The 144,179-nt window shown below is 41.1% G+C and overlaps 1 protein-coding gene across 1 annotated transcript; it reads left to right on the top strand.

The window, feature by feature from the left end:
- Positions 1-36,876: 36,876 nt before the first annotated feature.
- LOC120727989 (XK-related protein 7-like) lies at positions 36,877-142,683 on the top strand. The gene is made up of 4 exons (XM_040022612.1): positions 36,877-37,799; positions 127,672-127,871; positions 135,235-135,454; positions 138,015-142,683. The coding sequence occupies exons 1-4, from the start codon at positions 37,201-37,203 to the stop codon at positions 138,826-138,828; spliced, it is 1,833 nt and encodes a 610-aa protein (XP_039878546.1). The 5' UTR covers positions 36,877-37,200; the 3' UTR covers positions 138,829-142,683.
- The last annotated feature ends 1,496 nt before the right edge of the window (positions 142,684-144,179 follow it).

Genomic DNA, 144,179 nt, shown 5'->3' with positions numbered 1-144,179 from the left:
CTGCAGCAGAGACTCTGATATATTTTCAAATCTGTGCTTTAAAGCCTGTTTATATTTAGATAAGTGCAGCATTTGTACACATGCAAACACACACACACACGGACAAGAAAAGTCTTCCTTTTCATTTCAGCTCAGGGGTCCGCCATGGAAACTGGGAAAGACAATTGAACTAATAGTCTTCACCACTGACAGTGTCATCTAGAGTGGATAGCCTACTATTCAAAACAACACAACTTTCCCAAGGCATCAAGTGCAACTGCTTTGTCAGATGCTTTCTGCATCTTCCCGCTGTGGCATCAGCGCCCTGACAGAGTGGCTGCCTGGATGTAACGTTCTACTTTTAGAGATCTACAAAGTTCACATTAGGTGGTTACTGGAGCAGTGATGTTGACATAAATTGCATGTTTGTCAGCCAGGAAACTGTGGTTGGCTTCAGAATTGGTGTTTTGCACATCAGTCTTTTTCATAGGTAGGTTTAGGACAGGAGTGGGGCCTGGTACAATGGTATCCTACTCATCCACAGCACACTTCTACTGGCATACAGATATCTAATTGTTATAATTTGCAGGGAGCAAATCTTATGTCTGGACTCAAATGCAGGACACCAAGCAGGCGGAACAAGATAAAATAAGCCTTTTATTAAGTGAACATCAAAATCGACGATGATAAAACATAAATCCAAAGAGAAGTCAAAAATGAAAAAACAAAAAAGAGGAAAGAAAAAGAATGACAGTGGTGAGTGGAGATGATAATAACAAATAAATGTAATTATAAATAAGTAAATGCTGCTAGTCTAGCAGTAAATGTGGGGGAAGATACTTGAATGAGGCAACTTCCACCAGCAACAAATTATTTCATTTGTTTACTTTGACATTAGTTAGCTCAACTAGCAAAAGTTAGCTAAGTTAGCTAAATTATCTTAGCTAACTTCCACTAGCAACAAATTGGCTGTGTCCCAATTCCTAGGCTGCATCCTTCGGAGGCTGCATTTGAAGGCTGATTACGTCACAGCCAGGCGAGAATATTTTCAGGCGAGAATGTAGCTGTGTAAACTTCAAATATCTGCTCGGTTTATCAAGACATCACATATTTGCAAAAGTGCTGCGACGTATGCGGAGACGTCTGTTACCCACCAGCTCGTTAGCTAGCCGGGAGTTCAAGGCTCACTAGAGCCGGCGAGAACAGTGAACTCCCGGCATATCGTTTTCAGACCCCCTGTGGTCTTTCGCTACTTAAATTAAATATGATATATAAGTCACTTAGATAACTTAAAAATGTTATTGTTTGGCTTTGTCAGTGTTTTATTTGTTCCTGAGTAAATCAGTTTGGCTGAGATTAAAGTTATAGTTTTTACACAGCTGAATAAACATCAAACAGAAAACTGAATAAACAGAAGCGTGAGATGGTCGAGAATATACTCCAATGTCCTGTTATATATTAGATAGCAAGGAGCAGACGGCTGAGTTTATTCAACTCCACAGAGACAGCTGAGGACGCAAATCTGAAGCCTAGGCCGTCCCATTCCACAGCCTCTTCTCTGTCTTCAGAGGACCCGCCCACGTAGAACGCGAAGGCCGGGTCCTTTGAAGGATGTGGCCTAGGAATTGGGACAGAGCTATTATTTCATTTGTTTACTTTGACAGTAGTTAGCTTAGTTTGTGGAAGTTAGCTGAGTTAGCTTAGCTAGAAGTAAAGCCATGTCCATCTCTGCATTATGAGTCGATTTTGCACACCTGGGAGTTTGAGTCATGCCACTGGCTGTCAGCTTGTTAGAGTAGCTAGCTGTATTAAAGTATAAGCTAGTTACAGTCAGCATAGTCTTGGAAATTGCTAACAAAATACACATGATTTCTGCCATTTCTAGAGTCATGTTTTATGTTTCTTTTTATAGGACTGGTGTTGTTGGTGTCTGATTATTTATAACATAACACGTTCTCATCCCAACGCGTAACATAGCGACGCATGTGAATTCTGTTGCATTCAATTGAAAACCTAGAGTGTCTCATAAGGACAGTGAAGGGTACCTTTTGCATCCTGAGACACCTCAGGCCATGAAAAATCGTGGGTATGTTACGTGTTGGGAATGAGAATGCTCTGAACATAATGGTGATGAAGGCAAATCACATAATGGTAATGAAAACGTGTGTGTTTTTTTTGGAGGGGGTGGGGGGATCCAGCTCCCTGTAGGTGTGTATTCAGACGAGACTGTCTATCTAAGCACAGTCCAACTTGTTGCTAATGGTATTTAAAAAAAATCTTATACAGAGAAACCTGCCGTTGGGAATAAGAGATGCCTCTTTCAGCATCATTGCACTTTCATCGTCTGTATGACTGACTTTATGCAGCTGAACATAATAGTAAGTATCGTGCTCGTGCAGTTCAGCTGTGTGCCTTTTTGTGTGTTTGCTCTCATTCAGACAGTTGGATAAAAAGACCTGATGTTGGATGACTGTCGGGCCACCTGAAGGTTTAATCTCTCTGCCTCATTGTGTTTTATTTGCACATTTTAGTGTGTGTGTAATGCTGATGTTTCTGCACTATAATCTACAGAGCAGGTTTCATTTTGTAGTGTAATAAAAGAAAATATTTAGCCTAAAAACATAAGCTACCAAGCTGTTTTAAGGCTAGATTTAATTTGGCAGATCACTGACATCCAGCTGCGAATTAAGTATTCAGGCTATTTACTGAATAACTTTAGTTTTAACACAATGCAAAAATACTCTGTTGTGAGAGTTTCATTCTGTCTGAGTTACTGTCGTTTCTAACTGCTTCCACTGTTATTATACTGCTAACAACTGACTGTGGAGTATTTAGTATTTCATGACTGGACTTGTTGGCACCACACTGGAATTCACTGAGCTCTTGAGTGAACCGTTCTTCACAATTTGTTTGTATAATGACAATAGAGAAAATTAATTCATTCATAGTTTTGAGACAAATTTAAAGCTACAGTAAGATATTTGTATCTTATACCAACTCATGTTTCACATTTTTGTGTTCTAAATTACACTGAATGATTTGTTAGACTTTTAAAAAAGCTACTACTACACTGAGGTCTTAGTTGTCATTGGTGTCCAGCTGTAGCCTGGAACTCTAAACTTTTGAGTTGGAGACAAACAAGAAGTACTTTTTCGTTAAAAAAAAAGTTAACAGATTTTTATGTATGCCAATTAGAATAGACTTGTGAGAACATTTTTAAAAAGAACAAAAATTACATATTCTGATAGATCAGGATCCTCACAGATGATGATTTAGACCTCAAAGGGTTAAATTCTATGACAGTGCTGCAGAAAACAACCTTCAAATTACTTAACCAAAAATTACATCATCTGAAAAGCCACAAGAAAAAAGGCACGAAACGTAGCCACAGTATATGAGGAATATTCCCCAGAGGGTTCAGTGCAGAAGAAGCAATGACTGGAACCACCTCACCCCCTCACTGTGGCAAAACTGCAAACAAAATGAAAAATATCACCAAGAAGTGACAGTACTACTTTAAATGCAAATAAAAGCAGTTATAAAAGCAGGTGCACTTCTTCCCAGTCATTTTTCCTCTTAAAGGCTCTTTCAAAGTTTAGAGTCCCTGACTTCAAATACTTAAGTCAGGAGAAAAACCATAGATCTGTCCTCTGTATTGATTGTGGACGCTAGCTTATGCTATCCCTGAATCGCCCATTTCATTATGCTTTGATTTTGGTTTATTTGTTTTAAGGCATGAGGCTCCGAGGGGAGATGCGTTTAGCTTATTGCTTTGGCGGGATGAAGCGGCACCTGCTTATTGCTGGAGTCTGGAGGTCCAAGTGGCTTCTGCACCACAGGTACACAGTCATCTGTATTTCTGTTAGACACCAATGAGCCCAGTTTAGGTCAAAGCTGAAAACAACGCCTGAACAGGGAAACCATAACACTCTGTCCTCTCGCTCTGAACGGCCACAGTCTGTTGTAGCTACAGACTTTATAAATGCTTGAAAACTTGCAGCAGCACAGTGGAAGGTTGCCTTAATTTTGCTTTGTTTACAAGATGGATGGAGCCACCATAAGTTGATTTCCAGAGAAGGTTTTACATTAGTGTTCTGCCCCCTGATAGCTTGGTTTTTAGATCCAGAAGTGACTGAATCGGGATAGGAGGGTGGAGTGCTAAGTTATCTGCTAATGCTAGCCAAGCTAGATTGCATGAGTGCTTTGCATAGATACAGGCACTGCTAATTGATGCTATTTTTCGGACTATAAGGCGCACTTAAAATCCTTTAATTTTCTCAAAAATCAACAGTGCGCCTTGTAATCCGATACACCTTATGTATGAATTCTGGTTGTGCTTACTGACCTCAAACTGATTTTATGTGCTACATGGCGCTCAAAAATCTGTCAAAAAATGTTTTAGTACCACTTTGCTAAGCTACGAAGCCGCACTGCTTGATGGATTGTTGGAACATTACAGCTACCATAGTCAGGAGCCTTGCAGAGTAACCTGGGTCCAAAACTGTCTAAATTCTTTCATCTTTAATAAAATGATCAGCGTTGCTGCTTTACCGGGTGTAACAATTAAGTTTAACATCCAGGCATCCATGAAAACAGAATTTATGAAATTTAACGGAGTTAGAAGTTAGCAGGAAGTTAGCTCGCTAGTTTCCACCTAAATATGACATAGCATGTTCTGACAGAGATTTTTGAAAAATTAAAACGTACAGCTGTGCTTTGCAACATGAATGAAGACAGAAAACTAAACAGCAGTGACGTTTGTAGGGTTACTGAAGTTGAGCTAGCTGGTATATAATGATGTGCTACGTGATTGCTAGCAACACAGCTATGTTAGCATAACATAAACACAGTGAAGCTGGAGGATGTAAGCTAACTTTTTCCCACTTGATAAAAGTAAACGTGAGGGTTCCTGATGGTTAGGAACAAATGCAATCATATGGGTGGATGCTATAAACGGACCAAACTTCAGAACAACTGAGATGATCCATCCACCATACGAGGTTAGTTATACTGCAACAACATGGGAATAGAGCAGCTGCGAGAGAATTCAACATTAATGAATCAGTGGTACGGAAGTAGAGGAAGCAAGAAGAATGAGTTGAGTCAAGTTTGACTTATCTTACTGTTCTGTTTCGCTTAATGCACCTTATAACCCAGTGCACCTTATGGTCCGAAAAATACAGTAAATACTAGAATTTCACTCCCTATAAATGGGAATAAAAATAAATGGGAAAATGCGTGCACTGCTACAAAGTTAACATTACATTCCAGTTCATTTCGAATTGGAGATTTTTGTTATAAAAATGTTATTTTAAATGTATGATGATGAATCCTTTCTAGGCCATCTGAAGGAGACAAACAGCTTGCACAGTATCTCAAAGAAACCTAATCAAACACCCAGTGTTAGTATCATGCTTGTCTACCAGCTGTACCGTCTCAAATCCACCACTATTTTTAAATCATTGTGTCAGTTATGATACTGTGATTATGATGATCATAATCCACTGACCATGTGATTGTGCTGCACTTAAAAAAATCCTTTTAATACCTCTTCATTTTCCTCTGCACTTCATTTTTGTTCTTCTTATAGCTGAATCAGAGTTTCTTTCACCCTCATGTACATTTATGTCTCTCCTTAATTTCCTTCTCACCCACCCAGATGCAACTCTCACATTTATTCCCAGTTTTTTTCCCCCTTCACCTTAATTTTCTCTCACTTCATCTCCCCCCTCTGTCTCCAGACCCTCCATCAGTGATTATACATAACCCTGAAGTAATTAAGCTAAGAACACAGATGGGGATCTGGGTCGTAAATAAACAACTGTAAGTGATATTAAACTATCAGGCAGAGCGCTGGCAGGAGGAAAGACGTCGTCAGGAGTTTTTAAACCGACGCTGGCTGAACAGCACTTCTGACCCCACAAATTCAGAAAATGACAGTGTTAGGAAATCCTTTTCATAGCCAGTGACTCTCAGGCCAAAGCCTTGTTTAAAATGCACCAGTTTTTTTTCTAAACAATTTCTTTTTTTGATTTAATACTATCGAATAATCTTGTTAAGACCTAGAACCCTCAAAATCAGGCTGTTTTCACAAAAAACCCCAAAAAACAAAAGACAATGTGATACCTAAAACAAGCTACCGTAACTTTAATTTTCCTCCTCAGGAATTCCAGTGTTTTCAAGAGCGCCAATCATGCAGAAATACATTGGAATTAGTAGAACATTGTAAGATGGGGGTGAAGTGAATGAGGTGGTTAGCTAAGCGTGTGATACGTCAAGGTGAGTGTAGATGCATCTGCTCTTAAAGGAAAAAGGACACTCTTTTGAGGATGCTCAGTTTTTTGACTGAGAGGACAGATGACATCGGCTTTCAGTCACTTACACTGCAGGCTTGATATCCTTTCCCAGGCAATTCAGCTCCCGCTTGACCCATGTGAACTCAATAGCTCAAATGATGACAGGTGGTCTCACAAAGGATTCACATCTTGGCTCCTGTGATGATAACAACCCATGCTTTCTTTCACACCTTGGTCCATGTGACCAGTAGTGATTCTGGAGTCCTTTGGGGCCTCACATTCATGAGTGTGACTCTCGGTCATGCACATTTGATCAAGTGTCATGATGACCAGCACAGCCAATCAAGTTGGCCCAATCCTCAGTTATACTTTCTGCATCCATGAATCTGCCACGGTCTGCTCTGGTCCAAATTACTACACATACCACAGCAAACTTAGAGCTGAAAAGGTGTTGACTACTAAAGGAATGACTACTCAACCACTGGGTATCCAGGTGTCCGTGTCCACAATAGACTATTATTAAGGCATAATGTTAAAAATCAAAGTAAACAAAAGAAACAATGTAATCCCCCACAGTTATTACTATCTACTCATGACTGTCTACCTTTTCCCCCTCTTCCTCTTTTTTCTTCTGTTTTTACACATTGCCACAGCTGTAGTTTAAAGTTGTCAGTGTGCGTTGAGACCCCACTCTGGACACCAAACAGTTGCCCGCCCCACTTGGTGGCAAGCAGCTCCTCCCCATGTAACTCACTCACATGATCAGTAGTGGATCAATGACCCTCAGGACTACCACCAAGCAGACAGCCTTGCTAAGGTCTGATTTAGAGTTGATCAGGGAATCTCTGTAGAGCCTACGACGTAAGCGGCTGACGTTGTTGCTCTCATTTATAGTTGGGCTGGTGCAATATATGTTAATTAGCCTGTGGTTGTGGACAAAAACAGTAAAAGAGAAGTCAGAGATTTTAGAGTGATCATTGCTTGAGAGTGAGCAGGTAAGTATTCAAAACTTAAAAAGAAATAAGGCAGTAGGTGTGTTAGCCAGGGTGCAAATGTAAAGCCAGTCTTCTAGGAAGGAAGAGAGCACTGACCAATGCAGAGAAAAGGATACAAGGAAAGGTAGAGCAGTGAGAGCAAAGATAAAGACAGAAAGAAGCTGGGAGTAAAGGTGGGTGTAGCTGCTTTGTATCCTGGCTTTGTGACTTTTTACAACATGGAACACACAAATTAACAACTGATGGCCCTGATAATTAATCATGTAGAATCAGCTGAATAATTCCAAGATGGCTTCATTGTAGCCAGAGAATATATTTTACATAACTAATAAATAAAAATCAAGAAATAACATTTGAACTGACGTCACATTATCATCATACAGTATTTCCCCAGTTCTTGCAGTTAATAACGCTGTGTTATTCTCTCTCTCTTTCTTACTGTGGGATCAGCAGCAGCAGACCTGTAACACTAAAACCAACACTCATGGATGTTCACTTGGAACCTGACACCTGAAAAATAAATCTCCTGGTAGGATTTGAAAAAAAAAATTGCATTTAATTATTTTCTTAAATACTTAAAACGCTGTGAATTTTAAAAAAAACTACCGATGAGAAATCCTCTAAAGACCTAAAAATATCTTCCACCCAAAATAGCGACGAATGTGTGGCAGTAAAAATTGCCTTTCACCCATCCAGTTCTCGATCATTTGCCTCTCTTCTCCCATCCTTCTTGTGGGGGGCCCATTAAAATCCTAATGAGACTGTTGCCATTTTTGGAGAGCGAGATCGGAAAAGTAATTCATCCTCATTGCTGAAGCTAAATAATTGAAGCAGCTAAGGCTTTAGGAGATAGAGGCTACTGAAGTTTGGTGAGGAAAGTCATTGTTATTCATCACAGACGCTTATTTTTGAATCACAATCTGTTAGCAGCCAAAGTTTTAGCCCATGTGTGAGGAGTTTCCACAAAATGAACAATAACTGCTAAAGGTTTGGAAGGGAATTATACGGAATAAAGAACGGTGCAATCCATTGAAAACTAATCACAGCAGTTACAGACTTCAACATAGTTATTGTGTTCATATCCAGGTTGAAATGACGATGAGGTGATCAAATTTTACTCTGCAGTGCAATCTAGATGTCAGTTAAGCCTTAAAATATAAATGGAAGACTAAAGGAAGAAGATTCAGCTACTGAGAAAGATCAAAGGTTTAGAATAAATGCATTTCTTACAAAAGGCTTGATGAAATCCACTTGGCAGTTCAGCACAAGTGGCCTGCACGTGATACCTGTGTTTACCCTGCAGCGGTCTTCCACATGGTGTGGAGATGATCTACTTAAAGGAAGATCATTCTTAATCCAGTCGCTTGTGCTCCTGAACTGAAACAGTGCTCAGTATCCAATCTGAGTATTAGGATTTTAATCAGGCCGAATTAGGATGAATTACTTTGGAGGTTCAGATCGCTGGCTTCTGTTCACCGTCACTAACACTAAACAGACATGAAAGAGTTAACCAGTGACTAGCTAAGTTTTGTTTTGGTAGAACTCTGAGCTTGTTCTCTGTACAGTTTTCTTTTTGCGCCTACCATTTCCCAGTTTCTCCATGTTTGTGTTCATGTCTGTAGTTTCTTTCTCTTGGTGATTTGGCTGGTTGTACGTTGTGCCTTTGTCTGTTTCCCTCCATCCTGATGGTCTACCCCACCCTCACTCGTTGCACCTTTTGTGCAACAGTCCAAATGCATTTGCAGTGTGTGCCCTTTGTTAATTGTTGGTTTGTCCTTTTACTTACCTGAAACCCTCACTGTGTCCTCTTTGTACTTTTGAGATTTTCTTTTTGGCGCCCTTGATTACTTTTTTTTGTCCTTGATTCTCCAGTCCTCTGGTGTTTTGCGCCCACCATCATTTAATTGCACATTTAATTGAAATTAAAAAGACCTCCTGGTTTGCTATTCTTGCCTACAGTGTCCAGTGTTGTTGGCCCTTTATTGACTTTAACATTAGAGGTATAAAGCTGATGAGGCATAACATAAAGAAATGGGACAGAGTTTTTGAAGCTAGGTTGAGAAGAGAGATAATGATCTGTGAGCACTACAGATGTGATGTTTTCTTTGAGAGTTCTGATGGAGAAGTGTAGAGGAGGTCCGGGGGAGTTGCACTGTGTCTTTCTAGAGAAAGCATATGATAGCATGCCATGAGAGGAACTGTTATCAGAGAAGTACGTCAGGGTGGTGCAGGACATGTATGAGGACAGAGAGAGAGAGTGGTGAAGAGTGTGGTAGGAGTGACAGATGGGCTCAAGGTGGGGGATCAAGCATTGGCTCTGAGCCCCTTATTGTTTGCAGTGGTGATGGACGGATTGACAGATGAAGTCATGCAAAATTCTCTGTTGACGCTTTGATCTGTAATGAGAATAGGGAGCAGGTGGAGGTATGCTCTGGAGTAAAAAGGAAAGGAAGTTAGACAGAATACATGTGTGTGAATGAGAGGCAAGCAGGTTGAAAGGTGAAGCTGCAAGGAGCAGAGGCTGTGAAAGTAGATCAGTTAAAATACCTGGCATCAGTCATCCCAAGCAACTGCAACTGCACAAGAGACATGAAGAAGAGAGTGCAGGCAGGGTGGAGTGGGGGGGGGGGGGGGAGTAGAGTGTCAGGGGTGTTTGTGGGGTTTGTGACAGAATGATAGCAACAAGAGTGAAGGAGAAGGTTTAGACGATGGTAGTGAGGCCTGCTATGATGTGTGGTTTGAACACAGTGTCGCTAACAAAAAGACCGGAGGCAGAGCTGGAGATGTTAAGGTTTTCATTGGGAATGTCCAGGATGGACAGGATTAGAAACGAGTCCATCCGAGGCTCAGGTCGAGCAGTTTGGAGACAAAGTCAGGGATGCAAGGCTGAGATGGTTTGGGCATGCACAGAGGAGGGCTGGTGGATATAGTGGAGCTGTCAGGCAGGACGACAAGAGAAAAACCACAGATTTGTGAAAGCAATGAAGGAAGATATGCCAGATATGTAATCGTAATGTAATTCTTGGTGTGACAGAAGACGATGCTGGAGTTGATCCACTGTGGTGGAATTTATTCATTATAATATTACAATAACTACATCGTTCGCTACTATTTCTTACAATAGGACACAGACTGTTCTCATTCCTGGGGCAATAAATACCATTGCTATGTCAAACGCTTTGGCATTGCATGGATAAGCACGCAGTGTCCTTCTATGGCAAATTTAATGAAGAATATATGAAAACGCACCCAAATGTGCCTCAACTAACCAGTAAAAGTGAAAATAAAAAGTGAGTAAAACTAAAGTAAACTGATCAGTGAGGAAAAACGAAGCAGTGTGGACGTGTGGACGAGGAATACAGAGTTCATCACGCAGCATCAAAGGTATGTGCCTTTTTTCACGTCACGCTGTGCGCACGTTATTTTTTTACATGAGATGAATTGCAGAATGGCAGATAGAGACGAAATACTGTTAATCTGACTATCTGCAGGTTTTACATGCTTACATACACACACGCAGTTACTGTCCCTCCATTTACAAAGGCAGAGGCGTCACTGTGATTATTTTACGTGTAGTTGTTTTTTTTTCATGTGTAATAATGTTCAACATTGCATCAATACATTTTTCAAAAAATGCCTCTCTGTGCAAAATGGGTTTAAAAACATAAACAGCTGTTTGTCCGTGATTTGAACAGCCCAGCGCTGCTCCCAACGAAGGGAAAACCAGTTCTGCAGGGAGACCTACCTCGGCACTTGTGCAGGTGAAACCAAAGGGCAGATTTGCTTCACCATATTTTCTAGTCTTTGGCTTAGCATGAAGTTGGTTTGGAAACATATTCAGCGATGCTTCATCTCCTGCTTTGCGTTTGTGTAGGCGCCCCGTGATAGCAGTGTCCAAGCGTTTTGTCCCCCCCCCCCCCTTAGGGGGCGGGCCCCACACTTTGGGAAGGTCTGGGTTATAGCATTTGTCTTGTGCAATAAGCAGGATCACCTTTGCGGTGTGTTCTATCTCTATTCCCAAAACCTAATCAAGGAAGAAAAAAATGCCAGATTAGCTTGGGTAAAAGACCGAAAGTTGAGGCACACAACGAAGTGTGCTGCTGCTAAAGTTTCTGGGCTGCCTTTCCTCATAACAGCCATCCTCAAGATTCCCTCCATTTAAAGCAATGGATTATCAGGGATTGTAACATCTAGTCCTTTTACTGAATCAGAATAACCAATACAACTTTTTCCTGGTTGTAATCAAGTAGTTTTAGTGTTTAAACCTCACCATGAAATAAAATTATAAATAATGAGCAATCAGTAAGTGTAAAAAGAGCCAAACACAAAAAGGCTAGCACATAAACCACGGTTGGTCTGTCAAAACAATGACAATGACACTAGCATTGTAAAATACATTGGCAAAAACTAAGATATACCACGAGTCAATTGATGTTGAGCCCACCCTAATGATGCGGACCTCTAATGCTTTTTGCTGCTGTCGTCGACTCTCTATCTCACTGTGTGCGATGCTGCCACGAGCCAGTCAGCCAAACTAGTACCAACCGTATCCACAATGCCTTAAAGAGGAAATAATCAGTACAGATTTAGCCTGTTTTCCCTGATTTTGATGACTATTTTGTGCTTGGCAGGTCCACAAAGGACCCTCATGTTGGCTTCAACTAAGAAGCCTCTCGTGTTTATATCAGTGTTGTGTTTTGGCCCGTCTCATCATTCTCTATCTTTTCATACATCTCATTTCATTTTAAGGGGTAACAAAGTGCTGCAGATAAAGGAGCAAGACTTACATTATTTATGGTGCAGTACAACTAGTCTGCAGAGCTTAATATGGGATCAGTGCTGTGAGCCAGTGGTGGCTCTCAATCACATTGTTCCCCGGTGGAAACATCAATCAGCCTTTAGACAGTGAATGATGGATTTACTCAGAGCTTAGACTGTTTGGACAGACAAGTCAAGCCTTGATTTATTGATGCTATGACAAAAAGTTTGGGGAATATATGCCCAAATCTCTCATTTCACTTCAGCTGAATGAAGGTATCACACAGAATATTGGTCTTGGTCGCAGAGAGTATAAAAGAAGTAGACACATCCACTGTGCTGCCACTCACTGGTTTGTGGGCTATCATTCTGATCAGACTATGATTTATTGGAGTGGCTTTCATGGGTGGGTTAAAGATTTAGGCGTACAATAAAAAGGTTTTCAGGTTTTAGTCCTTAGCAGCGTTAAATAATTCTAATCATTGCTTAAATCGATTAAATAAGTCTTGCTATTAATTAAAAAGCAACGTGTTCCTTCCAGTTTTATCTGATATCATCTTGTATTGACACCTACATCTATGCATACCTACAGATATTTTGGCAAGTCAGGTGTGATATCAAGCATTGTTATGGGAGGTTTCTAAGTTTGAATGTGTGAGAGCATGAATGTAATGCAAGGTGTTACTGGAGAAAAACACTATATCTGATCTTCTTTTGTTTCAGTTTAAAACATTATGAATAATGCGAGTTAATCTTTTCTTTAACAGGTACAAGTAACTATTCCCCTGCTTAGTTTCTCTTCTACATCCCTCCTGCCTCTCTCAACCCTGATTTCTCCTCATCCCAAGAAGAAAGAAGACTTTCCTGTAAATCCTCTGTGCAGATTCACCCATAATGCTGTGTCGTGTGACTTCTCACATACAGTGGATCCCATTTACACACCTGTCCACATAATAAGTTTCTTCCATTTCACCCTTTCCAATACCACGGCCAAGACCAAAGAGCTGTCAAAGGACATCACAAACTGTGGACCTGCACAAGGCTGAAAGATCATCAGCATGAAGGTTGGGAAGAAGGTGACAACTGTTGGTGCGATCATTTGGAAATGGAAGAAATATAAAATAACCATCAGCTGCCCCTGGTGTGGTGTTCCATGTAAGATCTTGCCTCATGGAGTGAGGAAAGAGTTTGTTAATAATCTGAAGGCTGAATGATTCAGAGAAAGTTTGGGGGAAAGTGCTGTGGTCATATGAAACCCAAATCGAGCTCTATGACATCAACTTGACCCGCCATGTTTGAAGAAAGAGAAGACCATCTCCACTGTGAAGCATGGAGGTGGAAACATTATGCTATTTGGCCTTTTTTCAGCTAAAGTTTGTCACGGTCCTGGGTTGCTGACCCAGTGTTTTTGAGTTTTTGGTTTCTTTCTCACAGCGTCTAGTTCCTTAGTCTTTTAGTATTTCTCGAGTTCTAGTTCTAGGTTTTGTTATGCGGCTCCTCTGTGTTCTGTGTTTCCTGTTTTACTTCAAAGGTCCGTGTCCCTCGTCTCATCATGTCAGTTGGAATCAGCTGCGCCTCCCTCCTGTTTTGCATTCCTCGTTTCCCCTCCGTATGTATAGTGTGTGATTACCTGTGCTGGTTGTCGGTCCGTCTGTGTTACCTCCCTGCATCACCCTGTGTTTCCTTCGTGTCTTCCTTTGTATTCGAGTTTCAGTTCTGTGCTGTTAGTTTTTCCAGTTTAGGTTTTTGCTTAGTTCTGGTCCTTTCCATCTCCGTTGCTGTTTGTTTCACCAACCTTAAATAAAGCTCAGTCGCATCTCAGCCGTGCCTGCATCTTGGGTCCCAATTTCCACACACCACACGGCTTGTGACAAGATTACACGATGGCTTCACCACATTGAGTAGCCAATGGACAGAGGCATGCAACATAAAAGCTATTGAGAGAACCTCTTTGCTTCAGCCAGTAGCCACTAAAGATGAGTCACGGACAAGGCTCTCAGCATGACAGTGACCCAAAACCACCAAGGTTAGGTGGCTAAAGAAGAAGCACATTAAGGTTATGACGTGGCCTTGCCAGTCTCCAGACATCAATCCTATAGAAAATCTGTGGAGGGTGCTGAAATGTTGAGTTGCCAAGTTGCAGCCAAGAAAGTTAGAAAGTTTACGTAAAGAGGAGGGGGCTAAAATCCCTCCTGAGATGTGTGCAAAGCTGGTGACCAGCTGCAAGAAACATCTCAGCACTGTGCTTGCTAACAAGGGTTTCCTCATGTTTTGCTTGGGGACCAAATTTTTAACTCAGTGACTTATAACTTACACACTATTATCAAATGTGGTTTTTTTTTCCTGGATTTTGGGTTTATTTTCTTTATCTCTTCATTAAAATAAAACTACCATAACAATTAGAGACTGTTTGTTTCTTTGTAAGTGAGCAAACTTTCAAATTCAGCCTCAAAAATGTATTTGTGTATTTCCCACACTGTATGGTAAACGACGAGCGGCAAGACACTGTTTAAAAAGACAAATATAAGTTGTAGTCTCCAAGCACTGCAATGCAATGAGAGATGAGCTAGAAAGCTGCTCAGGTGTGACAGATGGAAAATAGAAATAAGACAACATCAGCATTTAGTGTTGATGTGGTTTATAAAACAGTATTATGTATAATAACCAAATATAATTTAAATATTCAGTTTGAACGTTGAACATTGTTCTCTATTGTTAGTGAGCAATCAGTCTCTGAATGTCTGGTTTTAGTCAGCTTGTCAGACATACATTAAAACCTCACTGCTCACATTTATATAAGATTAAGCATTTTCAGTGTTTAAATGACGCTCCATTCATGGGGTCAGTTTGTTTGCAGGAAGTATTCAGCAGTAAAGTTAGAATTTCTGACTTGTTAGGTCATTTTGATTGTTTGCAAAAACAATAGTTTTTCATTCGACATATGGAGTCTGAAATTATTCTGTGAGCTCACCAAGTGAAACAATGAACAGAAAGACTGCAAAATATAAGCAACACCACAAGTAATCCTTTCATTTTACACCGAGTGATTTCTTCTGCTGATACAGTCAACCCCTGAGGATCGAGGTCTTGGTCTAAGCAGTGTGTGACAATCTACTTGTCCCAGCAAATCTGGGGCAAGCGTGACTCACCTGCATGCCCGTAGTGCCTGAAACACCCGAGGACCTCAGGTATGTCACTAAAGATGGAATTTTAAGACTGTTATGCGTTATGGAAATTTTATGAGACCAGGTTTTCCTCATGCATGAAAACTTCTTTCACAAGACACGAGATGTGAAGTACATAAAGATGAACTCTTATGAGGATGTTATATAACATGGATATAAAAACACTTAAGTATGAGCATGACTCACAGGATGTATGAGGGTTTTCTTTATACCTCTTTTTATATTTACGCTTTCCTCTCATACTGATCTTAAAAATCTCCCATACTAGCAAACAAACGTGCAGGCAGCGCTGAAGATGGCTAGCAGAAAGTCTGACCTCACCTGAGGCCCCATTAAACAGAAGGGTCCACTGCAAATGAGCCATATACATTTTTACTATACAGTTATTACATTGTGACGTTGAAATTTAAAGATTTTACATGCTTGAACAATCCAAAACCCTTTGGTTTCATACTTCATGAGCTGATAATAAGTTAATGCAGTTGCAGTGGCAGTGGGGACTCCACTTTACCTGATTAGTTGCAGAATAATCATCAATCTGGTCTCCATATTAGATGGATTTATTTGCATCCCCCCAGACATCTCGTAATGTTTCTGGACATTTATAAGTTGTATCTAAATTAATTTTAGTTGCCATTAAGATTTAAGAGATTGCATGTGTAGAATTACACCTTATTTAAAAAACAAATAGACAAAAGTTTCTGACCAGTTGTTCCGAATTAATGTTTATCTACTCTTTTGAGTGCCATGTCTCTCTCTTATAATATCAAGTGTATTTTTAATGGAACAGCAGATCAGGAGTCTGTGTTCATGGTCAGTTTGAGTAACAACAGTGCAAATGATCAATCCAATGGTCCAGTGTGACTTTAGAAGTCACGTGTTGTTGGTAACACAGGGACATGCAGCATGAGTTAATGAGGAAAAACACGATTATGTATCGTAATGAGGCTGCCAGTTTCTTTGTCTCCTCTCCCTAATCCCCTCTTTGCTGTGGAATTACTTGTTTTCATGCACAATGTATAGCATTTGCATTAATACCACTGAGCCCAAGCTGCGTAATGTAAAACAAACCCAGGCTTAGAAATCTATAATTCCCTGAGTGTGTAAACACAGGCGTTGTTTCGTCTGAGTAGATCGCTGTAGCCTCTCAGTGGCTCTCTGTGGCTGTGCTCTTTAGTCCTCTCAGCCCTCCAGCGAGTTTCAGGAAGAAAAAAAATCCTAATGAAGGGTTGGGTAATTACTCCTCTTAATATAAATGTTATAATGAGATTAAAATGATCCCACATCCTCCCTTCATTTCCCCCCCTCTGGACTCAGAGTTGTAGCTTGCCCTGGAAGTCTCTCTCTCTCTCTCTCTCTGTCCTTGCATGTCTTTCTCTACCTCACTTTATCTCTTGTTTTTAGTGCTTATTTCACGCTGTTGCTGAGACATTGAGCTCTTGAGGGCCAGTCAGCTAGACGATGTACTTAAATATATATACACATGTGTGTGTGCATGCCTTTACCAGACAGTGCACGTACAGATTGTACAGTAGGTGATTGTATTTGAACATTTCTCTCTGCGTTCGCTGTGATTGTATGTGCTGCTGAAGAGCTTATTTGTTGTGTGTGTGTGTGTGTGTGCACTCGGAGCAGCATGCGACTAAACAACAGAAAGTGAACATGGCAGCTGCCATGCTGCACAAACTCCCACTCCTTAGACGAACCATACACTCTCACACGCATGTAATTCTAATATTGTGAGGACCGTCTCTGACATAATACAGCCCCGGCCTCATTACCCTTAAGATGAATGTAACTATTACAAGTTCTCAAATGACAGGTCAAATAATCAGTGAGTGGACTGATAGTGAAATGGTCGCGTTGGATTTTTATAATTAACTAATTGCTCCGGACATGAATCGTGCAAAACTGTTAAATGGCCTCAAAGTGGACCTCTTATGCTTTTTCTTATTTTCTCTCACATAGATTGGATGTTTATATTTAAAGAAGGTTCAAATAATGAGTTCTCTTGGCTCTAATATGGTCATCGCAGGACAGCAATACCTGCAAGCACAGAAGCCCCGCCCACAGATGGGCTGGATTTGAGCAGAGAGCAGTGGAGATAGAAGCGTCCTAAATGGCTTGGTTCAAGCTGCACCAAGGCCCAGTCTAAGGCAAGGATTATTTTGAACTGTGAATCATGCAAAGCTACAGGGGTTTAATTTCCAGGGAGGGTAGGGGGGTTATGACCCCCCCCCCCAATAATCAGACCCAGCCAATATACCCCCCCCCCAATAAAATTATGATTTATCTTGCATAAATAGGCTGTTGATTTTCTCTACTCATTTCAGTTATTACCAGCAAAACAGTTGCATGTTTAATCATCTGTGAACTTACTCAGATTTATTTATTTATTTAGACAGAGATCTTGACCCCCCCCCCCATTGTTCAGCACAAAGTTACGCCCATGCAAAGCTACTCTAGCAAAGTCCAAGGATACAAATTCAGGGCAGAAAATAAGAATAGGTCCATTTTACATTTAAAGGTTTTAGATAAATATGTATAAATATAAATTAAAAAACAAACAAAAAACCCCAAACAAAAACAAAAAAAAAAAAAAAACACAAAACAAAAAACCCCCAACCAAACAAACCTTTGTTAGCAGGCTAGCTTAGTTATCTTAGTTCTGTTTACAAGATTAGTTGGATGATGAGCTTCTTTTACTGTTTAAGTTTGAACACAATGCCAAAAACACAAAGAGACTTCAAAGCAATGTCACTACTCATTACTTCTTTTGTTACCTGCTGAAGATCAGGATATAAACACCAAGCAAAGCAAGAACCACAGATTTAAATAGAAAACGAAAAACCAAGGTCCAAAAAACTCAAATTCACTCTGTAAACAGAGCCAGGACCATAACAGCATTTTACCAACAGATCTATCAAAGCAGTTCTAAGTGATTTTTCTGGATGGGTTCTGCCAATATGGGAGCAAGGTACTGTTCAGATTTTAAATCAGAAAAATTTGCATCTCCAGCAGACCATCACTATCACTACCACACCTCTGCAATATGTTAAAATTGGCCACCAATCAGCAGTCTGCAGTTGAATATTTGCAGATGTGTGTGAGGGAGAGTCTCTGCCTGTTTAGCGAATGCATGTCTACCTAGTTAAATTTTGGATGAGCCAGGCTGTCACATTAGCAAAAAACCAACAAAGTCCAGGCAAAAACTCGTCAACAAACTGGTTTGCAGTGCACTTGACCAAACCTAGTGTACAACGAGGTGTGTGAACGGAAATTATTCTAAAATGTTCTGTCACGACTTGTGGAGTTATGCTTCGGCTGGAAATCTACAACCATAAACTTCCCTGAAACTTGAAAATACGGTGCAATCTGACGCGCAACTCCCACGAAACAGAACAACACGTGGCATTGATGGAGCCGCAACTATTGCAAGTGGCCTGATCAGTATTGTCACTGTTAGCTCCTGTGCATTTCCAGCTACTGTTTCAGAACTGATGCGAGGGAATGTAGAAAAAGGTGGAAACCCCAGAGTGATTTTGAAGCGATGGCCACAGTGATTTTACTTTAGTAACATGAACAGGTAGAAACGGAGGCTGTAGCCTGACTGCTCATCACCACCTTTGTGGGATTCACTCGGCTTCAAAGTCTCTCTGGGCTGGTTTGGTGGGTCTATAGGTTTATACTGGTAACTTGTCATTATGTGACAATGTGTTTGAGGCCATATTACTTACAGAAAATATAACGAGTATTGCAACACACCTTTTTAATTTTTCTTGAGTAATGATCCCAACATTGATCCAGCAGTGGCTCTTGCACTCCTGGCAGGATGGCAGGTAAGTATGTTGACATATAGCTCTGACAACCCAGGTTAGCAAGTAAATAGGAAGATCAGGCAGAAAAGCATTGACATAGCCGGTCCTTAAATACAATAATCCAGATGATGTCAATGAATTTCTGGTGAGTAACAGCCACAGTGGGAAAGCTCAGCTGTGGTCACACAGGAAACCTCCCACAACTCCATCTAAAAGCGTTGCGCCATTGTCACATGGTGGTTTCCTTTATACTTCTATGTCATACTTTTACTCATGTTTTAATTGTTCAGACATTCAGCGTAACAGGAGCTGAATCAACCCGTCAGCTGTTTGTTAAGATTTGGTAGGCGTACATCTCAGCAGGTTTGATTACCAATAACCAGCAATCATTCTGCACTGAGAACAAAATGCATCCTTGTGAGGACACGCCCATGGGGTACATTCAGCTTGCCTAACCCGGCACATCTAACCTTAACATAAACACTGCTTTACCAGGCTTTCAGTTCTCCTTTCATCTCCAGCCGACCATAATGAGCATTGAAAGACTGCAGATGTCACTTAACAGAAAAATGTAGAAATGTAGAGTGCCATCCCTGCTCCAGGCATCCTCCCTGTTATGGTGACGAATATCTTCACAGCTGTGATTTTATTGAAAAATAACTTTCTGGTGAAAGAAGAATCCCATGTGAGGTAAACGGTGAACAAACACAGATTATTTTCAGTGGGCTGATTTTTCTATCGAGGGAAATTTTTGCAAGTTTTTGATGTAATAACCACAGTAAAAAAAAAAATATTAGAGGAAAAAGTGAGACACAGGAAGTAAAATAGTGTTGGTGGTTTTAGGCAGTGCCTCAGAATCACATACTCAAGTTCTCTAGCAGCTGTAGTGATCATAATTGAAGCCAAGGAATATGAAGTGAAGAGCATGGAGTGAATGGATGGGGTCAATAAACCATGGCAGGCTTTTAGCATGACCGCAGCTGCTTAACAACAGTGTTGACCGAGGTCTACTAACATTAATAAGTTGCCATTTTAACTTCACTCACTTTAGTTCCCTGACCATAGCAACACTTTGACATCTGAACTTAATTAGTGTGGATGCTGATTAAGCATCCACAGTATTGTTCTCCAAATCTTTATTCTATTTTCTTTATAAATATTATCTGTTCTGCACGTTTTTTGTACTCTAATTACTTCAACACTGTTCAACTTAGAAAAACCATTCAACCACCGTTAGATTCCTCTTTTTTTTAAAATATATTTTTTAACTTTTATATTTTTTTAATTATTCAACTTTAGTCAACAAAAATTTAGTTGTAGTTTTTTCTTGGGAAGCATATGTTTCGAGGTCACTTTTCTCTTTATTTAAAGCAGCAGAAGAGAGGCGTGTGTGTGTGTGTGTGTGTGTGTGTGTGTGTGTGTGTGTGTGGTGCCACTGGCTGGAGTCGCTATAGCAACCAGGCTCACACCTGCCTGCTCTTTCTGTCACTGCTAAGATTAATCCTAAAAACTTCTCTTTCAAATGCTGCTGTGTCCACAGTGTTTGCCCTACAGCCATCATTTTACCCTCAGAACGTAGCCATCGTTGTTCTCTTTCCAACAGCGTGTCTTTCAAAGCTCAGAGATGTAAACCTTTTGAACTGTGTGAATCCAAGTGAAGGGAGTACCTTTTAACTGACCCATAGAGATACATTGTATTTTTAGTCAGGAGTTTGTCTCAACAGCAGGAATGACCCCATTTTTGAATTTTTTCCTGTGGCCAAATTTCTGACAACAGGAACATAAAGAACACACTGTTGTGTAGAACAACTCCTAGGGATCCTCACACTTCAAAAATAATTATAACAGGAGTTAGGGTCCTTGATTTAGAAACAGTTTTTCAACAGGTACACTGAGGCAGATTTGACAGGGTTTTGCACACAGTAGTTAGTGTAGGCCAATTGGATTCTGATTGGCCCATTAAATTGAGGCTTATTGTTCATTGGTGGATTTCGCTTCTGCACACAGATCGTTCAGATCTGGGCATTCAGAGTCAGTTGATGACTTTTAGAATCATCTTTTCTGACTGGATGATTAAAACTCAGATTTTCCCACATTTCAGTCATTCAGTGATTAAAAGAATATGAACTGTTAATATTCATTCAGATGTTTTCTGACTCTGAATTTTCTCTTGTCATTACTCAGCTTTTTCAAATTTACATTTTAAACATGTTAAGCTACTTTTCTTTACTTCTTCTGTGTGAACGTCAGCTTTCAACAGTTCTGCACTTTTGTTTTCAGGTGGAAAATTCTGTATTTTTCAGCTCATTCAACATTTTTAACTTAACATTCAACAATTATTTCATTTCAGCTCAAAACATTCAGCTATCAGCATTCACACTGCAGTTTCTTCAGAAAATGCTTTTTTTTTTTTTTTTTTAGTTTTAATTGTTTCACCATCACCCAGGAATTAATGAAGTCAATGCAGAAGTTTGAGAATCTGCAGGTACTTAAAGGGCCACTTGAGGCTGGATCCAAAAGCAAGTGCATCCAATTAAATACATTTACAGCCTTGTGCAAACTTTCTTCTCTGTATCTGCTTTACCTTATCATAACAGCTATATGGGGGAACAATACATTAACACAGCAATAAAACGCAACACTGTTGTTAAGCATGACACAGTATTGAAAAGTCTGAATTTAATTTTCTTTGTTAGTGTTCGTGTTCTGCTATTATTTTATTTTTATGTTCAACAGCAAGCTCCACAGCATTAAAAATTATTAGATGGTGTTTAATGATGCAGGAGAATCGATGGATGGTAAGAAACAAAGTAAGCCTATGACTAGGGGTGGTAAACATAAGGCCCGTGACCCAGAATCGCTCTAGCAAAGACTCCAAAGACCGGATCACTTTGGAAAATGTTAAGGAGGGCATTTTTGGACTTAACTGTAGTCAGCTTAAGTAACTTCCTATTTTCCCAGCGTGATTTATAAAAGTTACTTGCAACATATATATTGTATGATTTATATTTAGGAGTGATAGGTGAGCCAAAGAATCCTCTCTAGTCCTGTTTTTCCACCTTATTGCTGAAACTGCACAATAAAAAGACTGAAAAAGCAGTAAGCAGTGGGACTCTGTTTTCATTTTGCTGAATGGATTCTGTTCTGCTGGAATTGAGTATTTACCAGTGACAGGAGGGAAAGAACATTCATTTGTAGGGAGCGAACAGATTTCTGAAATCCATCTGAATCCCCCAGTTTCAGAGAAATCCATCACAGATTTACACACATCCATCCATCTTTACTCGTCCTCTGAGTCTTGCAGTCTTCACACGCTGTTGTTTGCTATCTTCCTGTGTTGTTTCATCCACCTACGGCCCTCTGCTGTGAGAAATCATATTTATAAACGTGTTAAAAATTAAACAGCATTGCCTCTTGGACAGTCGAGTCAAGTACAATAGTGATTGTTTTTCCAGTCACATTAAGTCAACGAGGTTAACCCTCAGTGTGGGTCCCAGTAGACATGATATGTAGAATTTATTTAAATTATGCATCAGTATTTACAGTATAATTTTCACAGCCTTTAAAAGCTGTTTATACTCAGATGAAAGCAGTGTAGTTGTACTTTTCCTTGTGCGATCTAAAAGTGTGTTAATCTGTGTGCATTCAAAACTTAGAAACATTCATTTAATTAACACAGTTTCTGTCTTGATAATATGTAGTACAGATTTATTATTGTCACGATTTTTAACTGTTTGGTTTTCCCCACACACTCTTTTACTAAAATGAAACAAATTGCAATGATTTCTAAACATCAATCAAAATCAGAACCTCCACGTCAGCAGTCAGGGAAATGGGATGCTGATGTATCTCTGCAACTTCTTTTTGTTGTGTTACGTTCAGTAAAAAGTAAGATTTAAAATGTCCAGTCTGCTTAAGTCTGAGCAAAAAAGTAGGTGCAGCCAACCCTAACAGCTTCTGTACAGTTTTATAATTCCCACATTTTCCAGATTAACCAGCAGCTGTGGCTCAAGTGGTAGATTGTGTTGTCTAAAAATCAGAACGTCGGTCGATCCTTGTGCCAGAGACCGCAAAATACTCAACGCTGAGTTGCCCCTGATGGATCCTTGGGAGTGTGAGTCGCTCGATGTGTGTGAATATTAGATTGAAAAAAATGCTTAGGTATAAGTAAAGGCACAGTATGAATGTGTATGTGACTGGGAAAATCACAGACACATTCCTTGAGTGGCCAAACTGAGTAGAAGGTGCTATGTAAGCAGTCTTAATTGGCCCTTGGGGATAAATAAAGTCTTTCTGATTCTGTCCTTTATAATAAAGTCACAGGAAACAATTAGTAGGACACAGACTATATACTATATACTGACTATTCACATCCAATGCAAAGGTTATGGTTTAGTGTCAGTAAACATTGGCTAGTACAAATATGCTTCATTATTTTTCTCAGTTTGACTCCAAACCCAGTTTATTTTATTCAGTTGCAGCACAGTATGTGTTTACTCTTGGCAAAAATGTAACAGATTTTATGAAATTTGCAACAAGAGACCATTTCTTTATCCAGGAGTTTCTTAATTGAGATTTTAATTACATAACAAAAAATTCAATCTACTTGAAAATCTACAAATTGGGAATAAAGCTACTTTTTTCCATCTACCTAGGAACATAAAAGATACTCAGAAAGAAAGAAAAGAAGTAAATTAACCAAACAGGACCTTATTCGTAGCAGCAAGAATTCTAGTGAGTACCTGTTGTGTTTGTCAGACAAAGGCTGATATTATGAAAATAATAAACAGGCATGTGTGTTTAAGTAGAGGAGCCTGAAGCCATCAGCTCTCTCAGACTGGATGCTCACTGATGAGGAGGCAGAAAAGTCCAAGCAAAGGATTTATGAGAGCGAAAGAGCTAAGCAAGCTGATGGGGCCAAGTTAATGGACAGCTCTCCACTCAGCAGTTTATACACCATTCACAGACTGCTGCTGGCTGTACATGAAAAAGCATTGTTTCCTTATTACTCCAGTAATGAGTTAAACTTTTTTTTTTTTTTATCCCCAAAATTAAAGAACCGCATTATGTCATGAGTTAATATAGAGGATTTATCTTCTATAGTCATCTTTTAGAAAACAAAAACCAGAACTACCAGATGTGTACATCATCAGCTTGTGTGTGCATGAATATTCACATCAGTTCACCAGCATTTCAGTGTTTACAATAAACTATATACGTGGTTCGGTTTAAAATGTCTTCCTTCCAGAGTTACTTTTAAAGTTAGCTCTACTATGTTCAGCTGTACCTCCCAGTGTTTCCAATGGTTACCTGTTACCTACTCAGGAGCAGAGCTGCACAAAATAGCAACCAGTAAAGAAGAAGGAAAAAAAACGTTAGGTTTAATATACGCAGGCCAATTACCACTGACTTAATCCTCAGAACAGACTTGGTATTTAGTTTATAGTTTAAATAATACAAGACTGAAAAATCCACCAGACAAAGTAAAAAGGAATCTGTGTAAATGCAACTGAATGGACAGCTAACGTTCACCCAGGGTCCCCGAAGTCCAAATGTGCCACACGCCACTGTTTCCTGACTGCAGACCTGCAAATCTTTAAGGGTGGATTCACACTAGGCTGTCCACGCTGTGCCTGAGTGCATTTAACCATAAAGTCCAGTTTATTTGTTATGTGGTCTCTGTATACTGTGTACATGCTCAAAATACTTAGAATCATGTTACTTGTGCTCTGCAGGAATGTTTTTCTGGAGTGCATTTATCTGCAGATCCATGTTCAGCAGAGAGCAGACCTAGGTGCAGGACTCAGAGACAGTCTTGAAAAATAAATAAATAACATATTTTTATTCAGGTCAAGCAAAAAGTCCAGTGTACAAAATCCCCCGGGACCCCCCCCCCCCCCCCACAAACAACATCCAGAGCAGGCAGGTAGCACAGAAGAAGGACAAAGACTACAGGGAAGACAGGACTATTTATACACGCCAGATAATCAGGTAAAGTGGAAACGAGGGAAACGAGGCATGGCTGAACACAATCAGGGTAATGACACACAAGAAGTAAAACTGGAGGAAAGACACAAATGACACAAATTAAAGTAAAACAGACCAAAAAACACAGAAGCAAAGTACTAACACACCTGACATGGAGCCACACTGCGAGGCTAGTAAAATAAAGCAAAATACAAGGAATCAGATCTATAGAAGAAAAACAAACCACTGAGAGAAATTAGATTTCAAAACTGCAATAACTAAAACTAAAGATCATTAAAGAATAAAGTGAGAACATAGAGAATTAAACTAACAAGAAATAATAATTATTTAATAAATTAAAGATCATATTAAAAATCAAAGAGACTTAAAAACATAAAAACAGGAAACAATGGGGAATCAAACTGTGGCTGAAGCACAAAGAAACACAAAAAGCTAATCCTTAAACCATAAGTGTTCTAACTATGATTACAAAAGAGAAGAAATCCCCAACCTGAAAGCTATAAACTCCGTCTCCAAACAACAAAATTCACGGCATAAAAATGCCTCAAAGAGAGCGAACAAAGACGAGAGAGGAGATTTGAGGTAAACTGATGCCCGCTGAGACCTGGATTGTTAATGTAAGCGCAGGTGAGCGCAGGGAGTGGGGATAATCACACTAGAGTACAATAAGACACAGCCGTGCCTAATATTGTGGGTATACAGTGTTGTGCTCCAAACAGGTGGCCATTATCTCTCTGTGGTCAGTGTGAACTGAAACAACAATGAATGTATTAATATTAATAAAACAGTGTCCAAATTAATGAACCAGGATCTGCATCTGCTCACCTCAGCTTATGCTTCTCGAAGCCGGAGAGGATTATTAGTGGGAGAAGCATCGGCTAGTGAGAGGTTTCTATCTCTCACCAGCTGAGAAACGACTTCTATACTTGAAAAAAGGCAGTAGAGGCTGATCTGTCCCGTCACAGTACAACCATGAAGTGTAAAAGGACACATGGGTAACTTCACCGTCAGTGCTTATCTGGAGAATCTCAGGAAATCTGCATGTGCCTCCAGACAATTCAGCGATGTTTTCTCTCTCGTTCCTTTAAAGCGTGATTTGATGCGATTGGTTTGAAATGGTTCCCACAGACCCTGCAGGCATTTAAACACCAAACTGATGATGGGATTTTTAACATCCGTGGTTTAAAATATAAAATGAAGTGATTTTTGTGAAAAGCTTGACATTTTGGGGTATTGGAGGATTTCTCAGATCAGTGAATATTCTGCAGGCTTCGTGTAATTGTCCATGTAATAAATCACTTTGAAGAAGTGAGTTTTGTGGACGTCCTTTCCTTTAATGACTCCGAGGCACTTTCTATTTTGTCTTAATCCTCTGACTGATGTTGAAAGTGAGTTGTGCACGCTCTATGGCATGCTCGTCTGACCTCAGAAACTCATCTGTTGGCAATTCGGCTGCTGTGCTAAATGAGAACGAGTGTTTTTGCTGTATTTGAAACACCTGTGCACCTGCTTATTTACGTGATTATCCAATCACCTAATCACGTGTGAGCAGTGCAGGGCATAACCTCCAGCACCAGCTTGCAGGTTTTTCTTTTTCTCACTTTCTTTCCTCCCCGTGTATTTATATTTCCATGTTTCTGTGTCACTTCACAGGGGTAGCTTCTTGTCTTCCCACTAGACACCTAGCCGGCACACTCAGACATCATCTTTTAATCAGGCACCTGCACTAAGACTGGCTTTGTTTTTTTTTGTTTTTTAATCAACTCTCTGACAGATTGTCACAGCAACAGTTGTGGTAGCAACATTCAGGCCCTGCTGATGGTTTCTGGCTTTAGTCCTCGTTGCTATTCCTTCTACTAACCTGCAATTCTTTGTGCACTCCAGATTCTCCAGCCAAACACAACCTACTTGTTCAGTCACTCAAAAAACCTCTTCCTCTCTGCATCACTTTCCTTCTTCCGACTCTGTGAGAAACATCTGGTACATTCTTCAACTCCGTCAAAAACCCCAGAGCCTCGCCTGTGTTCTGCTTTCTTTTCATTAACTTTGCCAGTTCTTGTTACAAAGCCGCCTCCTCGATGACCCATTTAGGGTTAGGGCTTCGTTTGTGTTGCTAAACAAGCACATGTTCATAGACTCTAGTTTTTTTCTTTCCAAGTGAAGTCCTAAATGTGTAGTTTTTCTGTCACAAACTTTTCCATCTAAGCCAAATAGACAACAATTCCACAAAGAGGCTAAATGTTACCTGAGCTCCAGCCTTGACCGTAGCAGGTCCGATGTTAAGAGCCGAGCAGATTCTCATAATGTTCACTTTGCATCTGCAAACTAATTAAAATGGTAAAAACTGATAGATAACACCCACACATTGCTTTTATTGTTTAAATAATCTTGGTCAAACTCTGTGTCTAATACGTTATATCTGCCATTAGCATCACGAGGCATAAAGGACAATGGGAGAATTAGGTTGTTTGCTTTCCTTCATTATCTCGCTTCCCTCCTTCCTGTCACTCTTCACTGACAAGCAATCTGAAATGTAAAAAATCATTATCCTAAAAACAGTGGACTGGCACAGATGTTTTAAAAGTCCCTCTGAAGCTTGAAGTCTGTGTGCGTTCACCAAAGTGTATCACAGCAGTGGCACCACTGATCTGAGACCTCTAATTAGCTCCCTGCGCTCTCAAACTCATAATGACCCTCATTTGTCAGGAAATGCGCAGCTTGTGAGTGATGCACGGGCAGAATGTGATTTAAGGTGAAGCAGACTCTGAAGGGGAGCATTTTGATGGCCGAACTCTCTCTTTTACACCGAAAAGATCAAAATTTAATTTGGACATGATCTCTCAGACAGGTCTTACTGAGGAGCAACTGGAGTGGCCTGTATATGAAAAATGGATGCTAGCCACCCACTCGTTAGTGAAACCCATTATGAAGCCTCAAGCTGGGTGTTTCCACTGTCACTATTTTGATTTTGGTCTTTTAAAACTAGATTTTAGGGTGACTGAATGAGAAACCAAGGCCGTACCAAAGGCATGGCCTCCTTTAGCATCCTTTTTTGACTATGAAGGGAACTTTAATGTATAAAATAAACATTATGTCATATTCAGTAAGTGTTTGCTGTGATCAGAGACAAGGCAGCTGAAGGCTCAAAGAAACACACTGATGTGACTTTAAATGGGCGACACGAGCAGAGGTGAAACTGGATCGCTAAGCTTAGATTTGATTCCAGCTGTTTATGGTGGTTGTACTTCTTCTCCTGTTAGCTTTTGAAGGTAAATATTTGTGGAGTGAATGCATTAATATGAGTAGCACAAGGAAAAACTTCACTTTAAGTTTGCTGTAAACACACCACATGACGTCTGTATAACCAAATGTCTTTTTTCATCCAGAACAGTCTCCCCCTGCTGGCCGTTAGGGACAATGTAGCTTTAAAGCAAACTGCTGTTGCTTTGCATTTCCGAACCGAAGCTTCATCTACTGTATTTTTAAAAATATTACAGTTTTTAGCCATGACACAGCACTAGTTTTTTTTTTTTTTTAAGTTTTCAGGAATACCTTTTTCCCCTCACAAAAAAGGTATTTACCAAATTTGACTTCTATGATTTTAATACATTTTCTATTTTTCTAGAAAACAATATCTTTTGCATTGGAAGGTTTTATTTTAAGGTACTAAAAAGATAGACTTCATGTTATTGTTGAGTAAAATCATTATAGAGTATTAAAAAGCAGGCAACAATAATTGCAATAATAACATAATTTCCTTAGGGATTAATAAAGTATTATTAGACTGGTGAGCAGGCCATCAGTCTATGGCAGGAATAACAGGGACACAGACCAGTACATGCTAACATTTAGCAAAAAGGCTCTGGGTTTGAATCTGTTGGCATGTTCTCCCTGTGTCTGCATGGGTTCTCTGGTAACAACACTGTTGCAGATTTCCAGAGCCATGTCACCGTCCGTTTACTCCGCTGATGGTTTCTTTCACTTCCTGTATCTTGCACAGAAGAAATGTCCAGATAATCATGCAGATAACTGGTGGATGGAGCTGAGCAGGCAGAGAAACGAGAGTATTGTTTGCAAATTAAGGAAACCTGAGAAAGACTTTTTAATGAAAATGTTGGAAAATAAAGAATGTTTATGAAAAAAGAAAAAGACTTTGCATCGTGTTGATGTTCTAAAATGTTCGTGTGAAATGTGCCTCACTAAACTACAGAAATACAAACAGCGAGAAGTAGCTGGAGCTGCCAGATTCATCTTTAAAAAAACGCAGATTATCACAGAAAGAACTGAACGACTGAATAAAAGCAGAGATGTTTGCAGCAGTGCTGGAATTACACATGCTGTGAAGCACAAGTTTAAGGTACAAGAAAGCTTTATCCCATGTGGGGATAATAGATAAGCCATATGGTAAATGCTTTGCATGACTCATAAGCACTAAGTGAATATTATTTTGCATGAGACAAATCTGACAGCTTACCTTAAAATATTAAATCATTTTGCATATAGGAAGGCTGTTTGGTTAATGCCTCCTGTCCTCTGTCTGTAAATGGTCTATGCTGGGGGTGAATGGTAAATGCATGCATTTGTATCCAAAGCATGCTTTGCTGTTTCACTCTCACTCACCATTTCACGGGCAGCTAAGTGACACCTGCCATGCAAGATGCAATCCATCAATCCGTCAATTTGGAGGTCCTGCCCATGGACACTTTGTCATGCGTGCAGGAGAAGCTGAGGATCAAACCACCTGTGACTAATAGACCATCTGCTTTGCCTCCTCAGCCATGTATGCACTGGTAATTGTTTATGATAATTTGTTTGTTTTATTTCAATTCATTCTGCATAGTTTGCTGCTGGTTTGGAGACGCGGCTCACACTTTATTAATGGTGAAGCACTTTAACGATTTTTATTTTTTATCCTCATGTTGGAAACATCCGTATCAGTGAGTTTGACGGTAGCATGACTGTTGGTGCCAGACCAGCTGGTTTCCCGAGCTTTTCACCACGACAGTCTGTCCAGCTTACACACACTGGTGCATTAAAAATAAATATCAAGCGAGAGGGAGTTCTCAAGATGGAAATGCCAAATTGAAGAGACTACAGAGGTTAGAGCTGACAGAAGGGCTGTGGGACTCAGAGAACCACTCTTTAAAAGTGATCAGAAAGGCTTCTCGGGATTCACAACATGTCCAACCTTGAGGGAGAGCACCTATAAGACTACCTTTGGTTCCACTCCTGACAGCCAGGAGCAGAAATCTGCAGCTGCAGTAGGCACAGAAACTAAATATTGTATCCTGGTCTGATTATTTCCACTTTGTGCCGAGGCTGCAGACGTTAGCCTCAGAATTTGGTGACTGAAGCACAAATTAATGGTTTCAAACTGTCTTGTGTCAACAGTCTGGGCTGCAGCTGATAATGTATGATGTGGAAATATTTTCTTGGCAAACTCTGATCCTCTAATAACAATGAATCACGGTTGGATGGCTGCACAGTATCTATTATTGACCATGTCCGTCAAAGCTGGATTTTAATCAGGATAAAAAGGGTCCGGGGGGCCTTCGAACCCAAAAGATCAGAGAAGATTTACTGTGTTGTTTGGTTTTTCACGATTTATTATTGTACATTTTTTAAGAAATTTGACCAGGTCCTACTTGCAAATTCATTTTCCCCCTTCAAACAGGTCTATCCCATAGGAGGTGTGTTACAACTGCTCACCTTTTGGCCTCTAGTTAAAAGAACATGACCTCTTCGCACTCGAGGTCTACTGCACCTGAATGCCTCAGCTAAACAAGTGCTTCTTTGCCATTTGGCCACTGTATTGTTTAGTTGCTGGGATCAGTGTTTTCCTTTTCTGTACTGCTTTAATCTCGTAATGAAACTATTTGTTGCTGAGCTGAAGCAATTCTGATTTGAGGTTTGTGGATTTCTAAGACTGTTACCTCACGTGCAGCTTTAGACTTCCAGCAAAGGTCATAAAATGGTACACAAAAGTTGATTCAAGTTTTGCACAATGCTCAGTCTTTTGCACAACCCACTGTCATTGTTGCACTTTTCTATTGCACTGATTTGGGTCTGTATCATTCTGTTCTGTCTTTGTTTTGTTTTGTTGTGCAACGTTTGCAGACTTGCACTTTACGTAGTCACGTGTAGATTGTTATATGCGGCACCATAGTCTTGGAGGAACGTTGTCTTGCTTCACTGTGCCACTTGACTTGACTTGATTGGAGCTTCTAGGCCTGAAAAGTGAAGCTGGTGCAGGTGGGCAACTCCTGGTTGACTCCCGTAATCTATGATCTCAGTTTCCTGATCAGTTTGTTGGGCTGTTCAACACAACTTGATATTTAGTAAGTTTGATAAAAGTCATGTTAAACTTTTATGCTTTTCTGTATAGTTTCTGGGATGCTTAGAACTCAAATTGCACTGCTGGAAATAGTTTATTTTGATGCACATGCTGTTGTTTTTTTTTTTTTTTTTTTTTTTTTTTTTTTGCAAATTTGCATTATAATATTTATTTTCATCTTTCCTGCAGTACATAAAAATTGGCGTATCTCAAAAATAAAACTATGAAGACACTCAAAATAAATTTCTTGTGGTTGGAAACTATTTTGTGCAACTTCTTTGTATTTAAAGTTTTGAGGGATAAACCTGTTAAATTTCTCTAACTAGAAATATATGTAAAAAACAAAACAAAAACAACTTTCAATTTTTTTTGCAATTTATGTCGTTACTATGGAGTTGATGCATACATATTATTGGAATTTGGGCTATATAAGTATAAATGGTCCCAAAAATGGGACTATAGCATGTAAAAATATAAAGATAAGCTCTGGTGGACTTGGTTCTATGGTAGGTCTTAAAGGCTTAAACAGGCGACAGTGAAAATGCTCATCTTGAGGCTTCACAGTGGGGCTTCACCCCAACCAACCAACCAACCAATGGCTGAAGTCGCTGACCACACCCATTTTTTATACACAGTCTATCTAAATTGGAAAAAAGTAAAGCAGGCTTTGTCTTTTCACTCCGGTTACTTCTCAGTCAGACCTACGAGACATCACATCTGAAAATCTGACCTTTCATTAAACTGCTATAATTACACTACTAAAGGTCAAAAAGGAAAGCAGGTGTCCACCTTCTTTTTATTCACTCTTAAAGTCAGACCAGACTAAAATACTCAATGTCTCTGTGTTTTACATTTTATGGAAAACTTTGCAAAAAACTTTTATTTATGTAAACTGTGATAAGAAAGTATGATGAGAGTTTTGTCCTCACTGCAGAAACTCAGAAGCTGTATTTTTTTTAACGGCTGTCAGAGACGGAGCTGTGACGATCTGGGATCTCTAATTAGCTCCCCTTAGTCGCAAACTCATAATGGGCATCATTTATCAAAAAAAAATATTCAGAGAAATCTGTGTATGTCTAATATGCTGTGAAACAAAAACCAGAACACTCCGAGCTTTGAATTATACAGCACTGAGCCATTAAAAACCATTTGGGATTGTGAAACTTCATTTAGGAAATCTTTTTTATTCTCTGTTGATCCGAGTATTTAAATGTGTGAAATATGTGGGCTTACAGAACATTTAAGGACGTTTTCTAATAAATTGAAGCTACCTAATTAGAAAATGTTTTAAATAGTTTGGATTCTGTGTATTATCTCTGCGCTACTGGCAACAGCTACAGCATCATCTTTAAACTTCTAGAAGTTGTTAAACACCAAATACCAGCTGTGTGTGCCTTTGCCCACATAAAACAAAACTTTGACATTTATAAAGGAAGAATATGTGGCTCGCATTCATATTTTCAACCATGAGTAAGTTAAATAAGCAAGGTGATGATGATGATTTTTTCTGTGCTATAATAAAAAGTCTCACCAAATTGTCTGATGTCCTTGTGCGAACTTTTGTTTTGCCTTTCTCTGAAATTCCAAGCTGAGAGTTTGTTCCCCATCGTTTTTTTTTCAGTGTTTTCTTCCCTCAAAACTGAGATTGACAAATAAAACATCTTTCTTTTTCTCTACATCCTCAATGACTGTCTTAATTCGACAATTGTTGCACCTTCTTTGGATCTTTTCAATGGTGTGTAATAACTTGTGGTGGAATTTGAGTAAACCATGAAACAAGGGAACGTCTGCATCCATTTATTTCTTAAGGCAGGGGTGTCAAACTCCAGGCCTCGAGGGCCGGTGTCCTGCAGGTTTTAGATGTGTCCTTGAGCCAACACAGCTGATTTAAACGGCTAAATGACCTCCTCAACATGTCTTCTCCAGAGGCCTGGTAATGAACTAATCATTTGGTTCAGGTGTGTTGACCCAGGGTGAGATCTAAAACCTGCAAGACACCGGCCCTCGAGACCTGGAGTTTGACACCCCTGTCTTAAGGTAAATGATGGCACAGTGGTGCAGTGGTCAGCTGGGGCCTTTCTGTGGCGAGGTTACATGTACTCGTAGGACCTGCGTGGGTGTCATCTAGGACTGAAAAGCCATGAGCGTTTATGTTAAGTTAACTGGTGATTGTGTGGTCGTCTCACTCACGGTGTGATCCCTGCAGTGGACCGTTGACCTGTCCAGGGTCTACTTTGCCTCTCGCACTATGACAGCTGGGAAAAGCTTTTGCTGTTAGTTATGTTTTACCTATAGAAGATCGTAGAATCTAGGCTATGGTGCAGTCTTGAGATCAGTCTTGACTGAGTCAGTCAGTCAGTCCCTATCTGGACCACCTGCAAAGGGAATTCCTCTCCATGGATTAAGTAGCTGGGATACCTGCACTCTATATGGCACATGTGGAGTCACCAAAAGGTGGTAAACGGGTGTGCTTCAGCCTAAATTTGGACTTTTTCCAAAAAAACCAATCATGCCTGTCCAAGTAGTTTAGTTCCCTAAAACCAAGCAAAGAGTAACTGGAACTAAAATATTGACACAAAAAAATGTGAACAACTCAGCTATGTGAAAAAATGCTCCTCATAACTGAACCCCCAGGTGAAAGTAGGAGGTCCAGTGTGATCTGTCAGACGTTTTAGTTCCTCAGCCATCAACATACTGAATTATAGCGTGAACTGTGGGAATCTTCTGCAGTGTGGTTGTGACAGTCATCCTTATGAGCTGAGTTTGGAGTCTGAATGAATCTTAAAGAAAAAGAAAGAAAAGAAAACCGAGGCAGTCAATTTGCAGAAAGGAAGCTTCAAATGAACTTAACTGGATCTGCAGATATTTTGGATTGAATTTGGCTCTTTAAGCCCTCCTCTGCCCTGATGTGGAAACATGGCAGCTGATTAGTTTATTGAGGGCAGTGAAGCACAGAGAAGTAATTCACCAAAGAATTTTATTGCCTATTCTGCTCAGAGTTTATGGGATCTTTTCAATTAGTATGGTCACTGCTGTAAACAGACCAGTTGCTCTGTGTCTTGTCAGCTCTATGCATCACTGCCTCATTACAATCAGACAAATGCACTTTAAAGACCCTGATGCTAAAACAGAGGCTGCCTGTGAGGTTGGAGAGTGGCTGCTCCGGGACCAGCTGAGGATATTAGGAAATGGATACGGCTGAATTGCTGCCAAATAAATACACCTCCTTCAACAACTGATGCTAATGAAATCTTCTGGGATGAGTCTCGCATTTTTTTCCATTTCTTTTCTTGGTGCCAAAAAATCCAATTAGAAAACCAAAAGTGAGTTAATCCCACCGACTCATACTGTCAGCATATCCAAATCCTGATATGTGTCATTGCACTGCGCCCTAGAGCTCCATTGTTGTCCAAAAACCCATCAACATCACGGAGACGTCGTTGCAGCAGGTGACACGTTCTTTCATTACCCGTCAATATCTTGTATTTTCTTTTGATCACACGTCACACACAGCTTCTTTTTACTCTGATTCTTCACAAGCAGCTAAAATCAGAAACAGTACTGAAACAGGCACTTTCTCCAATCCTAACACATATTTCATATATATAAGAAACATTAAAAATTAGTGCACCCTTTCTGGCTGCTCATCAGTGTGCAGTTTAAAGCTGACATAGCTGGCGTAGCTAATACTCTGCTGCCCGAGTCTTCTTTTTAATTTCATAGTCTGCAAACAAAATCAAATAAGACTTTTTCGCCATTGCCATATCTGTGTTTCAAAGCTGGACATGCTGCGACCGATTGCACATCCACACAGCTGCAGTAAGGCCACCCTGCAGCACGCTAGGCTTATTCTCCCTTTTGACTTTAACTAGAACCATAACTTACAAAATAAGGAGCATATTGTATTCAGTAAGATTTGAAACATGAAAATAATCACAAACGTTAATCAGGATGAACACTCACATGATCTGTAGCAATAGATCAAAGCTTGCTGGTTGGACACGATTTTACCTGCAGACACTCTGATCATAAAGGGATGGACATGTTCAGCAACAGTACACGGGCAGGCTGTGGCACTTAAGTGATCTTCAAGAGATCCAAAGTGTGTCAGGAAGATATCCCACTCCACCACCAGCAGCCTGAACCATTGATACAAAGCAAGATAGACGAATGCTTTCATGTTTACACCAAATTCTGACCCTATCATCCAAATGCTGTAGTAGGAATTGAGACTCATCGGACCAGGCAACATTTTTTATCTTCTATTTTCCCGTTTTGTTGAGCGTGTGTGAACTGAAGGAGGAGACAGGAGGGGGACCCAGTGTGGTGCTCTGTTGCTGTAACCCATCTGCTTTAAGGTTCAACATGTTGTGTGTCCAGAGATGCTCTTCTGCATACGTTGGCTGTAATGAGTCACTGTTGCCTTTCTATCAACTCGAAGCAGTCTAGCCCTTCTCCTCTGATTTCTGGCATCAATAAGGCCTTTTCACCCAGAGAACTGCTGCTCACTGGATATTTTCTCTGTTCTGGACCGTTCTCTGTAAACCTTAGAGATGCTTGTGTGAGAAAATCCCAGCAGATAAGCAGTTTCTGAAATACTCAGACCAGCCAGTCTGGCACCAACGACCACGTCACATTCAAAGTCACTGATGCTCAGTTTGAACATCAGCAGGTCGGCCGTGTCTGTGTATGCGCTGAGTTGTTGCGAGCCAAACAGGTGCATCTTTTATATACAGTCTATGGTTCTTCTGTGTTGACAGCAACTAGTAATTACAGCCTAATTACCATATTACAGATTAGATGTAACACATGCAACGAAGGCATTGAAACCAACCTTGGCTATTTCCTTCAGTCCACCATGCTTCTGTGTTTTTATATATAATATCAACAACAATTGTACCAAAATCAAGTTTTCTGTTTTGCTTTTCTATTTATTCCAACAGCCAGCAAATGCACAATTAGTTACACTGTTACCTTATTTTAAAGCAATCAAAAACAGGTCTTGCTATTGTCTGTCATATTGTCATGACACGTGTGTCACTGTGTCCCTCATACAAATAAAAATCATCATCCAGACTGTGGCTTGTTACTCTGAGAGGATAAAACGAGCCTGTGAAACTGCTGCTGAGTGTATGCAGAGAAGAACCCAGACAAAAGTTATTTAAAAAACTGAGCGTAACCCTTTAACCTTTCCGCCCCAGACTGTGGCAAGACTGTAGTTTTACTTAAGAGCTCCTAAACATCTGTCTGAATGTGAAGCAGCTTCCTCTGCTCTGCTTTCTCTCGACGATAAACCCAAATGATGTCAGTCGAACTACTGCCGTAAAGACCGCTGAGTGCAAAGCCACCCAGTGTCTTAATGATCAAGGGGTCGTGGTTTTTGAGTGAAAGCACAGGACATTTAACATTTACTGCCTGAAGGCAGATTGAATGTGCATAAAAACGCTGAGTCCTTCACTGACAGTAGCCAGCCAAGTCGTTAACTCATATGGTGCATGCAAAATTACCTTAATGTGAGTGTAACATGTGCGCTGGTGCTGCGGAGGTAGGGCAGATTCGATAATAGGTTTAAAAGCACAACCCCGCAGGTCGTAATTATTTGCGGGACTGTCTGCCTGCACGCTGGATGTCCCGAAAACATCGCGCTGGTGTCACGGTGTTAAAAGCGCTCTTAGTAATGATGCCTCGCAATTAATTGGCTGATGATGAGGCTAGTTATGATGTAATCTCTCACACTCTCTCCTGCAAACAGCCAGCCCCCTCCCTTCTCCCTCTCCCTCGCTTTCTCTCACTCTCTCTCCCGTTTCCCCACCTCTTTCTCTGTCTTTCTCTCCTATCCTAACCAACATGGCCGCTAAGTCGGATGGAGCAGCGGTGTCTGTGGAAGATGACAACACGCCCAGGAGCCTCTCGGAGCCGGGGAACCCCGCCGCCCGGCCCCGCTGCACCGCCGCCGGCGGGAAGCCCTACACCCTGCTGGACTGCTGCTGGGTGCTCTGCGCCCTGCTCGTCTTTTTCTCCGACGGCGCGACCGACCTGTGGCTGGCTGCCGACTACTACCTGAGAGGCGAAAACTGGTGGTTCGGCTTGACGCTCGTCTTTGTCGTGGTGCCCTCGGCTGTCGTGCAGGTGCTGAGTTTCAGGTGGTTCGTGTACGACTACGCGGAGCTGAGCGGCGGGGAAGGAGGAGCAGCGAGCTGCAGCGGGAGCGGAGCAGCGGCAGGCGGAGCAGCCGCGGCGGGAGACGGCACTCTAAGCACCAAGGACAGCGACCAGCGCGGCGGGAGCGCGGTGGCGGTGAACGCCGCGAATGTTACACCGGTGTACGCGTCCTCTGCCCCGCCAGCGACGGCGGGGAGAGTCGGGACCCCCTGGAGGTGCTGCACCGTCTGTATGTGGGTCTTTCAGACCGTGCTTCACGTCCTGCACCTGGGGCAAGTGTGGAGGTAGGACCGCTGGAGTGGCGTGGAGAGCGAGAGGGGCGTGCTTGCGTGCATGTGCGCGCGTGTGTGTGTGCAAAGCGCACTTCTGTGTGCGTAATATGTGCGCTGGCAATGCGTTCTCAACGCTATCCTGCACGGAGATCTCCATGTGTGTGCCAGAAAGTGTGTCTGTGTGTTTAGGCTCTCGATGTGTGTGTGCGCGCGCGCGTCATCGCATGTGCATGTGTCCGAAATGTTCCCTCTCTCTTCCATGTGCAGAAATAAACGAAGACAGCGCGACTCCTTCCTCCAAAGCTGCCGTGTAGTACCCACGTTCACGCACAACTTTAAACAGTCGTAAAAATGCGATGAGCTCCCCTGAACTGAACCTTTTGGTCCACCTGCCACTCCAGTCCCGCCTGTGACAGCAGCTGCACGGCTGCATACAGCTCCAACATGTAGTTTCTGCCCCCCGATGCCTCCGACTGTCATGGTCCTGATATGTTGACAGGAACATTATCAAGGCGCTGTGGTTTAGACCTCACTGCTGCTCTCCTCTGGCTGCTTGTCATGTCAGTGATTTCCACACTGGATCTTTTTTCCCCTTCTTTTACAAGCAGAGTAGTTTGGGATGGTTAAAATGTATGGGCTGAATCTTTAAACGAGCATTCCCACAACACATTTCAAACTGATTTCCTTTCCTGTTACATTAACTCTGTTAGACTTTACCCATCATGCACCAAAAGTCCATTTATGTTGAAAAATCTGGTTAACCAGTCAAAAGAAGTTTGAAAGTAAAAGTGAAAGATGAAACATAGATATTATACCAGAAAGAACTCTAAACCTCACATCCAACCTTGTTGTAGAATTTATATATTTTAAACACAACATTTGATTGACTGTGTAGCTTCTCAGTCATCCAGCCCATGGTAGTCTTAGGAGTTTGGAGCATTAAAAGTGGGCACAGCATCCACCAGGGTTTAAATACCTGGGAGTCTGCACGTTATTAGTTTTAGAACTGAAGAAGCCTCTTGGATCAGAGGTTAAACACCTTCACCAAACCTAAAGAAGTCGAGTCGCCTTCTTTGTAAACTCCTTTTTTCGACCAATCAGACAGCTACAGTTTTTTTCACTGTGGCTACACAGACTAGTTTTACAAAAAAGCATTTTTTAAACTATAAAAAAATATTTATAAATGTTCATATATCTGTATGTAAATCAAGTTTGGGGTTGGGTCTCTTTGAGCGTTGGATGGTGAGCTTATTCGCACGTGCCTGTGGACAGTCAAAACCTGAAACATGGAGTCACACTGCCTCACAGGACGCTCCGGGTTACAGTCTGATGGTTGGCTGAGGAGTCTGCAGATGTGCTGAGAAAGAAGAGGTGTCTTTTCACTTTTAACTAAATTTAGAAGTGAAGGCGTGTCTTTTCACTGACCCGAAAAGACGTCTTTTCACCTCTCGCTCTTCAAATCTCGACGTACTCGAGACATCTGACAAAGTCGTCTTTTCAAGAAGTTTTTGCTGGGTGCAAAAGGGTTGACTCGAATATGGAAGTTTCACATAACCCAAATCTCTAGAAATGAAAGACTTTTTTTTTGTTAGACAACGTGAAGCACTGTGTATATAATACATCAGACTCACACATGAAGTTGTGTGTTCATTTCAAATGTGAAAAAACATTATGAAACAAGTTTTTGTGAACGCTGCCAGCGTCAAAATGAAATATATTCTAATTACAACATAAGACATTTAGATGTTTACAAATTTATGTGTGGTGACAATTACAAAGTGCTGTAATCAAGTAACTCACTTGTATTACCACATATTTATCAAGTCAGGCAAAGTACAATAAATAAAAACAGTGACAAACAGATGAAAATACAAAAAACAATTACAAATAAATGTGTAGGGAAAAGTCTGAAAAAGACATTTTCCTTCTTTAATGTTTTACAGATAATCATAAAACATCACAGATTAAACTCTGGACTCTTCAAACCTCTAAGCTGCTGATAACTGGACTAAAGCACCTTCCTGTAGCTCTGCCACAACCAGCTCAACCATTACCAGTTAGTAGAGTAGAAGGAACTTTTTTACTATAACATTTTAATTCAGTTCAGTTGAATTAAACTCGATTACACTCACGGAATTGCAGTCACCTCTAGGCACTGCATAATGTAAGGTTATATTATTATATTGTAAGGTCCCTGGGCAAGATACTGAACCCAGGTTCCTTTAGATGCGATCGCTGGAGTGTGGATGTGTGTGGCTGTTGTGAAAAAGCACTTGTGTGAATGAGACATGCTGCTAAAAGTACTCTGAGTGCTCGAGTAAAAAAGCAGTAGATAAGCTCCAGTCCATTTATCGTGCGTCTCATTTGAGGTGCATGTCTGTCAAGCAGCCTTTTAAATATAGCATAATCCTTTACTTAATGCAGCACACCACAAAACACAAAAGTATCTAAGTATAAAATACAGGAGCCAAAGAAAACCTGAAGTCAGTTCTTTTTTAGTGGTCAGACCACCAGGGCATCTGCTCCACCACCAAATCCATATGGCTCTGAAGCTCTACGGTGCCTCCTGCAGGTAGTGCACCCACAGGAGGGAGAGCCCATGTTGCTTCTTTGGGCTGTGCCCGGCTGGACCCCACGTGCTAAGCCCCAGCTACCAGGCACTCTCCCTCAAACACCTCCCCCCAGGCGTGGCTACCTCGGTAACCCTCTCCTGGTACCTTGGTCCCTTTGTAATTTTACTCATCCTAGAGGTGTCTGAATGGCTCTCTTTCTGTTTTTTTAAAATATATGTGTCCACTGTCAGACCAGCAGACCCAGAGCTATGTGAGCATGCAGCACAATTATTCTCAGTGCTTTGAGGGTCCGTCTGAGCAGTAAGCCCGCATCAGTGTACAACTCTCAGCTCGAGGTCAACACAAAAACACGAAGCCAGCACCATTATCACAAGTTAATTGTTTACCATGTTGATTCTCAAGAAGGAAGTGCACTAAACCGTTAAAGTGAAACAAAAATCCTGCAGAAATTGCCTTGAAATACCAGCAGTCCTAACCCGCACGCTTCCCTCATAATTACTGCAGCCATTAGAGACGCCAGTCACACTAGGAAGTAATTATGGGTCATAATAACCCGCTTAACTGGTTACCAGTGGGATCTCTCTTTTTTTTAATAGTAGAACCTGTTTACCGACTGCAGAGCAACTCATATCATCTGTTCCAAGAGCAGTAAGTAACACTGGCCAGATAAATCGAGGCGAATAAAAAGGAGAGACTGAAGGGAAAGCAAAGACCTGAGGGTGAAGCAAGTTACAGTCAAAACACCAGCTGGATCGAGACATGACTGAGACGATAGAAAAAATATCCTGAAGTCAGACCCAAGACTTGAATAGTGTAGTAAAAACCCAAAAAACATTTGTTTGTAACAAAGAAAGATTTAAAAGAAGCGCACAAACACTCGCTGCATTGTTCTACAGAAAAGCGTCTCAGTTGTGCAACAATGAAAAATGATATTTTCCAGCAACAATAAGGCTGACAATTCAACAGAGCAATTTTTTGCTTGTTCTTGTTGCATAATTTATTTCAGCTTTCAGGAAAACAAACTGAAATTTGTACACGACGAGCGGCCTGTGCCTTTGATTTACTCCCATATAACAAAAATCTGACACTTTGAAGAACCGGACCAGTGTCTTATTCAAAGACACATTTTATTGTGACTGCATAATTTCCAAAAAGATTGAAAATAGCTTCTTAGATTTTCACTGAGCAGAAAGGTCCGCTAACTCAGACGGGTCGACTGAATCATCCTTTAGGCGAGGGCGGCGGGCGGCAGCTCGCCTCCGAACCTCCGTAGACAAACACGGAAAAACACGAGATTAAATGGAGATTCACAGAACACCAACTATTTCAGGGGAAAAAAAGAGCATGCGGGAATTCATATGAGTATAATTACATGCAGACTCCGTAATGACGCGCATTAATGAACAACAATAAGATGCTGAGAGCTGGAGAATGAGAATAAGTTGGTTTTAATGGGGTAGTTGCTGCCGGGAGAGTCGGGCTGGGCTCAGACTGTCGATGACTCGACTCTGACTGCAGGTTTACGTTTGAGAAGCTGAGATTTCTTCAAGGCGGAAGTGAATTCAAGATGTTTTCCCTCCAGTGTGATTATTAGGATTTGATTATTGCAGTATGAAACCTAACGTATGCCTGTGAAATGCATTTTGATAGAATGAAAGTCAACATCGCAGGCATTCTGGGGGAAAGCTGATGAAATTACACAGGCAGGCTGAAGTTTGGCTTTGGCAGCAGATAACAGGCCGCAAGTAACATTCATTGTCCAAATAACACACAGGAGCTCGCAGGTATTTGGGACATTTACACCAGTTTGCCTTTCCACTGCTCATTATGATTTCCTTCACTACACAAATGCAACTTTTATCTCTTTCTGTGAAAATGAAAGATTAAAAAACAGTCAGGTGAAAAATATTTGTTTATTGTCTTCATAGCCAGTGGTCAGATTTGAATGGATCGTGATATTGTTGTGATATTATTGTAGCGGTCTCAGAAAAAAAGGATGTTAGAGTTTGTTTGGATGGTTGAATGTGCAAAGTGTCTGACAACCTGTTAGCTACACTCATAACCTCGATGACAGTCTGTACATTTGCCCGTTTTAGACCACTTATACAAATCTGTGGAAAGGCAAGTTAGTGAGTTTGCAGCACACTGGAACACAGCGTTAGCAGTTTAAGGGGGGAATCAGTAGGTACCTGCAGGATCATGTGGCACATATATGATTGATGACACCAAAGGGTGTGTCCACATGCACATATATATTTTCTGGCTGCTCTCTCTGGGCTTGCCACAGTGGACCATCTCATGAAATCCAAGCATCCTCTTCCCTGTGATCTTCCTCTTTTCCTCCTGCCAGGGAGCTCCATATTCAGCATCCTTTTCCCAATATATCATCCATCTCTCCTCTGCATGTGTCCAAACCATCTCAGTTTGATCACTGGTTTTCTAACTCTGTCTCCATATATATATAATCAGCTGTAATCTTCTCTATCTTCATCACTCTGAATGAAAATCTTAACACTGTCAGTCCTGAATCTTTTTTAAGCACCACCTTCTCTGAACCGTACATCACAGCGGGCCTTGTTACCACCCTTCCTCTTTTTTCCAGTCCACACCTCCACCTCTCCAGGTTCTCTTGCTCCTGGTCCCTACTCTCACTACACATCACAATGACAGCATATAAGGATAAAGATAACAGTGTCCTGTTAAAGGCTAAACAAACTAGTGGTTGAGAAACTGTCAGATAAAAATGGTGTGTTTATATATTATTACACGACTACTACGAGCACTTTTTCTGGGGGGGATGTTCAGTATCTTCCCCAAAGTCACTTTGCCTGCAGGAGCTGCAAATCGAACATCCGACATCCCAATTAGTGGAAAACCTGCTCCATGTCTCGAGGAAAAGCTGCCCTAACAATCACAGCCATCCAACAGTTCATCATTATCTTGGTACCGAAGCTTTTCTCAGTCCCTGCTGCGTAAATTAGATTTAGTAAAGTTGACAGACGGTCAGAAGTATCAAATGCATCACTAATCTCTATTTAACCCTCAACACTTTGAGGTGTTCTACTGTGTATAGTTTTAAATTCTGCCTGTTGATAGCGAGCACCATATGGACTCTTTGTACAAGTCGGTTTAATTTCCTCAAACTGCCCTTTATTGAAATTTCTGTGAGAAGTTATGAGCAAACATCTACCTGGTTCTTAGGATTTTATTTTATGAAGCCCAATCAAAGAACAATCCCCAGCTTTGCTGACCTTTATCTTTACTGGTATCGTTTTGTGTTTAACTGTCAGTCGTTAGAGGATGAATCTGTCTAAATGTGTGTAAAAACTGATAGAAAGACCGAAGCCAGTTTTAGACATCTTCCTGAATGTCCCTGATCTCACTGTGCAGATGTTTGCAGCAGCACAGTGAAAGCAGAGGCTTTTATTGACCTGAAACATGAGGTGTAGGTCAGGCTGTCATTTACCTGTGGTGTTCAACAACTGTGTGGGGGAAAATCCTTCTTAAGAGATACAGACCGCTATTGACAGCTGCAAGTGCCGGACCAGAACCCACAATGCCTTTCAGTAGAAAGACACGTCAGGTTTGGAATCAAGGTCGACTCACCTTTTCTAAAGTGGAGACTCGGCTGTTTATCTTTTTTCCCTCATCTACATTTAAAATCCAGATGAAAGCAGCAAGGTCACATTTCTTTATCTTGGGGTTTGTTAAAAAGGTTTTCTGAGAACTCCAGGGGATTTCCTACTGAAGCTGGAAAGACGTGAAACACTTTTGCAACAATTTACTCGGATTTTGTATGTTTATGTTTGGAGTTGATCACGAACACTACGAGAGGACTGAAACAGTCATCTTCCTGATAACTGCAGTCAGTGGTACTTACTGCTAGAACCTAACATTGGACTCCCTTTGGTATATTTCACAATGCCTGAAGACTGATGAAAAAGTATCTGCCCGTCCCTCAGAGGGCTGTGTGGCAGGCAGCATACAGACGGCATAAACTCAAAATGCAGCTTCATTGCCGTCCAAAAACCCCACACACGGGAATGAGACCAGGAAAACTAAATACTAGGAATCATGGAGTCAAGGAACACAGAGCAGGGGAGCACACAGCAAAGTGGGATCACATGGCAAAGAGAGACACTGACAATAAATACACAAGGCAGTGAGGCCAGGAAAACAGGTGGGAAACACACAGAGTACAGATCAGGGATAATGAGACAAGTTAAACTCAATACAGGAAACAGGCGACCAGAATTGTTTTTAAACAAGTTAAACAGATCGACTCACTCGTGGAGCCTGCCCCAAGTGGCCATTCAAGAAATTGCAGTTATTGACACTTTCAGCCCCAGAGGTTGCTCGTTTATATTCAGTTATGGGCTATATTGTGTCAGTTTTTATGCATATTAGGAGATGTTTCTAACGTCTCCTGATCGAATTTAGCTGGACAGCTGCAGATGACAGATATATGAATATGTGATGAGTGTTATTTGCTGTTTGTTCATATGCAGTTTGCTCGTTGAATGTCTGAGGTCCTAAATGTTTTGTCCTCAAAGGGAATTTGCGATTTTCTTTCTGATCTTATGCACCTGTCATCAAGAAAAGTGCAGGATATATTTTAAGTGTTGACGGTTTCAAAAGGTACCATCAGACATGAAGAGCCTTGACATTTGTGGACGGACTGACGAAGCATCAGCTCCGGTCCAGCTTTGATTTCAGTGGTCAGCAAGCATTGCAGTTTTTTAGGACGATCCAATCGGTTCCTGTCTGTGCCAGACCGGATCAATCAATCCTAGAGAGAAGTGACTGAATCATTTCCAAATGGACACTCAGCTCAGGTGACTGCTGGCCACGGCTGGACGAACACGGCTGATAATCAGCCCGAGTGACTAACTGGCAGCCGCAGTGTAGCTCAATACGCTGAATCATTCAAATCTGTGTGTGTGAGCGTTCGAGGAGGGGCTGCCTCACTGTTCATTCACAAATGAAGTGACTCACAGTGATTATTGCTCTTACTTTTCATTTTAATTTCAGGGTCTGTCACTCAGAGACTCCCCATTGGTTGGAGAGGGTAACAAGAGAAGAAGAGTGTCAATAAAAGATGTTAGCAGGTCCAGCTGTCGGGTCTTTTGCTTTGTAATCTGTGGCCTTCTGTGTACTTGTGAAAAAATGAGTTGGCATTTTTCAGACCCCAAAGCTATTTGCCAACCTTTCATTCACACAAGTGGAAGCAGATAAAGTGTTTCAGGCTTCGTGTCCTCCTGTTCTTTTAGTGTTTATCTTAACATCGCCTTATTTAACGAAGCCCTTCAACGCCGATCAGCGATCTTCCCCAAACCTGAGCTGTTGCTGAGCCGAACGTGGCGACCCTCTTAAAGAAGCGTGCGTTGGTGCGGCACTTTCTCTTCCAATCTTTGCTTTCACAGTTGTGAGTTTTGATGCGCCCAGTGTTGTAATAATTCCTCCTACAAACTCAAATTCTAAGCAGGTTTTGATTTTGCTCTGTGTGCTGAGTACCGCAGTTCTTGGACAAAGCATCATAACGAGAGTCAGCATGTATAGAAAATCAGCCTGATTTTTAAATTGGCTTTAAATGGTCGTAGTCGTGCCACAGAAGAAAAACCTCATTTCTTTTATAGCTCACAGCTAGAAATATTTAAATATTGCTGTGGGTGGTGGTGAGATCTCAGAAAAAGTTTAATCTTTAAAAACGTTTAAGTTCTTCAAAACACGGGGCTGATTTTCAGCTTTTAAGAAAGGGTCAGTGAGAGGCATGTGTTTGTGTTATGAAATGAAATTTAAAATATTAGAGGTATAATCAGCTCTCTCTTGGACAGAAGTTTACTTCAGGAGAAAATCAAAGAGAGCAGAGTGACCCGGTCATCTGGTTGGTAGGAAACTAAGGATGGGAAGTGCTGGTGCTCGCCAGCCAGCAACAAATGAATGATAAAAGCAACCAGTATATCAATTGCAGATGGTGTTTTCTTTGAAAAAGGATAATAAAAATAAAAGAAATGCTACAATGAATCACCATTAATAATTAGGAGGGCTGCCTTAATAAACTCTATGAGGAAAAAATAAAAATAATATACGACGTAAAAGATTTCATCTGAGTCCTTTCTGGTCTGTGTTCTTCCTCCACACGCAATCTGTCTTGGCATAAATGCGTGGGAACCTACACTACTCATCTTTCCAAAAATGGGAGCTTTTGAGCTAAAACTGGTCCACTGTGGAGAATTTGTTTTTAACGTAAACCCCTAAGGAATTAAGAGGAGCGCAAACTGGGGCTGAAAGATGAGAGATGTTCATGGAGCTGATTGAACATATGTTTTTTGTTCCAAATAAATAATATGGTATAATGATTTAATTTAATATAATTTAATAACATTTCACTGCAGACAATGACGGCATTTCTGACATGTCATGAACAGGAGCTATTATGTAGGCGGGTTGCAAAGCAGCTTACAGCCTACAGGCATGGGCAGGACAGCTGAATGTTTAGGAGATGACCTAAGTGGAGCTATCAGCTGATGTGAGCTGGTATTAAGATAAGCTGCTGTCAGATCTTGCAGTGGGATTGTGGTTGAGCTCGACTGCATGAAGTAATATTACGCACAAGCAAAAAAAAATGAATGAATAAAAATAATAATTTGTAGAAACACGCATTTGCATGTTATCCTCCTGTTTCTGTGTTTAATCACAGCCGAAAAGAACTTCATTTAACCTGTGATAAGAAGAATTTTTCTGACTTACTACCGTATGTTTTGACAGCATGTCCACACCAGTTTCGACTATAAAGAAAATATCCTTTATTTAACTTCAAGAAAACCTGAAGGTTCTCAGGATTCTCCGCATCTGCAAGTCTTTCAGGTTCAGTCTCAGTTTCTTTGTCTGATCTGTGATTTAAAGGAAGTTTTGAGGTCTCTTGCTATTCCTTGACCCACTAAAAGAACATGAATTGAAGTGATAGCTCTTCTGTTGTTTGAAGCTTCTGATATGCTGATTGGATGGTAAACAAGAAATAGCAGCTGTTTCTTTCATTTCTGCTGAGACAGAGAGAGACGGGGCAATTTAAGACAATGTGCTGTCATGTAAATTTAAGCCTGTGTCGCCATAAATATCATATGGATTAGACAGCTGGAGCTCTGTTTTACTGTTTTAGCTTTCTACTCTGGTTTCGGGGGGTTTCCTCTGTAAAGTCATTTCCTCTGACAGCGCTGGAATTATTTCTATTTTTTCACAGCTTTTCTGCATTTTCTTTTGCCCTTAGGGCGTGATCCTGCAGCATCCAGCGGCCTGTAGGGAAAAGAACTAGAGAACCATGAAAGTCAGGCTGAAATGCAGCCCAACAGATGGACGTAATGATAGAATTAGAAAAAGTCAAATGGCTCCTTTTAAGCAGCTGTTTTGTCTCTGGCATCAGAACCTGCACAGGAGTGTTTTAAGAAGTACAAACCACACATTTGGAAACACGATCTCAGATCTCAGATCTGTGGCTCAACTCAAGTGAACGTTTCTCTACTGAAAATACGATCGAAACCCTCGAGTAAAAGATTTTCCTGATTTTGCCAGTTTGTTTCTATGAAATTCACAGGCACTGTTTCTATGGGAAAATATCTGCATGAAATATGGTTTAGGTTAGCCAGTGAACCTTACTAAGCTTCATGGAAGATCCTCCAGTGTGAGCTGCTGATTTCAGGACATAATTTAAATATGGGCTCCTCTAAAAATCACGTCCTAAACAGTGTCGACCCAAAACACCTTAAGCCTCTAACACCAAGTGTATCATGTTAGACGAGTAGGCCTGTTCGATATAACGATATAAAACGTCTATCGTTTGTTTTGTGGTGTCACAAAATAAACTGTTTACAGCAATGTTTTTAATCGTTTTGATGGTCACTGTCACTTTCTCTTATAATTAAAAATAACCACACTACAGACAGACAAGCGACTGCTTTTATGCGTTGTCGTTAGCAACGTGGCTCCGCCATCCACTTGTTTTCCACATAAACCTTTCACAATAAAGCTGAAGAGCCTGTTGAGATTTTTCAAAATAAAATAAATCACGTTAAATAGTATGCAGAGTGTTTACCGATGAGAAGCGAAAAAGAGCCGTCAGGTGCTTAAAAATAAACCTTAGAAAACGCTTTTCCTCGCAGCACGCCGTGTAATAGATACTGATGCATCAGTCAAAACACTCGACTCCAGGCGCGCGACGCCCAGCTGCAAACGCTTCACGCAAGTCGAGCTGGCCGAGATTCACAGAATCTACAGAAAATGTAACATTTTTGTGATTTATATTGTTGTCGGACGATAAATGTCTTATATCGGGATATGAGATTTTGGTCATATCGCACAGCCCTATGCATGAGTTTTTCAGACCTCGACATCATCAGTGTGGTTTTTCCAATGCTAACCCGCTTATATGTTTTTATTTGTTTAAGATAAACTGTGAGGAATTAAACTCAAGAAAATACTGGACACAGCAAAAACTGATACAAATTAATTTTTTAATTATTAGTTTTCCTGTTTATATCATGTAAAAACGCAGATATCATAATCTGTTTTTCCCGTTTCTGCACAAACTTCCATACGAGGTATAAGTCATTCGGCTGTAGCAGTCTAGCCAGAAGCCTTTATTGAAGTGAGACACATCGTCCTGGGCTAACATGCACGGCAAACTGTGAGCTGATTGGCCAGGCTTTGCTGTTGATTGTGATGTGATAACTGCAGGCTGGTTTTTAAATGTTTGCATGCACAAACTGGTTTCCTTCACGGTGGTCAGCAGCAGCTGAAGGAAGGCGCCGAATTTCAAAACATGTTTCTTTAAGAATTTAGAGTCCCAGGACTATGAATGCGCGTAGGTTGATGTAAAATTTAATAGAGTTATTGATTATGAATAAAAATGTGCCTGGAGGGAAGTTTTGATGATCCACAGCCTTCTGCGTGCCTGTCTGTCCGTCTCCCTCTCAGTCCGTGTCTCTGACGGATGCTCTGTCTCTCTGTATGCTTTCCTGTCTGTCGGTCCGTCACACTGTGCTGAATAATTCACTACAGCCCTTGAGGGAGCTGCCAATCACATTTCCAGTGTCTGTGTATGTATGTGTCAAGAGATCTTGCATTTCCTGATAGGTGCCCCTGTCACCCGATCCCCCTCTGTCACTTGCAGTCCTCCCTTTCTCTCTTCACGCTGTTTCTGCTTTAACTTTTAATTGTTCCCCTAAAATCCACACAGATGGGGGAAGAAGCTGGACGAGGGGTTGCATTTAAAGTTCACAAGATCTTACACATGTTTCTCACCCCTCCCTAATCGTCCTCCGAGTGTGTTTGCACATCTGGGACAGCGCATGTAGTTAGCGCATGCTCTGTGAGCGCGTGCTGTGGCGATGCATGCCGTTACCGTGTGCCCTGCAGGTATGGCTGCATGAAGAATATGTATGTATGATGAATTCTGATGTTAAATGAAAGCATGCTCACAAACACACTGTATACCACCTCTCATATAAATATATTTACATCACTAATTCTGCAACCAGCTAACGTCTCCTCACTTTCAAACCAAACCTGCACGCTCTTATTGACGGATTCTGACATCCCAGCAGCGGCGAGGAAATATCAAAGGAATTACAAATAGCAGCTTACATGCTGCACTTAATTTATTTGTTGTTTGGGCTTTTTTTGATGAACATTTGTGACATGCAACATGTTCATCTGTAACCCTGCAAAGCCACAAGAAGCACTGAGCAGATGAAGGGAGATGCCACGTTAGGGTTGCAGAAGAAGCAGATGATGGATTTATAGCTGAGGGAAATGATCAGTGAAAACAGCCAAAATGTTGAAAAACAATTTTAAACCAAGCAAACCCAGACTTGTGTCCAAAACACACTGAAAATTCAGGCTGGTTGTGTACCTTCTTCAGTGAATAAAACCTCTGTTTTTGTCTGTAATCTCAAGTTTAAAACATTGATGGAAACATTTAATTTGCAAGAATCAGACTGCACAGAAGTGCATGGATATACAGTGGATTTTTATTTCTTAGATGCTGAAAAATAACCGATTTTTTTTTTTTTTTTTTGCGCCTGTCCCGTTTGGCTCTTTTGCCATCAGAATTGTTGTCTAAAGGCAAAGAAAGATGCCCAACGGATTTACTTTACCAAATTGACCATCCCAGCCTTGCCGTAATGGTCCATTTGATTCACCTTTTATTGTTTATTTTATTTTCATTTGCTGAATACGGGACAGACTTGACTGGGGGAAAGAAGGGGAGAAAGAAAGAGGGAAAAAGAAACAGCTGAGAAGAGGGACGGGGGGGAAGGGCAAAAGACAAAAGCCAACAGAATAAGCAGAGAAAAAAAATGCATCTATCGATCACCTGGATCACCTGTTGAGAAAGAAAAAAGAAAACAAGCAGAAGAAAACGAGAGCAATACAATAAACAACATCACAATGATATATGGGAATATGACAGTAAATACTAAATATTAAACATTATTGTGCAGCACATAAGATCAACAGAACACAGTGTGCTTTGAGGTAGGAGCCAAAAAGGGTGTAGTTTGTGGGTGTGATCACCCGTGTGTACACCTGTGAGCATGGACGCGCTTGTTTTTTTTTAAAAGGTTCCTTCATGTAATGATCTGCTAGAGGGTGTGGGGGGGCCACAGCCCCGTCCTCCAGGGCATGAAGCAGCTATGGAGGAGATCAAAACTCCAGACATCCAGAGGCCCCCAGAACACAAGAGACCAAGGAAGACCAACAGAGGGGCAGCCGCGCCACTGTCCCAGAAAGAGCTGAGGAGAGTCCCAGATGAGGGCTCACTCAGCAGCCGCGGAGCAGAAGCCAGGGGGAGTTGCAGTGACGCGCCCGTGAGCTCCGCCAGCAGCCAGCTGTGCCTGAGTGACCGAGCCCCAGGCCGAGAGGCCGGGGGCACCCCACCTCCGGAGTGGCCCGAGCGAGCCCCAGGCTCCAGGCCCCGATAAGCGGCCGCCAAGGAGTGAGCCGGTGTGTACCTGGATGCCCATCCCCGGACACAAAGAACCACCAACGCACCGACACCTGAGGGAGTCCGCCACCGGCAGGGGAAGTGGTGGTGGGGGGAGATAGGCCTCCAAACCTTGGAGGGCCTGAGATGTCCCCAGAGAGGTGGCGCCTGATACCCAACCTGACATATAGACACAGACATACAGGCACACACAGACACAAACATCCATTCCCACCCTCATGCTCTCATATGCACTTACTCCACCAACGTGGAGACAGACATAAAGAGACGCTGTACACACGATCACACTCCCCAAGCGTACTCTACGAACCGGGTCTACGTACCCTTGCCCCTGGAGGGGGGAACTGCACCCAGACCCAGGTGGTGTTACCCTTTTCCCTGCGGTGGGGGGAGGCAGACCGCCCCGACTCCGCAGCAGCAGGGAGGCCCCACACTCCAGACCGCAGTCAGACGGCCAACTCCTCCTCCTAGCCCCCCCGCTCCAGCAGGCCGCAGAGAACGGGGGTGAGAGAAGACTCCAAACCTCCCTCCACCCGCTCATTGTAGTGTTGATGCATGTGTGTTCTAAGGTGCATTTAAAACCCAGGAGGGCATGGAGCTACCTGCCAGAGAGCAGCAGGTAAGCGCATAGTCCCTCCTGCTAGCCCTCAATGTCTACGTGTATTCAAAATTGAGAGGTGGGCAACGACGCCAGGGGTGAGGTGTACACCCTGATGGTACTTTGGATTCCGTGTATCGTGCCCACCCCCAAGATCCTATATGTATGAGAGTGTGAGTAATGTGAATGTCTAAGTTGTGGGATAAAATTGAGGCAGAGGCAGCCAGAAGGGGACAGAGGGGGGTAAAAAAACAAAAACAAACCCTTTTTAAATCTTAACTTTGTGTAGTCGTTAGTGTTGAAACATGCATAGTCGAGCTTGGTCTCTCCTAAAAAACTAGTATTTCAGTTTTAAACCAACCACCTGCTTTAAAACTGAAACAGCTGCATGTAAAATGTGCACCAGTGTCTCTACTAGTCGGAACCCTGGAGAAGGAAATGTTCAAACATGTATTAAATATTCTAAAGCGGTGTTTTTCATGACCTTTATTAACCCCAACAAATGATTTCTATCCCTTAATCAAACCGGAGATTTCTCCCAAAATTCAGCCCAAGCTTTCACCACAACGGGCCTGCTTCCTACTATACAAGTTGTTGGTCCTTTAGCCGAACACCACAAATTGAAGCCTCTATTTTCAGATTTTTGGTGATTATTCTCAAACCCAGAAGTGACAACATTTGGACAAAAGCGTGGAATGCTAAATTAGCGGCTAATGGGAGGCAGCTTATTTAGCACACTGCATCCATAAACTCTACGAGTGCATCACACAGACACGGAGAGTTGCTAATTAGTGCTAAGTGAAATACAAATAAAATTGAACTCAGCAAAACTGGATCACATATTTCTTGGACAGGCTGTTAATTAACCACACAGCAAGCCATGTTTTGTCAGATAATTGCATATTATTGACCATAAGCACAATTAAGCGCTCCGGCTCAGTGACTGGAACTGGCTGAGGTGATGCCTGTGAGACAGATACCAGCTACAGAGCCTGTTTCAGCATTCCCCTGTCATTCAGAGCGGTCACGCCTTTAGCTTTAATAACTTTAAGCCTTAATGAAATTTGTGAGTTATAAATATGTTCCACCTCCATACATTAGGTGTAGAAACTTAATTGTTTGCAAGCAGGCTGTCAATAAGTTTACATTTTAATATTGAAGTTCATAAGAAACAACTAATGTTTGGAGCGTTCCTCAAGTGGCGAGATGAGGAACTGCAGTTTGCTGCATGTGTTCCAGGAAGAAGTAGATGGGTTATTTGAGATTGTAGGGACAAACTAGCAGGATGATCATTTCACTGCTGGACTTATTGACATTTTTGGTCAGAAGAAAAACAACAAAAATAAGGATATATAGGTACAACAGATGTCAAATTCACATTATTGCAATTCTTTACGACCGAATCGACCGCAGAGTTCAGTGTAATAACGTCGCGGGCAGAGTTTTCAGCTTACTGAACAGTGAACCATCTCACTGCTTGCTCTGAGCCTCAGAGCTGCTGTAATGACCCAGTTTCTCCTCAGGGATCACAAAAGTTCATCTAGTTTTACAGCCTTTTGCTGTAAATTAATGGCTCAGCCAGAATATCTCCACTTTAGTGTTTGAATAAGATCTTTATCGGCTGATAGACTGGGAAAGGCAGACTGTATTTTATCTTTTTTTTCTTCTTTTTTTGCAAGACACTGGAGGGTTTATAGTTTGAGTCAGTTTAAGCCCGACTGTTGGGGAGTACACGTCTCCCTTGTGAGCTTTATGGCTGCATCAACAAGCCTTGCTTAGCGGCCTTTAATCTTTCTGACCAATGCTTGGACTCTGTTGGTGAACACTTAAAACAGTATATATCTCAAAGGCAATTCCTTTAATCTGCTTCACACTGGGTTACATTTCTTTAGGATATATACATGTGGAGTAAAGGGAACATTATCACTTGGAATTATGTTCATATTGAACCTAATAATTTACATTTAGCGTCAACATTTAGAGCCAGAAAGAAAAAAACTTGGCATTAGGGCTTCATTTAATCTATGAAATGGAAGTGGAAACCTCAGGGCTGAAAACTGAAGCCAGCATATAAGTGCCAAAAACTGTCCCCCTTATATACTCCCATGTTAAAAATATCGTCCATTAGAACAGAATAATTTACAGGCCCGGACAAAAAAAAGCTTTGGCCATTTTCCCCTTTGTGACAAGTGACGTGGGTGAATTTTTATGACTCGCCCTCTTGAACTGCAATAAAGCTTAAAGTTAAGAATGCCGATGCAGACGTCTGCAGGTTTCAACGTCACCGCTCTTAAAGTCACTGAACTGGACCTTCTCATTCGTGTTTGCGGTGTTGGTGTCTTATGGAGCCTTTTTAGTGCAAATATCACACTAATGATATTACCTGCACCAACAGGCCGTCAAATACGTCTGTCCTCCAGTTTTGTTGAGTGGTTTGCATGTAATATATTAATTCCCATATATTTTATGTAAATTATAGTATATTTACAATATAAATCGCCTTGAAGTGACTGTTGTTGTGAAATAATACACCCCAAAACAGGGTGATATCTGCAGGACACTGGCCCTTGAGGCCTGGAGTTCCCCACCCCTGATGTACAGACTATGATGGAAGCATAGACATGAGTGTGGAGGTGCATGTAGCCACAGTGATGTCACCTGTTATGAAACCTCAAGTTCAGCATTGTGACTCTTGCCGTTTTGTTGTTTGGAAACCAAACGTTATGAAGGAGTCTAAGGAGTATCGAAAGAAAAGCGTGTGGACTTCTTTAAGTTGCTTGAAGATGTTTCACCTCTCATCCGAGAAGCTTCTTCAGTTCTAAGGTCAAATGGTGGCGAGTCCCAGATTTAAACCCAGTGGGAGTTTCCCCCCAAAGAGGGACAAAGGACCCCCTGATGATCCTCTAATCACATGAGCCAAGGTGTGAAAACGGGTGTGGGTCACAATCAGCCAGAGTTTCGGGTGAGCTCATTGTGAAACCTGGCCCCACCTTATCATGTGATTTCCTGAGGTCAGATGGCCCAGGATGTGAGTGGGCAATAAGGCGTCTGGGAAGGATCTCAAAACTGGATTATGAATGGCAGACAGTTGTTGTGTCGTATGAAGGAGTCTCTTGCGTTGCCCCCTGTTGGCCACTAGAATAAATGCAGATTTAAGGCACTTTTTATGGTTTTATGTTATGTAGTGAAAAGTGATGGAAATTCCCCTTGTAAACACCAAAATGTAGAATTCGTGAAATTAATTAACATTTCAGAACTGAGTTGACCTTCTTTGATCTCATGGTTATCTGTTTTTTTGTTTTTTTTACCCCAAACAGATAAGAGTCATATTTCCTACAGCTGCTGGATGGTTCTCATAAACATGAATATAAGCATGTTTACGCACATGTGTTTTTTGGAAGGAAGAAAAAGAGTGTAATTATTTAACAATAATACATTTTGTTAAACTGAAACGCAGATGTATCATCAGGTAAATAGGAGCTGAACTCCAAATGTCATCAACGAATTACTGAAGCACTAAATTTAGCCATGAGCTCAAAACATCCTCCTGTCCATCTTTTGTTGTCTGCTTGTCGGATCTGCTGTTTTAATGTGAACATCCCTGCTTGTCTTTATTGTGTCAGCGTGGGTTAACCGCCCAAAACCGATGATCGATGCACGGACAAATGGGGGGATGCATATAGATAAATGGGCGCGTATCTATATATGCAGATAGATGGTGTAATCTGGGACAGGACATGGACTCGGGCCTGCACAGGGTTTGTTAGTTCTTCTCTGCGTGCGCTTCAGTGGTGCATGTTATTAGCGTGTACCCTGCAGGTGCACACGCACGCGCACGCACGCACATAGACACACAGATTTTTCTTTCACTTTTGGTCTCTCCCTTTCCTTCGTTCATACAAACACATTCAGACACGTTCTCCTCGAGTGTGTGAACTTTATGTTCAAAGCCCAGAGGAACAGTTGTATCGCTGTGGATTCTAGTTTTCTCTTTCTGAGCTCTCTGAACTCGCACACTCTCTGATCTGTCTCTCCGGATTTTCCTCTGCGCGGCTGTGTGTTCACGTTCGAGAGGAAAGTCCTCCAAATGTGAGGACCCTTTGTCTTTCCAGAGACCATTTTTGGGCTTCAATCATTTCCGAATTCAATTTTTGACATTTTATCAAGTTTTCATTTTGCTTCTCATTGAACACTTTAATGACAACAATAATTCTGTTTGTATGCACTGAAGGATTTGCATTTGATGCTGTTATGCTCCCAGGTTAGTAACCACTTTCCTCTCAGAAGCGATGCATTTAGTGTTTTGAAATGGGAAACCTAGCACATGATGCACTTTGTTCTTGTTCAAGCTTTCTTGTGAACTGCTCTTGCTAAAGTAACAGAAGAAGAGGAAGGTAAAACTTTTTTTGTCTAAAAATTCTGCCACCAGCTCTCCTTGCTTCTACACTGACATGGCCTCTGATGTTATCCAAAGTTTGCAACTAGCAGTGAAGCTACGTGTTAACTATTCAAGTTAAAACTGAGACATTTTTAAAATATTTGATATTTCTCACTTGGTTCTTAATGATTTGGAAGTGCACAAATACACAACACTGTGAAAGTAGCAACTTTATTTCCCATTGGTTGACTCATGTGGGAGTGGGTTGGTACCTGTAACACTGACATTAGGAGACACTGAAGGAAACCTGATTCAGGTGGAAAGTTGTGCAATTCTTTTTTCAGTCCCGTTATTCAGCTCCTGCTCAAACTGCTGAAGTTCGTAGGTCACGACACATGGTCTTTTCAACAGTGCGATACCCTCAGGAGGGGCGACCAGGATTTCAAACAGGTTTGATTTTGCTTGCGACCATACGATTGCTGATCGGGAGCTGGTTGTGAGGTGTTATTTGCTTCTCGTGTATGCTACACAATGTACGACACGCGATTAAGGTGAAAATCGGGCCGATCCCCCAAAACGGTCGCATGACTGAAAAATCGCCTCAAAATGTGCCAAAAATCGCACCGTGTATGCCCAGCTTTACAAAAACAAATATTTTTTCCATGTTTATTTCTGGAAGTTTCAGGACACAGAGTAACACTGTAACAGCTGACAGTTACTTCACATGTGAAAAACATTTCCTCAAGTAAAGTTGGATGAAGTTACTGTACAGCGCACCTGCTGGAATGGTTTAGCCGATCGTGCTGAAGGACAGCGACTTCATACCAGGGCAAGGCGTCTGCCCCTTTAACCTGTTCCGTCACCTGATGGATGTTTTTTTTATCATCTCATTGATACTTTTCTGCGTTCATAAGAATCCCTACTCCTCTTAGAGCCATTCTGTGAAACATGCATACAATGATCTCCTCACCCAAACTGTGCAGCTCACATTCGTTTTACTCAGTGGATTTTATTCTCATTAGTTTATCCAGTACAGCCAAAAGGTTCTGTACTTCACCCATTACAGTCACCCGTGAGTTGTGGATTCTGAGCTACTGTGTGGTTGTTACAGCGGTTAACACATTTGCCTTAAATGTGACCGATCTCCCAGCCTCAGGCCAGTGCTGGTCCCAGTCCTGGATAAATGGGAGGGTTGTACCAGGAAAGGGATCTGGTGTAAAATCTGTGCCAAAGCAAATATGAGGATTCATCCTCTGTGGTGACAGAACAGGAGCAGACACACATGCTATTATACTGTTACTTCATCTCTATAAACAGGTTTGTTGTTTTCCTGCATGCTGTAGAACTATGTCTATAAAATATAGGTGCATCTTCCCATATAACCCAAGTTTAGCCTTTTTCCTCCTTCTGTCACTATAACAGGGGATCATTTTTTCCCCGCTATGACCTTTCCCACTACTGCATGCCCACTAAAGGGATTGTATTCAACATTAACAACCGACTTGAAGACGAATGCTGGCCAAAAGTCATTAATCACCACAGGATTATTGGTGGCTACACTTTAATACTGTTCTTTGCCTCTGTGCCACACAAACACTGGAAGCCAGATCGCACATCCACAATAAACAAAATCTAAAACATAAATGGAAAAAAACAAAAACATATCACTTCTAAATGAATCATGGCGCCTGTCCATTATTCCCGGGTTGCTACAATATTTCATACCTAGTTTTTGATTTCTCTTTATCGATTGCGTGCTAAATGAGGTAGTCGGTGCAACAAGGCTGTAGGGTAGAGTCGAGCAAAACAGTTAGACTGAAGTCTGTGTGAGCTGAAAAAACAACTTACAGATAAACTTGCTATTCGAGGTCCATACTGATGCCTGTTGGTTTGTTATTCTGTCATCATGCATCAGTATAAGAAAGCTTGTCATGGTTTTAAATAATTTGAACAGTTTAATCTAGGGCTGGGCCATATCATACCGTTCACGGTAACACCGGTATGATGTTGGGCAACGATAAGAAAATTAAATATTGCGATAGAATATGGGTAAAACGTGCATGCGCAGTGCCTTTGTTTACATACGCACATCTAGGAAAAAGCATGCCGGCGACGGAGAATGAGGAGGGCGAAAGCGGATCGTTGAATGAAACGGATGAACCAGAATTGGTTTGTAAAAATGCTGCAGCTTCAGTGGTGTGGAACTGGTTTGGCTTTCGTCCGTCAGATACACAACAAAGCACTATTTTTGGTAGAGCATGCTAGCGGGCCGTCGTTATTACCGTGTTTCTTGGAAAATACGGCACACTTAAAATCAATCCTTTGATTTTTCTGAAAATCGACAGTGCCCCTTATAATCCCGTGTGCCTTATGTATGAACTCTGGTTGTGTTTACTGACCTCGAAACGATTTTATGTACACGGCGCTCGAAAATCTGTCAGATGTTTTAGTACGACTTTGCTAAGCTACGAAGCCGCACCGCTTGATGGATTGTCGGAGCATTATGGCTATCGTAGGCAGGAGTCTCGTGGAGTGATACGTACTGTGCTTCAACATAATATTACCGTATTGTGTGTGTATAACCTCTTTAAATTTTGTGGATATTATACATGGTTATGCTGAGGATATGTCGGCCAGTTTCCACTGGAAATGCCTTTTGGTTAAACTGTCAGCAAGAAATTTGCACTGTTAAATTTTTATATAACTTTAATGCACTTAAAACAGCTGCTTGTTTAAGTGAAAATACATTGATGAGTTTTTTTTGCACTAATAAAGTTGTGGAGTTTTTGGTCTTGTGTCAATTATATCGTCAGTTATATCGTTATCGCAAATTTTCAAATGTATATCGTGATAAATGTTTTTGGTCATATCGCCCTGCTCTAGTTTAATCGTTATGTAATATGAAAAAGTACAAAATGCTCGCTGATGTGAGGCACATACACGCGGTGCATACACGACTGGAGCGTCTCGGGTTCATTTCAGGCACCATCTCCACACACAGTAACCTTAATCACAGCAGCTTTATCACATTTTGAACCACCGTGTTGCGTTTTCTGGCTAATTGCCCATTGCTCTTGGCCCACTGCGACCTTCTTTTTGTTCAACAGTGGCGCAGACCGAGAAATAATAGAGTTATAATAATACTGTTAAGCTTAACCCGTGCAACCCCGAACCCTCTATTAGAACTCATGAGCTCATGTTACTGAAATAAAACATGAGAGAGATCTGATGTAATGCTACCAGCAACTGCTGTGTTTGGCCCCGAGTCTTTGAGCATAGTCCTAACAGTCTAGACAGCCTCGCTTCACAGAGAAGAAGTTGTATAAAGTGTTGATTTAATTTTGCATATCAACCGTATCATAGTGAAGAATAAAGGAAGCAGAGTATATCTGCTGTAACTGACCTCGGTCTCCTGAGATAATGAATCAGCTGTTGCATCTCGTGGTAGATATTCGCAGACATTTCTCAGCTTTATTGGAGGTAATGTGTGCGGATCTGAATGTAACGGACTGAATGAATGATTTCAAGGTTTCCTACGACAGCCGCGGCGTAAGAGAGTAAAATGGTGACTGTGTTTGACAGAGGCAGACTGTAAAAGATGAACTTAAATATTTAGACACATTTGGAGTATTGATCTAAGAAGAGCGATGCTGACCTGTTAGTTGGTCTTTGACTAAAATATATCTGTAACTATTACGCAGGAGGTTATGACAGTGTCTCATAAGGGTTTAGCTAATGTTTGTGACGGGGAAGGGACACATAAAAGTTAGCAATGACTCTTCAGTGACTCTAATTCTTCTTTTTATATGCAACTCTGCTGTCTTGCAGAGAAGTTGTTTTGCTTTGCAGCCTCTGAGAGTTTGATGTAGCAGCGCGTGGACCACTTCTCCAACTGCTGCTGGTTTAGAACAACAACTACCGTCACCAGCTGCAGTCGAGGACAGAGACTTTGGAGGATGTTCATGAGAATCTCACTGAGGAAGCAGCTAATGATATTAAGGAGTGCCACAAACACTGGTAGAGAACACAGGAGATTGGTATGACTGTGCTAGCAGATTAGCAGCAACTGATCTGTCAAAATAAGAGTGGTTTTCCCCCCAGAGGGACAGACAAATTAAAAACAATGACTCTCCAGTGAAACATCCAATCAAATGTGTGCCATTTGTGGTCCTCAGATGATGAAGACCAGGGAGTTTCCCTGTAGCACCAACTGTTTAGTGGACTTTACAGTAAAATGTTTTGAGATCTGTTGTAAAATTGACAGTGACATCAGGGTTCTCATAAGAGTAAGTAAGTAAGTAAAATTTATTTATATAGCACTTTTTAAGACAAGAAGCTGTTACAAAGTGCTTCACATGGGAACGAAGGCATGTCAAACAAACAATGTAGCAATATAAAGGAAGTATAAAAGCATATCAAACAAAGCAATAGTACACGAACATTACCCAAATGCCTGTCTAAACAGATGTGTTTTAAGCTGTTTTTTAAAAGAAGCCACAGTGTCGATGGTGCGTGGGGGGGGGAAACCATTCCACAGTATTGGAGCCAGGGTTTGAAAACCGTGATCCCCCTTCGTTTTCAAACGGGTCCATGGAATAGATAGAAGACCACAATCAGTGGATCTAAGAGTCCGCTTTGGAGAGTAGGGTTGGAGGAGCTCCGTGATATAGGTGGGGGCATCACCTTGTAGAGACATAAACGTAAATGTGAGGATTTTAAACTTATATCTATACCCAACCGGAAGCCAGTGCAAGGATTTTAGTATAGGAGTGATATGGGAAAATTTATTACTGTGGGTTAAAAGCCTTGCTGCAGCATTTTAAACCGCTTGGAGACGATTTAGTGAAGCCTTAGATACACAGGAGAAGAGTGCATTACAATAGTCTAGCCGGGAGGAAATGAAGGTGTGGACAAGCATCTCCAGTTCAGTTGTGGAGACAATAGTCCTGAGTTTGGCAATATTTCTTAAATGAAAAAAGCAGGAGCGGGTCACAGATTTAATATGAGCGTCGAAAGACAAAGATTGATCGAAAATTATCCCAAGATTCCGAGCAGTAGTTTTTATCGAGGATGAAAAGGCACCCAGATGTTGACTAATTTGGGGCTTGATATTCTCTGGAGCAAGGATTAAGCACTCGGTCTTGTCTGCGTTCAGCTGCAAAAAACTTTTTGTCATCCAAACATTAATTTCCTTAAGACAGTCCATAAGAGTGGATAGCTTATCTAATTCCCAAGGTTTAAAGGAGATGTATAATTGGATGTCGTCTGCATACAGATGGTAGGAAATATTTTTGAAACCGCTAATGATCCGGCCTAAAGGAAGAATATATAGTGAAAATAACAGGGGGCTTAAAACCGAACCTTGTGGGACTCCACATAGAAACTTAGCCGCATCTGATCGGAAGTTTCCCAATGAAACTAAAAGTGTTCTATCCTCCAGAAATGAGGTGAACCACTTTAGGACAGATCCAGATATCCCTACCATAAGATTTAAGCGCTGGATTAAGATCTGATGGTCAACGGTATCAAAGGCTGAGCTAAGGTCCAGAAGAACTAGGACTGAGCAATCACCCCTGTCTGCAGCCATCAAGAGGTCATTTGTGACTTTCAGGAGAGCTGTTTCTGTAGAGTGTAACTTTCTAAAACCCGACTGAAATTTATCAAGAATATTATGCTTCTCCAGCGCTTTCTTTATTTGTAGCCAAACGACTTTTTCTAAGATTTTAGAGATAAAAGGAAGTTTTGAGACGGGCCTGAAGCTTGACTGAAGTGTTGGATCCAGGTTAGGCTTTTTCAGCAAAGGTTGAATAACCCCCTGTTTAAAGCACCTGGACACAGAGCCAGATAGCAAGGAACAGTTTATCAGCGTGACTACAGAGGGCCCGATGGTATCAAAAACTTTACAAAATAAATGAGTAGGTAAGACATCAGCTGAACGCGTTGAGGGTTTCAATTGGGTCAGTATTTCCGATAGATCTTTTAAAGAAACTGGGAGGAAAGGTTCCATAATTATGGCGTGTGGAAGATCATGGTTGGTGGGGTTACCTCAGGGAGTTATGTTACGTCTTAGGCAACTAATCTTATCTTGAAAAATTTTTTAAAAATTCACTACAGTCCTTATCTGAAAAGACAGGTGTACATGGCATTGGGGGGAGACGACGCTACTCACTGTATCAAAGACAACTTTAGGATTTCTTTTTCCTACTGCAAGTAGTTGGGAGATATAAGTGGCTCTTGAGTCTTTCACCATGTTATTAAAGGTAGATAATAGTTATTTTAAGTGGAGCTTATGAACCTCAAGTTTTGTGATTTTCCACAGGCGCTCAGTTTCACGGCACATTCGCCTAAAGCTGCGGATAGCTTCTGTGAACCAGGGCGGGCATTTAACTTGGTGCCTTTCCTGATTTTAAGAGGAGCCACTTTATCTAGACTTTTTTGACATTGCGAGTTGAAGGAGGCCACTTGCTGATCTATATCATCTGTTTCAGATAAATTGTTATCAAACAATTCCATAAATTCTTCTACCACAGAGTCGTTGATAAATCGTGAATGCTTCATATAAACAGAGGGTAGAGTGTCACAGGTAAAAGAGAGATCAAATAAAAGATATTTATGATCACTAATAAAAATGTCTCTGCAATGAACTGGGCCAATATCCAGACCCAGTGATAAAATTAGGTCCAGGGTGTGGCCACCGCTGTGTGTTGGCCCAGTCACATGTTGGGCAAGGTTAGAAGAGTCTAAGAGAGTGAGAAAATTCGTACTGCACACTCCTCGGGATTTCTTACCGTTTGGTATAAACTGTGGGACAATGAGATGGTCACTCACATGGTCTGGGAAAACTGTTCTCAGACACGGCGTCCTGACGAAGCCCGTGCGGGGAAGCCGTGCATTTAGCTGGAGGTCCGTCTTAGCAAAAACATCCAATGTTGAGAGCTCCAAGCAGGACGTTAAATCAGACGTACTCCTATATTTCCGTAATCTCACTTGGATGCCCGCTCTCCTTCCTCGTCTCCTCTGACGGTGATTTGTCCGGGAACGACGGCTCCGGTTTTTCCATGACACAGGCAAGCAAGGGACGTAATGGGCAACAGCTGATCGCCCAAAAGGTGGAGGGAAGCCTCGAAAATGTTTCCAGGTTTCATCCATAAACTCCATAGTTGATTTAATCCGAAGTAAAGTGTGGCGATCGTAAACATAGGTAGCTGTAATCTCATCCACAGACAGCAGCAGAATAGGTAATGCAACATAAAACAGAAGAACACAGAGTTTGACAGCGGCATTGCTGATCACAGGCGCCATCTTGCCCAAAGGTTAAAATATCAATGCTACAATCTAAATATCAGGAGAGCAAATCAATATGCTTTCAGATGTGTGGCTACATGTTGGTGACCTTTTCCTGGAGGAACAGAAACACTCCAAACAGCCCCAACAATAAGACTTCCTGCCACCAAAACAGCTTTGGTCAGTCTCGGTATGGATGTTGGACCTCTCGGGTGTCCGGTGCTGATTGGTTGTGACTCAGGAGCAAGAGGTCGTCTGCTAATCTGAAGTTCGAGCTGCAGGCCTTCAGCAGGGCCACCTGTGTGTGTATACATGTTTAGACATCTTTCTGAGGACAGAAATTTGGCATGCTACTATATTTGTGGGGGACCAACAGTGTCTTATGGGGACAAAATGCCCGTTTCCACAAGTTTGAAGGCATGTTTGAGGCTCAAAATGTGGTTTTGGTGTCAGAGTTACAATTAGGTTATGGTTAGGATTAGGCATTCATTTTTCATGGTTAGGGTTAGGGTAAGTGGCTAGGGAAAGCATTATGTCAATGAAATGTCCTCACTAAGATATGAAAATGAGTGTGTGTGTGTGTGTGTGTGTGTGTGTGTGTGTGTGTGTGTGTGTGTGCGTGTGTGTGTGCATGACAGGTAAAAGGCATCTAAAGACAGACGAAATCACTGTGTGTAACTGTGGACTGTAGTGTACCTGTAAGAGCAGAACAATATCATCATGTATCGTTTACTTCTGTGGTGCATCCTGCAAACGTCAGTAACACTTGATTCTGGTTTGTTTGGAAGTCGGGTCAACACCGTAGACTTGTTGAGTGGTGACAGCAGCTCCTGTATCCTCCGTTTGCACATTTTTAAACTATGTTGAGAATATAATTTAAACAAGAGCAAATCAAATCTTTTATTGATAGGCTTTCATATCTTCTTGGCTTTCTGCCTGCATCTTCTCAGTAATGTTACATTGCAAATAGATTTGTAGAGCAATAACAGTTGCTAACTCGCTAGCTCGAGGTCACTCCATTATCAGCAATCCTGGGCTCATTTAGCACATTAGCAATGTTGGGTTTCTCTTTTTCGTCGGTTATCAAATAAGTGAATACATATGAGAAGATAACAGAAGGCAAACCCGTATAAAGAGTGCCTGCAAAACTAACAGTAGTGCTAGCATGACGACGTGGAGCTAAACAGCAAAACATGGACTTCAAGAAAAGGCTTTTCTCTTCACTTTTTAATGATGGTTTTAATGATGTGGCTCATCAGTGGAGTTAGTTGCTTCCCCCCATTTTTCCATGTGTAGCCTTCATAATGTTTGATTTATATCTTGAGTTAGCTAACAATCAGCTGGAGTGAACTTGTTGTGTTATTTTCACTTGGCCTGCATGATGTGGCGGGAGAAGTTAACGTAGCATTTTTCATGCAATCGAAAAAGTTATCTTTTGTAAATTGGCATACATCGACCCATACAACTGCATCAATCATCATCCAAGCTTGTTGTTTTCGTTGCTTTTGCGGGCTTGTTTTTCTTGCCGTCGCTCATGAATAAACCAGAGCAAGAAAAACATTCTGTTTTTTGTCCGCTTGCAAAGATTAGATTACACTGGATTGGTTGCCTTTCTAGTCAGGGGAACAACAACATTTAAACTTGCGAACAAGTCAGAAGTGCTGATCATGACAATATGGATGGCATGAAATAAAATGAATGAGGTGCTACTGAAAATAAATAGTTTTTTAAGTGCAGCCTTTTCCGTCCGCGGTGATGTGAACTGTACATTGTTGAGTCTGTGTCGGTGATTTACGTGTCTGATCAGCCCTCTCCTGTTTGCAGTGAGAAATAGGGCTCTGAGGGAACAAGTATGATAAATCAATCACCGGCCTACCCACAGCCTGTGCTCTGTTCTGCTGTTGTTCCATCCTCAATGGACTCAACTTGCCAGCCTTCAGCCTGCTTGCTGTTTGCCTTCAGCTCGACTATAAGAAAAAAGTATAGATTTTTTCATTTATTAGTCTGTCCCGATGTTTCCCACAAGCATTTGGAATGAAGGTTTAGTCTCCCCCCCTTCCAGTTTTTGTCAGCTCAAACAGAAACATAACATTTTTAAGTCTTTTTCTTGCTCAGCTTTCATTGTCTGGAGTCGTCGTACCGATGAGTACTGACGATCGTGTGTATACAGTTTGGCTGAAAAGGGAGCTACTATGCCCTCCTTACATTAATCTTGTTAAAGCCAGGTGCATCAGCATATGTTTATCTCAGTTTGGTGTGAAAGAATTTAACTGTGCTAAGAGCCCTCACCTTATGGGCCAAACATAGTTCTCCATTTTCGGCTTGTTTTCAATCTGCGGGGGGCTTCTGACAGCCCGTCTACCTGCAGAGAGCGTCTGTTGCCAGATGGAGGCAGTGTCCAGAGTATGCGGTCCAACCGGCGTGTCGGCCACTCTCACTTGTGTTGTTGTTGTTGGTCCATTACAACACGAAGAGTTGAAGTAAAACCGAGTGTTAAAAACAATAAAAGGTATCACTGCACTCTCTCTGTCCTTTAAATACTTTACCTTTTGATCACTGAGGATTTCTGCTGCTGATGAACTCCCACCCACTTGTCAACCAATCAGCATTCGACCTGCGCACAAACGAGCGATGCACTTTTTTGGAAGATTGCATGTGAGCACATTTGACGACGTTGAAAACCCCTCTCTGTAGGCTCGTCATAAGCAAATACCCACACCAACAGATGCAACTGTGGTATCATAAAACACTCCTTACTCCGGACTCTAGGGGGCCACAGGCACCCCGTGGTCGACGCCCTAACGTGCAACTTATACTGGTGCACTAAATCTATGTAGAGCCAACAACGTATTTATACCTGGGCTACATCAACAGAAACGTGTAGTTACATTTGTAAGGAGGTGCATTTATGGTTTCAGGAGTTTGCAGTTACGATGCACCTACGGTTAGATTTAACACAGAAGCATAAATATCCTGCAAGTCTGAACGAATATGAGTGGAGCAGGCATGTTGTATAGCGTGCTTTGGTTGTTCAAATCGAGTAGATTTGTAGGTGCTTTCTAAGAACCAGTCCATTTATCTTCAGGGGCCACACTGAGGGGGATTTTGAAGCACCAGCAGTGTGTACAGGAAAACTTACTTTACAGGACCCTGAGGCCCAAATTCTTTCCCTTTTTTGTCTCTCCCCAAGTGGACCTCGGCTTTAAACACCAAACTACTGGAACTGGAAGAGAGACTAAGACCAGAGCCTATCACCAAGCATGTGTTGGACCTCAGTGATGCTCTGGAGGCTTAATGGGAGCAAATCTCTTCTGACAGTTTCCAAAATCTAAAAGACTTGATACCCCAAGACTGTTAAAGCAGAAACATGAAGTTTGAGATTCAGGTGTCTTCATCATAACAGCCTTAAATTGTACATTTAACAACATATTTAGATGCAGATTAAAAATATTTTTAAATTTAATGGATTTTTAAGGATTGTGCAGTCTCTGTAGCGGATGAGCGCTCTGCTTTGTAGTTCCTATTGTTTCGGCTCTTAAACACCAAGTTTTGCCCTCCCCTCCTGCCAATCAAACTGACTGTAGATTGGGAAGCCTGACATGCAGACAATAACATCAAATCTGACATTTTCAATCTGCCATGTTTTCCTCTGTCTCTCCCTCTCTTTCACCTCTTCCTCCCTCTCAGCTTTTCTCTTTGTTCCCTCGTGTTTTGTGCTTCTCCGGCTGAGAGAGAGACAGAGAGAGAGACATGTCTGCGTTTGACAGACAAAATACTTCTGCTGGGATATCCTCGTGAGGGAGTGTGTGCGTATGTGTCCCTTTATTTAGAGCATTGAAAGAAGCAACTGTCCATGAACGTCTCACTAATCAAGACCTGTGCAAAGGGTTTGTAGATGAGGGGGAACAACAGGAGAAAATGCCCACAATGAAATAAAAAGAAGAAAATATTTTTTAAAAAAGTAGAAGGTGAAAAAAGATGGTGGATGGATGTTTGATTTTTTTTCCCCTTAAAGAATTAAAAAATTTGGTTCATCCCAGTAACGACAAGCATATCATCTTAGATACATGAAATTCTCAATTTTTGAGATGCAAATCGTGTCATGTAATGTATACACAGACCAAAAACATTGTGAGTTTGTAATAAATAGGTTCTTAAAAAAGCTGGAGTTGACATCATGTGACGATGAGCTGGTCCTGATGTTTCTAAACCAGAGGTGGGCAATTCCAGGCCCCGAGGGCCGGTGTCCTGCAGGTTTTAGATCTCACCTTCGGTCAACACAACTGAATCCCATGATTAGTTCGTTACCAGGCCTCTGGAGAACTTCAAGACATGTTGAGGAGCTAATTTAGCCATTTAAATCATCTGTGTTGGTTCAGGACACATCTAAAACCTGCAGGGACACCGGCCCCCGAGGCCTGGAGTTGCCCACCCCTGTTCTAAACCATAAGAGGAAGAAACTGAGATTCTGGGTTCATCCACGACCAGGCAGCAGCAGGGAGATGGTTCATGGTTTGATCCAGGAGTTGAATCTGTATCACGCCTGCTGTTGTGCATATTTCAGCATGTTAGTGGGGCAGTTTGAGATCTTGTTGGCAGAGTTGGGACCAACTCTGAGCGGGCACAGAGAAATAACTTCAGAGAGCTGATTGACCTGGAGAAGCATCTATCCGTGCATCTGAGGTAAAATAGTATTATTCTACTATATCATTATCATTGCATATTCACTATTGGCTTTTAAATGCAATGATCTGATTGACCACGTGTGCTTATCCACATGCAAAAATCTGGTAAATCTGAAAATTTGTCCCGTTCGTCGGTGTGAACAGTTGTGTTAAGAATAACGCACACATTATCTGCAGGAAATTTACGTGTCTGGTTTATAAAGTTTGAGACAAACTGGGAGGAATAAAATGCAAAAATGATGAAAATTAAAAGTTTATTTACCCAAATCTATATTGAATTTATCAGAAGGTTCAGTTAAAAAACAAACAAACATAATTTTCTTGCAGTTACCTCATGGTTCAAGCTTGAATATTACATTTTGTCTTTTTGCTTCTTAGTTGTCTTTTACTTTATATTTTCATCTTCCTCTTTGTGGTTCCAGTTACTGTAACCGAGTTTATTAGTTCCCTCAGTGAAAGGACGAGGCTCGAAAAGCACAACATAAAGTAGAGCCGACACCAGTTTGCAGAAAAAGTAATATTTTCACTTACGTAAGGGAACATTAAGGCAAACCATCTTCAGCCATGCTCTCAGCGACACCTTGTCAGGTGTTCACAATTAGCAATTAAGCCTCGGCAACACTGAGAGACTCTTGCGCCTCCACTGCAGTGGGACTAAGGGTTGCAGGCGTAACACTCAGTGTTCCCCTCTCTGTCTTTTCCCATGTTAAGTTTCAGTTATTCATTCATACTTTGTTAGTGAGGTGTCTTATGCGTCTTCAGTTTTTCTTCCTCCCCTGTGATTGTGTTGATTGTGTGCACCTGTTTCCTCCCAGCTGTGTCTAATCCCCATCAGCCCTGGGTGTGTGAGTCGTCCTGTCATTGCTTTGTTCAGTGTCAGCATGTCTATTAACCCCCCCAGTCAGGATTGGGTGCTATTTGTGGTTCTGGTGAGCGTTGCCTACGAAAATAAAGACTCCCTTTTTGACACGTTTCCACGTGTCTGCGTTTTGGTCCTAAATTCTGTGATTCATGATAGAAGTAAGAAAAGAAAAAAGAAATCTAAGGATCTGAAACGGAAGACAGAGGGCTAATAAGAAAGAGGACAATATGGCTTAACTGAGAGCTTAACCTCTTTGTGACTCGTCCCAATGCATATTCATCCCTGTCTCCTCCTCTCTGTCGGGATTTAATAGAAGATATATGAGGTTTAAAAAGAAAAGGCACCGGAGTTGAGAGGAGGATGTCTGAGTCTCACACAGCCTGGCTTTGAGTTTCTACACCTGCGGTGGTGTCTGTATGGTTATACTGGGAAGATGAGGCCGTCAGGTTTTATTTTACTTAAAAGCATAAAAGGTAGAACTAATATAGGGTGATAATTTATAGTGGGAAGGCAAATAAATATGTCAGTGAGCATTTTACAGTTTGTTGGACGTTTGCTGGGATTTTAAAATCTGAAACGTTCCTGATTATTGTCTTTGCACATGCTCAGTTACAGTCAAATACCTTGTTCCAACAAAAGTTACTTTTAGATCTATAGATTCATTTAAACGTTGCACCTTATTGTCATTCCTCGCCTCCTTCCTCCAGTTCCTCCTCTCCTTGTCATTTGTGTCCGTCTGCTCAGACAGCTTCAATATTTCTTGGCCTTTTCAATTCATTTCTTTTTGTCCTTTCCCTCCACCTCCTCTCTCTTCAGGGACAAAAACACAAGAAGAAAAAGGTTGGCTCCCTCTTACTCTTCTCACCTCTTCTTCTCCTCCTGCTTCCTCCATTACATCAATATTTCATATCTGCTCTTTTTGGTTTATTTGTTTTGGTCTTGTTGGGTCTCCTTGTTTTTACTCCTGTCTGCAGGGCTATTCGCACAGAAACATACTGTATTTGAGGGGAAGTGTCATCCTGAGTGTGGTAGTGCACTGGCATGCAAAAGTCAGCATCACGGCAAATGGAGGAGTGAAAGATATAAATTCAGAGACTTTCTTTATGGGGCAAGATTACATTTTTACAGCTTGTATAGTTTAAAAACAACAAAAAAGATGTTTAGACATCTTCTGCTCTGTACCTGGTAAAACTCTGTTTGGCAGCTTGTGAAGGCTTTTGAGCAGCTAAGAGCCTTTCAAGTCCTGCTTTCGGTATTTTGGCCCATTCGTGCACCGTTTGTTTAGGTCAGCACGCCGCGAGAGACGTGACAAAACCTGCTCTCTTCTCTTCAGGAACCTTGTGGCTGCTTGTGGATTTTGAGGTGTTTTTAGGACCCAGTTTCATCAGCAGCTTTGTAACAGATGCTGATATTTGCTACTGAACTGAATCAATTTTTTCCCTCTCCCTGTGAAATCTTTCTTCGTGCCACCGGCTGTAGCACTCTTCACCATCAACAACAACAAAAAGAAACACCAAAAAATCCTTTACCCGTTGCTTTTATGTTCATCAGACAACAGGACATGTCTCAAACCGGGTTTTCATTTGAATTCATAGAAGTTCTATGAGAAGATGTCAGACCATGACCTGTCAGACCCCAACTTGACCTCCAGTTGACCATGCTACTTATTTTAGAGCATTAGGCTACATTTTATAGGGATCCAAAACTGATGTGTGTGTGTGTGTGTGTGTGTGTGTGTGTGTGTGTGTGTGTGTGTGCGTGTGTGTGTGTGTGGTTACCTGGTCTTTCTTATAGTGAGCCACAAGCCTGACAAGCTAAATGAGGCCTGCAGTGGAAATGTTTTTGTGTGCTTAAACTTTTTCATTTGTTGCTATAAAGAAAAACTATTACAGACATCTGCTACTCACTGAACTATTCAAAGTACATTTTACATTTAGATGTGGTCAGGCCACGACATACACACATGCACACAGAAAAAAGCCAATTACATTAAAGTACTCCTGAATGCATATGCTCACTGATCCATGCAGAAAAGGGACACACACACACACACACACACACACACACACACACACACACACACACACACACACACACACACACACACACACACACGTTAATGCAAACCTACTGACCTGTAACGCTGCAAGTTTCATGAATACAGACCAGCAAACACACAATCCTGTAATCCACCAAATCCAATTACAACACCAACAGAGACAGGTGCTTAATGAATTAAGGGCTCAATTCTTCATTCAAACAAACAAACAAAGCTTTGGGTGTTCTATAAACCTGAAAACACCCCGGTATGCAACTGCAATGAAAATAAGTACAGTGAATACAAAGACAAACAATCCAAAAGGGGGAAAAACACCAAGAAGATTAAAAACGACAGAACATTTTATCAACACGTCTTTGGGAAAAATTAATAGAGCTCTGCACGTGGATTTTTATCTCAAAGTACTGCAAACAATTACCGCTAAAAGCCGTTAAGAATAATAAACCGAAAGAAACTAAAAAGCAACATGTTAATTAACAGCAGAGCACAAATCGCTCGATTGGGGAAAAAGAAATCAGGTGCAGTTAATAAAGTGGAAAACACAAAAGACTCCTCTGAAGTCTGTTGATGAACCAGTTTTCAAGAGAATTTGAGCAAATGTGTATTTTTGCACTGATCAGTTGGTCAGCAACTAGAATCAGCCTTCGATCCATACAAATTTAACCAAACAACAACAGCAGACCACAGGAACTGTGATAGACCCACTTGTAGCTACATGCTATTGTGTTAAAATAAACAGCATTTTCCCCAGAATGTTTGCTTCTGTGAAGTTCTGTCACTTCTGATCCTTTAAGATCATGCACTTGGAAACAGTGGGGAAAAAGAACTCCATTTTAACAGGAAGGAGACTCCTGCAGTACCAGGAAGGAGTAAGGGTAACGAAATGGAAAGAATAGAGACCATGACAAACAAACAAAGAGAAAGTAAACAAATGTTTACTGGATGGATGGATCTTGTTGAGATGCAGTAGAAGTCTGATGGAACAGGCTGAAGTGCCCCGAGTTAATTTCTGCCTCAAGTGGAGGAGTCCAGGCTTGAAGTTATGTTCACAATTAGCGGGAGAGTGAAGCAGGAAATTGACAGATTGGTGTAGCATCTGTGCTAATGTGGATGCATTAACTCCCTGTTGTGGTAAAGTGAGAGCTGAACAGGAAAAGCTGTAGAATGACTGGTCTGTCTCCATTTCTGCCTACACCTACAGCCACGAGCTGTGGGTAGTGACCAAAAGAATGACGTCTCCGATAGAAGTAGTGCAGATTAGACGATTTCTGTGCTCAGCCTTAGCGGTAGGAGGAGCTCAGTCATTTTGGAGAGACAGAGTAGAATTGCTACTCCTCCACATCTCTCAGGAAGCAGCTGATGTGGTTTGGGTATTTGTGTAGGATACCTCCTCGTCATCTAGATGAAATGTGCCAGCCATGTCCAACTGAGAGGAAGCCTGGGGGAAGAACCAGGAAACCCTGGAGATAATAGCTTATTCCGGGAATGGTTCAGTGTCCCCCAGGGAGGTAGAGGGAGGGTAGGGCATCACCTTATGTTGTTTACCGCGTGACCCTAACCCTGGATGGACTGATCATGGCATAGTAGAATTGTAACCTACCTTGTTTTAGTCTCTTTTTTTCAAGTTTTTCATTTTAGAAACCGTAAAAAAACCAACAAGTTTCATTTACAGTAAAGTAAAATAGAGAAAAACAACAAATCCCTCCATTTGTGAAGCTGTACAATATTGCTTCACGGACAATTAGTTGACTTCAGCTTGTCAACCATCTTCTCTATTATAAAATAATATGAGTAAAAAGTTTCTTAGTCCCTCTGATCAGCCACTGTGTGCTGTCTCCACATGGTATCTGTGGCAGCTGTAGTTACACTTTTGTGGATTATGACTTCAGCTACGCACATGATTCAACACTGTGCACATGATCTGTTTGACACACCATAAAGAGAAGCGCTAATATTTTTGTTCTTTTCTGTCAACCTTCATCAAGTCTTGGAGGCAGGACGCTGGCATGTCTTGAGCGTCGTCTGTTATGACACGCGACTTGACACCGGTGCGGTCGAAGAGGGCGTGAAAACAAAAGGGTTGTGTGTTCTGATGCACATCGAACATCAGCAGTGCGATTTACACCTTTAGGGAGACACCTGAGACGGACACACAGCTCTTACTCCGTCTGCACCGAGAGATTTAAATGGTCTTTTTTTACATTTTCATCTTCTGACGCGCTTTGTCATAAAAATTTCTTTGCAATTTGTGCTTCGCAATCAAAGTGTCACCACATGTCCCCGACCGTGTAACACCTGCTGCTTTTATGTGTTGAATGTGTCAAATCCTTTAAATGACAGCATCCAAAATGGGAGGCATTAAGCAGAGTGTCTTTGATTTCCTCGCTGCAGTAGCTGTTGGTATTACTGAACCCCGCTGAGAGAGTACACTGACAAAGAAACAAAGGTCTCCACAATTTCCTCTTTTTTCCTTTCTGCTCTGTTCTTTTGTTATATACACTCCTTTCAATAAAACTGGTGGAGACAATATAGCCGTCAGGGAGTCCAGTCTGACTCTGTCCTCCTGCAGGAAGAGCAGAGCAATTAAGGTGGAAGGCAAGGGGTGACGGTGAGGAGGTGAATGAGGCAGATGAAGGAAAGAGAGGATGGCAGATAAACGTGTAAATGGGAAATAATTAAAATCGAGGTTGAAGGATGGATTGGAGATGACGAAAAGATGGAAGATGAGAGGGATTAAAGAGGAAGAGAAAACAAGAGTGAGGACAGGAGGCTGAGGAAGGCAGACAGATAAGGAGGCGATTGGAGCAGAAACAATAAAATGTCCCAATTTCCCATAATCCCTTGCAGTTGTAAGTGCCCACAGAGCAATATGAGCCAATAAGACTTTGGTGGCTGTGCTGCTGGTCACAATGTTCCCATTTCTTCTCTTTGCTCTGTGCACTCAGAGCAGAGATAACAGAGCAGCAGGCAGGCTGAGCCTGTAGCCAGGAACTGGGGGTGACAGCAGCCCAAAGGTCAAGGTCAAAGGTTCAAATCCTCAGAGCGGTGCTGTGAAGAACAATGACTAACGCAGGATAACAGCCCCAGAGAAAGACAATTAAAGTGATGTTGGATTTTGGGTTATTCAGCTTCGCGGACATGAGATCAGACCAAATGTTGTCAGTTGTCTTTTTCGGTTGCGCGTCTTTGGTAAGAAATACTCCCATCGTTCAGCGAAATGGGTCATAAAATCTCACTGCGCGTGAATACAAGGAGAGAAATGGCTTCTGCCAGTGTACATACATAAAAATGTGTCCCCTTGTTATTTTTACTGAAGTGAATCTAATCACTTTTTGTCAGCTGCTGAAATCTTTCCTTGAAATGTCACATCTATAAATGCACTGGCTAAAGGTGTGTTTTTAAGCTCAAATAGAAATTACTGAATATTTACGATGCAGAGGATTTACTGCTTCGTGAAATGCTTCCAGCTCGGTTTCATCATGACATACTCTTACATTGCTGGGTAACTGACAGCATTTAGAAGCCAGTTTCAGGAGATTTTGAAAAGCAAGACGCGAAGAGTAACCTCAGACTCCTTCTTAAACTGACAGTCTCACCTCAAGGTCTATTTAGTATTTGTTCCAGAAATTGAAAGCATACAGATGTGGCCTTTCTTAGCCTGTGCTCTTTGGTCAGTTGTCAATGCCAAAGCAGTCGTTCAAATTTCAGTTCTTACTTGTGTGGACCTTAAACTTTAATACTACAGTGTGTGGACAAGAAAAGAAATCAGGCAAAAACCTTATTTAAATAAATGAAAATGGGCCATGCAAAGCACACCCCATATCAACATATTTTATGGAAATTGATCACATGTAAAATGTTTTGTCACATTACTGTTGTGAAAGAGATGGTTTCACATGTGACATGCCTGTTGCTGCATGCATGAGATATGTCAGCGGCTTGTATTCTTAAAGGTAAACTCGGCTTAAACTCTCTCTAAATAATGCAAAGAGACTCTAGTAGAGTTCAAAATTAATAATAATAATTATAAGGCTCTGGAAATGAAATTTTTAACTCCGACCATGTGAACGTATCTGGACAACAAGCTGATGTAAGAATAGCTAGACCCAAGTTCAGCCTGCCAGAGTTACAGATGCCCTCGAGGTGCCAATATAATCCTGTTCAAATATGTTCGAGTTCGGCTGCTTTGTGCACACTGTAATTACTATTCATGGGGGGCACTAAAGGTGGGTTTAGTCTTTTAAGCTGCATTCAACACACACACTTTAACGGAAACACTCACAGAAGCATAGTTCCTGGTGGGGGACATCGCAACCTCCCCAATGGAGCTCTGTGCACTGCTGTTTGCTGTTTAAGCACTTTTACATCTGAGACACACACACACACACACACACACACACACACACACACACACACACACACACACACACACACACACACACACACACACAAGCCCGTTCAGCTGTCTTACTGAGGACCATCACTGACATAATGGTTTCCCTAGCCCCCTTACCCTAACCATTAAAAATTAATGCCTAAACCTAACCGTAACCTAAATGTAACCCTGACACTTCAACCACATTTTGAGTTTCAATAAATCCTTCAGCAGCCCTAATGCCACTGGTGTCAAACTCCAGTCCTCGAGGGCCGGTGTCTTGAAACCTTTCCATGTGTCCCGTGCTGCAACACACCTGAATACAATGAGTAGGTCATTGTATTTTGTCCCCATAAGGGCTTTTAGTCCCCACAAAGACATCTAAACACAGTCACACACACACACACACACTCGTGTTCACTTGTCCTGATGCAACACAGACACATGATCAGAGATTCAGGAAGCGTCTCTTTCACTCTGTTTTAAGCCTCTTTCTCTTTTTCATCATCTTTCTCTCTTTGGACTCTCGGGTCAAAAACACCTTCACAGCTAAAAGTTGCCTCTCTTTCTCTGGATGTGTCTTAGCTATTCCCTCTTCTACTTCTGTAGTTCCCACCTCACTAACACCCACGTTCTGTATCAGTGAGTCGTTACACCACCATCGGCGGCAGGTCATGGGATCTCACCACTTTTGCTGATCCACCTCAAACGAGGTGCCAACTGCAACTTTCAGCTTGAAGAGAATGAACCGAATGTGTTATTTTTCCACTCGGTAGAACTAAACTGAGATTCTAGGAATGGTTTACATGATTTTGTCTACAGTGTAAATCAGATCACTTTTATTTGATGGCTCTCGTGTAAATTCACCTTCCGTTCTTTGTGACAGATTAATGAAAGCCCAATGAAACTAAATGAAAACGAAAGATTGGGTCTTTAAAAAAGAGGATAACCAGAAATTAAGAATTTTATCCACGGAATTTATTTTTGGGTTTTTGAAATGTTGTAAATAAATAAGATAATAAATTGAGAGGTGTTTTGACTTATTAAAAACAGGAGTAATTATTAAGGTATAATTGCAGACATCTGGATCTAAATTAGTTTTTGGCAATTTCTTTCAACATTAATATGATCCAACATCCAATTTATTTTGTTTCAGTCTTGTAGGTGTTTGTGAGGATACCTCACAGCTGTACAGAATAACTCCAAAAATTCCTGTATCCAGATGTGGACGTCGCATCGACGTTAACCGAAGCCCCAAATCTGGTCGGCTGTTCACGCGCTCATAACTTTAATCCTGCTAAGAAACAGACAAACAAACCAACCAAGTTGCCAACCCTCACATCTTTGGGAAAGGTATTAACAGTGCTCTGTGAAAATACGTTCATCGGAGGTTCATCCAGGTAACTTCAGAGGGAATCGTTATAAATCCATATGCAGGATTTGATTCTGTGCAGGTAAGCCGTCTGTGTGGAGAGCAAATGAGGGTCTACAGCTGCAGCTCTCACTGAGGCATATCTCACAGTTAAAACCAAAATTTTTAGGTATTTGTTGTTCCAAATATTGGAGAACTTGACTTGCTGCAGTTGTTTTGTGGATTCAGGCTCTCTCAGCCTTCCCTGCCTCTTCTTGTTCTCCATAACGCTGAGATCTGAGCTCTGTGACAGCTGCACAATCTTCCAGGACTTCTTGTTCTTCTCAAAAGAAGGACAAGAAGTTCTGAAGAAGCGTGTCTAAACAGAAGTCCGATAATTCTTTGTGACTCTGTCTGCTTAAGACACTTTTCAAACTAAAGAATTAGTCTGGGTTCAATCAGAAGCTGTCAAACAATAACACTGGTGTTATGTTTTGCATGGTACTCTGACTGCTGTGTAAGAAATCCCAAGTCTTGTGTATGGTATTGATATTCACATGAACGAAACATAAACGTCTGCTTTTATTTATGTACTTAAATGTCGCAGTGGAGCGGCGGTATGTGATGAGTGCTTTTTGTAAGAGACGGCTTTGTGAGGTGGGCTGTCACATTAAAAATGTATCATTTTTGAATTTCTTTTGAAGTACAGGTTCCTCAGTCATCTCACTCTTTAGATGATGGCAGGGAAAAATAAGTATATCAGACACAAAGTAGTTCATGCGCTGAAACGATGCGAACAGAGTAACTCTCCTCTTTCCGAGGAGGCCCTGAGAGGAGCCGAGGGAAACCCCTTTGATTCCGACCTGAGGCTTTATTAAAGCCAGTATTGTCATGTTCGCTCTGAAGCCCATTTTCCCCGGCAGAAACACGACCTGACATTTACATTTCTCTCATCAAACCCAGCCGTCTGCTCGCTGATGAGAGGAAGGGTGAGGCAGAGAGGACGAGATGATGAAGATGAGGAATAAAATAACAGTGGAAAAAAGAGGAAAAAGTGAGAAGAGCGTGAGAGGGTGGGGGATGGAGAGAACATAGTGAAAGAGAGACCGACGAGGAGATACAGCCGGAATACAAAGCAGAAGATCAAACGGGAAGATGAATAAGAAGACAGGGAGACGGGAAGCGAGCGTACGTGATTCAGCGACTGACATAAAAAAAAAGGAAGCGGCGAGATGGACGAGTGACAAGAGGGATGGAGGGAGGAAGTGAGGGAAGGGAACACAGAGCAAGGAAGATTGGCTATAAAGAAGTGATGAGTGTACAGAAGAGTGAGTATATAAAAAAAGAGGTAAATAAAATATATGGTTAATAGTAGAGGTGTGTGTGTGTGTGTGTGTGTGTGTGTGTGTGTGTGTGTGTGTGTGTGTGTGTTGACAGTAGTGTATCTGTAGGAGTCACACACTCTCTGAAAATGTCACAGTTTAACCCTGAAATGCACGCACACACAGACTATACACACACTGCACACAGTCATATACTATATAGATGTGAACTTGACACACACACACATACCTACACTGTGGGTGTGTATTAACATCTGCTCTTCTGGATTGCATCACACTGTAAAGGGTTTTTCTACAAAAATTAAAATTGAATTCAAGGCATCACTCTGAAACCACAAACTGAATGTGATTGAATGCTGATCGACCGATTGTAGCTGCAAGCTTCCGATTCATGAATGCAAAGCAAATCAGTTTGAAATGACCAGCAGTCACAAAGTGCAGGTAATTTGTAGTTGGAGCCATTATTTTTATATTAACAACCAATTGAAAGACTAAGAGTAATTTAAAAGGTCTCACTTGTAAATTATAAACTTGGAGAGAATTATCGCCCGACAGTAATTCCCCCTCAGCTCTAGACAGCCTTTTAAAATTTTTTGGATCACTGGTTTAGTTTTCACTTCGTGCAGCAGCAGCAGCAGCAGGCAGCTGTATTTAGTTAAAACGCTCTAAAAACCCACTGCACACTGCCTGCCCACACAAAGTTAGTAAGTACTGTAGCTGGGGAAAAAGAAGCGTTTAGCAGCTAAAGAGGAAGATTTCTTGACATCTCTTCCGAGTTTTCTGAAGATTTAACTGAACTTTGTCCCTTCGTGCTGTTAGTATTGCTTTGCTGCTACCTTTTAAACGTCACTATAAATTATATGTATTTAATCAAGCGTTGTGTTACAAAAGTAAGCTGAGCCCTAATTCCACCAAATCAGCTGACTTGATAGCATCTCGTCTTGATGTTATGTGACATCATCGAAAGAACCATCTGCTCTCCACTTTGCAACCCCTCCTCAACCCAACCTCCTCTTCTTTGGGGCTTGCCTCTAGTGTTTGCATGCCTCCAAAATTTTGATTTTTTAAAAAAAATCTATTTTATGACTTTGTTGCCAATTCTGAATTTATTTGTACAAGACTGTCATGATCTGTGGGTGCAGAGCATGTGGGGTGTTTAGAGGACCCAGGTGCAGACACAGGAGATTGAATTAACTTTGAACAAAAAGCGAGCCTTTTATCGTGGCTGGTGATCATGAGCAAAACAAACAGGAGCGAGAGCAGAACAGGAGCAACAACTAAACAGGAACCTAAACTATGAAAAGCCATTTAAAATGCCTCAGATCATGCGTATGAAAAAGTGAAAGCTATGCAGAGGTTTTGTAAACAAACATCTTTAGACTGATGACTACTCCAACTAAAAACAATTGGTCGTCGTCCCGTACAGTCTTATTTCTTGGCACTATCTCACAGATGGCTGGAGAAAGTGGATCATTTTCAGTAACTGCCTTGTTCAGTTTTTTTAACGTTGTTGTCACCTCTGATGTCAAACCTTTCTTTAACATGTGGCACAGTAAACGTCTCAGGGTAAGGTGTTCTTTTTACACATGGTGACAATGATTAATTAAAGTTAGTTAATAAATGATTAATACAGGTTTTTAAAGCTCTTTATTTAAGTTTCTTCAGTTGGACTTTGCTTTCTCCCGTTCACCTTGAGACTTGACCTGCTAAATGTATTTCCTTATACAGAGAAATGGGGGCGTGGCAGCACGTAGATGGTATGTAAATTGTATGTGTCTGACTATATATATATATATATATATTTTTTTTTTTTTGCTTTCTTTGGCTGCTAGACTGTTACAACGGCCGGCCTTCTGTCTGCCTGAATGGAATGTACTAACATTTATCTGCTTCCCTTCATATATAAAAATCTGTTCCCACCAATGAACTCTGATCCATTTTGCACTTGTTTTGAGGTCTTACGGCGTCATCAGACACTGGTTGCAGTTAGATGCACCTATTTTATTTCACTGAAGTCATTCTCATTTTTGGGTCAACCATTTGGTGTTTAGTTGCACTGATGCACATTGACATAATCGATAATAGTGTTATGTTTTAAGTCTAGGCGTGCATTGAACGCAACAAGAAATTGGCCCTCACTCACGCACCACCCAAGAAAGAGCAAAAACAGGAGTACCTTTTAAAGTGCTACGCAGCCGTTTATTTGCTTCAGCAGTGAGCAATGCCAAAATAATAAACAAAACTCCCCAAATGGCTTCTCACGCCTACCAGGCTGCTGCAGTGAACAATATATACACGGTGAAAAAAAAGGTACACAAATGCTACTTTACAAATCTATTTACAAGACCAAGGCTCTAATGCCAGACACACACACGAGGTTAAACTTGCGAACCAATTGGCAAAAACACTCTATGTAACAACAAATCAAAAACACAGGCTCTTTGTGGATGGTGGCGGCTGGGAGAGAGGGGCCAGGTGGTTGTCATCTGGTGGTTAAATACTGGAGGTGATCAACCAATTATCCAGTCCCAGGACAGGAACAAACTCCACCCAACAACTCAGCAGGCACGCGCAGGTGTCCACCCCCTAAAAAAGAAAAGGAAAAAACACCCATCCATCCTCTGGTGGGAGGAGACACACACATAAAACAAACACTGATAACACTGAATCATAACAATAGTTTGTCGTGCATAAATGTGATGCGTTTGTCCTCCTCAACACCTATCTTATCTCTTTGACACAAGTTGCATCAGCTACCTCAATGTAGATCTCTATCACCTGTTTAGGGTTTAGTGTTGTCGTCGAGTTTTGTTAGAAACACACTTCCTGCAGTGGACGTCTTTAGTTTGGAAACACTAGTTTTGGAAAGAAAGAATATTAAATCATTTACATGGTGTAATATTCCTACTGATTAATTTATGAAATCATTACTTCCACTCATCTGAAACTGACTTAAATTTTAAACATGTTCTGATGTTTTGTTTATCTGATTAATTCTTATTGATGTGTTTTTATGGAGCATTTTTCTTCTGTTGGAGTGATACCCTCACAGACAAAGCTCCAAAGAGCTTCTGGTTACGTCATCAGGAAGGTTTAGTCTTCCAAGTCTTAAAGTGCCCTGCAAATGCCTGACAGGGTTCAGGTCAGGTGGAAGAAAGACACACTGTGACAGTCGCTGTATTTGGTCTTTAGGAAGTCAAAACTTTGAGGTTTGAGCTCGTTATGCTGTTGCAGGATGAATCCATGTCCACAAAGATAAAAGTGGAAAATGGAAAATGCAGTGCTGCTTCTCCTCACTATAATATTCTGTGCTTGTGTCCCACTTGACTTGAATATTCCCACTGCCATTCTTCACAGTGGATTTGATACACTGCGGTATCGTTCTCTTTCTGTAACAGCGACAATCATCAGTCAAAATGTCCGTTTCCATCATGCTGGTCTGTTTTAGCCCAACTCAAGTGTTTGGCCTTGTTTCCCCTCCCGAGGAGTGGTTTAGATGCACTGCGCGTCCTCTGGGACCGCTACTACACAGCTTTCTTTTGGCAGGAGTTTTTGTGTGATTAAGTTATTTTTCTTTCCCTCGCTGAGAGAAAGCCGATGCATTGATTTTTCTGGTGGTCACTTTTGTTTCACCTGATCCTGTTTCTGCACAGTGTGCTGTGCACAATTTGAAACCTTTACTCTAGCAATGATTTGATGCAATGAATGCTTGTTGGAGTTTTTATGTTTGTGAACACTTGATACCATGATAATCAGTATTCACACTTCTTTTTTGCCTTAGTTTTAGATAAGGCCTAATTCAGGAGAATGGTAACCTCCATGCAGTGATTGCATTGACTTTAGTACAGCAACTGATTGCAAAATAATTAATTTCTCTTGACGCCAACTGTTTGCATGCTCAACCTCTAAGTTGCGGTCGACTTAGAGGTTGAGCATGCAACACCCTCAACTTCTGCATTACTGCTTTTGATTGCAAAGCGATTGCACAGGTTGCCTGAGGGGAGGGCAGCCTGTATCCAAACAATGGCAGTCTGACTTGGACCGACTGCAATCACTCTCAGACAGACTGACAAAAGTCTACAAATAATAATAGTCTAATTTATAAAGAGAAGCAGAATGCCAACACTTTGCAATCTATTTGAGCCAGTCTGCAAAATGAATCTGTGATGCATCTCTGTAAGACTCAACTGATTGTATTCTGGTTATATTTCCATATACAAGTTTGCTGAGAGCCCATACCATTTTACAGTTAAATAACTATCCTAAAGAGATATATCTCACCTGTTTCAGAACTAAAAGCTTGTCGCTCAACTGAATGTAGGGGTTGATGTGTCTCACTGTCGTTTAATCGCTGTGTAGATGCACCAAACTGCTTTGAAGACAGCAACTTGTTCCCCATCTTCAGGAGCAAACATTTCAAAGGCAAAGCAATTCCAAGTTTATTGCACACAGCCGCAGTAATTTTGGTCATGCTGCCGTCTCCAACCACGGTTTTCTCAAGTGTGACTGTAGCATTAGTTTATCAGCTCTTTCAGTTTGAAATGTGGATGAAGTGGCTGGACCGAAAGGACCAAATAACAAATACTATGACCTGAAATCTGCTAAAAGCTATTCTGCTCACTCCTGAGTTGATGTTAAACGTGGAAAAACCTTTGACATTTAATTTGGCGGATAGAATAAAACAAAAACAAGAAAAACGTATTGATTGTTCGAGCCATGAACCACTACGTTCTTTTCTGTGTGATCAACATTGTTCCATTTCACCGCATCATAAACAAGTTTACTCAGATTCAAGTGCAGCTTTAGTCAAAATGCAGCTCCTCACACACCAACCGCCCATCAAACTGTCAGTTATCACAAAGAAATTCATCCCACTTCACTGTGTTAAAAATGTCTGCAGAGAACTCTGAACAAACAGGATGCCTCAGATATACAAATGTGCACACACACACACACACACACACACACACACACACACACACACACACACACTCGGGGAGTTGAGTCATAGGAGGGGAGGAGTAACTGTCAGAAAGATGGATGGATGAAACAATGAAAATCAATGAACTGTGTGTGTGTGTGTGTGTGTGTGTGCGTGCAAGAGAGAGACATGTTGCATCCATACAAGTGCGTATGACAGATGGAGAACTGCAAAGTGAGGCAGAAGTGTGTGTGTGTGTGTGTGTGTGTGCGTGTGTGCATGTGAGCGAGACGGGGAGGCTGAAATGTGGTGGGCGTGTCTCGCTCTTAATGAGTTTTTCTTTTTAATTACCTTCGTTTGACCACAGTTTGTTTCCTGGGAACACAGCCAGAAAAATGCATAACACACACATATACACACATAGATTCAACGAGGAATTTAATGTTTGCTGTTTGGATGAATTTGCTCCAATTCAAGCTGATGAAAGCTGTTCTTATTAGCATATTTACCACAAAGCTTTCAGCACTTGCTTTACTTTTGTCTGTTAACCTGCTGGGTTTCCTGTGTGTTCTTTCTCTCGGTTTGCATCACCCTGTGAGTGGCACACAGGTATTAGTCTTCTTCCCTGACGTTCTGTGAGGTGTTTTTTCAGCCAGGTGAAAAGTTAAAACCCACATTAACGTTAACACATAACCCATGTGCTGTGAGTCTGTTTGTTGCCTAATAAGCTGAGGAATGAGGGGGAACTCTGTGTGAAGATGGAGGCTCAGAAAAGTTGTTCACAGTAGAAGTTTTTGTGGACAGCAGCTGTCAGAAGCCTGGTTGAGATTTCTGCAGGGAATTCATCTTGCCAAGGAAGAAGAGAAAGATACCAGGTGTAAAGAGTATCAACAAATTCCAACAAAAGAGCAAAAACACATTTAAAAAACATTTAAACCTGCAATCCTCGCTTTACCAAGAAATACACCCTTTATTAACCAAAAGTGAATCAACAGTGGGTATTTAGATGATGCTGCAGGTTCAGCTTGAGGTTTTTATACCTGGTTTTGCCTTTATTCTTGGGTGCCAGTGCTGTGCATTGTTGCTGCTTTGAATTCAGGCTGACTGCATCTGCTGTCCTCTGTGAAAAGGCAGGAAGCAAACTTCCCAGAGCCACCATGTCTACAGGTGGAGATCAGCTGTGGTCAGCTTTGATTCATGGTGTTAAGGATTTCTCTCTGTGTCTGGCTGTTTACAGCGCATTTCACACCCACTACAGAAAAAGGAAAGGCCTTTGGGAGGAAAATTTAAAAACTACCCACATGCTGAAGGCCAAAAAACTACCGACATAGACCAATGCTTTTACACGATGAAGGCAAAAAAAACTGTTTTGGAAGAATGCTGTTGCACAAAGAGTTTATCTGGGGTTTATTGGATATATTTGTCATATAAAAACAAATAGAAATATTTGTGATATTTACATTTATTTTTACATAATTTGTAACAGAAATAGTCACATCAATTTTACACATTCATAACCCAAATGAATTGATTCAAACTGCCAACTCTGACCTCATTAATTGGACCTTTCGTACTATTTGACTGTCCACTATTGTAAAGGGGTCAGGGAATAAGGTAAATTTCTATTCTAAGCATCGTTGGCCCACGTGGAGCATATAGGCCACTGACAGCTCCTCGCCAGTGCACTTGGCTCTGGGCAATCTTCCCCAAATCCCTCTGGGAGTATCAGTTTCACTGCATTTCTGTTTCAGTGACCCTGCACCATGTGTCAGGCTTTTCCTGCAGCACGTCATGCTCCTTCATGGGGAAAGCCCTTCCGTGTTCAGGTCTCTTTGCTTTGACTTTGCCTTCAATGTTTGTGTAACAGTTTTGCTTTTTTCAGTCTGGTTGTGTTAGCCTCCTAGCCCTTCAGCCTCTGAAAGAGGTGGTCCAAAATTGCCTTTCCTGTACCTTTTGAATTGTCCAGCGTGGGTGTCCCTACCAGGAGCTTATTTTCCTGCTGGCAAAGCTCGTTGATGCTTTTACACAATACAAGCACAATACAAAGCACACGAGCCAACACACGAGGGATGGACCGAGTGTTAACGGAAAAAGGAAAACGCTTAATCAACAAAGTTGAAGGTGTCTCAAGCCTCTCTAGTACAACTGAATTGGGATTTATTGGGAACAATTAATTTCATCTTCCAACCTGGTTGGAGGGCGTTTCTTTAAATATTCAGGTCGATCACCCCTGTTTTCCCAGAGATCTTGGTTGGTTCTACAAAGGCTTTTGCTAATGTCATTTACAGATATGATAGTTACAGCGAGATTTCTATCTCACCAGTATACAGTTACATATTGGGAACACAGTTAACTACAGTACAGAGTCCCACCTCCCCAGCTTAATTTCACTAATAGGATTAACTTTGCTGTTTTCTTGCTGCTGTATGGAGCTGTAGCTACATCTGTCCACTGGATGTGCAAGTAGGCCAAGTGAGGAAGGAAGGAAGGAAGGAACCATCTACCATGGTCCCCAGTCCTGGACCTGGAGTTCTGAGTTTTAGGACTTTTCTTGTTTCTCATTGGATGTTCTGTTTGAGTCTTAGTTTTAATAATAATAATAATAATAATAATACATTTTATTTAAAAATAGCGCCTTTCAGAGCACCCAAGGACACTGTACAACAAATAAAAACACAAAAACTGGAAATATACACAATGATAAGAATAACAGATAAAAGTTAAGAGCACACAGAGGTTTAAACATAAGCAATTTTAAACAGGTGAGTTTTGAGGGTGGACTTAAAAAGAGGGAATGAAGTAATGTTTCTGAGGTCAGGGGGTAAGATATTCCAAAGTCGAGGGGCAGAGCAACTAAAAGCCCCGCCCCCCCCATGTAATCAGACGAGCGGAAGGAACAGAGAGAGAAAGAGAAGATGAAGATGTGAGGCACCGGGATGGGAAGTTCATCTGTACTAAATCAGAGAGATATGGTGGAAAGAGAGCATGAATAGCCTTAATGTATAAAGGATTGTTTTAAAATGAATGAGAAATTTAACCGGGAGCCAGTGTAGCTGCTTCAGGATTGGGGAGATGTGGTGGGTAGACGAAGTCCTAGTAATAATACGGGCAGCAGAGTTCTGGACACGTTGGAGCTTGTTAATGGATTTTTGTGTAAGGCAAAATAATAGTGAATTACAGTAATCAATTCGAGAGATAACAAGATTATGGACGAGAATGGCAGTGGCATGAGGAGTGAGGGAAGGGCGGAGGCGATTGATGTTACGGAGTTGAAAGTATGCTGCACGTGTGACGTTATTGATGTGTGAATTAAAGGATAATGTGCTATCGAGAATGACACCCAAGCTTTTCACAGAGGGAGAGATAGAGACCAACGAATTATTGATAGTGAGAGAGAAATCGTTCATTCTGGATAGCAATCATTTAGTGCCGACCAGGAGAAGTTCTGATTTATTGCTGTTGAGTTTAAGGAAGTTGGAGGAGAACCAGGAATTGAGTTCAGCTAAGCAGAGGGTGAGGGAGGGTGGAGGAAGAGTAGAATCGGGTTTGGTAGAGAGGTAAAGCTGGGTGTCATCGGCATAGCAGTGGAACTGAATGTTACATTTACAAAAAATGTGTCTGAGTGGAAGAAGGTAAATGATGAAAAGGAGGGGCCCGAGGACAGATCCCTGGGGCACCCCAGTAGATAGAGGAGAAGGCTGAGAAGTGAAGGATTTTCATTGAATGAACTGAGTGCGGTCAGACAGGTATGATTTAAACCAGGCTAATGGAGTATGAGAGAGACCAATAGAAGCTAATCTGCTAAGAAGAATGGGGATGAGAGATGGTGTCAAAGGCTGCACTCAGATCAAGGAGAATAAGGATGGAGAGGAGACCAAAATCAGCTGCCATAAGAAGATAGTTTGTTATTTTTATAAGAGAAGTTTCGGTGCTATGCAGAGGACAGAAACCAGACTGGAACTGTTCGTAAAGCTTATTATCAGTTAGGTGTAGATGCCCTTAGTGTGGGTAGGGAAGTTTATGTATTGTTTAAGGCTGAAGCTATCAAAGCAGGATAAAAGGTCCTTGGTTAGAGGATGATCACAGTTATCCACGTGGACGTTGAAGTCACCCAGCAATATTATATTAGGGGAAACAGTAGCTAGGTTGGTCAGCAGATCAGTAAAGTCACTTATAAAAACAGAATTAAATTTTGGGGGTCGGTAAATGACAGCTATGACAGTTGGAGCAGGTCCTGAAAGTTGACGAACAGCAGATTCAGAGGAGCTGTAGGTAGGGACAGACAGCGGCGAGACTTTCCAGTTCTCGTGATAAATTACCGCGAGGCCACCACCACAGCCGGACTCACGAGGTTGGCAGGTGTAAACAAGTCGTTGAGCTGCGAAAAGTCATTGGGCTGTTGCCATGTCTCAGTCAAGCAGAAAAAGTCAAACTTACAGGAGATCCTGGATGAGATGTCCTTTGTTCGTAAGCGAACGGATATTAAGCAGGCCGAAGTTGACGAAAGTACTGTCGGACTGGATGAGAGTGTTGGCCGACCTAGGCAGGTTAGCCAAAACATTGTGGTCAACAGACCTGCTGGGGTTCCGTTGAGAGCGACCAGAGGTGGACCAGAAGGACTGAATTGGCTTGGAATTATCCTGATGGAAATACCGATGGGAGCCCCGATGTACGTACTTTCGGCGAGGGAGGAAGGCAATGTCCGTGTGGAGATGACGAGCAGCCAGGGAGAAGCGGAGCCGGAGGAGCTCATCAGCTGTATACTGATGGAGCCCAGTGCCGAGTCGGTAGATCGATGACATAAAGATCCAGACCCACACAGGCAGTGCATAGATCCTGAGAGGCCACATCACGGACAGGAACAACCGGACAGAGACAGAGACACCGGTGGGCCGTAGAGACAGGAACAGGACAGGAATCCGGTAGCGACAGAGATAGCGGTGAGTAGCGGCAGCAAGTCGCACCAGCGTTCACTCAACCGGAAGTATCATGAGATGATAGATCATGATACTTCCGGTTGAGTTTTATTGTTTATGTTTGAGTTTGTATCTTGAGCCTTTAGTTTTTTGTTTCAGTTCTTGTCCATTTAACTTCGTATTCTGGTTGGGGGTGCTTATGCTTTCTGTATGAACTTTAAAGGTATGTGCTCTGTATAGTCAGTCACTTCCTGTTTTACCTTGATAGCTGTTTGTCTTCTGTGTCATGTTTCTAGGTTTTTACTTCACCTGTCTCATTACCCTCGATGAGTTTCAGCTGTTTCTTGTTGCCCCAGTGTTTCCACTCTGTCTAACTGCCCTCTGTGTCTGTGGGTATTTAAAGTCTCAGTTTCCTCATGTTCTGTGTTGTGCTGTGCTATGTTGTTCTTTCTGCTTACCCCTGTTCATGTGCCTTAATTCATAGTTAAAGTCCTAGATTGCTCTTAATGTTCCTAATTTACTTTGTGCTCTCTTGGATTCTGTGTTTTCCCCTGTTTGGAGTTTTGTATGGACCTAAACGGTTAACAGATAATAATAAATGGCTCACCTTTTGTTTGACTCTCTGCATCTTTGCATTTGAATCCTCACTTCTGCTACAATCCATCTTATCACACCATATTTATATTGTTAGATATGTGTACCAAAATATTGAACAAAATTTCTCTTGTATTGATTCAGTAAGGGCCAGAGTATTGTGTTTTTCAATACTCACCTCAGACTAATACTGAGGCCAAACCTATAGCAAACCACTTTTTCCCTACTACTGTCCCAGATTTTCTGTCCCAAATGGGCATCGCAACGATTATCAGCAAGAAAGAGGTCGGTTGAACTCTGGTTTGGGCCTTTCTCTGTGGAGATTGCATGTTCTCTCTTTCCTCTGGGGGCTCTAGCAGACCCAAAGACATTCATGTTAAATTAATTAGTGATGCTAAATTGGACATGGATGTAAAATAGATAAAGTTCTTTAACTGCATGGAATTAAGTGCTGTATGAATGTATAATTGAAACTGTAGCGGTCTGAGGTTCTGTGAGAGATCTTCTTTGGATGTTGGCTGGTTGAACCAAAAATTTCCACATTTGGACTCATCACCCGATACAACTTGGTGCCACTGAACATTAGTCCAGTTCTTGTGTAATTTGGGATACCTCTGCCTTTTATCTCTGTCTTCCTTCCTTAAGAATGGCTTCTTGACAGACACATTTCCATTGAAACCATTTCCGATGAGCAAACAGAAGATGTGTAGAAACAACACGGCTTCATCCTTTCACCTGAAAACAGTCAGGTACAAGCACTGGACTGAAAATGAATGGAAAAAGCAGCCAATGTTCAACAAAAGCTTTGGAAGGCCTTCAGAAAGCCTCGAACTCTCACTCAAGGCAGCTTGGGAAAAACGTATATGAAAGTCTGCCTGCTTGCAAGCACAATGCAAACAAATGAGGGGTGTCCCAAGACTTTTGCACAGTACTGCAGAACATACCCTGCTTTATCTTCCTTTTTGAGCCAGTGGAGATAACAATTTATAGAATTAACATTTTGGATTAAGCAACACTAAAACTAGCAAATGCGTCCATAAACTCATCAGGATAGTGTTTAGCGCTCACTTGATGATCTCAGTAGATTTGTTTCTCATAGACTTTCTAACATCTTGACTAATATTTGAAACCAGAAGGGCTAACCTCTGGTTGTCATTAGAAAGAATGCATGTTTAGGGCACTTGAGCAGTGATTTCACCTTTAAGCTACTTCCATCTTTCAAATATGGTTTATAGTGACAACTGGTTGATGATTGTGGTATTATTTTTTAAAGTTTTGGTACTGATTATGTAACCCTAGAATTTAAGCAGGAGTTGGATAATGAGGGTTTTTTCCCCCCCGATCGCTTATTTTGTCACTTCTCTATTATTCATCTTTGCATTCATAGTTTTAAATGGTCTCTTACATAACAGGTCAATTAATTTTTTCAGTTTTGAATCAATAAGTGCTTCTGGTATTTACTTTTCTTTACTTTCTGAGTTAAAATGGATTTCCTGTGAAGTTAATTTTGGCATATTTCCCTTTCTCCTGCCCATTTTCATTTTAGTCATTCCCTTTCTGTCTCTCTCTGATTACTTATTGTGTTTATTCATACAGGAAAACACACACACACACACACATACATGCACACACTTGCACAAACATATATTTAAGGCATTTCCTTCTGGCCCATTTATTATGTGTACTAGTTATTATACACACACACAGTAAGTCTCATCCTGGTCTATTCATGCTGTGTATTCCTCATTAGTGTCATTCAGAGTTATTATAATGATATGAATGGACTGGCAGCTGCTGCAGTGATAAGGACTCTTTTCAGCTCATTCACTCACCCGTGTGAGTGCGCGTTTTGTGCATGGATGTGTGTGTTTGTCTGTGCTTTTTTGTGTTGTAGATGGATGAGTTTAAGGGTATTTTTTTTGTACACAAGTGCCTGTATGGGAAGAAAAAGAGGGAAAAAAGGTGTGTGAGAATATGTGAAGGAAAATGGAGTCTGTGTGGAAAAAAAAAAAAAAAAAGGAAGAGAAAGGGGAGTGAGGACGGTGCTTCACGCATATGGTTCATTCGCGCTTCCTCTCGCATTCCTCTGCATCTGTCGCCTGTCTTTTTTCCCCCCACCGAGTCATCTTCTCATTACATTTTCTTCACCTGTTTCTCTGCACGATCATTTCCCGTTCATTTCACCTCTCAAATTAGAAACCCTCCCCTCCTTCACCTCCTCCGGTCTTCTCACTCCAACGCTTCACTCCTTCCTTCAGACACGTGCCTCGTTCCCCATCTCCCCTCCTTTCTTCTCTTCCTGTCTTCCATCCTCGTGTCATCCGTCCGTTTATTTCTCCTTGTAAAAATCTGATTCTGTAGAGACGGCATTTACCTCCAGCTGAGATCTGGCCAGATTTGGGCTGTAGCACAGACAGCCTCGTGGATGTGCGTAAGCTGCAAACACACATGAATTTGTGTTTTGTCAGGATTTTTTGAGGGGGTTGCCTAGCAACACAACTTTAATTATGGCCTACCTGTCGTCCAGTCTTTTGGTCTCTTCTGTTATAGTGGCGATTAAAAACATTGTTTCTAAGTAGAAATGATCGGAATCCCATAATTTGATGTCAGTTTTGGAAAACCTAAGTTTACGGTCATAATTCAAAGATGTAAGAATAGTGAAAACAAATTAGTCAATAACGGATAAGAAAATATAAGACGGCTACATTTGAAGAATTATAAAAGGCCACAAAGTTCTGTGACTCCGCCCATAAAAAATCATTAGGTGGCCCAACGATGCTTTCGTCCGCTGGTTTCATTTGTCTCTTTGGTTTCCCATGAAGGTCATCTCCTAGGGTGGACTGTTTTTGACACTGAGGCTATGTCCACACATCGTATTTTTGTAAACGTTTAAAAAAACATCCCGTCCACACGTAAGCCCAAAAAATGAAGTCAAACGCTGTCGAGAACACGCCAAAGCAACAGGTGGCAAAATAATCCTAACCGTGTAGAAATGTTGGCCAATCAGAAGTGGCCAAACATGGCGCATAGAAGTGGTCTTTCTAAACGGAGGGACACTAACTGCATGTGTATATGTAAGAGTGTAAAAACTGCAGATGGTAAGGTTAACAGCAACAGTATTTTGTCTCTATCCGCCATTGTACAAATTCATGTCATGCAAACAATAACGTGACGCACAGCGTGATGTCAAAAACGGCACACACCTCTGATGTTCTGTGACTAAATCTCAGTTTTTCTTGTCCAAATGTAAACGCAAAAAAGAGGTTTCAAAAATCTCCATTTTCAGTGATGCAAAACGCCATTTACGTGTGGACGAAAGAATAGAATGGAATAGAATTCAGCTTTATTGTCATTGCACATGTCACAAGTACAAGGCAACGAAATGCAGTTTGCATCCATCCAGAAGTGCTTTAGCAATAATATAGATATGTTACAGAATATAGATCTATTATAGATGTGTTACAATGTACTCGGTATGAAGGTATGTTATGAATATATTATAACTGTAAGTATGTACAGGCTATAACTGTAGTGAGTGTACAAGCTATGAACAAGTTATACGTATGGTTATAAATATGAAAAGCTATAGCAGATTATAGATATACAATTATTAAAAAACAGTTGTAGAACTATAATTATTGTCTTGTACAGTATGATTTTCTATACAGCATTTACAGTAGTGCAGGCCCAAACGCATAGAAAAAACTGTGTTTTCAAAAATACCCATGTACATGTGGACGTAGCCTGAGTCTTGGTTTTGTTCTTGCACTTGTCTGCTGGATCTCCTTCGCTTTGTCAAAATGCCAAGTCTTAAAACTAATTTTGAGGAATTTAGATGAAGCCAAGATCCTCATGATGGTGCATGATGGCATCTGCCACAGTTCAGGTGGTTAGTGCTGAATATCTCCCTCAGTCTCTTCATTGACGGTCTTACCGTGCTCGGACGAATGCACAACTCCATGAATGAATGAAAGTGCCACTGCCACGCATGTCGCTCCCCTGACCCACTACCACACCACAGGTTTGGACACCGGGGATCTTCGACTCAAAGCTGCTGTTTAGTCTTTGGTTCTGGTCACGAGTGTTGATTATTAACATGAAAGCTGGTTAAAGTTGGCCTAAAAATAGCCCTGGCACTGGAAGCGATCCAGATGTGCGCATGAAGATACCGATCAAGATATGACTAAAGAGTTCTGGGAATTGACCCATAAAAATTCAAAATCCTTACTGGATTTAAATTTGGCAGATGATCTTCCCGTGCACACCCAGACCGCTTTCAGCACAGCTGCTATTTATAGATCGCTCTCTGGAAGCCGCGATCACTCCCGTTGAGTTTGTGCCTGTGATGCGCACTGAATCTCCTCCACTGTCGATACTTTAGCTTGAAATTTCTTTTGAGGAAGAGGATGTAGTAGAACACAAATCTGGTGGTTATGCAGGCGGTGAGTGAAGACTTTGTGTGGCCAAGAAAATCTCAGAGGGGCAGGAGAAGATGATCTTGAAGTGGAAGCGAGTCATTGAACTTTTTGATCACATAAAACAATTTTCTGATGGCTGCAGATTATCTGGGGTGCAAAAAGCTCTACAAACCTAAAAAGTAGTTTGATCGGTTACTGGCATGCCCGTGCTGGGGAAGCAGAATATGCAGAATTTCCAACTCTTAGAGGAAAAACATTCAGTCTGAAACAAAACACAGATGAACACAGATATCAGCGGGCTGTTAATGGTTTAATGGCATCTTGTATCACTACACTGTGTTTAGCGCTGTAGCCGAGATGGCTCATTATAATGTGCCTGCATGTGTGTTTTACTCCAGAGGTAAGTGAAAAACAGCAGACTTAAGACATCTAAACATGTTTCTCAAATACGCAGCTTCTCGTTTCATCTCAGTTAGTCTCCGGTCTCTTCAGCCACTCGTGTAGCTCATTTTTCCTTTTTTAACACACAAACCAGTCTGTGAAAGCACCAGAACGCCTCCATGAATCTTGGCTGAACATTTCACAAGTTTGTTTCCAAAATGAAAACCACACTCTTTGAAAGAAAGCAACACCTGTTAAAACGTTAAAATAAATCCAATATTGTAACAGCATATTCACTTTCAAAAGAAACTTTGTTTGTGTAGCACTTTTCTTAGAAGTGTTTGAAAAGGTAAATGAAAATAGAAAAGGGCAAAATGGGGAGAATATAGTGAATAGAGAACATAAAGATGAAAATATAACACCACAGAGAACAGTGTGTAAATATCAAGGCTTCTTACTAACCAGTTGTTTAAGAAGGGATTTCACAGAAGATACAGATGTAACCTGTGTGCAGGTCTTAAGGCTCTGGAAATAACTAACAGAGGCATATAAGTATTAACTTCACAGCCAAGTCAAATAGTTTTTCAAATCAATTGAAGAATCTACAAAATACAAAATTACAGTAAAGCAAACAGAGCACAACAAAGTAAACACACACTTCAAACCTCCAAAGAGCAGCAAAAAATAGATGGCACAGCTGATTTATCTCTTCGTGTCACTCATATGTTTTCATTTCGACAGTTTTGTTTTTATGAATAGAGAAATCAAAATATTACTTTGATTCTGTCTTGTAAAAAAATGAGAAACCATTAAAAACATCAGTGGGGGTGAAAACATTTAGATCTGTGCATGTCAGCGACACAGGCGATGCTCGGTTTTTAGAAATTATACAAGAAATGAGAAAAAGTTGTTTTCCTTAGTTTTGTGCGATAAACTCTGTGTGACCTTTTGGCGCTATACGGCTTTGGAGTTGACGTCACGCCGCAATGCATTGTGGGAGCCATTTTAACACCATTTTAACAGGCCACGAATCAATACAAACACACTTGGCTCTTTCTCAATTCTAAGTATGCAAGTACGTACTCGCGTTCTCTGCGAGACCGGACTTGCCGAGAACGCGAGCACGGTCTCGCGATTTGTACAATTGGAACACTAGCGTAGTTGATGATGTCACAGGTCCGGAGTTTTTACTGCCGTCCCCTCTTAATTTAACTGTGAGTAATATGTTATGAAGCTTAACTTTAATCACAGCCAAACCGATTTACTCAGGAACAAATAAAACACTGAAATAAACCAAACATTAACATTTAGAAGTGACCTAAGTGACTTATATATCATGTTTAACCTGTTTAATCTCTATTAATAAAAATAGCGTACATGTATGTCTTAATAAAAACAAGCAGGTGAGATGTTAGAACGCCTTTATTTTTATTTTAGTACAATAGACAGCTGCTGGGGTTTGTTTAACCTGAGTAGCGAAAAGACCGCGGGGGGGTTGAAAACGATGTGCCTGGAGTCCGCTGTTCTCGCCGGCTCTAGTGATCCTCAACCTCGCTGTCTGCTATGGAGCTGGCGGGTCACGGAGCACGTTTGGAAATATATGATATCTTGATAAACGAGCAGATATTTGAAGTTTACACAGCTACATTCTCACTGAAAATAACTTAAAAGTTTATTTTGTGACCCAGAAAGAGTAATAGTATTTAAATATTTATATATATATATAAATATAAAATATAATGATAATATTTAAAAGTTTTCAGCCCCGCTCGTCCGCCATTGCCGCGTTTGAGTTTTGGACGAAATGCATTCTGGGATATTTAGCTGTACCAAGTCCACACAAGTCACCACCGATGCATGCTCGATAAAAACCCTGAAGATTAACCGCTATTGACTTCGCCTGAAATATTTTCGTACCTTGTCTGTGGAGTCAGCGCATACACAGCGAACCAATTTCGTAATTATAAACGTCTGGAGGCGCACATCCAATTCACCAAGGACTGGGTACAAGATTTGGCTTTTTTTTAAAGCCTTCACATTGTGAATTCGCCGTCATTCAAACAAAGGTAAGTCAGCTCGAGTACTGCGAGTAAAATGCGTTTGATTTTCCCCCGAACATTCAGATTAGTGCAGCATAAATTCATTCATGAGGGGAAATTACAGTGAGAACATGTGGAGGCTCTGTTAGATGGATAACACAGTGAGTTCAGTGCACTGATGTGACATTGTCCTGAAGGATTTAGTTATTCTCTATGGTTAAAGATATTGCACTAATTAAATTAATTATATTCCTTGTTTCCATGTTTATGTCCTGTGTAACTAAAAATACATTCTATTTTGGTTTTATACATTGATTAATGACCTGCAGAATCTCCTTATCATATTAAGTGATTCATAAAAGTCGAACTTTATGCTTTCTCCATCTTGAAAATGATTACATCCTTGCATTGCATGCTTTAGGTTCATTTTTTGCTGGCAGATTAAAAGAAAACAAAAAAAAACAGGCAGATTTAGAATATAACATGCAGCGTTCTGTAGATGGATACATAAAGATAAAAAATTACATGCATGTGCTAACTTTCTAAACACTTTATTTGTTACATTTATGATAAATGGATTTGAAAGTAGATAAAACACATTTGTGTCGGCCTTGGCTCATTAAAGTTCTTTGTCTGTGTGTGTTTCAGGTCCTGCACTCTCAAAGACTGAACGAACCAGCATTGCAGCCATGGGTCACTGTGAGCATCACAGGGAAGGTTGAAGCCGCCCACTGCAGCTGTATGGCCGGAGTCGTGGAGACCTGCAGCCATGTCCCTGCTCTTCTGTTTAAAGTAGAAGCAACAGTGCGGATCTTTGGCACAAGGACTGTTACAGATGAACCTGCATAATGAGTTTTGCTGGGTAATGTGACCAAGATACAGTCAGATGTTGGCCATAAGATAGACTTCTCCTCTTCAGCTGCCCCAAAAAGGCTCTCAATCAAAACATAAACAGACCATCCGTAGTGACAGGTAAAAGAAGCCGTCCTCAAAAAAGAAATTCCACCTGCTACTGTGGAGGAGTCGTCTCAACTGATGGGGAAATATTTCTCCAAGCATAGTTCTGTTCTGAACAACCATAATGTTTTATTTAGGGGGTCTACCTTTGTGCCTGAAGTGCATTGCCATGTAAATAATTTGCATTTACTGAATATGTACTTACTAAGTAACACTGTTCAAAAGTTGAATAAAGAAACAAACACATTTTTGCCTTTTTTTAAATTAAAACCACTTTGTAGAACATTAGTTATATTGTAGAATCAATGTCATGTATAGTTTACAAATGACAAATGTTTACATAAAATCATGACAGCATTTTAAATAATATCAGCCACTACGAGCATTCTGTAATTTACTGTCTCTTTTGAAAACTTATCACTACATATACAGCACAAGACTTTTAAGAGTATTTAACAAGAGCATTTTCCCTGGTTTTACTACCACACCGGGGCACATGTTCACCAAAACACAGCAAACCTTCACCATCTTATCCAGAAGGGTCACCTCTTCACCCTCACATGGAAGAAGTAATCTGATTGGCATGGTGGCGTGTAGCATGTGGTTTGAAGCAGGGATTTCGTAGTGCCCCATGTGCAGCGTTGGAACCCAGTCAGGATTTGTTTCATCTATTTCATGGGCTTGTTTGCTGCAATAATGAAAAACAATTAGCAACTCTATAAATAGAAGGTAGTTTACAAAATCACTCATTAGGATGTTTGTTCTAATTTGCTATGACCTCAGAGCGCATTGAAAATAAAACTAATAGGCTATAAAGAGTAATATGAAGTTATTTAGAACTTACCTGAATGAAAATGTCTGGAGCACACCAACAGATATCTGTGGATGGAAGAGAACTGGATATCCGCTCGTCTCACAGCTGCTATCCAGGCTAAACGCCTGGATACATGAGCTCCTTCACGTTGCTTCCAGGTGGGGAAAGAATAAAAAGAGAGCCCATTTTCCAGCTTATTCCCATCCCGATCGTGCAATCTAACATCCGACAACACAGCAAGGGCGGACCATTGCTGATGCTTTCGCTCCTTTAGCCCTTTGTTTGGCCTGCTAAAATGGCGCCTTGGCGGTCACGCCCCCTCCCATGACATCACGCTCCAAAGCCCTGTAGCGCTATTACCGGGGAAGTTGTGTTTTTGCTAGCATTTGCATGCCTGTCAGTCTGTCTGTAAACACGATAGCTTGAACAATTTTGAGTGAATTCTGGTAAAACTTTGTAGGGGTGTAGAGTGGGGTCATGTGACCAATTCATTACAATTTGGCTTACATCCAGTAAGGTCTTCAAGATCAACTGGAACTGGAAAACTGGAAACAACTGGAAATTTGACAAATAGCCTCATAAACGTAGAAACTATGACTCTTCCAATAGTGGTGCGTATTGTCAACATACCAAAAGTAGACATCAAATATTTAAAATAATGTCACATTTGACCTCTGACCTTCAAGATCAGAAGGTCAAAGTGAAAATAATGCTAAATCTAGCTATTTCCATTCTTTGTACTGACAACATATAAACATATAGTGATGATAAGTGATGATGATAATTCTAAATATCACAATAGTTTGTATATCATGTCCCATTTGACAAAAGCTGCACTTTGCACTTATTTTTACTGCACTACAAACTTCTTAATGTACCTTTGCAAAGAACAAATAAAACAAAATTAATATATATATGTGTGTATGAAAAATACTACCTTGGAGGAAGACTGCACTCTCGTCTGCTGCTTGTTTTTATGTGTTTTCCTCTAGCCAGAGTATCATCCTGCCAGTGAATTACAGTATTTACAGTGTTACATTTATCTACAGGACGGAGTAACGTGAGAGGATGTGGAACACTACAACAGCAAAGTTAGAGAAGATGCAGAAAACATTATGTAAACAATACTGCATTTATAACCCAGCTTTGGAAATGACTCGAGGAAGTGCACTTTTCTAGAGCTAAAGGATACACATAATAAGCTGATGAATCATGCTGAACATTTCTTTTGTGTTTTTACCAAAAAAATCTGCAGATGACCTTTAAATAAAATAAATGATTTGAGTGATTTAAGGCCAAAACACACTGCTGCCAAATGGCGTGCAGCCGCCTCTCTTATTTTCCCAAAATCCCACATTGGTAGCAGCTAAGCACAGCTCTGTGACTTTTATTACCAAGTGAACTATATTGTATAAGGATGTCCATATGTGATGTGATAATGATGGCCACCACACCACCGTTATGATTTATCTATTTTTAAAGTGTCTCCTTTCGTAAATCATGACAAATAGACAGAACAGGCGGCCCAGATATCTGATGACTAATCCACAGGCGATTGTTCCCAAGTCATCAAGCAATGACTGATGGGTAACAAAACCGAGTGCTGGCCATAGCCCTGCGAACCCCTATTTTGATGCCTTGAATTCAACAAATTACTTGTTGACCTGAACGTCACAAGAAACAAAATAGAATATGTGTGTGACGGAGACGGGTGGAAAGGTGAACATGCAAGGAGCAGAGATAGTAAAGGTGGATGAGTTTAAATACCTGAAAGTAACAGAGAGCGAACAGGAGAGGTGAAGAGGAGAGTGGAGTGGGTGGAGACAAGTGTCAGGGGCGATTTGTGACAGAAGCGTGAAAGCGAACGTTTACAAGATGGTAGTGACCTGCAATGATATATAGTGTGGAGATGATGACACTCACAAAAAGACAGGGGGTGGAGCTGGAGGTGGTAGAGTTAAGGATCTTAAGACTTTGACCTCTGAGGACTTTGACCCCTGTTGGAGCGACTAGGATGGACAAAATTAAAAAATGAGTGCATCAGAGGGACAGCTCAGGTTGGCAAGGCTGAGAGGGTTTGGACATGTGCAGAGGAGGGATAATGGATATACTCGACAAAGGATGTTGAATGTGGAGCTGCAGGGCAGGAAGAAAAGAAGGAAATCACAGAGAAGTGTCATGGATGAAGTGAAGGAGGGTTCGTGTGACAGAGAAAGATGTTAGTAATCGGGTGAGATGGAGGCAGATGAGCTGCTGTGGCGACCCCTACAGGGAGCAGCCAAAAGAAGAAGGAGGAGAGGCAGCAGCTGTCTGCTGACACTAGACTGTGTGGGAGATTAGACACACACAGACACCTGCTCATTAGTGTTTAATAAAACACAAAGAAAATATTAGAATTTCACTCACCAAAGCTGGAGACTTCTTGGATTGTCTGTTAGTATGCTGCAAAAACTCAGCCAGCCATATTATTTTTCACATAATGACATGAAAACGCTGCACAAAACACCAACCAATCACCAGCTACCTTGGTCCTCGATGCAGAACTGTACAGCTTAATAAAACTGGGAACGACTGCACAATTGTTATGAAGGGGGAAAGTATAGATGCCAAAATGTTTCAGTACTAGGGTGTGAACATGTATGCTTCTCTGAGGGTGGGTACTTTGCTGTGGGGAGGTGAGAGCATGGGTTTGTTGGCTTCATTTGTTTTAATGTTACTGCTTGGTGGGGCTTAGCAAATATTAGCATGCCATCAGGCTAAAGGAACATTTTCACCATGGCAGACACAGTATTACCTGCTAAATCAGGTCACTGAAAGCAGCATGCAGAGGCTCTCAAAGCTCCACAGAGCTGTTGTCGCTGCACACTTCATATCTTCTTATTATGCTTTTCATTTTAAATATGTTTGACTTTCTGCTTTAATATAAATCATTAACCCACCAGCTTTGCACTGAAGCCACACGGGCCTTCATTCTGAATTAACATCTCTGTGTGCGCTACACACAGACACACACACACAAATCCTTCTTAATTAAAAATTTTAAGGAAACGCGTGAAACATTACGAGGTTGGTTAAAATAATCAGTGAAGTGCAGCCGGTCTTAAGTGTCTGCACTGTCAGCAACAAGTCTGCAGACAGCAACAAAGCTGCAATAAGTGGAATCAGGAAAAGAAACAAGGTCACTTTAGCCCAAGATTCAAAGGGAAGATACAAATCTTATTATCATCTTTTCTGACATTTCAGACTTTAGCTTTTATTCTAAAAAGGCCTGACGATGCACGTTGGGGGCTTGAGGATTTATTTGAGGTGAATGTAAATGAGAAGCACATCTCCGCAATGACTGAAATGTGGGTCAGTATCCATAGTGACTGTTTGTGGAGACGTAACCGACATTTCGTGGTGCTTCAACTGTTTCATGCTGAATGCTGGGTGCAAGTCGTGTTCTCAGTGTGAATATTTCTGCCTTTTCCAAAAACCAGTCTGTGTGTGTGTGTGTGATCAGTTGTGTTTCATTGCCTCACTTTATTTCAAACATCTTCAACAGTGACTTATCTCGGCAAAGGAGATTTGTGTTTCTGTAGATGAACACTATGGAAATGTGCCAGGAAAAATGTTCTGAAGCAGAAAATATGACTACCGCTTCAATGCTACAGTCTTGCTGAGTGTATACTTATTAAAAGAATACTTATATTTAACACATCATCCATCTGCTTTCAAAGTGCCTCCCTTCGGTGCTGCTGAGCTCGCGGTGCTTCCAAAGATAAATTCACTGTTTCCTCTTCTTCTTCGTCTTTTAAAACCTCATTTCAGTCTCCCACCAGTCTTTTCAAGTTTTATCTCTATTATTACATATCTTGTGAAAATCTCCTTCAGGCTCGACGTGAGATTGTAGCCGACACCTGTTGGACTGTTGAAAGTTTCCTTTGAATCACCCAAAGGGGCTAGCACATTAACACAGTGCATCTCAGAAGGACCAGGTTCATAGGGTTTTGATATTTCCCTCAGCACATGAAGGCACCACACACAGGGTTGAAATGTTTGGTGATAGTTGTAAAAGTATGGTCCATAGAGATGTGTCTCCACTAACTTGTAGTACAGGATTGCCATGTGTGCGACTTTTCTTCACAAGTGAGCTATTTATATTAAGAGTGAAAGCTAAACATATGGGTTTTAGCTGATCTGATAATGTGATAACCCTCAGGTTGCAGTTACTGCAGTACACGTTATCATCTGGGTAGAGCTGCTATAACTAAGACATGAAAAGAAACCTGAATAGAAATCTACGTGTGGGCCCTGCAGTAGTAAATCAGGTGGTAGGGGGGGAAAAACTTCTGGGGGGAAAAACAGATTTTTAAAACATTTCTTTGGAAAAAGTCAGAAAACTGTTTAAAAAGTTTTTTATTAGAATTTTTGTGTGTGTGTGTGTTTCAATGACCATTAAGACAAAACTCCTAAACACAAACGTAACAATGCAGCGTATGCCGTACAGTACCAATTCATAAATGCATGGAACAACATAGAAGAGCCACAACGACAGGACAAGAGTCGGCTGTCCATCTGCATCTAGAGGACAAAGGTCACTCTTTCGAGGATGGCAATGTTCACATTTTGGACAGAGAGGACAGATGGTTTGAACGAGGAATGAAGGAAGCCATTTACGTCCACTGTGAGCGACCATCTTTGAACAGAGGCGGTGGTTTACGACACCAACTGTCTGCCATCTATAATCCAGTTTTGAGATCCTTCCCAGACGCCTTAACTCCCACTCACATCCTGGGCCTTTTGACCTCAGGAAATCACACGATAGGGTGGGGTCAGGTTTGACAAAGGGTTCACTTGAAACCTTGGCTGATTGTGACCCACACCCGTTTTCCCACCTTGGCTCGTGTGATTAGGCAGAGGATCCATAGGAGGTTCATGACCCTTTTTGGGACACTCCCATAGGGCCTAAAATCTGGGACTCTCCACCAATTGCTCGTAGAACTGAAGAAGCTTCTCGGATGAGAGATGAAATATCTTCAAGGAAACTTAAAGAGTTCAGACGCTTTTCTTTCCAAGCTCCTTAGACTGCAGTTCTGGGTTAGTATTTATAGTTTCAAACAGGAACTAACAGCTCGAGGGTGTGAGGTGGAAACTTGTGGAAGATGCGTTGTATATTTGTGTTTGTATGTCGTTAACTTTTTGTATACTCTGTCCTGTAGTTTGTCTTTTGTCATGTTTGCTGGTTGTACCTCTCTTATTTTGCCTGCCCCCCACTGAGCCTGGTGCTGTCAATTCCAGTTAAACACTGGTTCTTCTGTCCCACAGTCACCTTGCTCCTATTGGATCATCTGTTTGCTGGGGTTCTCTCGCTACTATAATCTTTACCTTACAATATAAAGCACCTTGTGATCTTGTAACCTGGTGCTGTCCGGGGTATAACCTGCCTCTACAGCACACGGACTTGGATAAGAGGTCAGGAAGATGGATAAAGCAGGGGGCTTTCAGTGAAGGGGAATGTGTAGATGTCATTTCCATAGTTTTTAAATGTCAATTTGATGAGTTTCCATCAAAATGTAAATTGGAGGGTCTACCTAATTGCAGTATAAACCAATATTTAGATATGAATATGCCAAACCTGAAGCCAAGTTGTTTTCAGACTAGCTGCTTTCTCATTTCTGTTCAGAGTCTTAGTCTCTGATCGACCAGTAATGCAGGCGGTGGATGTTTTACAACCTAAAGTGAGTAAAGAGTGGCAGGACACAAAGCATCTCCTGAAATGTGATCTTGAGTCTGGGCATTCAGTGACTTAAAGGTAATCAATGAAACCTTAAAGTAAATTCTAAAATAAGCAAACAAGCAAAGCGGAGATGCTAAACATGGATTATAAACTGGTTCTAATTAAGCTTCCGGACACAGCTTTTTGATCTAGACAGAGCCTGTTGAGTGCTTTTTGTTTATTTATACTCTTTGAAGGATTCGTTTGAATGTAATCTATATTTTCTTTACCTTCATTAAATCAAGCTCAACAATAAATGAATCTCACTGACAAATATTATGTCGTTTCTGATGCATTTATCCTAGAACTCCAGCGTTGTCTGAAAGCTAAAGGGTCATGCTCCTGCACTGTGAGACTTTCTCCTTCATCATGCTGAACAAACCCAGTCGATCACTGAGTCAGTCCCGTGTACCAGCTTCCCCACGTGCAGGCAGCCGTCTGTCCTGAAAGTGATATATATTTCTGCATTTATGAAAATATGAAATAATTTCTCCAACAAATCCTGACAAATGCCCAATTTATGTTCACAGATACATTTTTTTTATTGAATGAATTTAACAAGCGCAAATTTCTGAACATGTTTTAAGTTATTGCAATTTCCTTCTAACACACTTTCGTGTATGCATTTATTCATGTGTTGACAGCTATGCTATTATCTTGGTTTAGAAGCAAGCATTTTATAAAATGGGGCAAATGTTAACCTAACTCGTTAACCCTGAGCTGGTCGTCAGTGACCTACTGAAGGTTGACATATTAAAACACTGAGAACATTTATGGTGGACTAAGCTCATTAAACAAGGAGACGCAAGTCTGGGATCATTTTTAACTCATGTCCTTGTAAACAAAGGTTTTAAACAGCAGGTCAGTGCAGCCAAGATTCGAGCAGCTGTCTGAAATTGAGGCTTCTTATGCTTGAAATTCATTTACTCTGTAAACGTGTAGCTTTTTTCTGGTCACGCTCAAAAAATCTCAAATTTAACCCGAAAGAAAATTGGGATGCATGCATGTAAATGTAATTTCTTAGAGAGATGGCTGATATTAGTTATCCACTGCAAAAAGTTGTCATTAACTGATTCATTATTTTCCCCAGTGGAGTTCCACTTTCTAAAATAAAATACCAAGCTTTTTTTAGGAAATCACTGAGCCCTTCTGTGCAAAGACACTAGCTATTTGCAGATTCTTTTAAATGGTTATTTTCTTCAACAAATTGGCCACAGAAAATAAAGCCAACGAAGAGCAATTATCCCTCAGTACTCATTCTTGTTTTTTTCCTCTTTTGATGGGATGTTTTTACTTTCAGAAAAAGAGATTCAGGCAATTAACCATATTCTCTAGCAGGGAAACATTTTCTCTGTTCACTTGCTCTTCAATATTTTCATCATTTTGGGCGTAATTCTCCAGGTTGTGATGCTATTTTCTTCCACCCATACTAGTGTTTTCAAATATTGCACTGATTGGCCTGAGGGGGCGCCACAATAATCTGTTCATTGCCGTAACGTTTAGCAGTTTATCACAAACTTCAGCTTCGTTCTGATTTCCTTCTGGCTCTTCTAAGGCAGCTCTGATTGGCCTGAGGGGTGCACTGCGTTTGTTTACTCGTTACTGGTTGGCCCATGGGCTGCCTACATCATTCGCATGGGACAAAATGTTTATTCTCACACACACACACGAGCGGGTGCGCGTGTGTGCATGCACATCACAACCACAAAACACACACACTTCCTCTGATGCGCTCCCTTTCTTCTCCTCCCTGGATTTCTACCCCTCTCTCTGTCGTTCAAACACGAGGCTTAAAATAACACTTCTCCACACACACACACACACACACACACACACACACACACACACACACACACACACACACACACACACACACACTTTCTCTCTCCTGACACACACAGCTCAGTTGAATGGCTATGTGGGACAGCAGCTTGGGGATAGACAACTGATTCACTTTGAGTGGCACATGGATATTTATAGCACGTGTGTGTGACAGTAGGTGATTGGTGCTGACTCCATAATGGCTGTAAATTTGCTGTATGCTGGTGGATGTGTGTGCGTGCCTGTCTTTATAATCCTGTAATGCTGTGCCACTTGTAAACGTACCTGTGTGTGTGTTTGAGTCTGTGTTTTTGTGTGTGAGAGAAAAACAGCCAGGTGGTCCGCAGTGAGCATGCTCAAAAGTCACCGTTTGTTTCTGCGGCGTCTCATTTCCCCGTGTAACCATGGCAGCGGTGTGGTGGGAAAAGCTGTATTGGACAGCAAGTCTTAGGCACCACACGCACACGCAGGTCTGTGTCACCTTCAGATAAACTGCTGCAACCAGCAGTTTATTTTATGCTAAGCTAATGTTTCAATATAGCTTAATACGGACCACAACTGGATGGCATAATTATTTGTTAAATGTATACAACTTATTCTAATGGTCACTGAAGAAAAGAAAAGACAAGAGAAAGTATCCCCTCATCCTCAGGTACTACTAGGATACCCAAGAGTATTATTGCTGTTCTGTCATGTAACGCTTCCGTCAGACAGACATGTGTTTGCTGTCTTTGGGCATCAGTGCTTTGATGCTCCGGCTCCCTCAGTACTGGACTGTTTCTAAAAAGCAATGATGACCAATTACACCAAAACTGATTGAGGTGCCTAGGTTGACTTGAAGAATTATCCCAGTCACCCTTTTGGTCACTTAGTATGACCACATTGCCAAACAGAAATTTGATGTTGTGGACAAGATGAGAGAGTGATTTAATAAACCGAAACAGCAGTTTGGTCAGTTTGCCAGATTGTTAACCCAGACGTCTCTCTCTTCAGCCATGTCCTCCAGCTCTTCTGGAGGTGGGATCACCATAGCTTTTCCAAGCTACTCAAGAGATGTAATCTCTTCAGCATATCTTTGATCTGCTCCAGAGCCTCCTCGCAGATGGACACCCCCAAAATATCTGATCCTAGGAGACGTCCAGGAGTCATCGTAGTCAGATGCCCGAACCATTTCAAATTATTCCTTGTGATGTGGAGAAGTATCGGCTCTATTTTCTCCTGTACGACTGAGGTCGTTGCCCTATCTCAAAGGGAAAACCCTTGGAGGAAGCAGGTTGCAACAGGTCATGGCCTTAGGTGAGGGTAGGAATGTAGATCAATCCCTTTCACACTCAGCTCTCTCTTCACCACAGCAGAGCAATACTACAACATTGGCAGCACTGTCTTTGCTGCGCCGATGTCCCAGTATTCTCTCATCTGCCCTGAGTTAAGTAAGAGGTCGTCATTAGATGAACCACATCTTCTGCAACAAGCAGATAACTTTACACCCTCTGCCCGTTGGCAGCACATTGTTATTCTATCCATCAAAGTTAAGAACAGAACCGGTGACAAAGGGCTGCTCTGCTGGTCCAGCACCCACAGGGAACAAGGCTGACTTATTGCCGGTAATGCAAATCAAACTCTCACCAGGCCTGAACAAAATCCCAGTGAGAGCAGAGACACCATACTACCAAAGCACTCCCCACAGGACAAACCAAGTCTACAAAACCCATGTAGTCTGTGTTTGCATGATAGATGTTGCACGATTAACCAGTATTAATAACAAACATTGCTTATGTAATCAATAACCTAACTGTTTATATCAAGAAGATTTACCAATGCAACAAGCTGACATCTCAGACACGAGGCCTGATGAAATGTCTGTTGCACTGCAGTAAAAGAAAACAATGCATTGCTCTTAGGTGCCTGTACGCTATCTGTCGGTGCTGGACTGACAGTAAAATTAGCCAATTTGTCACTCTTTGTGAAACAGAACATTAGACTCAACAACCTCAAAAGCTTTTTAATCATTTCAGAATACACTTCCACCATGGCCTAAGGAATTTATTGTTTTCACCAACTGACAAAAGTGTTGTTTGCTGTTTGAATGTTTAAAACATTTAGTGTCAATGAAAACTTCGACTGTAGCTGCTGAATATGTCTGAGTACCGCCAACATTCACCAAAGGGATGGAAATCAAATCTATTATCGATTCCTTATCGAGTCTCTAACTGATTCTCATCGATTCTCACTGACTCCGCTTTGAGAGTCACAATCATCGCCCGGCAACATATCAAAAACATTACATTTGTGCAAATCAATTGCATGCTGTGGTCAAATGTTTGTGCATGTTGAAGGCATTTCCCCTCTTTTTCGGTGATCAGTGTCACATTACTGTTTTTGTGTAATGACTGTATTACATATATTACACAAAACACTTTTGTTAAAAGTAATACAGTACTTTGCTTAAGTACTCCCAGTAGAAAATAACGCACTATACTACCAGTTACATTACTGTCATGTTACTTTGTCGAAAAGCAGAAACACACTGACACATAATTACTAGCTAACGACATAAATCTCAGGCTACAGTTCTACGCAGCAACACAAATCTCTATCTTAATGAGGACACACATATGATCTTTCTCTTAGTATTTAGGTATGAACACAAAGTCCACAACACAAGGAAAAAATGAAAACCAGCACAAAGAGACTTTAAAGTGATCGCCATGGTGATTTTGAACAGGTAAAAATGGAGGCTGCAGCTTGACTGATCATCAGTTTGTTACCTGTTGAAGTTCAGGGTCTGGCTGCTGGGCGGGGGTCGGCATTCACTTGCTTTTATTATCACTTGGCTAGCTTAGCATTAGCGTGCTGTCTGGCTAGCTTAGCGTTAGCATGCAATTGCTTCCAAAGAGCTGTAGTTGTGTTAGCGGCATCATGCAGCTGTTTCTGTTCTGGATGCAGTTTCCACTTCACCGTTGTTTTGTAAAATAAAAACAAAAGAAAGGTCCATTTCCACACACCACTATTTTCCCCTAACACACAACCTAAAACCAGCTGACTGTAGAACAAGTGCAAGTGGAACCCATAAGCAGGATCGATAGGCAAGCAGACTAACAATTCCAAGAAACGGGACCACTAGATTCCCATCGCTACACGCCAGAAATGATTCGGTGGCAGGATGCATCATGTTCCTTAAATATCCTGATGTCCTGTTATTTAGCTTCACCGCTAACTCGGATTATCTGTAACTATTTTTTTTTAGTCAGTAAGATGACAGAAGAGCACAAAACATATCCATGTCTCAATCACTTGATCCTCATTTTGTGTCCCACCTTTCCCTGTCTGCCTCTGTTTTCTGTGTTTGTTAAAAATTTAAATCAAAAAGGGGTCATTTAGACTGTCTGACATGAGAATCAAGTGTTGTTGTGTTCATTAAGTACAGTCCCACCCCGACAAAGGCAAAGACACATTAGATGCATTATGCAATAGACTTGCCGTCCATTCCATTTCTTGTAATGAGGTAGTCCAATCTGATCATATCCTTGATGTATTGTGCTCTAATTTACTTCACGGTCACACGGTAACATTCAATATTGCACCTCTAATTGGATCTGTTCCCGCTGCTGCTCCCTCCCCCCTCCATCCTTTCACCTTCTGGTTCACCTGTTTCTTTTAGATTGCAGCGTAAGTATGTACAAATCACTTTTACTGCTGGGATGCCTTATATAAGGTGAAAATAAATTGATTAGTAGTCTAGAATTTGTTTTATACTGACTGTTTTTTAATCACTACAGAATAATTTAGCAAAAGTTGCAATGAGGTTGATGAGTTGGATGTTGGAAAACACATTTCTTCAAGCAATGAAACAAAAGCAGTTTGATCTTTGCTTGGTTCATTTTTCTTAGAGCTACATTATTTGATCTTTTTCTATGTTTCTGCAACAACTGCACACATCATATGTTCAATAACACTAACAGTCTACTAACAGCATACCTGTATGATCGCTATCATTTTGTAATCAGAAAACAAAGAGAAGATTGGCCACCTCAGGAGCATGAATTTGTGAAGTTCTTCATAAATAACTGATTTCAGCTTTCATTACATTTTTTATAATCCTTTTAATTTACACCTCTTTAAAATGAATATAATGAATTCTTCCCCCATTCCTGCTGTTTTCATATAGTGAAAAAATATTCACAATCAGATTTTAGAAAAACAGACTGAATTGAAAAGAAATCTCAGAAATCTTTAAAATCTCAGTGACCTGCAGCAGGAAGTGAACCCTCAACTCGAGCCGTGGTACTGCCTTGCTCCGCTCAGCAGGTTTCAGGAGAAGGCTGGATGGGATTAACAGGAGTGGGATTAATTTAAACTGTGGAAAACTGGGAATGATTGTTGAATTTTTTGGGGAGGAGATCGAGGGGGCTGACCCTCGGTAGCAGGAGGCTGGGCAGAATCGCCACTTTCTGCTGTGATTAAACGTTCTGAGAATAACGACCTTCAAAATCTGTGGAGATGCTGCAAAGAGCAGGAGGAGGGGAGGGGAAAGGGGTAGTGCCTTGCTCCACTACCACCATGTATCAGAATTAGAAAAGTAAAGAAAAACACGAAGAACATACAGAAATAAATAACGAGCGAAAGAAATAACAGAGAGGCATGAAAACAAAGAAAAACGATTTTTGATAATTGGATTCATTTAGTTTCTCATGTTTATCCTTATTTATTTATTCATGATTGCCAATAACTGTTTAAACATGTGGCGATGCTCAAACTAGAAGCTGGAGGAAACGTTTCTCTGACGACTTTTTTGGCCCTGGTTAAAAAGCTCAGCAGCTATTAGATTCATTTTACCGACTTTTACATCTGACTTTGGTTTTTCTCTCCAATGCCACCAGCGGGTCAAGGTTGTCAAACATCTAAAGAGCTACTTCATGAATTGGAGAACCATTTTTTTCACAGACAACAATAGTTCCAACAAAGTGTTTTCTCATTTCCATGGCGATGCTTTGAGGTTTCCTTTAGCGTCAAGTTTAGCGGGTTTGTGTCGCAGCACTTTTGTAAAGGATTTCCGTGACATTTACTCACATAAAGCTCACAATCTTCTCTCCCTGGTTTTTGTTCTAGCGTCATAATATTTTATGTGCATTTAGATTTTGCATTCTTTTGCTATTTGATGATGTCTGAATACTACGTTCACATTTTGATCCACAAAGCACTGCAAGGACTAAAACAGAGCATTTTAAGCATTAAAAAAAACCCATTGCTGCAGTATTATCAGTACTATGAATTCTTTTTGCTACGAGTAAAAAATTATAATGGCAGTTTTTATTCACTTTTTACTGTTTGCCGGAACTGTGTGTTGCCTGAAAAATGGCATTTTGTCAAAATGATATGAAGAGAATGGCGTGGGAAATGTTGTAAGACCAGGTTTCTCATGCAGGACGAACATTCGGGAGACTCGGTTCTTTCACGCAGGAACACTTATGTTCCTTGATGACATGGTCCATTAGATCAGAGTATAGGACGGAAACTTTGACAGAATATTAAAATCATTTTTAAAATTCTGATTTTGTTGGTTGAACACATGCTTGGTTTGTTTGGCTCCACGCTGAGCTGACCATGGGGGGTCAAGCTCTTCACATCAGTAGGGATATTTTAAATAGCCAGTGTTTGCTCGTCTTGTCACTCTGCTACACCCTTGTAACACCATCACATCCAGTATGTTGACATGGATGTGCATTGCTGTCAACTTGAAATTTCACCGTTGTCAGATGGATACAAATCCTCTCCTCCGCCTGTTCGCAGCAATCATGACTACACCTCACTGCACTTAAAATACTGCAGTAAAGTTGAGGCTCTAAAACAGTTTACACCTCACTGATAACATCACCTTTATGCCGTGAAATCACTGCACGCTTACACACACTATACAGATTATATAAAGGATGCGTTTTTAGAGAAAAATACCCCAATATTTGTTATACAACTGTTATTTCAAGATCATTCTCAAATAATTTTATTCAATTTGATTATTATATCACCAAATCTCAACAGCAGTTGCATAAAAGATGCTATATATTGTGCACCCTATAATAATGCATTGCTGTGGTAGACTTGCTACATGACAAAGTGGTTCATCAGTCGAGAGTCTAAGATTTTTGTTTACTAACTGTGGTTAGCAAACAGTTTCTACGTGCATTACTGCAAGCAAGCTAAATAACAACACCACATCGTTTCATGTGCCAGTAATAAAATTGCATTTTAAGACATTAAATAGTTAAACTATATTTTTTTAATGTAATATTCAAAAGATAATCTGTTTGTTTGTGTATGCGTGGAGGCAGCAGCGTGAAGCAGTTAAAACAATACAACATCCTTTCACCCGTTTTGTTGGACAATGTGGGCTAGCTTCTGAGCTGGGCATTAAGATTATAAACAGTGTCAAATGTAGACGTGGCCACTGTGATGTCACCTGTTAGTTAGTAAAACCCTGTTTTTGAAGCCTCAAGCTGTGCATTTTAAAAGCAGACATGAAGATAGTTGGATGGATCCAGTCAAAGACACCTCATCCTCACTGGCTAATGACTTGTGATTGACAGTCCTTAGCAAATAATCCCTTTGGCTCAAATTATGACCATAATTACAAAAAAAGATGTACTCTTCTATTTACTATGACCTGAAACTAGAGTTTAATCTACAGGAGTGTTTACTGAGGTCACAGAACAAAACTTTCAGTATAACCAGAACCTGACAGTGAATGCAGGTTTAAGGTACTTCTGCATTGGCTTGAACTTTAAGACCGAAAGCTTAAATGTCCATCTTCTATATACAGTCTTTGGCTGAGACTGACACTGCAACATGAGAAGTTGCTGATCTTCATCGCCTTTCCCCTGTTTTTCCACGTCAAGGACTATTGAAAATCAGACTCGCCTTCAAAGAGGGTAAATCTTTGATTTTGACATCCTGACGTTGTTATGTGCTTCCAATGGGAACAATCTAATTCGCTGCAGCAGCTTTTAATTTGACACAGATCCACTCTATTAGAGTAGAAGCAATGTCAGACTGAAGATGGAAATGGAGTGTAACAAGCTGACAATTCTGTCTGATATCAGACTGTGATATTTCCGTAATAGCTGTATAGCTGAGTCATCCACTTCCACACTTGTTGCCATTTTTGTCTCCTTGAAGTAGGAAGATGACGTCTTTGGCTTTTTAATCCCGCCTACAAAGACTCCATTGGCTCGTTTATTTTATCTATCAGGGGGGTGGCTGTCAATTAGCACCACACCAGACCTGTTTGAATCACATTCAGAGGTTCGACGAACAGATGGAAAGAAGAGGAGAGCAGGGAGGAATTAAGGATTCAGTGGAGGGGAAAGAAAACAACAAAGAAGGAAAACAGAAAGAATTAAGGATTTGACTCTCAGCATCCATCTCTCTTTCGCTGTTCCATTATTATTTATTTCTCCCTCTGGAAAATAAATATCTTTCCTTCTCCTTCATCCACCCATCCATCCTGCACTCCCTATCTCTCTCTTTCTATCTGATTGTTCCATAAACAGTGATTGATCAGCAGCGGCAGCAGCTCACCGATCATCTCCTCCTCCATCCCTCTTTTCTTCTCTCCCTTCATTACCTTTTCTTTACGTCATAAATCTCCACACCTGTCCTCCCCTCCTCTCCCTGCTGCTCCTCTTCACCTCTTCTCACCTTTCTTTATCACCTCCTCACCTTTTCTTGGTGCCCCTTTTCTCGCTTGTTCCCTCTCTCAAGGCTTTTTCGTTTATCGTGTTATTTCTGCAGTTTTTCCAGGTATCCTTTTACTTTTGTTTTCTTGCATTACCCTTTTTTTTAGCCTTGGTTGGTTCCACCCTGTGGCTTTTCTTTTTCTCCTCTATTTCCTTTTTTGTTTGGTTTGCTTTTATTTTCCAGTCTCCCCTTATCTTCTTGATTGTTCATTCTTTTCTTTTTTTTGCCTAAAATATCAAATTATTCCTGTTTTTCTTAGGATTTTATGTTTCTCATTCCTCTGCTCTTCCCCTTCCTTTCCTTCTATCACCTCCTCCTCCAGTGTGGGTTTTATTTCCTTTGTCTTTTCCTTTCCCACCTTTCTTTCCTCCTCATTAACCTTTTCCTATTACTTTCCCCTATAACCTGTATATCTGCCTTTCCTCTCCTCCTCCTCGTTTTCCCCTTGAAGTCATTTCACAGCAGAATGACATCTTTGAATTTTGCAACTCCTGAGTGACGGATGCACGAGTGAGAGAGCGAGAGCGAGGAAGGCAGAGCAGCGGAGAGATAAAAGATCAAGCTCGAGCCCTTGAGTTAAATGATAACATCATCCGCTTCACACACACAATTCCCAATTAAACACTTCAGTGCTCGGCATGATCGTATCTGATCAGCAGCTTGGCAGATTTGGCAGCGGCGATCAATGCTCGCTCACCTCCGTTATGCACACGCACGCATGTACATACACACATGTGCAGAGCATGCATTCACACACACACACACACACACACACACACACACACACACACACACACACACACACACACACACACACACAGACATCATGTCCTGTCGAGCTGTGTCATTCTCTGCATGTCTCTTTCACTTTATCCTTCTTCCCATGATCTTTGCATGCTTTTGCATTTTTCTGTCACTCACATAATCTCACACGGCATTCTTCTCCCTCATTTTGTCTCATTTTTCTTCATCTTCTGCTCCTTTTCCTCCTTTTTCCTTTCTCTTCCCTCCTTATACTCGCCCATAATCTCACATGCTCTCCTCTCTGGGCTGGGTTTCTCAGTCTCAGTGTGGCAGTCTAAGTAGGTCGGTGTTGACAGCTGAGCTCTACACAGACAGAGAGGAGACGTTATTTCTGCTCTGTGTGGGCCTCTATACAATCACTCACTCACTGTTTATGGCTCAGCCTCATATCTCCTGTATGGCCACACTAAAACCAGAGAGTGACATGAACTGGGTAACAGATCCATGCTTTGGAGTCTCCCTCGGCACCAGTTCAGTGTGAACTCTGCAGCTCTTGACACATGCAAAATTTTGCTGGGACCCACCAGCATTTGTCAGGGGATGTGTGGAGTTGCATTTATTTGTCACCTACAGTGTGGACCACGCAAATGTAGTCTCTGCATGGTCACTGACACACTGCTTTTCATTTAAGCTGCTAAACTTTCTGAAGGTTTGGTTATATTATGGATGTGACCTGAAGCTGCAGACGCTCGGCTTTAATTTGGAGGTTTGAACAGAATTATAATATTAACTGTTTTTATAAACGGTTCTGTTTTTATGGAACTAAATCAGGGAAAAAATCACGTAATAACAATTAAGAAATGCTTATGTTAACTAGTTTGCTGTTTTTAATCTGCATCAGGAAGCATTTGATTACATTTGAGCCTCTACTTTAGAGTTCATCCTGTTTCTGCCTTCATCAGTAAACACTAGTGAACCAATGGCACTGGAAACCACATGTGGCAACATTATGAAATTATGAAACAAAGCAGCTTGTATACCACCAACAATCATTCCACAATCAAAGTGGACTTTTCTTCATTCTGATGCTCGGTTTGATCATCATGACCGTGTCTGCATGACTAAATGCAGTTGTTGCCATGTAAGTTGCTGATTTGAGCGAATGAGCAATTGAACAGGTGTAGCTAGCAAAGTGTCCAGTGAGCGTATAATGATGTATCAGCTGCCTGGAGAGTGATCTTTACTTGGCCGGAAACTTTTCTTCTTCACCACCGAAAAGATCCTGCAATCATCAACCACTGTTCTCCTCCGTGGACCTCTAGGCCTTTTTACGTCAAAGTCACCCCCATTTTTTTTCTTTGACTGCGTCAACATGTTAATTAATCTGGTCCTAATGTCTTCTCTTATCACTCTGATGGATTTGTTTGGTTTCTGAAACCCAGTACTAGCTGTCTAGAGGGAGGAAGCAGAAGGAAGCCTGAAATAACAAAAAGATGGCTAAAGACATAGAGCTGACTGCTGAACAGAGGACAGGTGAAGACTGAGGCAGAGCTGAAAGACAGGAAATAAAAGTGACACAGAACCCAAAACGAGGAAGCACTGAAGGAACTGCAGTAAACACACACGAAAGAAGAAAGTCAAAATAGTAACTGTGGTTTAATACAAACCTGAAATTCTAAACTAATAGAAGAACAGGAAAACAATCTAAACTGGTACTTTAAACTCCAAAGAAACTAAACAATGACCAAAATTAAAACAATGCAAAAAGAACTAATGAATTACTAGAACGACAGTGAAATAAAAACAAAAACTAGTTACACAAAAACTCAAATTCAGAAATAACAAACTGCAAATGCTAGAAAAACAGAATACATCTTCCAAAATAAAATAAAAAAAACCATGATCTTTTTTACTTGTAACACGTGCCGTGGTGTCACATCTACAGCATCCACATGCAAAAGCTACTCTTAAACTCAAGTGTCAACTTCATGCTTTTTAGCAGCTTAGTCAAATAATAAGTAACAGCCAACTAACACAAACCTTTAAGATGAGTTAATTGTTCATTCAGACTTGAGACCTTCAAAATAAGATGCAGTGTATGAAATAATCCAAATGGATGACATTTTATTTAAATCTGTACTTAAAGCTTCTATTAATCATACGAAGGTTGAGGTTTAATATGTTGTGAGAGAATAACAGTGGAGACGACAAGAAAAATAAAATGAAATACACCTTTATTCTTCTTGGTTCCATTCGGTCTTTAAGTGTGACGTCATTAGCCGTTTCTGGGTGTAAACTCCGCTTCAGGTCCCAAAGTCAAACGAACACTGCGGCATCACTGAGAGTTAAAAACTGTCTAAATTCTCTCATCTTTCATAAAATCATCAGCATTGCTGCTTTACCACGTGTATCAATTAAGTTTAAAATCCAGGCATCCATGAAAACAGAATTTATGAAATTTAACAGAATTAGAAGTTAGCAGGAAGTTAGCTTGCTAGTTTTCACCTAAACATGATATATCATGCTCTGACTGACAGAATTCTGAAAAAATTAAAACCCACAGCTCTGCTATCACTTCCCACATAAATGAAGACAGAAAACTAAACAGCAGTGATATTTGTAGGGTTACTGAAGTTGGGCTAGCTGGGATATAATGATGTGCTAAGTGGTGGCTAGCTACACAGCTATGGTTAGCATAATATAAACACATTAGCAAACAGAAGCTTTAGGATGAACGCAAACTTTTTTCCACTAAACGGACCAAACTTCAGTCAGGACAACAACTGAGATAATCCATCCACAATACGAAGTTAGTAATTATTTTCTGCTGAATGGGCTGGGCTGTAGTTACACCGTAAGGTTTTAAAAACTGAGCTTTAAAATGAAAAGTGATAATAAAAACCGAGAGAGGCCGACAGTGATCACTGCCTTTTTTTAGGGGCTTGTTCTGATTAAATAGAACAAGATACAACGCATTAAAACACGTTAAAAACTCAACAGCCTTAATACACGAAGAGTAGTTTGGACCCGGAAGCAGAGTTCATACGTCATCATTTAAAGACTGGATTGGAATTAAAAGGGTTCATTGGCTAATGAAATGTATTTGATTAGCTGCTCACCAGTCAGCGTGAGTACCTGTATAAAAGCAGAAGTTTTGACAGTTTGCTGCTGTGGAGCATTCAGAGGCGTAAACACATCAAGGAGGAAGCATATCAGCGATCAGCTTTCTTGTTGCTCTGTTTCCATCTATGAAGAGTTTTAAGGCCATTAAAGTCCATCATTCTACAGTGAGAAAGTGTTCAAGACATCTCAACAAATTTACCCCAAGGTCAGACCGTGCAAGGCTCAAAGAAATTGCAAAAAAACCCCTCCCCAAAACCCCATAGCTACATCTTAGACTCTACAGGCCTCAGTTAGCATGTTAAATGTTAAAGGCCTTGACAGTACAATTATAGAAACATTGAACAAGTATTGTTTGGTTGGAAAGGCTGCCAAAGAAAGCCAATTATCTCTAAACAGAACACGGCAGCATGGCTTCACTTTGCAAAGTTGCATCTGAATAAACTCCATTCAGTTTTATTTTTATAGCGCCAAATCACGACAACTGACGCCTCAGGGCATTTTATATTGTAAAGTAAAGAGCCTACGATAAGATAACACCAACAATCAGATGCACTTGGCGACAGTGGGAAGGAAAAACTCTCTTATAACAGCACAAGCACATAAAGCACAAGATGTTTGGAACAATGTCCTTCAGACAGATAAGACCAAGATGGAGATGCTTGGCCATAATGTACAGCATCCAAACCACACGAATCAGCACACCTCATGTTTACCTCATGCTAACTGTCATCACCGTGAAGGAGGGGTGACTATTTGGGCTTACACGGCTGGGGCACCTTGCAGTCATCGAATCAACCATGAACTCCTCTGTGTACCGATCTAATATTCAAGGATCAAATGTGAGACAGCTAAAGCATTGCCCAAGCTGTGTCATATAACAGGAAAATGATCCTGGGTGCAGCAGCAAATCTACAACAGATGAGCTGAAACCAAGGCGTTGCAATGATCTTAAGAGAGCTGTGCAAAAACCCGCAAGCATCAATTAGCTAAAGCAACACTGGAAAGAGGAGTGGGCCTCCACATTGTAAGAGACTGATAAAGTCTTTCAGAAAACAGTTACTTGAAGTTATTGCTGCTAAAGGTGGTTCTAAAAGCTACTGAATCATAGGGTGTAATTAGTTTTTCACAGGACTATATAGAGCTCTGTGAAAGAGCCGAATTCTGCAGCTCCTAAATGGCCACTCAAGGTCTAAATCTGCAGCATTTCCTGACCTAACCTGACTCAACAATCAACACGTGTGCATGGGAAGAGAAGTGAAGCATAAATACACAAAATAAAGTGCTTAGTGTGACCAGGAGGGATGATTACAGCAAGTAAAACTCACATCATTGTTTGTATGGATTAATGAATCCATTGCTTCTCTAAAGAACTGGATTTTAATGAATTAGCTAGCACCAGTATTCGTTTTTAAAGACCACAGGATTATGACGTTTGTGAATTTGTTGTGCTTTTCATGTGCGTCACAGCCACAAATATAAATAGATTTCACATTTGATTAAACATTGAATATTAAATTGATCTTTCTTGAGTGTTAATAAAGTTTAACCAGTAAATCAGTTAGTTTTTATCATATATACTAGTTTGGATATCTCAGTGTGCGTGAATGCAGCATGTTTGTACTGTAAATGTGCCTGCATGGTGTTATGGTGTGTGTTGTTCGTGTGTATGCAGTGTACATATATGTCTGTCACCGTGTGTGCGCTGCAGAGTGGAGCAGAGCCCAGGGCTGTCCTGCCTCTATTCAATGTGTTTAATTTTGAGCTTTTTGACAGCTGCATTATTCACAGACTAGCAGCAGGCTGACTGTTCTAACCTCCATCCACCCACTGCAGGGGGCTTTTCATCTCTGCTGGGGGGGAAACTGCTCGTGCTCTGCCACGACGCTGTCACAGTAACGTATGCCTGTGTGGCTCCATATCACCGCTGCATTTTTTAAAAATTCAATACTCCAAAACTGCTTTGTGTAGCAGTTTATGAAAACAAACAAACTGCAAATGACAAAGCGAGGCTGCAAACGCGCCCCGGTCTCACTACTTCAGATGCTGCAAATTTGTCTAATTTATATGTGTCAGGCTGCTTTGTTGCTACCATCACGAAACATTATGTGATCCATCCATGCATCCTTTTTAGATCAGTGGCTTTGAGCCTGCAGTAATGTGCTAATACTCCACTACTGTCCCAAAGCTGTGCTGAGGGCCTGCACTTAAACATATAAAAGATCACAAAAACTGATAGATAAACATCGACTTGCAGGTTATTTTGAACAGAATTCATCTGACCGTCCTGGTTTACGCCTCCTGGCCATTATTTTGAGTTTTTAACTAAAAATACGCCATAATTTAAGAAGTGTTTGTTTAAGTCTACTCTTACCTTGTGCTAAGCATGCTCAACAATTTAACATACTAGTGTCAGTTTGGTGCAGCTCTGTGCTTTGAGCTAATGACATCTTGCTTAAACAAAACTGAGCTGAAATACAGCAAAGACTTCAGCTCAAAGTTTGAAAAAGCAGATCCAGAGACTAGAATCTTCTTTAAACCCCCCCGAACAAACACTTTACAGGTAGTGTCGATACATTTCACAGTCTGTAGCATGTTGTTTTCCATTACCTACCATCAAGCACCACAAAGAAAACATATTTATATTTGTGGCGATTACCTAAGAATACATTCTTATACTGTAACAACAAAGCAGCTGCATCCCACATTTCTACAAACGAGTCAAAGCCCAAAGAGGCCCGTGTTAAAAATGCCTAGCTCTCTGACATAGATTAACTTTACAACTTGGCACAAGAACTTCCTGTTTTGTTCTCTAAAACAAGCTGCTTCTACCGCACATCCAAGGCCAATTCAGAAATACCAGCTAACGTGACTTCAGTGCTCTTGGACTGTGGAAGGAAGCAAGTATATGTGGTGGAAACCCAAACAGACACACGTAGGACATGCTAGCCCCACACACAGGCTGATCTGGAATATTTTTAATGCATTTTCTTGACCAATAATATTGATTGCTGTGTCATTATTCATGCAAAGAGTGTCTATTCTACTTTTTTTCCAAGAAGGGAGATTATAATATTTATTTGAATATTACAGATGTCTGTGTGAAGTTATACTCTCTATTTATGCACCTTTCTTACCAAACTACCTAGATAGCTTAGCACTCCACCCTGCTGCTCATGTGTGGTCACTCCAAAAAGTCAACCAAGATAATACTTAACTCAGTGTTGTTGTTGTGTTTTTTAAAGGGAGTTCACAACCCAGTGGGTCATGTTATGCTAGCTACATCCGTTCTTTGTGTACAGTTTATACATATTATACATCCAGCATTTGTTGATAAGCATCATTTTTAACTTGGATTTTAGCTGTAGCTAATAAATGTTTAATTCACATTTATTATCTCCTCCTCTTAGCCTTCTTTCCCGTCTATTTTGCTTAGGAAATTACACTAAATGGAAGAAAGTTCTCAGCCATGCTCTTAATCTTTGAATTCACGTGGTTGCAATGGCACAGGTGCATAAACTCAAGCATGTAACCATGACAACCTGCCTTTACATTTGTGAAACATAGGGTGATTCTAAAGAGCTCAGTGAACTTGAGCATGCTCCTGTAATAGGATGCCATCGTTGCAGGAAGTCGGTATGTTCCTCGATCAAATGCAAGTTGTATTATTACAAAGTAAAAGCGTGCAGGAACGACAGCAACTCGCCCGACGCATACACTGCATAAAAATCACCAACCTTCAGATTTCCTGGGGCATTGTTACACGTTTTGCCGTGATACTGGGCTGCCTAGAGCGTCTCCAGTTAGTGACCATCAAGTCTGCACTGCAGCTGGTTGACTGGTATATCTGAGCTTTTCACCTGCTGCTGCCAAAGAGGATACGATGGAAGCAGTGAGGGTGAGCCAAAACAGTAAAGTTACAAAGCAGACCGCTTAGCAATGAGATGAAGCACCTTATAAAACCCGTGAGAGTGAAGCAGAGCTGCAGCGTCATAACTCTCTGCAGGTTTATCACCACGACTGACCTCTTTCACATTTGACACGCTATATGAAAGAATTACTTAGCTTACTTAAGATGATACTATACAGCTCAAAAAAGCGTAAAAGTGTGAGAATACAAATATTTTTTACATGTTATTTTTTTTACAGGTTAGCAGCTCGAACACATCGTAAAACTTTAGACCTATCTTCAAGTTTGAAGACACATTCTGAGGGAACGAGGTCAAACCAAACCCTCGAACCTGCCGTCAGCTGGACACAACCTTCCAAACCAATGTGACCCAGCCAATCAGACACGAGAACCAGCACCGTGTGTATCAGAAGAGGCATTTGATCATGCAGTGTGTGTGTGTGTGTGTGTTGAGAGGCAATAAATGTCACTGATTGCTGGCGTGATAATGGGCAGGTTGAGAATCACTTCAGACAAGTGATGAAGGTTAAAGAGCTCTCGCTCTCTCTCTGCCTCCTTTTAACAGCGGAAAGATTTGCAGGATGTACAGAAATTTGCTGCTGCTGTGTGTGTGTGTGTGTGTGTGTGTGTGTGTGTGTGTGTGTGTGTGAGAGAGAGAGAGAGAGAGAGCTAATAGATCAGCCGCTCGTTAAAAGCCTGGTCCTGGTACCAATTTATCGCCGTGTAGACTGACAAAGGGGAGGGTCAGAAGTTGAGTCCAGTCTTTGATTGACTGCAGGAGCGAGTTATTAGTAAACCTTTCATTCTGTCATTCCTGCGCACTGCTTTTTCTCTTTTATGGATAATTTAGAGTGATGGCTTGACTAACACTTATGTCACTGTAGCCGGCATGTAGACTTATGCCATCAGAAACAATACTAAGATGTCATTAGTCTTGTAAACACTAGAATAACATTAATCATTAGAAAATGATTGAGTGATTGGAGATAACAGCCTCGTAGTGTCATTATTATTAGTGTAATTTGCTCTTTGAGGAAAACAAATCATTAATTACTACTAACTCTAATATCTGTTTCCTGTTTCTAGCTTCGAAATGTGTCCCGAATGTGCATCTGCTGATCAATTTCAAGTCAATGAGGCGTAATGATGAGAAATTTGTGGCATGAGAACTGACGAGGTGACAGTTATTAGAATAATGTTTATAATTACAAAAACAGAAACGTTCACGACTCTCTGACAGCGTGATGCACGAGCCACGTGTCAGGATAAGGTCGGATCACATTCTCCATCAAAACCACAGGCGGTTATAACTGCCATCGCTTTTTTCTGGTTTCAGACTTTGCATCAGATTTAGGAGCTTGCTCCCATTTAACCACAGCAGTACCAGTGAGCTCCATCCTTGGGTGTTCAGATGATAAGTGCCGGCTTGCAGGTCATCCAAAAGCTGTTGGGTGGCGTTTTAAGGTTTTAACACAGCTATTTCTTTATGGTTTTTGAAGCTACAATCATGTATTGTATATTAAAGCTGGGCATGACATCATCCCTTGATTTAGCTTTGAATTTAACAACATGCACTAAAAACGTGACCTCATTTGGATGAACGTGGTTATGGATAGCAAGCTTCAACTGTAAAGTCTATGGAAGCACCACATAAACACAGACAGCTGCTAATTGTTGCCAAGAAACATAGAAATAATTCATTTGCTTTATATTACTGCTCAACATCCCCTGAGATCACAGCACTGAACTTGCCAGTTACCTATATAAGATTAAAAGTTGCATTTACACATCCCCATATTTGCATTTTATGATGACTCTCCTCTTCTTTTGTGTAACAAACTAAAAGTGACCTGTTAAAAGTTACAGACTGCTCTGTGTGAACTGAAGTCAAGCATTTGTTGTGCAGGTGCTCATGAAAAAGCACCTATCTGCACATCATGCAGCTATTGAAGAACTTATGTAACACGAAAACATTACATTTCTGAAATGTGCAGCTCTCACCGTATTAGCAGCACAGGAACTTGTGGTGGTAGACTGTACATAAAAGATGGATGCATCTTCCCGGTCCAAAAAGTGAAGCTGGTGTTGAAATGCCTTACACCTGCATTCCTTGTAATGGCCAGCAGGCACTGGCTACTGTAACAGCCAAACAACCAATGAGAAACTTGCTCTGTGACCTCAGTGGACACTTTCTTGGTCTCAGTATCTGTTTGGGGTTATATTAAAGACAACACAAGGTTCATTTTGTAAACAGTGCTCCCAATTAAAGGCACGAAGGAGGACATGCTCAGCAGCCGAATCCATCTTTTACAGTCTATGCTTCTACTCTGCTTCCACTGCTAAATCTGATACTGCATTACTGCCTCTCATGTCACTGCTGGCAGCTGTGAGGAGTTTGTAGTGTAATATAAAAAAGAATGAAGAGTGAAAACATAACCCAATCCTGGATTGTTTGCCACAAGCATACACTTCAAGAAGCCCATTTTCTTGCGGTTCTTGCAGTTTCACCCGTCAACTTCTCGGCATTAGTTCAAGGTTTTATAACGTTATCAACCAGCTCCACTCATACAAACCTCAACAAACTCTCTCTACCCCTCAAGTGCTCTCTTAAAACCGAAATTCAGAAAAAGTCTTCAGCGGTGTGTGGTTCGTACACAGCTAGTTCACCAAATAATCAATTCACTTTTAAAATTCTGTTTATTTTTTAATCTTTTTATTGTTTTTACCGCTTAAAAAAAAGACTCCAGGAGGACAAACTTTGAATCCCTACTTTTCTTACTTTTCCAAATACTACATCATAATCTCAGTAATTTCCACCACATCCAGACGGGGCTGAACTAATGTTAAAAGTGCACCGTTAAATTGCAAATCTTATCCTCTGTCTCCTTGTGGGCTGCTGATCTCTGCGCTTCACTCCTTGACCTGTAATATTAATTTAAAAATGATTTAAATGAAGTGAGTATAACAGTTTAATTTCTCTGTGTGTAAGCTTCCCTCTAAGGGTTCATTCTTGGTTCAGCATTACACTTAGCAGCATTTCTCTTACACCACACACACACACACACACACAAGCTCAGGGTCTCCAACTGAGGAAGAGGAGAGGCTACTAGGGAGGAGAGGAGAGCAGTAACAGAGATGAAGGAGAGGAGGAGGAGAGGATTCATATAGATTTGATAGATTGGAAGCTTGAGGCCGAGAGAACACCTGAGGGAAGAGCAAAATAAATTGGATGGAGAGAGAGAGCGAGAGTGAGCAAGAGAGGTAGGGAAAGAAATGGGAGAGAAAGACAATAGCTGCATGAAATTGGATTGAGAGAGAAACAAAATGAGAGATAACAAGCAGAGGACAGAAGGCAGAAAGAGAGACAGGAAAGAAAATCTGGAAAAGGGGTAGAGGATGAAAGAGACGAGGGCGAAGCAGGAAACAGGGAACGTGGAAAAACAGTTTTTAAAGGAAAGAAAGAAAACACGACAGAAAATAGAATATTATTTATTGTCACTTCACAGGTATGATGACATTTGCATGGTTTCTGTCATATAGACATGAATAGAGACGTAAATAAAAAAATATATATGTGTGAATTAATAAAGCATTATGAACTGACTGATCCACCAAGTGTGACTTTAAGAAAAGCAAGAAACTGAATAAATTTAAGAATTAAATCTAAAAGAAAAAAAAGGTGTGAAAGACAAACAGAGATTTAGAGGTGAAGGAGAGCGAGAGGCAGAGACAGAGAGACATAGAGAGTGAATAAAGAAATGCCGGCACTGCTTGGCCAGCAAATTATTTGCAGAGCTACAGATTTCCAGGCTGCCTTGTTGGCCTTCCTGCATGTCTGTCACCCTGTGTGTGTGTGTGTGTGTGTGTGTGTGTGTGTGTGTGTGTGTGTGTGTGTGTGTGTGTGTGTGTGTGTGTGTGTGTGTGTGTTTCTAAGGGGGCTTGTGTGTTGAGGTGTGTCGACCACGTACACATGTGCATCCGTGCTTGTCTGTGCTAGGCAGGCTTGAACATCACCACATATGCTGACGTGTGCGTGTGTTTGCATGTGCATACACTCCCAGGTTATTTTTACCCTTCCATTTAAAATCTGCTTGGGGATGCAGAAGCACAGGAAGTGAGTGTCGTCTCACTTTTCCTCCAAGCGAGCTTCGGTTCTCCTCCACGTCCCGTCTGCTTGTTGTACTACTACCACTGTCTGCCATCCTCTTCTCCCATGATGCATCAGGCCTGCCTCCTATATACAGAGACAGAGATGAAATGTATGTACACCCAAAAACCATTTAAAGAAAATTCACTTGTATCTGTAGCCGATGATGACTCATCTCACACCAGAAAAATTAGGTGAAAACCACAAACTGTAGCTTAAGGAAAATATATTTCATACAAATATACAGATTATTTTGTTTTCAGCTCTGATGATTATGAATATGTTGGATGATTAGGACAGCGGCCAAGTTTCCTCTGAGTGCAGATTTCTAACACAGTGAGCAACATGAATGTTTCAGATGTCACATTTTTGTGTTTAGGCGAAAACAGATGTTTAAAGCGATTCTTGCGAAAGTAATTTTTGCTTTTTGCCTTATTTATTTAAATAATGACATCAGCCTTTTACGAAGGGTTCATTGTAGACTCTACAAACATTCACTGCAGAAGTCTAAATCAGGCCTTTGATTGTGCTATTTCAGCTACTTTAACAGGCCCCAGTTGCTGTACGCCTGCAAACCACTTTGCAACCCACCTACCAGCTCATGGTATGCGTGTGATTTAACTAGTGTTGTGTCCACCGTCAGTCATGTTTCTCTCCTGTTTTAATGAGGAGATCTTGCAGTTGCCACACCACAGAGCTGTACACCTGGATATAAATGACTACAGGTGGTATAACAATACTGAAACTACAGTTTACAATCATTGTAGTGCCTCCTGTCTGTTTTCCATAAAGTTGGCCTGTTTTTTTCTTTGCTAATACATCATCACTTTAACACAGACTTTATTTTGCACCACAGGTAAAAAAAATATCATATTTCATATCGTCACTTGTCACTAAATAAAAATAATACTGCTCACCTGTATAGACCATTTGAACCATTGTAACCAAAACTGTCACTGATGGCAAACAAACAACAGCAGGACGTCAGAGCAGAGCAGTGACAGCTGAGGATGAAGATGTTTTCCTCTGAGGTGTTTTTGTCCTCTCGGGAGAGCGGCATGTTGAGGTTTAATGTAATTCAGCCTTTATCCCTGCTGTACGCTACAGTCTGCTTCTCACTATGTTCATGCACAGAGTTGGAAATCAGATTATTCACATTTGCTAGAGACGCCAAAATAAGTGGGAAATAAAATGTTTACATCAAGTGATAAAATCTATTGTGAAATATTTTTATTTCTTATTCTCAACAGGAGAAAATCTTTATTTTACTTTATTTTACAGGATTTACTGGAACTTTTCTTTTTAACGCTTTATTTTTATTGGTAGTTTGGTTTTGTTTTTTGTTTTTTTACAAAACACTCAGACCCTTAATAAGTACAGAGTATCTAGGCTAGCAGAGACGCATTAAAAAAAAAGATACATCCATTTAAGGTACAATCAAATCAAATAGGTGAATTACAGCAATGATAAATTTGGTACCAGAATTTATAATAGTTTTCCATTCAGGTAAAGGTCCCATTTTTTCCAGTACTTCTCAAATTTATCAGCAGCAAGTCTTAATGAAAAAGTCAGTCCCTCCATTGTGTAAATTTCCTTGATAACGCCTGTCCAGTCCAAAAATGACGGTGGATCCACGTTTAGCCATTTGCGAGTTATGGCTTTCTTTGCACCAGCCAATAGTATTAATAAAAGATATTTGTCAGATTTCCTCACTACTTGGGGCAAATCACATAGATAAAACACAGTGAAATCAGGGGCCAAGTTCAAGCCCATCATGGTATTGATTTCTGTTATAGCTTCTAGGATTTACTGGAAGTTTTTTGCTGTTGAGCTTTTGAAATCTATTCTTTTTTATACTCTGATGGGAACAGAGCCAAATATAACCAGGGCCAGTGTGTTTGTGTGTTAGCAGAATCCCAACGAGGTCACGTCTGCCTCTAATACTCTTACGTATTTCACTTGTTGACCCCTGACAGAAGCTCTTGAGTTTGTTCACCTGATGTCATTTATCAGAAAATTCTTCTATTTTCTTCTACTAATCTACTTCTGGGTCACTCTGCTGCAGTCTCTGTGTGGCATTCAACTTAGCCAAGAGACATAACTTCTCCTGGGTTTGCCCCGGGGTCTCCTCCCATGCCTGAAACACCTCACTTAGACGCCCCCAGAAGGCATCCTAATCATATGCTGGAACCAGCTCAGTTCCTTTTGAGAGCAGAGGAGCAATGGCTCTACTTTGAGCCCCTCCTGCAGGCCAGACCTGCTGACTCTGTCTCTGAGAGTGAGCTCAGACAATTTTATAGCCGCTGTTTGTATCTACACTCATTTTCTTTTCGGTCACCACCCATGGCTGTCGGTGGGGGTCAGAAGGATGCTTTAGATTCACTGCAGACAAATTCCCCAAACCGTCTCTCAATCTCTTGCTCCACACTTGTGAACAAGACTACCAGATTTTTGAACGCCTTCAGCTGAGGCGCCAGCTCATCCCCAGCTGCGAACAAGCAGTCCACCTTTTTCTGGCTGAGAGCCACAAACCCAGACTAGGAAGCTTACACTCTCATCCCCGATGACTTTTCAGTCAGCTGCAAATGCCCCAGTTCAAGCTCGAGGTCACTGCTGGATGAAGCCAGTGCACAGCAGAGCAGAAGAACAGTGTGTGACTTCTAATTCTAGACAGTAGAAATCTGACTTGCTCTGATAACATATCTCAGAGACGCAGGAATAATAAGGAAAGATCATACGTGGAGATCCCAGTCTGTATCTGGTGCTAGAAAACCCCTCGTGTGATTTTAGAAAGGATGCCAAGCACGGCCCTTTTCAGTAAAGAGGCCACTTTTTTCGAAGCTTAAGAATAGTTTCACTTTCATCAGTTTATCCAGTTTTCATCAGTCATTTTTTCCCAGTTTTTCCCAAACATTTTCCAGTCTTGCTTGGTGAAAATGTCATGTATGTTCATCCATAAAGCCCAAACTTTTACTTTGCCTCTGCAGTTTTTAAAGTTATTATTGGTTTATTTTTGGGTTGAGTTTCACGTTGTAACTAAAAACAAAGGCTGATGTTTAATGGGATAAATCACCGCCCTTAAACCTCTTTCTCTCACCCTCAGATACATCCACGCCCTCTACCTGGGTGCCAAGAGCCGCTGGAACAGCAACGGGCCCCGCCGCCAGTTCCACTGGAGGCTGATGTTTGAGAGCGCTGACATCACCATGCTCCGCCTCCTGGAGGCCTTCCTGAAGTCGGCTCCACAGCTCGTTCTGCAGCTGAGCATCATGGTCCATGAAAGCGGTGTTCTGCCTCTGCAAGGTGACGCATTCAGCCGTCTTCTCCTTTTGTCAAAGATTTTTAAAATTCTTGTTCTTAGAGTGAATGATATACAGCTTTATTGTGCTTTTTTTTAGCCATCATTACCAGTGGCTATCATAAGACAAGGCAAAGTTTTCTGCTGAGATTGGGCAAACAGCACTATTGCTGCAAAGACCAAGACGTGTCATAGACGAAGAAGCAGAGGGTCAAAGTTAAAGCAGGAAATCAGTCTATAAACTTACTTGATTTGAGCTAAGAAATAAGAACCAAACAGTAATAAAGCAAACTTATTCTGTGTGTGTGAATGTGTGAGTGTGTGATATCACTAGGAGAATCTATGCTTTATTCATGCACCTCTTACAAGAAGCAGATTGGCCTTTGATGAATAAAACAAAACAGTCTCTCTCCCCCGCTCTCTCTCTCTGTGTGTGTGTGTGTGTGTGTGTGTGTGTGTGTGTGTGTGTGTGTGTGTGTGTGTGTGTGTGTTCACTTCAGTACTTTTCACACTCCGTGTTCACACACACCTGGCGGGCACCAGCAGCAGCAGAAGACAAGTGTCAGAAACATATTTAAATAGCACAAAACACACAGCTGACTCATAAAACCCACAACGCACACATGTAGTCTGCAGAATCCAAAAAAACTAACTTCCTGCATTTGAATATCTTTAAAGTTCACCTTTGCTCTCCTGCTACGACTCTGTGTTCAGTTACAGACGAGTGGAGGGCAAACATCTGTGCGAGGTGCAGCCGTGGCTGCAGTGGACGCAGGGCGCACCGACTGTGCTCAGCGTAGCAGCGATATCGACGTGCATGGCTGCAGTGACAACACAGAGTCTGCGTCTCTGCAGGAAACATAGCACATCTGCTTTGACATTCATTAGAAGACGACTTACGGCCCTTTGAGAGTGTAACACTGTGTTATTTTAATATTTCATGTTAAAGAAACAAAAATGTTTAAATCCAAATCCCCGTACAGTCAAAGATCAGTAATATAATCCAGTCTTCTAATGCAAGTTGTGTTAATATCACAGTTTAGATTGTTATGCTTAACTGGTGAGCTCACAGATTACACTCGTTCAGAAAATCACAATGAAGTCATCAGTTAATAAGAAATGGCATATTTAACAAAATAAAATCCTGTGATTTGTTCTGTAAAGTTTAAAAAAGTGGATCGAGTGCAGAAAGTAGTTATTAGGAAAAAAAACTGTATTTTAATAACAGCTAAAATAATAAAAACTGCTGAACAGTGATGGCATAAAAACATGAAACTACATCAAAATAATAATAAGCACCGGAGCTGATCAGACTAGAGACACAAAGACACGATGTGCACCAGAAGATAAAGCCTCATCATAATAAAATATTCAAGTCATTAACAAGTACCTCAATTTACTACTTAAGTACTCTTCCTGAGTAAATATACCTGATTACAGTACAATTTAGCCTTTGAAAGCATGTTTTTATAGGGAACCTATTGTGTGCAGTAGCTACAGTAGCTTTGCATAAGTTGCTACATCATAATCAGTCATAAACATGGACTCTGAAGTGTGTGAATGCAGTTACTCGAGAATCAGGCGATGTAGGATTCTCAAATTCTTAAAATAGGAGCATCTAATAAAAGTCTCACAAGTTTTAATCCCGGTGACCTTGACCATGTAAGACGTCACCTTTCCTGCAAATCACCCAGCATTCTGAAATTTATGCCATAGGTGTGTGACCTAGGAAGCTGAGGGGCTCTCATTAAACGAGCTGTGGTAGCTCCCATCTTCCTCTCTTTAAGACAACTTTCTTCTGATTGGCTGCCCCCTAAAAAAAGAGGTGAGTGGGCGTGGCTTCTGTGCTCACAGCCAGAGCTGTGCTCACTGAGACGACTGTATTAGGTTTAACCACTCTTTATGATATCATTCATATTAAGGATGAGGAAGAACTGTGAAAAAACAAACCTTTTGGCTCTCAGGCATTATTCATACACACGCCTGCATTATTTGTGGGTTTATTTAGGTTTATTATGAGAGCTTTAACATTTTGAGCAGTATGTGTGAAAAAACTGGGAAATGTATAATAGATGCTTTTTAACCTCGAACCGTCCTTTGTGTCCCTCCTTACCAAACATCCTTTATCTCATAGTCTAAAAGCGAAACTCCTCTCAGAGATAAACGTGTCCGAGCTCTCACACACAAATATCCCTGTCTACTTTGACCTACCATCTGTTAAAAAGCATTCATGTTTTTTAATGTGGGCACTCATACATACGCTCCTGCAGTGCCGGCAGTACTGAAGAGCTGAGAAGATTCACCATCATTGCACTATCATTATCCATTATCATTTTATCTGTCACACGAATCGAGTGTCGGTGTAGCCAATTAATCATTCAAGTCATCTGTTAAGGACAAATCCCAAACATTGGCTGGTCCCAGTTCCTCCAAATGCTGAGCTTTCCAAGCGTAACAAACTGCATCTGTCACTGTTTAGTCATAATTCCCTTTGTTTTGGGTTCATTTATTGCAAGGATGTTTTAGTGTATTTTCTCAAGCTATGCTTCAGGATAGTTGCCGCGTTGCTAACCTGATTTATAAATTTGGTTGTGATTTATCAGCTACAGTAATGGAGGCAATTGTTGATTGAGAGAACAGGCTGCGGTTGGATTAAGTTCATCTCAGTTTGTAGACAGGTGATCTTGAAAAGGTGATTTTCCATTTACTTATTTATTTTTGCTTTTATTTTCTAATCTATTTCTCTTCCAGCTACAGTAACTCTAACATGATCAATGTTCCTCCTCCAGAACACTGATAGCTCCATCTCCATATTTTCCCTTAATATGAAATGTACCACTCCACTCAGATTGGGGGTTTTCTTTATCAGACTTGTTTTTCATGCTCGCAAATTTCCAATTTTGTTTCTATCTGCTGTGTTTAATCTCTACTCCAAACCATTTTTTTGGCCACAATTACCTGGGCAGTCCGGAGAGCGAAGAAGACTCGATCCTGAAGTGCTTTCACCCTTTGAAAGCAATTCCCTGTGATTTTATCCCAGGAAACAATCATTTTCCTGTTTTTTTTTTCTTCTTTTTTTTGCATCCCCATCCACTAGGCGATTCATTGCAGATCTCTCATTGTTTATAGACAACATCATCCGTTCCTTGAAATCCCGGGGGAGATGGTCTGGGGTCAAACGTTTGGCTCTCTCAACTTTTAGAGATTAGAGACACTGTTTGGATCCCAGAATCCACGTTAGCTAAATGAACCCACTGATCACTGACATTGTTACTAAAATCTGAAACAAATCGATTTACACACAAACAGGTTGTTGTTGTTTTTTTGCAGTTTTAATTTGCAAAGGGGTAAAAGAACAAATAAGGAACATGGCGGCATGGCTTTTGACAACAAATAATAGAACCATTTATAGAAACTCGCCATGGTCAAAGAATCGAGTCAGAGCCTTCCATTCAAAGACGGCTTGTACAGTTGACTTATTACGATCTTATAAAGACTGTATAAAGACGAAACATGATGCCACGGACACATCAGTAAGGCCAGCTTCACACAGAGAAGGGCACAATCATAAAATGTTCCATCACATTGATGACACGTTAAAACCAACAAAAACTACATAGAATAAAGAACGCTTAAACATTTCTCCAACATCTTAGAATTTGAAAAAACGAATCGTGTCATTGGTTTTCTTCCAGGTCACAGTCACGGTGGCTGCAACCTAAGTGAATACACCAAAACATCCAACTTTTTCAGGGCGTTATTGAAATGTTACCCAGCCAGCTGAGAAAAGTAGTTTCCTCCCATCAGGAAAAGTGCAGTAAAGTAAAATAACTGAACGATATGATCTGCTGCCTCTCCAGCGAGTCTCTCATCCTACAGCTGGATTCCACAGCCTTGGACTCAAGTTATCTTGAGTAATCTTGAGAGGTTGAAACATATAAAGCAGTCCTAAATGAGCCCATGTTAGAGTGGATCTCCACCGCAGAACAAAGACTACCGTTGCCAGCTGTGGTCCAAGATGGTCGACTGGAAGTGCGAATAAACTTGGGACGAGATCCTCTCAGCTGAAGCAGCTGAATGATATCAAAGACAGCAAGCAGGACTCTTGGAAACATTGGTTTCCAATAATGTTAATTATGTTAAATAGCACAGATGTAAAAACCCAAAGAGTTCAGTTCATACAATACCAGATGTTTCAGTTTCTGTGAAATTCATTGGAGATCATTTCCTTTCCAAAATTAAAGCAGCTTAAGGGGAATGACTCATATATCAAATCAAAGTAGACAGAGGTTTGAAGTTCAAAGAACTCCCTTTCCTTTATTAATACATATATAGCATTTGTCTGGTGAAGGTAGCCCATAATTTTCTCTGTTCTTAATGCTGCTGAATCCTCTTGAGACATATTGTTTCAAGCAGGCTGTACAGTAAAGGAGTGACAACTCTCTCCTTTAATCAGACCTCATTAAGGAAACACTCTGTGGTTTCTCTGGCCTGCCACTGGTCTGTGTTAAATTGTTTTTGTTCAAAGATGGAACAAAACCGTTGCTGTTTTGTTACGATATTTTCCATTTTCCAACCAAGCCGCACAGACGCCGAGAATGCTTCTGTTCGCAACGCTTGATGGTGTTTTAATAGTTTCAGCCATTTCCCCCCATTTCCATTCGTGTTAGACGAAACAAGCTGATGCATAAAGAGAGCCAAGTTTAGAAATAAGGAGACAAACTACAAACACTGCAAAACTGAAGACAAAAAGTATATTAAATACCAAAGAAACATGTCACATGTAAACAAAAATATGTGCCTAGCACTGTGTCCCTGCTGTGCTAGGAAAATCTTACATGTGCAACAGCATTTAAATTTAATAAAAGTGAAAAAGTAAAAAGAGATTTTAAACACAATAAGTTTTCTGACTTGTGAAAAAATGGCGCTCTCCAGCTGAGGACCAGTTCAAACTCTGCACCTCCGAGTCGACTTTAAAGTTTCTATTTAAGGTTGATCTCGGTTTTTAAGAGAAATATTTTAGAAAAATCTTCAGATTAATCAAATGCAAAGTCGGTGCCGCTCTTTCTCTGCTCACATTTTAATGCCTTCTCAGTGTGATTCACGGCTAATTTGAGACAAGACTGCATGATTAACACGCATGAATATTTAATATGCTAAACTGTGCTCTGGGCGGTTCGCAGCAGGCCTGAAAGTTACATGTGCGGGCTAATGATTATTTGACTTCAGTAGAAACTGGTTCAAGTCCAGATAAATTTGACAGCCAGCAACCCTAACCCTTTTTTTGTGTTTGTCTTTATGTCAGTGGAGTTAAACCAGATGTCAGAGAAAGGTTTCAGCCATATTCCCAGTAAGTTCACCAATCTCATCCTTATTATTGTCCAAACCTCTCACATTCCTTATGCTGATCACTTGAACAAATCCAGCTCTGAATCCTGGAGTAATCCCAGACTTTCTAAGCTTCCTGTTTCTGTTAGCAACCTGGGAGTGTCCCTTTCCTCATACAGTAGACTCATGAAGAGATCCCAGACGTCAGGACTTCCTTTGTCGATCCTCAGGATTATAGGACTAACTGCGGGAATGGATTGAGATCACTAGTAGACTTAGTAGTTATAAAACACATTTTACCTTTGCCTAAATCAAAATGAGAAAAAAGAACTGACTTTAGAAGATGACAGAGTTATTAAAATAAAAAGAAACAACTGGAAATGCTCCAGCAGGCCTCCACTCAGCACGGCGGGAAATAAATAAACACATTTTAAGCTCGGGGAACAAGCGTGGAAAAAAGAGAAAAATGTAGGAGCATGTTCAAAAAACGAAAGCCATACTACTGTAGGGTGAGATGGTTCTTAGTACTTCACATGTATTCCCACCTGAAGGATTAAAGCAGGGACTAAAGCTTTGTGACTCCAACTAAAACAAGGCAAAACCATACCTGATTTAAAAAGGGCAACCTCCCCTGTGAGGTCTTCTGGTTGTGCTCCTCCGGATCAGTTTAAACAGTGCAGCTGTCTGTAGACGGCTCATTGTTCTCAGCACATGTATGTGATTATCTCTGATTTCACCAAAGATCTCAAGGATCAGTACTGGTGATGAGAAGTTGGCTGCTCCACATAGACTAAACTGCATTTTTCCTCACTGCTTAGCAGGTCACTGACCAGCATCATTACATTTACATTCACAAGAGTGCGCACCACGAACTCACACCAAAGCTGAGTGCTTGTAGCCGCAGCCTTGGGTCTCCACGTTTGACAATTTGGATCGCTGGGACTTTGTTTTTCTCCCCTAAACTTAAATTCAAGTTAAAAGCTGGAAGTTATTTGATCTGACTCTTGACCCACCGGGAGAGATTCAGTGTGCTTTCAAAATTGGACTCCCAAGCAGACGCCTGATACAGCAGCATTACTAAAAGAAGACCTTGATAAGAAAAGAAGGCACATTTTTTATCAAGTACATTTTTTCTTAGTTACAGAACTCACGGACTACATCTCAGACATTTCATAATACAAGCAATAAATCAGCTTACAATTACCTGACCACATTACTGAGCCACACGGGGCAATTTAAACTACCTCTGTTAGTTAACATTGAAGAATCCCTGATAGTGATTTTGATCCTTTGTTGTAAGTTGATCTTGTGCTGTCTGTGTTTCTTAGTCCAGTGTAGTGAAGCCTTTTAGTTGTGTGATTCTAGCCTCCTCTCGCCGTTTAGTTGTTTGTGTTTGTTGTCGTCCTTCCTTTGCCTTGTTTGGTGTTCATGCTTCAATCTGTTAATTTCTCGTCAGTTGTTGATATTCTGGTTAGTGTTACTCTCCTTTGCTAGTTAGCTGCATCTCGATGTGAGTTGTACATCGTGCCTCTTGATTATGTTCAGCTGTCTCGTTACCCTCCTGTGTTCAGACCCCCATCAGCCTTCTGCGTGTAGCCTCGGGCTTCCCTTTGTTGCGTCATCTGTTTAGTCAGCGTACTTTGGCTGTCTGAGGCTCCTCGTGTTATTCCCGGGATGCTCCTGTGACTATTGGATTTCAATTTGCTTGCGTTTTTGATTTTGTTTGGATTCTGAAATCAGCCTGATAAACGGCTCACCTTTTATTTGACATCTCAAACTCTTTTCTGCATCCGCACGCCACACAATCTACACACTGCGACATCCAAATTTAAGATGCAGTTTAAAGTTTCTCTTTCCAAGGTCAAAATTGAAATGCCACTTTTAGGTTTTTTTTCTCTTTTCTACCACTCTGCAGCATGTAATCTCCCTGCTCGGGTAGCTTTATAATTCTATTTAACAATATCACTGGTGTTGTTTATTATGAGCTATTCAGTCAAGTTAATAACTATAGTCCTCTTATGTTTCCCCCCCTCTGTCCAGGTCTATCTGCCTCGGCCTCCTTGGTCTCACTGGCCTGGATGATCGCCTCCTACCAGAAGGTCCTCCGTGACTCCCGCGACGACAAGCTGCCCATGTCCTACAAGGCCGTGATCGCCCAGATGCTGTGGCACTTCTTCACGATTGGGGCGAGGACCGTGGCCTTTGCTCTCTTCGCCTCCGTCTTCCAGCTCTACTTCGGCATATTCATCGTCAGCCACTGGTGCGCCATATGTGACCTGATGTTAAGAATCTGGACCCCAAATGGGAAGAATTAGACACCTGCTGCATTTTTTTTTGTTATAGAGAGAAATCTATACTCTGTTCCAGTAATATTAGTCAAATTACATTCCAACAGCAGGTAGACAAAAATCAAACTAAAGAAAGTCAAGTAATACAATATATAAAGAGCAAGTTTGGTAAATATATTCCCTTTATACATAAACCTTTTTAATCTGCTCGTTCTTGCTTGTTAAATCGCAGAAAACAGCTTCCTACACACTTTACAGGTTCTTCCCCCAAGCAGGGACATTTAGCAGGGGCTAATTTATAAAATACTTTCAGTGTTAATTGTAATTATTCATACAGCAGGTTTAGCAAATTGGTGCTGAAAGAATGTAGCCTTCTATAGGGAGAAGGTCAGTCTTAACGTTTTATCTCGTGCCCAGCGATGATTTGCATTCGGGCATTCCTGTATGTGTTCGCTCTACTTTAAATGGCTTAGATGTGATATTCTGTGCCAGGAGCATTCATTAAAATCTCTAGAAATGGATTGCCTGATATCATCGCTTTGTGTTTAGGGATGTACTTTGAGGCACAACTGAGAGATTTATGTTATCTGTCTTGTATTGCCCCTTTGTCTTAGTGTTCATTTGTGACTTCCTGTACTCAAGGCAGCTATAATCAATATTTTTATATTACTGATATAAATCAAATGTGAAAACAATGGCACAATGTGAAAGGTGCTACTTGTGGTGAAGACCCTACAGAGCACTATCACCTGAATGTGCAACTCCCTCGGTTTTCGGGGCGTTGTAGCGAGCTGCATCGCATTGTTTGGCTGTTCAGCTCACGACTTTACTGGTTCATTTTTACTGCTCTCATACTGTGATTGTTCTCACAGCTTTTTTCAGTAACAAAGCTTTAAATATCCTCTCTTCACATCCTGCTCAGCACCAAACAGCATGCAGTCAGAGTTTGCAATTAGCTGGTGTACACTGAGAAGCAGTCAGCTTTTGAAGAGACCTTTAATTTCCCTCAGATGTTTGTGAAGTGCGCAGATTTTATTTAATAGATGAACATAGCCTCTGTGATGTCAGACATTGGTTTGTGGACTATGGAGAAATCGCTCAAATGAAACAAAATAGTGCTCGGTAACAGCTGCAAGCTTGTCCAGAAAATCAGCTGTTGCAGGCTTAAATAAATCTGGCATGTTGTTCGCTCGCATCACTTGGATACAGTAATTTGCAATTCTAAGGCAAAGACAAAATTCTGTGGATTTCTGTTGAATTATGTCAACAGCTGAGTTAATTTCACTTCTATAGGCCTCACAAACAAAGTTTACAGTAAAAAACAGTCCAAAAATATCTCATTAGTATTTTGACAGTTCTGGTGATTTTGAGCCTTTCCAATACTGGTTCTATAAACAAAGTATATCCTGACAGTGATGCTAATTGAAGGTTAGTTGGTCATTAGAATTACAAGTATTTGCCACTCGTAAACTTGTAAACAGAGAAAACAGAGAAGCTCGCCAAAAAGGTTGCTAAGCCCCCAGCTATGCAGACCTAGAGACTAATCGGCAACCAGTTTGTGAGTGGTTGCTGGAGTTTGTTGGCAGTTGTGAAAATGGTTTCAAACAGGGTGCTTTACCTGTAGTTTGCATGGAGGACATCATCATGTCTGCAAACATTTGCCATTTACTCTCAGAACTGTTGTAAAACTAGAAAACGTTTGATGGAAAATAGAGACAGTAAATGTTCCTCTTGAAAGTAAAAGTTGTGCAACCAACAGATTTCAAAATCAGGAACTTTTATTTTGAAGGCGAACAGTCTCTGTTTCCAGTTTGTGGCACATTTTTCAGACACTACTGCATGCGAGTAGTTCACAATTGTTTGCTGACCAGTTGGTGTTTACTGACAACAATGGCAACCTGCTAGTTGCAACAAAGTTTTCATGGCTGCACTATATATCTCTTGTGACCAGTGGTTGCCAGATGGTCTCTAGGGCTGTTTGACTGGAGCATTATCTGGAGAGAGTCTTCTAGATTCTTATGTTTTGTATGATTTCATAATTGGTACTGCTGGGGGAACTAGAGGAAAAGTGTGAGGGATCACAAGCATCTTTAGCAATCTTCCAGTGGGAATCATGACTGTCTTCAATTTTAAAACTTGGGCAATAAAGACAAATAAACTGAAACTCAGTTCCTACAAAACTGACTGCAAATGTCAGTGTCTATAAGTTAAGAAATGTGTTATGTTTGCAGATTCCTTATGTACATCTGTTATCTACAGTAGCTTATTAACACATAGGCTAGCATTAGCTTTCTAACAGCTGACTGTAGGGTCCTAAAATAATCTTTTGACATAGAAACATTTTATGCCACTTTGTTGGCGTTCTGAAGCATGTTCTGGGCTAATCTATTTTCCTTTTCAAAGAGTGCAAAGTTATAAAATACTATTACAACCTGATTGAAATTTTGCAAAAGAATCTGTATATCATATCTTATTATAAGGCCCATGCGCATTGTTGTTGAGACTAGCTGTATTGTTGTGTTGTCTTTCCAGGTGTGTCATGACCTTTTGGATTATCCAAGGTGAGACTGACTTCTGCATGTCCAAGTGGGAGGAGATCATCTACAACATGGTGGTGGGCATCATTTACATCTTCTGCTGGTTCAATGTCAAAGAGGGCCCCAGCCGTTTCCGTATGACTGTCTACTACTCTGTGACACTGGCTGAGAACGTGGCGCTGACTGCCGCCTGGTACACCTACCGTGACCCACAAACGGCCGATTCTTCTGCCCTGGTGGTTGTATGTCTGGTGGCCTGCAGCTTTGCCCTGGGAACCTTCTTCATGTTGGTGTACTACTGCTGGCTGCACCCAGATGGGCCTGTTCTAGGCTCACAGTGGGGAGGATGTGTTGACGAGGGCGTGGTAGGTTCAGGAGGGGTGGCGGGAGTGATTGATGCTTGCCTTACTCCATCACAAGGATCCCAAACGGATATAGTCATTACCAGTCCTCCAAGGACTCTGCCCAGGACTAAAGACACAGGGGAGCCAGTTCCCGGGGAGCGAGAAAGGGACAGGGAGAGGGACAGAGACAGTTGCCTGCCTGTCTTCCAGGTACGTCCCTCCCCATCCTCCTCTCCTGCACTCCTTCACAGGACCTCCTCGTCATCTCGTGCACATGAGGGACCCATGATCCGGATCGACCTCCCGAGAAAGCGATACCCAGCATGGGATGCGCACTTTATCGATCGACGTCTGCGCAAGACCATTCTGCTTCTGGAGACCACATCAGGCATCAGCCCCCGGATACAGTACAGGAGCAGCATGATGGGCAGCAAAGAGGTATTGGAATATGAGACAACTGTTTAAGCCAACAGTGGCTTTTAAACTTATAAACGCAGTCTGGGACCAAGGCTCAGCCTGAGATCAGTTCTCATCCCAGGACTATCTACGCCAAGAGAAGCACGAAAAGAAGATGCTGTGTGTCGGGCAGCTCTTTGAGAGGCTGTCAAAACTTGATTGTAAAATGTGAAGCGCAATCTGGGACCAAAGCAGTCCGGGAGTAAGTAGCATGAATGAGCCATGGGAAGTCAGCGGAGTAATGCTGAACTGGGATAATCTTCGAATTTTTTTTTCTAAAAGTTTTGAGGGAAGGAAAATATCCCTCATTCTGGGACCAAGGTGTGTTAGATTTTGTTTTATCCTGCACGGTCAGTACAAGAAGTAAAATAATTTGCAAGAAATTAAGTTGTGAAGTTTGAGATAATTGAGAAGCGGTCGGCTGCATGAACTTGAGCCTTTGACCCAAGAAAGACAACAGAGACTTTCCGAGGAATGTTTAGGAAACTAGAAATGCATGGGACATGCAATCAGTTTGGTTCGGTGTGATTTGGTTTTGTAAAGTCGGGACTTAAATTGAAAAAAGTCATTTTCCAGTCCTTCGTCAGACATTTGGTAACAAAGATGTCTTGCTTTGCATCCAAAAAATAGACATTTTTTTAACATCGCAATCACCAACTCATTGCGAACTTGTTATGTTTCATACTTCGAGAATTACAGTGACATGGAAGAACACATGCATATAAAGTCGTGCATTTCTTTTAGCAGGAATAAAACACAACAATATTTGCTAATTTGTGTCCAATTATGACACCAAAAGGTTGCATGTCCCTCACAACCATCCGTCAGTCGTGTCCCAAAAGAAACGTAATCTTGTACGCTTGGCTCCGATCTCATGCAACCACGATGATGGAAATGTAGGCCTGACATCTACATGTGATATATTCACTCATCCATATGTGTTATGATAGCAGCCATAGCAAAAGTCTCCCTGTTTACATCCCAGCTACGCTGTCAATGCCCGACACGAGAAAGGACTCGTCTGGAAAAAATAAATCAGAACTAAATGTGAGGATGTGAAAGTGGGCAACTTCTGCCATGGCTCCCACCATATGGCATGCTGTAACTCACCACAAACAGGCCTGTGATGTACAGTTGAATAAATACAGATGTCAGATATAAGCTGTTATAATAAGCTGTAGTTAGACGAATGACTTTTGAGTGAAAAAGCTTCAGTTTCTTGTGAAATTCTAAATCTCATCCAAAGTTTTTCAGAACTTGTAACATGTAGAATATGAAGGTTTCCACAAACAACATTTTTCAGAGAAAACAGTGAGAAATTACTCTTTACGGTATCAACACTACTTTGCTGAATACATTTAACAGTGAATAACAGACATTTGCTCAAAGCAAACTGAATACGAACAATTAAAGATGCAAAGCACCTTCATGTTTTATTAAGCTAGCTAGTCAGCATTAGGTGCCGTTTCTTCTCAGAAACAAGATGTTGGCAAGGGTCGAGTGAAAGGTGGCGCTGTTTACAAAATAAATCCACAATCAGGTCTTTGATTTAAAGATTTCTGAAGATTTGAATTCAGACTGATGTCTGCATAAGAATAAGAAGAATCTGAAATCTGGAAGCAGATGCTTTTGTTTTCTGTTTGTAGTCAATTTGTAGTCCTGTTGGTCTTCTATTAAATTAGCACAGGGCCTTGGTTGCATACAGGTAAACAGTCTGTCCAGAGACCAAATAAGGGATTGAATTTTGGCAAATGCAATCTCAAAACAATCAGTTCTAAAATTAATCTGGAATAGTAAACAAAGACTTCTGGACAGAGCAGGAAATCCTGGCTCAGATATCCATTAGCTGCTGCTCTGGATATCCTTATGTATCCCTGCCCCCAAAGGCTGATAGATTTGCAGTACGTTTGTTGAATAGAAAGGAAAAGCAGATTGGCAAAGAAATCCTCTTTGCACCTTTAAACTCTTGTTGTGATGACCTGCAGCAGGAAGATACACCTTGAACATATCCAGCAGAGCTGATCAGTAAGCAGCTTCAGAGGTCGAAGTTTAAATGCTGCTGCTCCCAGGTGTGGATGTGTTGATATTAATTAGAAGCTGCTGGATGCTGAAAGAATCACGCAGGGTCAGCAACACCACCCAAAGGAAGAACAGTTAAAGGGGAAAAAAATAGTTGCATCAAAGCCAGCATTTGTCCTCTTGCATTTTACACAACAGCTTTCTCTCCGGCAGCCTCTCTTTGAAGTTCTTTTCAAAGACGTTCTTTCTCCTTTTTCTTAAAAGCCTTTAGGGTTAGTCTGTGCATTTAAGGTGATCTGATCTTTATGGCCATCCCAGAAATACTTCAACCTATGCTGTGGTTTTATTTTAAGGATAGCTGATGTAGAAAACATTACATTATGTGACCCAGATGCATATTAAGAAGTATGTTGATGAAAGCGCTTTTCAAAATGCATTTAGTGCACCATGCAGTGATGAAGACTAGCAGCTCATGATGCCAGTTTAACTGATTTATTAACCTTAGGACTTGGAATTGGAAGATCTTTAAAAAAATAATAATACAATTTATGAAGTGATGCTAGATATTGACTGGGGATGGCACAAAACAAAACAAAACCAAGGCACTCTGTTTTCAAGTACAACGATGATTTATTCTACAAGCTTTCTGGCAAAGTCAGACAATATGTGTTGACTTTAAGTCTTCATCAGAGTCTAACGAACACGTGATTCGTCAACTTCACACCAAATACAAGCATTTGTATTTGAAACATAAACCCCATAGATGTTTGTGCACTTGCTCTGGTTTGACAAGTCTTCAGGGGATCTATATTTATGGCTAACAGCCACAAGCACAAAAAACTACTTGTATGGCACAAATGTCACAGTAAAAACCACATTAAACAGCCACGAATTTGTGCCAACATTTAGACTGTAGTCCTTCAAAAAGCTCACCTGACAGATTATATCCGGAAAACATAACTTGTAATTAGATTACAAGTAGTTTCTTCCTGCTTCTGTATCCAGTGTGGCTTCAATTCAACTGTATGCCGATTGTACACAAGTTTATTGTAATGTCTTGCAGGAATAAGCGTAGGAAAAATTACAGTCTCTTGTGTACTTTAGGTCAGTTGGTAGAGCAAATCGCTACGAGCAGCTTATATACTTGCTTTTTAGCAATCATGGTTAATGATGTACTTTGTGGTTACATATCCTGTATTAGACAAATAAGAGCCAAATCATCCCTGGCCAGTACCTGAATAACATCCTCTAGCACACCCAGTTTCTCTAAGCTTTTGCTGTGGTCTGTTTAATCTGCTGCTACTCGTACTTCACTACCACACAATGTTTGTTTGGATCTTGTGGATGTGCTGCGACTATAAGACTGTGTATAAAAAATGGATGGCTGTCGTCATCTTTGCCTTTTGCGACCTGAGGTCCCGAGCCACGGTAGATCTGTCTTATGGGAAACTGGTCCAAGCACTTCGCTTCGGTCGGCTGCTTTAGAATGAATGCAGACTTCCACGTCCATCTTTCATATGCAGTCTATGGTTCTGCCAATTTCCCCAGAGCCCCTGAAGTCACATGTGCACGAGAGCCACCATAATATGCTAATGTGAAAGTGTCATACAACTAAACTTGAGGGGCTCTGCAACCTCACCCCTAAAATTCCACTGCAAACAACCAGTCCTCGAAGGCGTCGTAGGGATATGTGTAGTAGCCAGTTTAGAGCAAGTAAAGCAGTGCTCTGATGCTAACAAGGTTTGCAGGTATGCTAAAAAACTGTTACGTGTTTTTAACACCACAGCCGTTGGTGGTCTGAAAAATTCAGGAAAGCAAATGTTTAAAGAAAAAAAGAAAAAACAACAACAAAAAAAGTCTTGATAATTACAGTTTTCTTATCTGGACAGTGCTGTGTCCTACCTGAAGTTGTGGATGTTGGTACAATGGTGACAGTCATGGCGATGTTAATGGTGCTGAAAACAGTGACTCTGTGTCACACGTGATCATGTCATGTCGAACATGATGTTAACGGCTAATGTACAGACGATACATACGTCAACCACCCAGTCACGGGGCTGAGGGGCGGGCTTTCGCGTTCTCCGATTGGGTAATGAACCAGTACTTTGTTGTTGAGGTAAAATTATCAGTTAATAGTGGTGCGCTGATTATATATAGACTTGAACAAAAAAACATGTTTAAAAGTAAACAGTGAGTTAAAAAACTCAAATCATCTTTTATCAATTAATGCAAGTATTTATGTTTATTTATTTTTGTATTTGTTTTATATCTATTTATCTATTGTTTACTCACTTGGTGGCCATGTCTTTGGTAATGACTCTTATATTGAGATGTAAAAACTGAAAATAGTTTTTCTTTTTTTTTCTTGGTTTTTTTTTACTCATTCTCTATATCTGTATATATCAGAGTGATGCTATTCTAAGACGTGCGTGTATGAGTACGTGTGCTTTGGTTTGTATGTGTCGTATGTACAGTATGTCTGTAAGGATGTGCTCTTAGTTTTTTTTTTTTGATAATGCTGCTTAAACATCCTCCGAGTGAACGAGCAGAAAATAAACCAGTGGTGAAAATATCTATGACGATGTTAAAAAAGAACTCAACAAGCTGTGCTGATAACTGTAGATGGGAACAATACTGTAGTAAACATGGCTGAACGGCCAGCAAAATAAGCTCCCCGTGTGTGCTTGTGTCTCTTTTTCTCGTCTCCCTTTACAGGTTACATCTATATTTGCTCAAAATATAATAAACTCAAGATTTTACATAGATCTGCAGCTCAGTGTACATTACCGTGCTAACTTCTGCTGCAGACCTAACCTGCTCAGGGCCAGATTATGTTCTAGAGCAGGTACGAAATCATCTACTGACCAATCACTTCTCTGGAAAATAGCGTCACTAGTTCTGGAGGACCTCATCGTTTTTTACAAGCATGTGAAGTCTTCCCTCGATGAGCATTAGTGATAAATGTACAACGGTTCGATGTAAGTCTTGATACACAGTGGACCTATATGTACTTTTTTGCTGTACTTTTATCATATTTGCACATATAGACTCTGCATCTGTAATCGTAGTACTCCTACTCCTACAATGTTTGCTTTAAGAGTGTTGATTGAGAGACTAGAGAAGAGAGAGGTGGAGGTATGCTCTGGAGAGTGGAGGAACAAAAGCAAAACAGAATATGTGTGTAAAGGACAGGGAGACAGGTGTAACTGTGAACCTGCAAGCAGTGGAGGTTTAAATACCTGAGGCCAACCATACAAAGCAACAGACAGTGCGCAAGAGAGGTGAAGAAGAGAGTGCAGGCTGGGTGGAGTGGGTGGAGACGAGTGTCAGGGGGGATTTGT

This window comes from Simochromis diagramma, unplaced genomic scaffold (assembly GCF_900408965.1).
Source record: "Simochromis diagramma unplaced genomic scaffold, fSimDia1.1 OVJJ01000308.1, whole genome shotgun sequence".
Classification (NCBI taxonomy): Eukaryota; Metazoa; Chordata; class Actinopteri; order Cichliformes; family Cichlidae; genus Simochromis; species Simochromis diagramma.
The sequence above is the reverse complement of the archived record's forward strand: the minus strand, read 5'-3'. Positions and strand labels throughout refer to the sequence as shown.

What these genes read in the sequence shown, in the direction of transcription:
- LOC120727989 (XM_040022612.1), top strand. Translation starts at nt 37,201, where the DNA reads ATGGCCGCTAAGTCGGATGGAGCAGCGGTGTCTGTGGAAGATGACAAC. An exon ending in CACCTGGGGCAAGTGTGGAG is followed by an intron (nt 37,800 to 127,671) that starts GTAGGACCGCTG and finishes TCTCACCCTCAG; the next exon opens with ATACATCCACGCCCTCTACC. An exon ending in CGGTGTTCTGCCTCTGCAAG is followed by an intron (nt 127,872 to 135,234) that starts GTGACGCATTCA and finishes CCCTCTGTCCAG; the next exon opens with GTCTATCTGCCTCGGCCTCC.